The sequence below is a fragment of the Brachyhypopomus gauderio genome, chromosome 11, assembly GCF_052324685.1.
Source record: "Brachyhypopomus gauderio isolate BG-103 chromosome 11, BGAUD_0.2, whole genome shotgun sequence".
In the NCBI taxonomy this organism is placed as follows: Eukaryota; Metazoa; Chordata; class Actinopteri; order Gymnotiformes; family Hypopomidae; genus Brachyhypopomus; species Brachyhypopomus gauderio.
Genome location: NC_135221.1, coordinates 24,224,940 through 24,340,134, shown reverse-complemented (window position 1 = coordinate 24,340,134; position 115,195 = coordinate 24,224,940). Strand labels below are relative to the sequence as shown.

General features: G+C 42.4%; 1 protein-coding gene across 9 annotated transcripts; it reads right to left on the bottom strand.

Moving 5' to 3' along the window:
• Positions 1-851: 851 nt before the first annotated feature.
• Positions 852-107,946, bottom strand: frmpd3 (FERM and PDZ domain containing 3). Of its 9 annotated transcripts, XM_077022827.1 has the most exons (17): positions 107,487-107,946; positions 62,377-62,457; positions 21,100-21,211; positions 20,477-20,631; positions 19,990-20,092; positions 19,676-19,721; positions 19,115-19,219; positions 11,229-11,336; positions 9,546-9,677; positions 9,019-9,138; positions 8,779-8,915; positions 8,362-8,488; positions 7,481-7,570; positions 7,202-7,381; positions 6,963-7,098; positions 5,426-6,286; positions 852-4,843 (listed from the first exon to the last, which is right to left on the bottom strand). In XM_077022827.1, the coding sequence occupies exons 3-17, from the start codon at positions 21,138-21,140 to the stop codon at positions 2,058-2,060; spliced, it is 5,127 nt and encodes a 1,708-aa protein (XP_076878942.1). In that variant the 5' UTR covers positions 21,141-21,211; positions 62,377-62,457; positions 107,487-107,946; the 3' UTR covers positions 852-2,057. The 9 variants fall into 9 exon arrangements, with proteins under 9 accessions (XP_076878942.1, XP_076878951.1, XP_076878943.1 ...); XM_077022836.1 differs by lacking the exon at positions 5,426-6,286; XM_077022828.1 differs by lacking the exon at positions 19,676-19,721 and having other exon boundaries at positions 19,995-20,092.
• Positions 107,947-115,195: the final 7,249 nt, after the last annotated feature.

Genomic DNA, 115,195 nt, shown 5'->3' with positions numbered 1-115,195 from the left:
CCCTTTTAAACAAATACTGACTGTATTAAGCGACCGATTTAAAACATTTAATTTTGATATTTGTGGCAAAACTTGGCTGAAAATATTTTTTTACGTTATAATTCTTTATTGCTTTTAAACATGACCTTGCACACAGACAGAAGACCACAGTGAGGGTAAATGCTTCTGACAGAAACTCAAAAACTTAAGATGGCTACATATACATAAAAGAAAGTTTATGAAACACAAGGACAAAACACATTTGGCAATGCAGCCAAACCATAAAACAAAATGTCAAAAATATTTAGAATTATGAGGAAATTTAGCAGTGTAATGTATTTTATAAAAATAAACATGTCTCATGCTGGATATTTATAATATATTCTTTAAAATATAGATACTATTTAACTATGATACAATACTACTATAAATTATAATTTACAGTCATGTGATATTTAGCTTTCTTTACAAAACAGTGAAGGATTTGGACAAATCTTCACAATGCTAGTACTGAATATTCTCAAAATGGTTTTAAGCTTCACAAATATCTCATGTCCTTTACAATAATTTTACAAGTTAAATAGAGAAGAGTACATGTTAATATGAAGATCTCACTTAGAACATTTTGATTTTATGTTCCCTTTGACTTCAACAACATCCATGTTCAATACCAGTCATCCAGCAAATAGTCGACTCAACAGCATCTGTTTCATATAAATTCCAGATAAAATAATAATTGGGAGTTAAACATGCAAAGCAACAGAAAAAAGACTGATTTCATAATAACCCATGACTAAAAATTCATTATGATGATTTATGTGTTCATCTAGATCAGAAACCGGAAGAGGAGACAAAGAAGCTTTCAGACAGAAAACAGCTGTGGATTTTATTAAAATACATATAAAACTACTCTGGATTTATTTAATATTCTCTGGAGTGCACAATGGATGACATCACAAGAAAATGAAACAAAATAGATTAAATATGGGGAAAGCTGAAACATCTTTGAACATTAATCTTCAATTTCTCTCTCTCTCTCTCTCTCTCTCTCTCTCTCTATATATATATATATATATATATATGATTTTGTAAGCAGAACCGTTTGGCCACCATTACATCTATATGTGTTTAATTTTTTAGATATTTTTTAATGCAAGCATGAAATGTGAAACGAAACATGAGATTCATGGGTTTTATCACATTGTTCCAAGCAAAAATGTTTCTGCCAGGAGCGGTGTGGTGTGGTGCTATATTAGTCTGGTGCATTTGATGTGATGGAATGAAAGTACACTGCTTTGTGCATGCTGACGAGAGAAATGTTTTTTGTTTTGAATGAGGTCAAGCTGACTTCTTTCACGATGGATACCTCTGAAAGGAATTCATATTAGCGAGTTTGGAAATCTGCTACATTGTCTGCTCTAAGCAGGTGTTCCATTTCGCCCCTTTGTGAGTCGGCCCTAGTTGGTTTATGAACATCCTTCTCAAACGTGGCAATTTAGAATTTCGCGGTGAAACAGAGGGAGTACTCACGTTCGTCACAACAATCAAAATTGTACATACAAGCACACCACCAAATAACCATCGCTTTCACTACCTAATTCACAGAATCTTCTACTTAACATTTCCTCTGCAAAATTTAACCCAGGGCACATATTTCAGATTATGTATTATTACTTATCAATATTTGTTATATATATATTTTACATATTGTAAAATTACTTCAGATTTATTCTTTAAATATATGTATCATTAAACATATTCAAAAACTTGAGTCTCTTAACAAGGACAACAACCTGTATGAAAAAGTTTTTTGTAGCCCTGTTTGTCATCCATAGAGCAGGGGCAGAGGACGCTTCTTTAGTTTTTCCTCCTTGGCACAAACAAGTGGAAGGTGGTTAGAGGTCCTCAGCAAGGACAGTACATACTGCTGGCAAACCTCTGTAAACATGTAATGGTGCTAGTCTGGCATATAGTGAACCATGGAAAGATCTGTTAAAATGTAAACAAAACAATTGACAGAGAGTTTTGTGTAACAATACTCGTGCCAAGTTGATATCCCCTTGTGCAAAAAGGATGTGTTACTTGCTGGGCAAGGTTTTGATGGGCCGAGTAAGAGAGCCTAAGTTGGTGGAGGTGGTAAGTTGTGGACTGGCACTCTTTGTGGGCAAGCTGCTCGAGTGTCCCATTGCTTCCTCGGCAGCCCGAAGAAGCAGAGTGTAGTTCACCGCAACTTCTTCTACCTTTCGCAAGAGCTGCAGCTTTTGGTTCTCAGACCGTACGCCACGTACCAAGCGGATGAATGTCTGAGTCAGGCTGCACAACACCTGGAAACTGGCTGTGACCGCACTCAACATCCGCGAAGGACTTTTCTCAACACTCGCCACTCGGCGGCACGACGCCCTAAACTCTTTGAAGCGGACTGCGAGCTCCTGCTTGTATTCTGCCAACCTCGCTGGAGGCATGCGAGGTTCACCCTCATTCTGGGGACTGTTGGCACACTGTCGTAAAATAGAGAGCAGCTCATTAGCGTCGAGTTGTGCATTTAAAAAGCCATCAGGTAAGCTGAAAGCTTTTCCCTGAAGGGACTGCACTCGTGCCAAGCTGCTTTCCAGATTCCCACAGGCCCGTAGGTCAATCTCCTGAGTTTGAGGTTCCTCCTCCTCCTCTTCTTCCTCTCCACTACAGTCCTCAGCATCAAGCACCTGCAGGGTCTTGCTGACTACAGGCAGGGCTCTTGAATCCAGCTGCATCCCAGGCAGGACCTGCAGGGGGATGGAATACGACACTTCATCCTTCTCACTGCTCTCATCAGCTGCCTCGCACTTCCGATAGCAGAAGCAAAAGGAGCAGCACTTCTCCCTGTCCTCGTTGTCTTCGCTCGGAAGGCCAAGCAGAACCTCTGTGGTGCCTTCTCGGCCCTCGCGTAGGATCTCCTCACCTTGAATAAAGAACACTCCTTTCTTTTTGGTATCTCCACCTTGAGTATGAATGGGTTCCACTGGAGTTGGAAGTCTTAGTCCCGTAGCCCTAACTCTCTCCATTTCCTTTTCTAAGCTTTTTGCTTTGGTAGGCTTGACCTCAGCATAAAGGGGTGTGCTGTCATTGTTATCAATCTCCCCTATACTATACCGCCTTTGGAGCTTTTTGTACTGTGGTGCTCCAATGCATTCTGAGCGGGATGCACACATGGGTAAACAGGATGTGGGGGTGTCTCTGGGCTCTCTTGATTCTAGGCTTGTGGAGCGGATACGTGTGGTCTTGATCTCTAACGTCTGGGGGCGTCTAGGTGCCTCTTGAGCATGTGGAGATTTGGGCTTTGCAGGGGGAGTTTTGGAGATGGACCTCTCCCTTCCTCTGTTATCCATCGCAGAACCTACCGGAGTATCAGGGAGACGCATTCCCCTGCACATCCTTTTACAGTCACAGCTGCGTCGCTGCTCTCGCGAGATGCCAGGGACTTTCTGCACCGGACTTGTACGCAGCTGGCAAGCACATGGAGTACCCGAGGGAATAGGAGATGAACCCTGGGGCAAGAACTCTCCCTGTGTTGTTTTGGGCTTTAGAAGCTCCTCCAGGAACTCAAGTTCATACTGCCTCACCTTCTGAAGCTGTGCACGACGTTCATCTGTTTCCCGCCGCAGGCGGGCAGGAAATGTGGCAGAGATCAGATTTCTAATACTTGAAAATGGGGCACTACGTTGAGACTTGGCTTTGCTGTTTGCCTCCTTCTTATATTCTGCCCCAGGAATAGTTGCACCCTTTTCTGCACAGCTCAAAACATGGGTTGTATCTACTAGGACAGGCACATTTTTTGTGTTTTTCTGTGGTTCAGCAGGTGCTTTACTCTTTGAGCTCTCTGGCTTGACCTCAGGTATATCTTTCCTTTCCATTTTCACAGGCATTACTGGGGAATACTTTGCTGGAGGAAGGGCTTTGGGTTTAGGTAAATTTATATCAGGTGTCCTTGCTGCACTGTCTTTGTTGCTGGTTAATTGCAGTCCTTTGGCACGGAGACGCTCATCATCATTTGGAGAACATGAGTGGAACACTACCACTTTTTGGGCCTGTGGGTCTTTCAGTCGCAGTTGTGACCCAGACTCTGGCCGAACTGGACACGTGCAGAATAAGTCATCAGCAGGCAGTAGGCCTTTTGAACTTGAAGGCTTATTGGTCTCACTTGAGGCAGTCTCGGCATCTTGGCATATGTTTGTTGGAGAAATCTTGGCAGAAGCAGTTCTGTCCACAGGCAAGAGCATTGGTAAGGCTTTATTGGTACATTCTGGAGTTGAGTGCCCAGAACTTTTCTCCTTTCCTTTTTCAGAGGTGCTAGGGGTCAGTTTACCCTCTGTAGAAGATGGTGACTTTTCCTCTTTGCTGACTTCAAAAGTACTCTCTTGGTCAAGGCCTTTGGGTTCCTCAGATGCCTGAGGAGCCAGCTCTGCAGAGCACTCTTTGGTGGTTTCTGATTTGGCTTTCTCTGTGACCTGCTCGCTCTTTATTACATGCTGTGTCTTACTTTGCTCTGTGGTAGTTCCAGAGGGAGCAGTCCCTCGACTAGGACTGACCTTCAGGGGCATCGTTTTACTGAGAATCACAGGTTTAGATGGGCATCCAGCACGGATCTGACTCATAGAAAAAGCTCCTCCTCCAATTGCCTGTGCTGTGCAGCCAGGGATCGTCAAAGGGAAATCACGGCGACTGAAAATTCGCTCTTTGTTAATATGATGAGCAAATAGGTAGGCCTGATTCTGATGCTGCTTCATGGCTGACACCATTTCCGACACATCGGTGAGCTCTGATGAGTTGGTCTCATGTCCTGAGTCGAGGGATGACTCTGGAGTAATAGCAGCTAGAACAATCAACCCTGTGAAAGACACAAAACCAAACACAATCAGGCTCATAATGGTAAAACCTAAAACAAAGTATAAGCATATCAATATGGCCTCACTAGCAGCTGTTCAGTTTCAAGTCACACAAAGGCTTTAGTTTACAACAATAGTGCTACTAAATTGCATATTTTAGTAGTATATAATCCTTAAAATTGTCTTACATTCTGTAAGAAAACTCAACAGCAAATCCTCAGGTATCTTATCTTTTTATAGCACATTTGAAAATTAAAATAAAAGTTCCCATTTATTCTCCAGTATACCAGGTGTAAACCGCAAGCTTGTCATAGCTGCTTAAGACTACAGCCCATGTAATTGCAGAGTTCCATACAAGATTCACATGTTTGAAGTTAGTAGAGGACATGCTTTGTTAGCATAATTAACCAATATTATAACACACTTATACAATTGCAAGCTTCAGTGTGCCTCTTAGGCCTTTTTTGCACATGTCCCCTGCTTGTATTCATTTACTATACATTTTGTATTTTGCATAATTTCTGAATATACACAGCAGCAAGTTAGTGGACATCTAGCACTTTTTAAGTACTTGGTGTTTCCACCTGCTGTTTGCGGAGTCTGTGGGTGATGATGGGGGTAATCCTCTGAAGCAGCCAGTGCCTCCAGTGCCTGTAGAGTGGACACTAATGCGTCATCGAGCTCTTGAGCGTGGTCTCGCACCGTCCTGGTGGACACATTATCAATCAGGGTGACAGGCACGTCCTCTCGACTGGCTGCCACAGGTGCTGACGCCATGCTGGCATCAGTGGCAGCAGCTCTACGGCTCTTTTTAGAGTCATCTTCGTCCGAGCTGTTATCTCGAAAGCCTGGGGGTGGTGCCGCTATAGCAGCAGGGGGAGGTTGCAGTTTCCCCCCTCCTTCTTCCACCTCCTCATCCTCTTCACTCCCAGGAGGGGGGAGGGCTGTGAGATCAACAGCTCCTCCGTCACGGGACAAACAGGCATTTGTGCAATGCAGAACAAGCTTCCCGGCTGCTCCCTTTTCGGACATCACTCCCCCAGCCTTAAGTTTTGCCTTGCAGGAGTCACAAAAGAATCTCCCAGTGCGCTTTGCATTTTCCAGTGTTTTGGCCCTGCCCCTGAAGCTCGAGCTATCCTGAGCCGGGCTTTCTGTGTCTGCCTCTGACTCGTTGGCCTTTAGGGTGGGATCGGACTTGGTGCGCGAGCGGTTGTGTGACTGGGAGACGAGGTTCTCGTTAATGTCCAACGTCTCTGTTTGGACGTGGAGCTCCTGCAGCTGTTGCTGCTCTTTCAGATGGAGGTGGCACAGCCCAAGGTGCTGCGATGGCACCGCCGCGAGCGGCTTCTGTGACGCCTCTCTGGATGAGCCCTCTCTCTCCTCTCGCCGACCGCTACTGGATGCAGAGGGGCCAGAGCGGGAATGAGGGTGGGAGCTTCTGAAATCTGAAGGACAGAATCATCAGAAGGGTTGAATGGACAGGAGTCACATGGTGGATGTAAGTGAGTCCGGATGGCAGAAGCACAGGCTGAGGGAGATCTCAGACATGAAGGTTGAATAAAAGTCTTGGGATGTCATGAGATGTTGTGGCCGTCCTCGCTGGCAGACCACAGTATATGGTAACAGCGTCCAATGTATGGTTTTAATATGGATTTAATGTTCGTAGTTCACATAGAAATGAACAAATCCAGAATGTCATTTCAGTTGGGAACAAACGGAAAATGGAAACATCCATGGGTTAATTCGAGATGAAGATGGCAGGATCAAGAACAGCAGGAAGAAATGAATGATGCAAGTCCCAGAGAACAGAAAGAGCTTGATGCCAAGCAACGGAGGTTTATTGACCATCAACAGCAACTTGTAGCAACAGCATTTTGAACATTGTTAATACATGTTAATACTATTCATATAGTGTGTATGTATATATATATATATATATATATATATATATATATATATATATATATATATATACATACACACACACACACACACACATATACTGTCAACTTGTCCACACAGAGGCGCAAAATGATTATTTTAAACTTGCACAGTGGTGAAAATGGATTTAGAACTTTCACACTCTCGAAGTAAAAACCAAGGGGGAGATTACTAACATACCTGCCTTGATCATTTGAGACTGACCAGGTGTCCTGTAGTAGATGGTCCTTTTGGGATCCACAAAGAGCTTGTAATAGCCAGAAATCAAACAGGCAAAGTTTGATGCATCCGGCCACTCCATCAACAAAACCAGGGGCTAAACAAATGATGGAAACATTCAGCAATCTGATTTCTGAACATCCTAAATCGTGCCAAATAACATTCATGTTTAGTCCAGTCACTGTTGCACTGTATCGTACCTTCGCATCAAGAATGGCCACCTCCACTCTCGCTACTCCCTGGTGCTCCCGGAACAACTGGACCTTTGCTACACGGCTGAACTCAGCCAGGACAGTTGTCAGGTTATTTTTGAGGTCGATTACATGACTGATACCATGTCTAGGCCCCACCAAAAACGTAGTGGCTGTGTGTTTTTCATCCTTCCAAAGAGAGAAAAATGAAACACTCAGTTGTTTGACTACAGCTTCTCAATAAGAACTTTTTAAAAAGAGTTCATTCTTATTCGTTTAAGACAATACCAGTCCAACTGTATGAAACAGCAAGCCACCAAACGGTGGGAGGTCATTTAGTACACGTATGTACTGTAGCTTTCCTTGAAGAGGAGACACCTGCAAAAGAGACGAGGAAGAGAACTGCTCAACCAGCAGGGGGCAGTGTGTTCCCACCATGACCTACTCAGTGAATGAAGACCAAGTCAGTCTCCATTAGACAGTTCCGCATGAAGACAGTTACATGCATCATGTGTGATTTGAGATATTTGAAATTAAAAGTTTATCCTTCAACATCAACATCAGGGGCCAAAAGGTGATGTTTGCAGCATAATTTAATCAGTGAATAATTAGCTAAATAATTTTTTTTATTTTGATTTTGTTAACCAGAACTTTTTGAAGTTTTTATGTTTTTGAGATAATGGCCATTGCAAGACTGAAAATTATATTTTGAAGGAGAGTGTCTTCAAATGAAATTTGTGTTTTATCCCATATATCAAGTTTGATTGTTTTTGCAATGGCTGCACTTGAGTAATGGAGGTTTGACATAACATGTGCTGATGTTGCGTGCTGCCTGTATTCCTCATTGTGTGTCTAGAGAATCTGCTGAAATGGAAATGGATGCATAAACTTTATATTTACGATTTAAACATTTGTGTGAATATATGATACCGAACAAAGCTGAAAAATCAAAATCAAAGTGAAATTGCAGATTTTGGCTATTGAAATGTGTGTGTGGCATTATGCTGAAAAAGCTCATACGCTTGACGACTATCAATATAAACATGCTTATCTCTGCAGGGCATCCTGGCATTGACAGGACTAATACCATATTTTATCTGAATTTACAAGTATGACTCTGACAAGCATCAAGATTCACCAGCAATCCCATTTTCACATTAGGGCTGCACCTTGTTCCCAGCAGGTGGAGGGTGCTGATATGTTTTCAGCAGCTGCGAAAGGGTCTTACACACATTCTTCTCCTTGACAGTTGGTAACAAGGTAAGAGGAAGGAAAGGTTCCAGGCCCCATTCCTTCCTGATAATGATAAGACAGGTCAGATTTCAAGGCTTTTATTAACATGCTAAACGCTAATAGGAATATAATGTTCTTTAATGGTCTATTGCATAACTAATATGTCTAAACTCATTTGAATTGCATGTAAACAGTCAGAGTAAAACCATGTATCTAACAATGTATGATGTTATAAAATATACAGTGTAATGTACATTAATCGACAACTTGTGGTGTTTTTCATTTGTTAAGAATAGTTTTATGTAGAGAATAACCCTTGGTGGTTAATGTGCAGACCAAACATCAAGACTTACTCCACGTGCTTGAGGGAGATCTTCTGACTGGGCCTCGCTATTGATACCGTGATGTAAATGTGGAGCGCTGCCAACCTAAGAGTGACATCTGCCTTCCAGTCCATCCCATAACGCTCTTTGATGACATCATTGCGACTCTGTTTGATATTATAGAGCGGATGTGTAACGCACGCAATTATGGTACCAGCTGCGTACAAAGGATTTATTGCCAGCATCTCCTAAGCAGGGAAGCACTCCAACCTGTATGTAGAGATACTCAAAGGCTGCAGGGTCTCTCCTCAACAGGTCAGCAGGGTCCTTGGGGAAGAAACAGATCCTGAAGAGACACTTCATCCCCTGGAAGTAGGTTCTGTGTACAACCTGAACGCAACAACAGGGATTGGCCAGAACATGAAGCTTTGATATATCATGGATAAACTTTAGGAGAATTATTATTATCTTCACTTTTTTGATAAATGTATTCCAGCATCTCTCACTGATGCAAAGGTAGAACATAACATAGATGCCATTACTGCAATTTAGTTTTAGTTTACCTTCATTTACCAGGTAAAAGCTCACTGAGGTTTAAAATCTCCTTCACAGAAGTATTCTTTAAACAGATTTGTTGATTTTCTAGGAGTCGTCACTGTGTTCTGTTATTTTAAATCTCAATATAGTGGTATATTGGAGTCAACCACTCAACTATAAAACATTTTTTGACCACATTTTGAAAGCATGAGAAGATGCAAAAAATCACACACAAACTGTAGGCAAGGCTCAAAACTCACATGAGAGAGAGGTTGGCTCTCCTGCAGAAGGTGCAGTCTCTGGTTCTGATTGAGCGCTCCAGATTCCAGAACCAGAGCAAAATGTTCAATGTACCGCAGAGACAGGCGGTCTTGGAGCGAAGATATCACATCCTGTCATAAGGGCAAGAAGCAAACAACAAAACATATTCTATATTTTTACAGCAATTCCCTGTTTGAAATAACCCTTTATCAAACGTTCATAGCAGTGAATACCCACTTGTCATGGAAAAAGAGAAAAAGAAAAAGAAACAAAGAATTTGACCAAGCATGGGCTTTTAAGATATCTGAAATTAAATGTAGTAGAAAAGAGCCTGGCTGATGTGTGTATGCTAAGTAAACACATTTGACATTTGCTCTACTATTGCAATAGTGAAATCAATTTAACTTAGTTTGCCCTGAGCCCCAGAAACAGATGTGCAGGGTTTCTTACTACCTTCTGGCTGTGCCAGAAGGAAAAGTTCTTGGAATATTAATGAAGGAACCATATGTCATATGTATATGCTGTATCCTCAGGTTTCTGCACAGGCTTTCAGCAGACTTGAAGAATGCGTTGTGGAAGTCTGTGGTACGTTTCTATCATGACGTGCTCCATTTTATATGTTATCCGAGGATCATAATCCCAGTGTTGGAACACAGGTTATTTGCTGAGGGCCACAGAGATCAGTTTACTTCCAGTATCAGCGGCACAGATATAGGCAGGATTACAGGAGCGCCCCCCTGCCACTTGTGATAATCTGTTTTGATAATATTGACCAAAGAGTGACTCAGTGAACATGTCATTGAGTATACACAGCTGGGGAAGTATTAAGGCAAAATAGAATTTAAGCGTACACAACCCCTCATCCGAACATTTCTGTGTTTTCCCTAAATCCAGATACTGGCAATATAATTTCTCATTGTTATCTAGTATATTCCACAATATTCAATGTTTATTTTATTCCTCTCATCATAATGCTCTGATTTTAACTTGTTCTGTCTACTCCCTTACGGCCCTTGTCTGCTCAGTTCTTCCAGATTGAGTTACGCTACACGTCTATTCCACACCACACTAGGAACCCTGGGGAGTCCGTGTGATTGAATATATAATTTTGCATTGCACATGCTGTAACTGATTTGAGCTGCTGGATACCTTTTTGATTTTTCCTGTTTTTTTAACTGGTGCAATTAGTCAGGCATATCTTTGTCTTTCCCTTTTGCTTAAGAAAAGATTTTGAAGAAATCTAACAATGTTGTGTAATGAGTGTGCTTTGAGATGTCAGTGTCCTCAAGATGCACACACTGAAAGACACTAATGACCTTTCTCATTTACTTTCAGTTATATACCATTGATGAGATTCCATTTAAATACTAGTAATTAATTGCATTAGTGCACCAGGAATCAGACTTGTGACGAACATAATGGGTTTGAGCTTCTAGTTCAGAAAATGAACCGTAAATGCAGTGCTATTCATCACCCATTATGTATGAAGCTCTGGCACAAAGAGATGCACACGCTAACTCCAAAAGCACCTCTGCTCACTTTGCTTTGTTGTGCTTAGATCATCCCTTTGTATGTTTTCCCCATTACGATCATTAACTGTGATGTGGTATCAGATCCACGCTGAACGGCCCGGTGGAAGCTAAAATCTGAATAAATATCCCTGCACAACTGCATCCACTCACCCTGACTGTGGTGCGGCTGTCAAACGTGAAGGACTTGATTTGCCCATTCTCCAGGAAAACCTTCAGCACATTTGGTATCAGTAGCAGCGAGTCGTCTTTAAGCATGGTCTGACAGAAGGCAGAGAAAAAGAAAGAAGAGTTAATAGATGGCCACAGTCAGTGACTCCTGGACTGGAAGGGTTATTGGAGAAGGAATAAAACATCAGAGAAAGTGCTTTATAGGTCCAGTACGGAAATTAAATAAGTTATAAGGGAGAATAAAAAGGGGCATGAGAGCTGTAATTGGATAGAGGAACTAGGAAAGTGGAGCAGGCCTTCATCCAGTCTGAGCGCTGTAAAGGGCGAGGCCGGTTACAGCTCAGCAGGCCAACGCTTTAACTGAGGCGGTGGACCCAAGAGATGGCTCTGCTTTAGAAGGTTGTAGAATAGCGCTGTGGAAGGCTCAATCCATCGTTTTAATACACTGCAGCCACAATTAGACAATTGTTCAAGTTCGAAGAGCAGGAGCTCTGAGTTCTGGCTCAAGGTTACTTTTGTTTCTACAACTTTTAAACACAAGGAGAATTTGTTTGAGTCACTATCGGGTAGTTGTGTAACGTGTCACGTTGTTAGTGATCATGGTGTTCTGTTTGGAGGCAGCGGTAATGCCTTGAGCATCTTAAACGTTTGGATACTGAAGTGTGCTGAAGGTAACGGTGACACTTTCTTTCTTTTGGAAAACTTTTGGAAGTTCCAATAGCAACCTCATCCCTCCATTCATTAGTACTTCCCAGATGCTTCTGACTTAAATGCAAAAGCTGACTTAGGCTAGGACTTTTACTTCAATTAACATCAGCACTACAATTGCTTTGCAACACTGAGACATTACTCACTACCCACTTTAGTAGTGTAGTATTTGAGGTTATAGGAAGTTATAGGAATAATTCTACATTACATCCCATCCATTGCTATGCACAATCTATGTTAGCCATCTTTCATTTCTTCATCAGTTGTCATGACTACAGGAGTGCTGTTGACTGGGTATTTTTGGGTGACAGACCATTCTCAACCCACTCTCTGACGCTGTCACATCAACAGTGTTACGCCTGCTACACCCACACCAGTGCAGCACCCAGTAGAATAACACCTTCATTTCAGTGTCACTACTATGTTGAAAATGATTCACCATCCAAATCTCAGTTCAGGAGTGGTTGTGTAGTCACTCATCTGAAGTGACTGAAAAATGCCCCTGTCAGTTAGGCATACATAATTAAGTGACCAGTGCAGTGTTTGGTGAATTTATACTGATGAGAAATTGGCCATATTTTAGAAATCCAAATGTGTATTTCATGATTTTATATGCAGTATATATAATATATCTTCTTCAGATTGTCACGTTGAGGACCCCGGCCCCTCCCTTTTGGGCGTGTGTAAACGTTGTCCACGTGCTCTGTCTGCGTTTTCGGAACTCCGTGGTGATAGCTTTGTTGTGTGAATAATGTGTCTCACCTGTGAATCGTCTCGTAATCACATGGGGCTAATGTGGTCTGTCTATTTAATGTGCGCTCGCGCAGTGTCCTGTGCTCGTCGTTGTCTAAAGTCTACACGTCTCAGTGTGTGTATACGTGTTCCGTGTGCGCTATTGCGCAATTACTATTTAAAATAAAAGTGACGTCAGTCTAAAGGAGGATTCAGTGTCTCATCCTTCGCCACGACCCCATCGTCACATAACGACGTGAGACACCATGCCGGGCTATGCCACCCGACCGAAGAGGGGCAATCGAGCCAGCAAGCGGCGCCATCGCGCCTCTTCTCCTGGCCAGCGCTGCCAAGCCACCGCCAACCCCGAGCTCATGGAGCAGGACCCGCTATGCGCCTATATGCTGCGCATGGCTCGGGAATCCTCCGTCCCTGAGATAGCGGACAACTTCCTCGAGCAGGCACGGCGGATATGGTGAGAGCGACACCCCTCTCCTTCCCGCGAACCCTCGCCTCTGAGGATGGGGGCGTTCGTGCTTTGCTCGACGGAGAGCACTCCAGAGAGCGAGTTTGGGGAGGAGGATTCGCCAAGCGAGGAGGAGGAGGAAGAGGACTATCCTCCGTCTCTAGGCGAAGCCTCCACCGTCGACTACGGTGGGGAGGGGGAGGAAGCCTACCCTCCGTCGCTAGACGATGTCTCCACCGTCGACTACGGTGAAGAGGAGGAGGAGGAGTCAGAGGAAGAGGACTACCTCCCTCCGCCCGTAGTTCCCTCTCCCCCCGTCGAGGAGGGCGAGGAAGAGGGCGAGGAGCAAGAGTGTGACGAGGAGGAGTACCCCTCCCCGTCGGACTGCTCCGCATGCCCCGAGGAAGACGGTGGGGAGGAGGAGGAGAATGGGGAGTACCCTCCGTCCGAGGGCTCCTACACGGAGGAGGAGGAGAGTCCTTCCCCCTCGGAACTGTCCGCCGGGACGGCGAAGAGGAGGAGGAGTCCAGAGGCGGGTTCATCCCCCGAGCTCTCCCCAGCCAGCGACATGGACTGTTCCCGGGGTGGCAGCTCGGGACAGCCCATGAGCTGGAGCCGTGGCAGTGACGAGGTGATGGAAGCGGAGGAGGCCACTCCCACTGCCAGGTCCGGAGGGAGATCCACGGGCAAGGAGGGTTTCCCGTATGGCCCACCGAGGGGTGGGACCAACCGCGCTGCACCTGCCGCGTCGGCCAACCGCGCTGCACCTGCCGCGTCGGCCAACCGCGCTGCACCTGCCACGTGGGCCAACCGCGCTGCGCCCGGTGGAGGGTTTGCAGCAAGGGCAGGAGGAGCACCGCCCACCGCAGCGCCTGCAGCACCAGTGGCTCCCGATCTCACTCCCCTCATCGCTATCCTTCTGGCGCGCAGCCTGGCGCCTGTTTCATGTGTGTGTGTGCCTGTGTTCGTCAGTCTTCCCGTCTGTATTCCTAACCCATTTTTCCCATTCGTTCCTCTATGTGTCAATGTGCCTGTGTGCGTGTTTGTGAATGTCCCGTGTAACGTGTCTAACGTCTTTTCCCCTATGTTCCCAGGGAGGGTATTCTAGGCGGTCCGTGGCGGACGCTTCCCCGAGGGCAGTCACCTCCCAGACGCAGGACTGAGCGCGTCGGATCCGCCCATCGTCGTGGGTTCGGGGCACTCGGTCCTGTTGGCACCCCGGGACGGGTAGTGCCCTTGGAGGGGGCGTCTGTCACGTTGAGGACCCCGGCCCCTCCCTTTTGGGCGTGTGTAAACGTTGTCCACGTGCTCTGTCTGCGTTTTCGGAACTCCGTGGTGATAGCTTTGTTGTGTGAATAATGTGTCTCACCTGTGAATCGTCTCGTAAGCACATGGGGCTAATGTGGTCTGTCTATTTAATGTGCGCTCGCGCAGTGTCCTGTGCTCGTCGTTGTCTAAAGTCTACACGTCTCAGTGTGTGTATACGTGTTCCGTGTGCGCTATTGCGCAATTACTATTTAAAATAAAAGTGACGTCAGTCTAAAGGAGGATTCAGTGTCTCATCCTTCGCCACGACCCCATCGTCACACAGATTACATATATAGATCTATATAGTTTTTTTGTTTTCTACATATTGAATTTATGTGTAAGGTTTTAAAACTGCATTCCATGAAGCAAAAAAATGTAACATGCTCTTCAAATCCATCTATCTGATGCCTTACATTTAGACTTAGAACAAGCCATCAAGCACAAATTTAATAAGCTCCTGCCACCGAAAGGCATCATAAATATTTTTTATCTGCTACCTAGCTAAAGTTTATCAACCATTATAGAGGGTTATTATATTGATTGTTAATGGTGCAGACTGAAGAGTGATGCTAATATTTAGCCTAGGTAGGAGGAAGAATATTGCAGGTTCTAACTTCGGGCGAATCATTTCAAGTTGAGCGTAAGGTCTCTGACTGCTTGTGGCTTCTTTGAAATGTCTAGTGACATGAAGTGAAAGAGATGTAAACAGCATGATGGATAGGAATGTCCTAACCACTGATTGCCTGAAAGTGTGGTGTGAAATGGCAGTTTCTGACCACATCATTACTGCTAACTGGACATTATTTGGATGGCAGATATTTTACAGCACAGCACTGATCAGTGTGAAGGGTCTCCCTCTGCTTTACTTGGGACTCACGCTGGTTCTTCTGCAATGAGCTTTTGGTTTGGTTTCTGTGTTCCGTCCACATCTGCAAAGCACTTTTGTAAGTCGCTCTGGACAAGAGCGTCTGCTAAATGCCGTAAATGTAAATGTAATGTAAATCTTTGGCAACACCCCTTAATTATACATCTCACTTGTTTCTTGTCTAGCCCCTCCTACAGTAGTGGATTATGCATGATAGAAAATGGTAATGCCTACAAGAAGTTTCGCATAAATAAATGGTGGTGACATTCACCAGTGAGTTGATTAGAAACACACATTTACGCCAGACCAGTCAGCAGGACTCTTCTAGTCTGAAACTGACTGGTAATAAACAGGGTAGAGGTGATCTGTATCTCACAAATGCAGGACAGCACATGAAATACAGGCTGTAATTGTTTAACAATAAAATACACCTTTAAGGTGAGTGTGTCTAGTAGGTGAATAATACATGTGTTTATGTTCTGGATCCCTATTGAAATTCCATTTATATTGCATCACCACCGTTTGGCATTTTTAAGCTTTATCTTTCTAACATACAAATCAATAATAGTAATTGTTGTGTTATTATCTTTACTAATGTAACCATTGATTCCACATGTGAGAAAGGACAGACCTGCTATTAACATGAGTCTTGAATGGTCAGGTAAGACGCATATGTTTACATCTGGCCTTGAGTTCGTAACTACTTACTATGTTTCTTTAAGTACTTACATCACTTCCGCTTGCTAATCAAAAATCAAGATTTATGTGCAGATTTATTAAATTGGTAATAAGAGATCATGGGTTTTCATTGTGCCGAGTCCTCGCTCCACACTAAAATAAGACCTCTGAAATAAATCTCCAGCTACAGACATTTCTCTTATACTTTGTCATTTTCAGGTTGCAGGCTAGCTGGTTTGCAGGTTAAAAACTTTGAGTTAGCACACAACTATGTACTAACTTGAAGTTAGTTAGTACTGAGTTTGTTTCCAATTAGGGCAGTCCTTGACATCTAGGATGCATCGGGGTGGATTAGCGCTTCCATTCCAAATGCAATGTGGCCTGGTCACCTCCAAATGTGGTTTGAGTGATTGGATCCCTGTGCCTCTCTGAGATGCACAAGACACTTATGATTCACACTGATAACTTGTAGTCTGATCAATTGAGACTCATGTTAATATCTCATATAAATGGATAAAAGGATGCAGTTTGTGAGGATACATATTTGGTTATTGTTGTATTATTCATATTTGTAAATAATTTACATTTAAATAATATACCGTTCTTAACATAGTACGAATCTTCAGTAACACTTTACATTAAGTGTTTTTTTACTAACGTGAAGTGCATTAGTTAACATGAACAACACATGAAGTAACACATTAACAATAATTAACTAATGTTAAGTAAACATGTAACAGTTGCGGCTCCTGTTTTGGCTCTTTGTTGCTCGCACCTTTTTAGAGCTTTAGTTTTAGTTTGGAACAAAAGGGACTAACAGCTAAAAACAGTATATATTATACTTGGAAATTTCTAAGTTATCCATTACTTATGTAGGTAAATCAGTACAATGTAATATATTCCTTTAAGTTCGCATCTGTTACATGTTGTCACGTTGAGGACCCCGGCCCCTCCCTTTTGGGCGTGTGTTTACGTAGTCTACGTGCATCGTCTGCGTCTGTGGATATTTCGTGGTGATGGCTATGTCATGTGATAATCCGTCTCACCTGTGAATCGTCTCGTAATCACCTGGGGTTAATGTGGTTTGTCTATTTAATGTGCGCTCGCGCAGTGTCCTGTGCTCGTCGTTGTCTAAAGTCTACCCGTTGAGTGTTTGTGTATGTTTCTCGTGCGCTATTGCGCAACTTCAGTGGAGATTAAAAGTGATGTCTGTCATAAAAACCGAGGATTCTGTGTCTCGTCCTTGGCTGCGCCCGAACGTCACACATGTTTATTTAACGTTAGTTAATTATTGTTAATGTGTTACTTCATGTGTTGTTCATGTTAACTAATGCATTACTTCATGTTAGTAAGTAAACACTTAATGTAGTGTTACTGAATCTTCTTTGAATCTTCTGAAACTTTTTCACTCAGCCTCACAAAAAGCACCTCAGAGAATATTACTTGATATTTGTATGAATAATGAAAAATGTACATGACATTTAAAACAATAGCACTTTTTTTTCAAATACGTTTTCATATGACTCTTCCATTATGTAGCAATAATGGGCCTCTGTATGGAGCGTGCAGTGCATGGAAGTGACATAAGCAGGTGAGCTCGTTTCAGATTACACTGTGATTGGACGCTGGAGGTAGCTGAGCACAGTAAGCATGCGATGAACTTGAAGGCTGGTCCCACCCCTTGGTCGGCCATCTTGTCCTGTGCCGGAGGGGCTGCTGGCGTGTCGTATGGAGCAGGATTGGCCCTCTGCTGATCGCGCGAGATGGATTGGCATGATTAGGGGAGGCTCAGGTGAGGAGGTTTTGGTCTTTACCGATTTGGGCCCTCTAGGCCTGATCAGCAAGCCTCTTCTTCCAGGAGAGCTGCACGCCCCTCCCATCGCTCCTCTTTCTAAAAGTGGTGCGGGCAGCACCCCGAGGGTGTTGTGTTCACTCTTCCTTGCTCGCAAGGCAGATATGAGACTGTACAGGACATAATCCATGGAAGGAGATGTTAACATGGGGGCTATCGACCCATGTCACACCTACAGGGGATAGCGGCTTTAGTGCTAATGAAAGGCTACAAATGAATGGACTTCTAGAAACAACATTAAGGGTTATTGGAAGGCTACAGGTTGTGGCTGGGCGCAGTGCTTCTCTGATCTTCATCTAATTACACTTGATCAGATTCAAGCTGTGAAGTTACACCCACACTGCGTTTTTCCATGGCACTTCATGTCTTGTTTTCACATTTCAAGACCCAGCCTTCATATTTTTCACTTTGGCCTAAATGATCCCATTATCCAGTCTAAACCCATTAATTGGCCATGTTCAATTGTGGTGTCAAGCACATTAAAGCTGTGGTACTTGCTTCTTTCCTTCAGGTCAGTGTATTCTGTATCCCAGTTCTTGGACAACAGGACAAAGGAATTCATGTCTCATATCTCAAATTATTCATGAAGTGTTTCTTGTCAGGCTGCTGAGTAAACACTTCTTGAAGGGCGCAACTCTGGAATTCTCCTAAGTCCACCCTAAGCCAAACAGCCATCCTCGAAGCCTCTGTTCTGTCTGTTGACCTGGGAAAAGATGGGGTCTCTCTTTACCGCAAGCCTGCGAGAATTCACAAAGGAGCAATTTGGTGGGAATGAGGGAGTCAATGCATAAGTTTAGAAAGTTCTGGACTAATCCTTCCAGCACTTCAGTATGATGGTATGGGTCTAAACGCAGAGGCAGCTGTCTGGGAGGGATTTCAGGCTCAGCCCCTTGGGTAATGGACCTGCAGTCTGATGCAATGGGATGAGGAAGAAAGGAAGAGTGAAGTTTCAGTTTAGCTCGAGGGTCTGAAATGACAACTATACGACATTGTCAAAGGGTGTCTGCTTGAGTAACATTAGTATTCCAATTTGGAAGCATCAATAATCCAGTCATGGGCCACATGACTTCATACATAACAAATCGTCCAATTTATATGGTTTGTAGTTGCTTCCTTGGTGTTAAAATAATTTCGTAACCTTGCCGATGTGGAGACCAATGTTCTGTTGTGATTTGTGAATTTTCTCATTTCAGACCCTAACAGACATCACCACAGAGATGAGCTGGAGAAACGATGAGCGTGACACAGGCAACACATACTGAGTCCGGGGCGCTGATGGACACTTGCTCAGAAAAGCGCACTTTAGGGGGATTGGTTCGCAGACGAGCTTTCTTGGCCGCACTTATGAAGGCTGATTTAGGTGACTAAGGAAACAAAGCAGAGAGAAGAGAAAGGAAAAAGAGAAGTGAAATAGAATAGCCAAAATCCTTAGAATCCTTATGTTTTTGTAAAACTGAATTCATGAAAGGTGGACTTTATGATTTGAGGGAGGTTATATGAACAATTCCATTAAAATAAAGGAAAAAACTATTCTTAAAAATATATTTTTGGTAATTCAGATGGCTAAATGAATGACCCATTCAACACTAAAATTTCATTACATGCATGAATGCACAAGACGGTAATTAGGCAGATTTGGCAAAATAAAAGTCATGGCATGTCCTTGTATGCAAAGCAGTTCATAAATGACAAAGACATAAAAAAGTAATTCCCCAAACAGATTGTATAGATGGCATTTAATATAACACAGAAGAGGCATATTTAATGAAGAATAAACTGATCCACAGGACAATAACAGGTGAGGCTGCTGATGTCGTCACCTGTTGGGGCTGCAGCACAGTGAGAACAATAGAGTCTCTGCAATTTCTGCACAGAGAGAATCAGACAGAATCAGCGAGAATCAGACAGAATCTGAGAGAATCAGACAGAATCAAAGAGAATCTGAGAGAATCAGACAGAATTAGAGAGAATCAGGCAGAATCAGAGGACAAAGTTGCAGAAGTTCAACAAATAAGTTTTTTCTGAAATCAAGATTCTTATCTGTCAGAGAAACAGGAAATAACTACATAAAAGCAACGTCACTCATGCATTTTGAAAAGGCTTTTTCACATTTGGTGACAGTAAAGGATGTTACCTTACAAGGTCTATGACTCTCTCCCTAGGTGCCTCGTTGACGGGTTCTTCGTTTATGGCTAGGATCTGGTCACCAGGTAGAAGCTTGCCATCGGATGGACCATCTGAATTTCAGAGCATAAAGCAGGCATGTTCTTTGTGAAGAATAGCTAAGTGAGGCAAAATAGCAAATCTGTTCATAAAGGCACCTTAAATATCAGATGTGCATTAACAGTGTACAAGCACATGTCATATTTAAAAAACATCCTGTCATATCTTTTTGAGTCATTCCATAATAAACATCACAGCCAGCCATTAATATGCGCCGCTGAGTTGTGATGTGTACCGTGTACATCAGACAGTACGAAAACTCAACAAGGTCCCATACAACAAGCAAAGGGTTATTACAGGAGGTGAGACTGTTTGGCCTGGTGGAGCAGATGCCTGCTTTTGTCCCAGCGGACTGCAGACATCTGGTCCCCAGGTCCTGATGGAGATACGTGTCCTACCCGCACAGACAGAGCGTACAATGACAGGCCGTTCACTGCCGGCGACGAAGCCGAAACCGTAGACGGAGTCGCGGTGGATGCGGATCTGTCGAGCTGTGCCAGGGGTCAAGCTGCTACTGTCCATCCCATCCTGACTCTCCTCTACCACCGCAGGGCTGGCAGGAGACACAGCAGCATTTCAGCTACTTAATTGTGCCAAGTGCAGATTAGGTCCGATGTTAGATTTCATTCATAACCATTCTTCATTCATATACATTCATCTCATGACCAAGACGATCCAATCATAAATACGACAAAAACATGTAAGACAAATGAGACACAAAAGCATTTTAAAAAAAGTCTCAACTGGAATTACCTTTTAAATCAGATTAGTTTTACACACTACCATCAAGAATACATTACATCCCATTTCACAGTTGGCTTTGTCCTGAGTGCAGATGACACTGAGGTTTGTTTTTGCCATTGTCTGCTGCATTAGGTACAGTTTGGTTACCATGCACATGCTCTTTGAGAACGTCCAGCACCACTGTTAGCAGGATGTGAGAGGATCAGGAAGGACTTCATGATCTGAAACACTCTCCTAGCCCACGTTACATTAGATGAAGGCTGATTAGGCAACACACCTGTCGCATTCGTTTGGCGGTCCATCCTGGACCTGGGCCATGCCCTGAGAAGGGAGGGGGGATGGGGTGATGTCTCTCTGTGACGGGACCTTTCTGTTTCACAATCATTCACCTGAAGAGGAAGAGAGTGAAGACAGGAGGTGAACATCTTTCGTCAAGAAGTTTATTTCTGAACCAGTAGTCAGATGAGCTCACACAGGTTACTGACCACTCGCCATTATGCATAGTCATTGTAATTATGACTCCAAAGGCCCAGTGTTTCATTTGCCAATATTTGCAACTTTCCCTGTTAATCTATGCATGACTTTGTATTTTAATGGGTGTTCCATTTCCATGTCACTATGCCATAATTTAATACAAGGGAAATGTGTTGAGACATACTGCCTGGAACTGAAAGCCCTGAAAGGATCACAGCTGTTATAGAACATTCTACAAAACATCTGTCAAAAAGAACTTAAATCTCTTAGTAATGGTGTAACCTGCACCAGTCGTGCCCTGCAGCAGTGATGAATGTGCTACTATGTACCCATAACAATAAACCATAGCTAGCTTAATCTTAGTGCTTCATTTACAGAGAAAGAAATATTTTTGTTGCAGTACCAGTATGAGTAGATTATGCATGTTTTCCCTTTAAGATTAAAATATACTTCACAACAACAATCACAACAACAATTAATATGACATTAAGACAACAAAATCAATGGCACATGTATCATCCCATCCAAGTAAGATCTGTGACTGATCTGTTTTTTATAATTACATTCAAAAGCTTAATCAACTTAATCACGTCCTTCTTTTTCATCTCAAAGTATTGCTCATACAAAGTATTCTCCCATACTAAAGATTCAGATCTTTCATTTGACACACATATATGTAGTCACTAAGGCTGCCTTTTTCCATTTGTGTAATATTGCCAAGCTGAGACATTTACTTTCATTAGCTGATGCAGAGTGCCCCCCTTTAGTAGATGAGAATATTTTTGCGCCCCCCCTACACCCCCCCCCCCCCCCCCCCCCCCCCATATTGACACATGTGCACATGTTTTACTTCCAAGCTCCGCGCCCCCCCCTGCAATAGCTCCACACCGCACCTAGGGGGCCCCCCACTTTGGGAACCACTGCTTTTAAAAGTCCCTAAAGAATCTTCAACTTGTACAGACTGCTGCAGTTAGAGTCCTAACTAGGTCTAGAAAATTCGATCATATTAGTCCTACTCTCTCTGCATTACACTGGCTTCCAGTTAAATATTGAATTGATTTTAAAATTCTTCTGTTGACTTATAAGGCGTTGAATGGTCTTGCTCCACAATATCTGAATGAACTTATTGCATTCTAGTGGGGAACTGTCAGGGCTCTCTATGACCTCTCAGAGGGCCTAAAATATTCTTAAAAAAAAAAAAAAAAACTATATATATATATATATATATATATATATATATATATATATATATATATATATATATATATATATATATATATATATATATATATATACACTGCTCAAAAAATAAAGGGAACACGTAAACAACACAATATAACTCCAAGTCAACCACACTTCTGTGAAACCAACCTGTTCAGGGCAACAACCTAGCAGCAGGACCGCTACCTCCGCCTTTGTGCAAGAAGGAACAGGAGGAGCACTGCCAGAGCCCTGCAAAATGACCTCCAGCAGGCCACAAATGTGCATGTGTCTGCACAAACGGTTAGAAACCGACTCCATGAGGATGGTATGAGGGCCCGACGTCCACAGATGGGGGTTGTGCTCACAGCCCAACACCGTGCAGGACGCTTGGCATTTGCCAGAGAACACCAGGATTGGCAAATTCGCCACTGACACCTTGTGCTCTTCACAGATGAAAGCAGGTTCACACTGAGCACATGTGACAGACGTGACAGAGTCTGGAGACGCCGTGGAGAGCGATCTGCTGCCTGCAACATCCTTCAGCATGCCCGGTTTGGCAGTGGGTCAGTAATGGTGTGGGGTGGCATTTCTTTGGAGGGCCACACAGACCTCCATGTGCTTACCAGAGGTAGCCTGACTGCCATTAGATACCGAGATGAGATGCTCAGACCGCTTGTGAGACCATATGCTGGTGCGGTTGGCCCTGGGTTCCTCCTAATGCAGGACAATGCTAGACCTCATGTGGCTGGAGTGTGTCAGCAAGTGTCCTGCAAGATGGAGGCATTGAAGCTATGGACTGGCCCGCCCGTTCCCCAGACCTGAATCCGATTGAGCACATCTGGGACATCATGTCTCGCTCCATCCACCAACGTCACGTTGCACCACAGACTGTCCAGGAGTTGGCGGATGCTTTAGTCCAGGTCTGGGAGGAGATCCACCAGGAGACCATCCGCCACCTCATCAGGAGCATGCCCAGGCGTTGTAGGGAGGTCATACAGGCACGTGGAGGCCACACACAATACTAAGCCTCATTTTGACTTGTTTTAAGGACATTACATCAAAGTTGGATCAGCCTGTAGTGTGTTTTTCCACTTTAATTTCATGTGTGGCTCCAAATCCCGGCCTCCATTGGTTAATACATTTCATTTCCATTGATGATTTTTGTGTGATTTTGTTGTCAGCACATTCAACTTTGTATAGAACAAAGTATTAAATGGGAATATTTCATTCATTCAGATCTAGGATGTGTTATTTGAGTGTTCCCTTTATTTTTTTGAATATATATATAATTTATCCAATTTTTAAAATCTACTTACAGTTTGACAATTGACATCTAAACAATTACAGAAATATAAGCAAATAAATTATTAAACCGTGTCTATTCAATCTGTGTTGGAAGGTGAGGGGTTAAGTTAAGTGGAAACCTGTGAGCCTATGTCTCCACCTATCAGGACTGTGATGCCCACTGTTCGTTTACAGAGGGCCTGGCAGTTATAATTCAGCGCAATACCAGTATCAAATGACAGTAAAATTGACCAATCGTATCTTCCCTCTTAGTGGGCGGGCTTAACTGTATGATAATTTTTGCCTGCTGTGGCGACGCTAGCTGTCGTTAGCGTACCACCGCTAGCTAGTTTCGATTCAGTCCTTTGACGCCCTCGTGTGCGTTGTTTACATATTCCGCTCCCGAGGAACACGGAGCTGTGAACCTTATTTTGTTGGAACCTTATTTTGCTTAAGAAGTTATCTCGCTTTTAAAGCTGTACTGTCGTCTTAGTTTTTTATTTATTTATTTTTATTGCAGTTAATTAGGAAAGGAAACAAATTTTTCGGGGGGGGGGGGGGGGGGGGTAGGTTTAATGGTCACGGTTTGCTACTGTTGCATCCTACAACCCATCTCGCTGTCTGCGCTCCCAAAATGCTGGATTTCTCTTAGTTCCAAAATTTAGTACGACTACAGCCAGAGGCAGAGCTTTCTCCTTTATAGCCCCTCAGCTCCAATCTGAGATTCTGACACAGTGACAATCTTTAAATCTAGACTGAAGACTCACCTGTTTAATCAAGCCTTCAGGTAATATTCTACTTGTCAAGGTGTGGAGCTCGGGGGCCCCAGTCAATGAGTTATCTGGTAATCTGAAATGTTGATGCTGTCATCCACATCATGTGATCACTCTAGTTGTGACAATGATTTGGGTGGAAAGCAACGTCTCAGTGAGCCCTCATGACTGTGGTGACTTCTGAACCCCTCCCTTTAGTTATGCTGCTATAGATAAGCCTGCCGGAGCCACATGCTAATCACTGGCATTGTATGTCTGTTTAGATCGATTGTTGTCTAAATTGTCTAAACTCAACCTGTATTTTATATCTTGGTTGTATGCCTCTAGAAATGACAATTCCATACAAACACCTGGGAGATGGTCTGGCTTGCCAGTGGATGTGCTGATGTTGTGGTTTCCTTGCCACTGTCGCCTCTGGTTTGCTTATTAGGGATCTGGACCCATACAATTGTAAAGTTGCTTTGTGACATGTGTTGTAAAAAGCGCTATATAAATAAATTTAACTTTGACTTTGACTCCCCAAGTTTCCTTTAGGTAAACACACAAAGTCACCTGTCAGTCATTTTCTTTCAGGCAAACATTGCACTGTGCTGTATGTTTAAAAAGAAACACTTTGATGCTGGATAATGCCTGGTCTGTTGAGTGGAAACTGAATTAGAGGCGTCACATTAGTATTTTGAAAAGACCACATTCAGCCCAGTTTAACTACAGAATATTATGACAGGCTACAAAAGTGAAGGCTATATTACTACTACTAATGTAGACTATATTAACCAATAGTCAGTTATATAATAAGGTGTACTGTATATATCAATTCAAACAGCCTGGGAACAAAACAGCTTTTCTCTGATCAGGGACTCTGAGGTACCAACAACACATAGCAAGATCGTTGGTCAGCAATGAAAAGGATGAAGCTGGACACTGGCAGTTGGAGAATGTGTGTGATTCTCAACCAGATAAACAACATTTCAACTATGAGGCCGACCTTTGCAGCCAAGGAGACAGAGGAATGCTGTCAAGAAACCACGTCCCAAGGGCACTGGTGAGCCAGAATGTTGCCATGGCTACAGCTGCACAGGCTTGACAGGGAGTGAGGTATGATGAAATGACCATGGAAAGTGATGGCTTTGATCCCCCCAACCAGACACTGAGACTTCAGCCCAAGCAGTCTGAATGGTTCAGCCTGATGTAATGGCAAAATATGAATCCTAATGTCTCTGACCTTTCCTCCTCTTCCACAGTCCTGTAGTTGGTATTCCGTGGTTGAAACAGCCTTCTTAAGCGTGAGTAGAGGATAACACCGAGAGGTCACTGCCACACTTCTTTCTAGTCTAGTGTTGCTGTCTCCATCTTTTAGATTTGACTCACCAAATCTACTAGATAAAAAAAAGCATTTGACACAGAATTCTTTATGCAGGCTGTTTAGGTTTCTGTACACATCACCTTACATGGCAGGCCTTGTTCATCTTTTAGCTAGCCATCCAGCATCTGGGATCCCTGATCTGTTGCTGTGTTATCTGTATGTCATATAGTGCAGTCTCAGTTTCCAGTCTTGTCCTAAATGTATAATGTAGTGGGTAACATGCCTCCCATGTGCGGGACTGGGGTTCATGATCGTGATGTGGGCAAATGCTCTCTGCTATACCAATACGACTTCTTGGGCAAAACCCCTAACTACATGAATAAAAATAATTGTAAATCATTGTGGAAAGAGTGTCCAGCAAATGTGTAAAATGTAAATGGATGTCAGACTTAGCTCACTTTTGAAAGTTAATGTTATTTCTTTACACTGTTCCTGAAAGTCAAACACCAACATCAAGGACTGAACTTTAAACACGTACTGAGACAGCTGGCATATCATTAGTGATTTTCTGTCACTTCTGGCATTCCAAAAAAACAACAACCCTGTCATCCAAAAGACATGACCCTAGAACTAATCGATGTTCTTAGCTTTGTTAATGAATATATCTTTCATGTTTCCTACAGTGAAAGGCCATCTTTAATTCATTTATGTATTTATAATCTGTCAAATCTGAAAATGCTAATTCAAAAAGTCAAATATGTGGATTGTGATCTCCAAAATGTCAAAATTTGACTATATATTTTTTCATCAATCATGGGTCAAATGAGGAGAGAATCAATCACCATTTTTTTAACCTGAAGTTCTGTCAATTAATTTTCCAGTGCACATTACGTTTGGCTCCAGCTGCTCTGAAAAACATTTTATGAGAGTTCTACAATCTGAAACAATGTGTTTTGGAAGTTTGAAAATAACGTGCATGTACTTGAGGATTTTAGATATCTAAGGCAATTACTTTTTGATTGTCTTGCAGAAATTTGAATTGCAAGTGACTCCATTCATCAGTTGACATTTAGAATACCTTTAATGTGATGATGCACAGAAGAAAATTATTCAAATTAATCTCATACTTTATATTTCTGGATTATTCTCAACAGATCCATAAATCCTGTAATATTCATAGACAAGGATGCATAAAAACTAATCTTTCCAGAGGAACATACATTCTGTTGTAGATCACTGAACGCATTTACAAGAAATATATCATTATATATATATTAAGCTTACAAAATAAGAACCACTCAGTTCAAGTGGTTGAGAATATTTAACCCTGCATGAAATAGGTCTGCATTCTTGTTCAAGGTTTTGCAGGCTGTATCTCAACAATATGTGACATCATTAAGTGTGCCTACACTCAACAGAATCCCCTCTTTCTAAAGAAATTGCTTTGCTTTTTTGTGACCCATTGCAATCTAGTAATGGCCCAAACTGGGTGTTTCATTCTCAGTCTAACAGACATGAAATTTCTATTCAGATTGGCTTCTTCTACATTCTGGCTATCTGCTGAGATCACTATCTTGGGCTGAAATTGGAATCGAATCACTGAACCCTTATGAACACTGAACACTGCTACTTTGTTTTCAGTACCTAGAACACTCATTGCAGCTCATTTTACATTTGCCATCAGCACAAACACAGCAGCACAAACACATCTCCTTCAACAACAGTCTCTTTCCCTCCATTCAAGTTTTTTTGAAACAAGCTAATGTTTTGCATTTATTTCACAGTTCTCCTGTTGACTCAACACTACTCTCATCTAACTGCACCATGGTCACAGTACTATGATGCGTGCCTTTCATGTGGAGTGGCGGCCAGCGTCACTTTATGTGGTAGGAGATGATGTGGGGCTGCATGAAAGAGAACCGAGGAGGTCCAACCATCTATCTGCCCGGCTCCCGTTAGAAAATGGCAGCACTTGTCATACCTCACTGTGCAGCACCAACCCCTCTGCTGTCACGGCAGGACGCTGTCCGTTCAGCGGTCTGAAAATGGGTCACGCCCACTGCGAGAGGTGGCGGCTCAAAGCGCCTGACTGATGTTTTACACGAGGGAGTATAATTTGACTTGAAATTGCACAGTTCTTGATGATGTTTGCCCAAGGGAACATTACAGATGAAGTTAGGACCACTGTGTCACCATGGCCTGCTGCAATGGTAAGGAGAATTATTCTGGGGGAAAGAATGAACTTCACTGCTTTTGAGCAGAATTCTTTTCTTTTGATTGCTTATAAGACTGCATATTTACTGTACAGTGGACTATTTTGATATATACACTCACCAGCTACTTTATTAGGTACAACTGTCCAACTGCTCATTAATGCAAATATTGAATCAGCCAATCACATGGCAGCAACTCAATGCATTTAGGCATGTAGACATGGCAAAGACTGCTGCAGTTCAAACAGAGCATCAGAATGGGGAAGAAAGATGATTTAAGTGACTTTGAACGTGGCATGGTTGTTGCTGCCAGGTGTGCTGGTCTGAGTATTTGACAAACTGCTGATCTACTGGGATTTTCATGTACAACCATCTCTAGAGTTTACAAAGAATGGTCTGAAAAAGAGAAAATATCCAGTGAGCGGCAGTTCTGTGGGTGCAAATGTCTTGTTGATGCTAGAGGTCAGAGGAGAATGGCCAGACTGGTTCGAGCTGATAGAATGGCAACACTAACTCAAATAACCAGACGTTATAACCGAGGCATGCAGAAGAGCATCTCTGAACACACAACACGTTGAACCTTGAGGTGGATGGGCTACAGCAGCAGAAGACCACACCAGGTGCCACTCCTGTCAGCTAAAAACAGGAAACTGAGGCTCAACAAAATTGGTCAATAGAAAATTGAGACTAAAGACTAAATTTCTGCTGCAACATTAGGGTGTTAGGGTCAGAATTTGGCGTCAATAACAGGAAAGCATGGATTCATCCTGCCTTGTATCAATTGCTCAGGCTGGTGGTGGTGGTGCAATGGTGTGGGGGATATTTTCCTGGCACATTTTGGGCCCATTAGTACCAATTGAGCTTTATGTCAATGCCACAGCCTTCCTGAGTATTGTTGCTGACCATGTCCATCCCTTTATGACCAGTGTACCCATCTTCTGATGGCTACTTCTAGCAGGATAATGCGCCATGTCATAAAATGTGAATCATCTCAGACTAGTTTCTTGAACACGACAATTAATTCACTGTACTCGAATGGCCTCCGCAGTCACCAGATCTCAATCCAATAGGGCACCTTTGGGATGTGGTGGAACGGGAGATTCACATCATGGATGGGCAGCTGACAAATCTGCAGTAACTGTGTGATGCTATCATGTCAATATGGACCAGACTCTCTGAGGAATGTTTCGAGTACCTTGTTGAATCTGCCACGAAGGATTAAGGCAGTTCTGAAGGCAAAAGGGGGTCTGGTAATATTGGCCGGTGAGTGTATATACAACCTTAGTTGGGCAGTAGTGGAGTAAAACTCATCAAATGCAGAAGAATGGACTTTAGCAGATTAATTAGCAGATGTAACATGAATAATGAATGTTTTTAATGTTGTTTATTTTGCCATGTTGCCTTTACTGTAGTTAGCTACCTTTCTTTGATGGATAACTTTAAAGTAGTTGAGCTAGTTTTTATGAGGAGTAACAATATAAAGTCACTTCCTCAACACTCGTCTGCGGTGTAATATATTGCAGCTAATTAGTTTTTAAAGCCATTAATACAAACCATTAATAATCTAAAACTTTTTCTAGTCTTACTGCTGTTCTTTCACCCTGAATCTTTTATTTCTGCCTGCATACCTACTGCAATACATTCAATTATCAAGCCTTTCATGAATAGATTCAGTTATGTGACAGCTGAGCTGTATAGTCCTGTGTACTTATTGAAAATGATATGGTCAGGCACAGAAACCACATTAAGCATGCCTTATTTTTTATCTAGTAATTTTGCTGGGTTTTTTTTTGCTCGAAAGATTTATTATTAACCAACTGCAGACAGAAAATGGAAGTTAATTGGATGTCTCAACATGAAGTAGTAGACGCAATCAACTGGTATCAAATCCATGGCCAAAGGTCAAAGGTCATACCCAAGTTCTCTCTCCACCACTTCTTCTTCACTAGTACTGCAAGTAGAACATGGCTGTTCAGAGAAAGCTGTTTAGGTGTGGAAAACCTAACCATTTGTCATTTGTCAACAAACATTTGAGACTGAACGTTAGCAGAGAAGAAGAGTAGCCAGTGTAATACCAGTGTAATATTGACAGTTCTTCAATTGATTGTTCTGTTCTAAGTACCAAATTTACTGGATGGACATAAACGCCCATGTTTGGATGAGTTAGAGCAGATGAGACAGCACTGCCAGACATGCTGTGTTAGCACATTAGTGTAAGGCTTGTATTCATTAGCTACTGTGTACGCCATTTCTCAAGTAGCTCTCACTGCACGTTAGCCAGTGGCGTGGTGCTCATGAAGACAGGAGAGGGACTGGGCACTAGAGGTCATCTGTTTATAACGAGCAAATCAATTACGGACAACAAAACAGAGGACGTAATACAGACTCTAGATTACTACATCTAGCTCTTCATACCTCCAAAATCTCCACTACAATTGTTTAATATCCTAACGAGCTTTTATATAGCACTTCATACAGAGCTTTTACAGAGTTTCCAACATAGCTTTATGCTTGGTTAGTAAAGTGAACACATCCGTTTGCTGTGTCAGCAGGCAGCATTGTGGTACTAAATAAAAAAAATTAAAATTTATTAAAATAGTTTCATAATCCACTAAATTGTATTTATTCTCTTCACAAATAAATATAGTGTATATGTACTAGGCATACTAGAATACATGCACTTTGTGCTCTTTCTTTGAAAACATCAGATTTTATCCCTTAAATTTGGGGCTGTGACGTGGAGCAGACACGACGACAACGGAAACGGTGCAACACAGAACTTTACTAAACACAAAAACACGTAGATTCGTCACGGTAGTGTAAGCACGATACAGAGACACTCACACTGGCACGAAACTTTAGACAAAGACGAGCACAAGACACTGCGCAAACGCACATTAAATAGGTGATCAACACAGACCCTCGTGATCTCGAGACAAGGCACAGGTGCAACTACGAACACGCTCACAAACGACCCACACCCACAGAACTACATACATGGACATAACGACACGCAGACAACGTAGCAGCACCCCCACAGGGAAGGGTCCGGAGCTGTGACCGTGACAGGTGCAATCATGATTTGAAGTGCAATTCAAAATGAATTTAGATTGTCTACAATGACTAACATGGTAACACTTTGTAAACAATGTTGCTAAAATGCAGACATTTTAGCTATGGTTCATAGAACAACAAGAATATTAATGTGGGCTGCATGGCTTATACAACAGAAGTATAATGCTGAGTACATGCACAAGCATTTCCCATCAGAATATTAGCTATTACAAGACCAAGTTTATGAATGTGGAACAAATGTAGGAGAATCACGTTTCATTAGGTAAGTCATTAAATATTTGAACAGCAAAGTTTCAGTAAATTTAGTGTAAAAATTAGCCTTTCAGCTGTATTTGAAGTAGGCCTAAGGTTGCACTTTTTGTTTAAAAGGCCTTGTGATGATCTTCTATTCAGGGTGCTTTTGAACATCTGACTAAATTAACTGAACATCCGACTAAATTGCCACAGTGATTGAAATTTAAATATATTAACATTTTTTTTGCATAGCTTTGCATAGGAGGCTAATGTTAATACCACTGGTAGCTTTGATACAATTCCCTATTTTACTTTAATAGTAAAGTGACTTAATTTTTTGCTGTAAAAAAAAAAAAAAAATCAGCTTGCAATATCTTGTAAAAGCAACTCCAGTTAATATTACTGCTTTCTTATGAATGACTATTTTTGTCTAATAATTTACTTTAATACACTTTTAAAACAATTAAATTTTTAAAATCTGCCTGAGTTTTCTGTGAATATCAGTTTGCATGTAGCAGATCGAGTCTGTATTTCTTACAAATGAATATGCTCATTTAGAGAAAACCCAATTTACGCGTTTACACGTAAAATGCATTAGACCTCCTGCCAAGTGTCTAGTAGCCTGACTCATCCAGGCATTATTAATGCACTTACATTTCACTATGACCTTCCCTGGAAAATTAACGCAGTGACTCACTGCAACTCCACTATTGCACCAAATGGCAACGGCAGACCTACTGAGGTCGTCTGCTAGTATGATGGTAGTTTGACTGGCATTGAGTGGCAGCATGAAGTGGCATCACCATTAAGCGTGTTGCCCTGCCTGTCAGTTTGTGGTGATGCCTGGACAACAGTGCTCTAAATCACTGACCCTCCTGAAGTAAAAGGAGAAAAGACATTTAATTGGAAACTTCAAAAGTCTGCTGCCCTCAGATGTCATGGCCCATGATTTGTATAAGTGGCTAGTGAGGACCACCCAGTCTTCACTGGTGTCCTTGGCTAAGGGTGACATGTGCTTTGCAAATTGTAACAAATGCCTCTTTGGAAGGGTCAGTGATGTTTCTTTCTTTCATTGATTACCTGATTAAGTGAGCGACCAGTGAGGTAGACAACACAGTAATGTCTTCTGATCTCTTTGCTTTCCATTACTTTTGAATTGCTTCCATTAGGCACATAAATTGTTGGATACTATCCATTCAAAAACCTCAGAGAGTCACCTCATTTTTCAGAAACAGCCTGTAATAAGATTATTCCCTGGTAAATGAAACGAAGTAGTTACTTTCACATAGTTCTGAATGCCCACATGGATCCTATTACCTCCCATGCTGATTCTGTCTTAGTTTCTCATGTCTCAGTGTCCCAACCCATTTTGTAATGCATATTAATGCCTTAACTCACATTACTGAATTACTGAAGACGTACATCTCACCCAAGACTAAGACTGGTCATATGATGTATGTATGTGTTTGGGATTTAGAGCTAGGAAACTGAAAAGGTATTGATATGTCCATTAAGTACCTCTAATAGGCCAGATGTCTTTTGCTTAAAAGAAATGCCATTTCCTTATCTGAATACAATACAAGTAAACACTTGTATCTGGAGAGAGAGAGAGAGAGAGAGACTGTCTGTCGACCATAATGCTGTGAAAGTCAGGAGGTTGTGTTTTGCAAAGCACAACAATGTTATTTGAAGCGATTGCACCAGTGGTTGGCCCTGTACGCCTTGGATTGTATGGAACCCAAGATGTGTTTGTAGAAATGCAAGCAGTCTGGTCAAGGTAGGTGATGCATAAGTGTGTCCCAGAATCTCTTTAGGCATTTGATGGACATGGAGAGGGGCATGTAATGACAGCTTCAACTGCTTCTGTCAGTCACTGTATTTAACTAGGCATTCATGCCAGGGCATCGCAATGATTCAGGCTTCATGATGAACATAATAGCATGATGAGCATGTGACATAAGACAACAGAATGGCCTTCACCTGTTGTCTTTCTGCATAACCGCATTTCCTGTATTTAGTTTAATTGTTGTCTTGCTAAAGTGTTATGTGCCATGAATTGACATTACCTGTCACAAGTGCTCATGAAACATTTTGACTGCCATCCTTTCTTGCATTCTCAGAGCACTGTTCTGAAGGGGCAGGAAATGACATTTTTTTATACAAGTACATCTTTTCTGGTGTAGCTTGCAGCTTCTCTGTGCAGGGGCAGGTTAGCGAGCCAGTGGCTTTAAGCTTGTGGGGATATCCTGTGATGTAACATTCACGTAATGGTACCCAACTCTGTATGTTCAGTATAGTACATTTAGCAATAGCCCTGAGGAATACCTGAATAACACGCACGAAGACCTCTGGGGTTCACATTCAAGTTGATGAAAGGAAAGCACAAAACAAACAGTGTTAACTCAGGGACTCAGGGACATCAATGACAGAGTGTGAGCCAGAAGGCCCAGAGGAATGATCTTGTACAGCGTGGGCCAAAGCATGTTTGCTTTGTCTTTGCGGGTCACTGACCATGATGCTGAAACAAGAGAACGAGTTTAAGAAATGCTGCTCATCCATATAATCCCAGGCATTATGCTCTTCTGCTATAAAATGCAATATTTATGAGCCTATTGGGGACTTTAGGGATGGGCTCTGTCATAGCTGTAAATAGTGATAGTGGCTATACTGACCTGCTGCTGTACCCCTCACTCCTGTGAATATCCTTTGTCGAATTTGGACACTAAATGTGATCACACTGACAGAGGCTCTTTGCGTTTTAACACACTCCAATTCAGACACAAAATATGGGCATACTGGTGTGTGTGTGTGTGTGTGTTTGGCACAATGTCAAAGACTTTGCTTTAAAGGCGTCACTGAAATGCAGTTTAACTCACCTGACCCAGGTCACAAATGGGCCTGCAAGCATTGCTTCTTCTGAACATGTAGGTGGTACCAGAGCCCAAAGATTCAGTTTTATTACAGTCCACTTTGCTCAGAGAAGAGGTGGCACTTATTGGGTTAGGAGTGCATCAGCACTAGTAAATCCTTTATATATGACAGATAAGCATGGATTAATCACCCATGGGTGTGAAGGTACAGTAGCTGCCCATATTAGAATAGTGTTGAGAGAAGCATCGCTCTCTGTGGTTTATGCCTGCAGCGGAATCATGTCCAACTGATGAAGCAGCAAATTAAATGCAGCATCGACACATATGAACTCTTTATCTGTTACAGTTCTACAGTCAGTGGTTGAACAAATGCTTCCAGGAAGCAGATGGGATAGGCTCACTGAGAGTCCTAGATTTGTCAGTGAGAATGCTATTCCAAAGCCCAGGAAAGCAGTGGATTGGGGTGGATTGGGGTGGGGGCTGAAACAAAGTGCTGAAGATGAGAACCAAAGGGGAACCCAGGATGAACACTCCATCCCTGGCAGGCTTGGCCCGAGCACAGCGCCCCGGTTGCCCCGGTTGATGGCCGGCCTGCTTTGAGCCACATTGCTTTGCGTAATAGCATTATGAAGCATTGGTGAAGTGATTGTGGAGACACGGGACCAGGGCCAACCCGGCCTCATAACGCTGTAAGAGGTTGACACAAACAGTCTGGCTCTGTCTTCTGCTTGTCAGCTTTCAGCTCAGGTCTCCCCTCACTAGTATGGGGAGGGGATGTGTCGGGGGGGGGGGGGCTTCAGTGTCACTGGCAGACTCCAGTGTCAGCTACAGTCGCGCCTGACTGGCAGTGGCACTCGAGCTGACTGACTGTGTGAGCGTCACTCATCCAGCTGAGCTCTGGGACTGACGTTTATAAGGTCCCTCTGAGGACGTGTCTGCCCTGTACGGTTAATGGGATGTAAGGTAGCTCGGATTGATTAGGTCTGTCCTAAAATACTGCATTGCTTGTGACTATCTTTATTAAACAGTATCATTAACAATACGGCCTCTCTGATATGTAAAAATGTAGATTGTTTATGTTCTAGTGAGCAGATGAAGATGAAGATGAAGTGAAGTGAAATCTTGTCATGTACATTCTTGCATGCAAGTTGGTCCTGTGACAGTAGCTACATCTGACGTGACGTCATGTGTCAGTCAGCTAGTCTCACGTTTTGTAGCCTCATTTCATTTTACATCAACACTGAGTGCGAGTTTTAGCTTAAAGGAAGAATTCTCTCAAATTCGCACCAGAAGAGTGCACTTATCATAATGATAAGATTTTGTTGCTTTGGCTATTTACTCTAGCACCATGGATAAAGTGTAAATGTTTGGTACACATCTTCATGCCTGTCATTTTGCCGTGTAAGGCTAGCAGGTGTGTGTGTTAAACTGGGAAATGCACTGCGGTGTGATTTCATGTTGTCCCCTCAGTGCATGACGTAGCACTCCGTGATCTGGGTGCCACTCCACATTACCCAGCGCTGGCATGGGTCCAGACCTGGACCAGCTCGGAGGTCGTGTGGCATAATAGCGTGGCAGCGGACGGCGATGTATGGCCTTTTCTGCAGCCTTATCCGGGTCGTGTGTCTTCTGCCCACGTGCTGCGAATACCAAGTGCTGGCGCTTGCCAGAGTGTAATTATCTGGCAGGCTGCACAGAACCGCTTGCAGGAGGAGGGCTCGGCACACACACACACACACACACACACACACACCCGCCCTCATGTACCGTGCACACGCTCAGAGGTCCGCACGTGCCGGCACTAATGAAGGTGACTGTGTGCGAGGCACAATCACACTTGGTACACAGACCAGGCATCTTATTAGCGCATTTAACTTGGAAAACAGAAATGCGAGGCAATTGGAATTGCACGGCACCCTTGAGGCCCAGGGACATGTGATCTCTCTCTTTGCTCTTACTGGAGGGTGAGTTAGAAAGACAAAGATGAAAATAGGTATGATTGGACAGTATTTTCATGTATGGGTGAACCAAATGCTGTGAGAACTGAACCTCATTAAACTTAAATTATTTATGTTAATGTCAACATGATCTGATACAAGATCAAGTGTTATGTGTTTCAACAGAAACAATTGAAAAATAACTAAATAACTAAATGCTAACTATTCTTAAGACTTTAAAGTAATCTTAAATTACTTCCTTTTATCACATCTTTGATAATGAAAGTGTGTCCTGACATTAAAACCCTTACTACATGGGATGTGTCAACTCCGAGGTTTGGTCTGTTCCAAGTTTTAGTATAGAAGTACTACAGACCGATGGACAAATTCACCTGCTAAAAGCAGTGAAATGAGAGGTGAGTAACCCACATCCGAGGCGTGTTACATACCTCTCTCACCATGATGCCATGCACTGACCTTGTTTCTGACCTTGAGAGGTATAGGTATGGTGTTATATCCCACAGGTAAAAAACGCACAGATACTTCAAGGTCATCAAAGCATGACAAAATGCAAACTAGTGTTTCGCCATACTCTAGTTTGTCCTCATCGACACAATAATGTATTAGTCTCAAATCCATCTTAAACCCTTAATATCACCCACAGCCTAATTTTCAACATTTCTGAGTGGATTTTATCTCATTATGCACGCCAGAGCTGATAAGCAGTGCCTGGAGGAGGAGAGCAAAAATGAAAAAGAAAGAATTGAACTGTTCATCAGAGCTCTCGTTATACTTATAATGATTGTGGAGACGGTCCCGGGGCTTTTCATTGCTGTTTAATATGTCTGCTGTCTGAGTCTCCTATGTGAGGAAATGAGTGAATGCTTGGCTGCCTTCACTACTTTAATACATTTGATGCACCTGAGGCACCTGATGAGATTATATGCCCAGATTCCTAAGTTTGCTGCCCCTGCAGACCAAGTGAAATCCCTGTGATATACTCTAATACTCAAATACTAATAACTTAGAAAAGCTATTTATACTACACTTAAACTTCACACCAATGCTTTAAAATAACCACTTCATGACTACTTCCACTATTAATACTGCTGCTATTACTATCAATAATAATAAAAAAGCACTCTGTAAATCTATGCAGCTTCACTACTGTAATGAAAACAATCCTTTACTCTTAGTTTTTTTGCCTAGAAATGTGATTGATGTTTGCAGGGAAGGCATTTTGTTCCCTACTGGGCTGCGGCTTCGGTTTTGGGGGATCAGAATGAAGCATACCAACAGAGCTGCTAAGAGCGAGCTTTCTTACCAACAGAGCTGCTAAGAGTGAGCCTCCTTACCAACAGTGCTGCTAAGAGCGAGCTTTCTTACCAACAGAGCTGCTAAGAGCGAGCTTCCTTACCAACAGTGCTGCTAAGAGCGAGCGTCCTTACCAACAGAGCTGCTAAGAGCGAGCCTCCTTACCAACAGAGCTGCTAAGAGCGAGCTTCCTTACCAACAGAGCTGCTAAGAGCGAGCTTCTTTACCAACAGTGCTGCTAAGAGCGAGCTTCCTTACCAACAGAGCTGCTAAGAGCGAGCCTCCTTACCAACAGTGCTGCTAAGAGCGAGCGTCCTTACCAACAGAGCTGCTAAGAGCGAGCTTCCTTACCAACAGAGCTGCTAAGAGCGAGCCTCCTTACCAACAGAGCTGCTAAGAGCGAGCTTCTTTACCAACAGTGCTGCTAAGAGCGAGCTTCCTTACCAACAGAGCTGCTAAGAGCGAGCCTCCTTACCAACAGTGCTGCTAAGAGCGAGCGTCCTTACCAACAGAGCTGCTAAGAGCGAGCGTCCTTACCAACAGTGCTGCTAAGAGCGAGCTATTTATACTACACTTAAACTTCACACCAATGCTTTAAAATAACCACTTCATGACTACTTCCACTATTAATACTGCTGCTATTACTATCAATAATAATAAAAAAGCACTCTGTAAATCTATGCAGCTTCACTACTGTAATGAAAACAATCCTTTACTCTTAGTTTTTTCGCCTAGATATGTGATTGATGTTTGCAGGGAAGGCATTTTGTTCCCTACTGGGCTGCGGCTTCGGTTTTGGGGGATCAGAATGAAGCATACCAACAGAGCTGCTAAGAGCGAGCTTCCTTACCAACAGAGCTGCTAAGAGCGAGCCTCCTTACCAACAGAGCTGCTAAGAGCGAGCTTCCTTACCAACAGAGCTGCTAAGAGCGAGCTTCCTTACCAACAGTGCTGCTAAGAGCGAGCTTCCTTACCAACAGTGCTGCTAAGAGCGAGCTTCCTTACCAACAGTGCTGCTAAGAGCAAGCGTCCTTACCAACAGAGCTGCTAAGAGCGAGCCTCCTTACCAACAGAGCTGCTAAGAGCGAGCTTCCTTACCAACAGAGCTGCTAAGAGCGAGCTTCTTTACCAACAGTGCTGGTAAGAGCGAGCTTCCTTACCAACAGAGCTGCTAAGAGCGAGCCTCCTTACCAACAGTGCTGCTAAGAGCGAGCGTCCTTACCAACAGAGCTGCTAAGAGCGAGCTTCCTTACCAACAGAGCTGCTAAGAGCGAGCCTCCTTACCAACAGAGCTGCTAAGAGCGAGCGTCCTTACCAACAGTGCTGCTAAGAGCGAGCTATTTATACTACACTTAAACTTCACACCAATGCTTTAAAATAACCACTTCATGACTACTTCCACTATTAATACTGCTGCTATTACTATCAATAATAATAAAAAAGCACTCTGTAAATCTATGCAGCTTCACTACTGTAATGAAAACAATCCTTTACTCTTAGTTTTTTTGCCTAGAAATGTGATTGATGTTTGCAGGGAAGGCATTTTGTTCCCTACTGGGCTGCGGCTTCGGTTTTGGGGGATCAGAATGAAGCAATACCAACAGAGCTGCTACGAGCGAGCTTCCTTACCAACAGAGCTGCTAAGAGCGAGCCTCCTTACCAACAGAGCTGCTAAGAGCGAGCTTCCTTACTAACAGTGCTGCTAAGAGCGAGCTTCCTTACCAACAGTGCTGCTAAGAGCGAGCGTCCTTACCAACAGAGCTGCTAAGAGCGAGCCTCCTTACCAACAGAGCTGCTAAGAGCGAGCTTCCTTACCAACAGAGCTGCTAAGAGCAAGCTTCTTTACCAACAGTGCTGCTAAGAGCGAGCTTCCTTACCAACAGAGCTGCTAAGAGCGAGCCTCCTTACCAACAGTGCTGCTAAGAGCGAGCGTCCTTACCAACAGAGCTGCTAAGAGCGAGCTTCCTTACCAACAGAGCTGCTAAGAGCGAGCCTCCTTACCAACAGAGCTGCTAAGAGCGAGCGTCCTTACCAACAGTGCTGCTAAGAGCGAGCGTCCTTACCAACAGAGCTGCTAAGAGCGAGCTTCCTTACCAACAGAGCTGCTAAGAGCGAGCCTCCTTACCAACAGAGCTGCTAAGATCGAGCCTCCTTACCAACAGAGCTGCTAAGAGCGAGCGTCCTTACCAACAGTGCTGCTAAGAGCGAGCCTCCTTACCAACAGTGCTGCTAAGAGCGAGCTTCCTTACCAACAGAGCTGCTAAGAGCGAGCTTCCTTACCAACAGAGCTGCTAAGAGCGAGCCTCCTTACCAACAGAGCTGCTAAGAGCGAGCCTCCTTACCAACAGTGCTGCTAAGAGCGAGCTTCCTTACCAACAGTGCTGCTAAGAGCGAGCCTCCTTACCAACAGAGCTGCTAAGAGCGAGCTTCCTTACCAACAGTGCTGCTAAGAGCGAGCTTCTTTACCAACAGTGCTGCTAAGAGCGAGCTTCCTTACCAACAGAGCTGCTAAGAGCGAGCCTCCTTACCAACAGAGCTGCTAAGAGCGAGCTTCCTTACCAACAGTGCTGCTAAGAGCGATCTTCCTTACCAACAGTGCTGCTAAGAGCGAGCCTCCTTACCAACAGAGCTGCTAAGGCTTCCTTACCAACAGTGCTGCTAAGAGCGAGCTTCCTTACCAACAGAGCTGCTAAGAGCGAGCTTCCTTACCAACAGTGCTGCTAAGAGCGAGCCTCCTTTCCAACAGAGCTGCTAAGAGCGAGCTTCCTTACCAACAGTGCTGCTAAGAGCGAGCTTCCTTACCAACAGTGCTGCTAAGAGCGAGCCTCCTTACCAACAGTGCTGCTAAGAGCGAGCTTCCTTACCAACAGGGCTGCTAAGAGCGAGCTTCCTTACCAACAGTGCTGCTAAGAGTGAGCTTCCTTACCAACAGAGCTGCTAAGAGCGAGCTTTAAGACCTTTCAACTTGGATCCTTTGCCCCTTCCTCTCACTTGTTTATTATAGCACCTGGATAAAATACAACAAATATGGTGTATAATGCATTGTGATTAAATTGTTACATATTGGGAACAGAAAACAGCAACTGAAATGAGAAATGTAGGTAACAGTAATGATACCTACAATAAGTAATTATCAACATTACAGTAGCACAAAATTATGACGTCCCACTGCTTATTAGCTATTTGATTTCAACAATATAACATATTCTTGTGTAATGCAAGAAACCCCCCAAACATAATAAAAGTTCTTAATCCTTTAATCCTTCAGATAAGCAAATCTTTCAAGGGGCAAGATGTTATATTGTTTTATACAACTGAACTGGTTGTGAAGATGAAGTTCAGTTCTTGCAGCAATAAGAAGGCCCTTCTCATTGATTCTTGATCAGAAGTGACTCCAATGATGCTCCTAGACCTAAGACTAAGGGGATAATTGAGATAGATATGTGTGATATATTCCTAGTTAACAAACACATACATCCCCATAAACATGTGAGAAGTGTGAGAATGTGCCCTTGTTTGATATTTAGATGACACAATTGATCAAGAGTAACTAGCCATTGCGAGACTTCAAACAGAATGCTCTCAGATGAAAGTGGCCACGGAGTTTAGAGAGACTGGAAGAGTCACAGAAAGGCATTGAAGTGGACGTCCTTTGGACACTGATCACGGCTTCATTGTGAACAGTGTCCTGTGGAAGCAGGACATGATGAATGTCACACAACTCCAGGCACATTTAAGGGAGGTGAGAGGGACCCAAGTGTCAGGTCAGCCCATTAAAAACTGTTTACATCAGAGTGGTCTGCATGTTAGGTGACCTGCAATGGTCCATGACCACACCCCCAGGAACAAAACCATGACCACGCCTCCAGGCACAAAACAATGACCACGCCTCCAGGCACAAAACCATGACCATGCCTCCAGGCACAGGTGTCATCATCTTGCGTTGGCCAGGGAGCATTTGCGCTGGATGAAGGACCAATGGACCTCAGTGCTGTCCACTGATGAAAGTTGATTCACGCTGATTCACGCTGAGCAAGAGTGTCTAGTCAATAGAGAACCGCCCCACACTTTTCGAATTGTACAGTAACAAGAGCCCTTACTAATAGAATATCCTCAATATGTCAGACAATATGTCAACTTGTGAACAACATGGGATGTTGTTAAGTTGTAATTGATGCTCAAGTGCACACGACAAATTGACATTTTTTTGTTGGGCCCACCACTGCTGTTGGCTTTTGTTTCAAAAAATTGTTTGAGATGAGGAATTCACCATTTCATGCTTCTACTTCAATGTCCTACTTTCATTATATAATATTCTTGTAGCATGTAACGTTTTACATTTTCCAAAATTTTCACCCAAAAGGCAGGTGACTCAGATGTCTACCTACATTCGGCTTCTTTGGTGATTCCCCTGTTTGATAAGGTTTAAGTAAACTATAGACATGTATATTAGGAAGACCTAATGTAATTGACCCCAAGGGAGCTGCGGTTTCCCCAGTTTCAATCAAGGTTTCTTTTAAGTCCTTATGAAGTCACGAATGACAGAATAATGCTATGTGATGCCTTGAGAGAGCTATGATCATTTTAAAGTGTGTAGAATGCTAAGCAAACTACCATTTAATTATGCTCACTGCCTAACAGGCATTAAAGGTGTTCCCAGTGCTGCAAATCAGTTTTAATTTTTGCATGAGAGGAGGAATATTATGTTTAAGCAAGCCTTCTAGAGAAGATTACATCCACATGCCAAGATATAATAATCCAATGGGACTCCAAGTGAATGTAGTGATGGCCATTACTATGAATTTCAAAAAGGTTTATCTGATATTCTGAAAGGACTGAATTTTGTAATTAGTTTGATCAGTCAAGGTAAGGAGGAGTTATGTTTTTAATGTATTAATTAATAAAATAATACAGTTTACATAAAGTGATCCATTGCCAGAAACACTTGATATCAGGCTCATGTAAAGTGATCTATTAATAGAAAAACTAATGAAACACAGTATTCCATGTTTGTCCTGTCTTCGTTGTGTTCCTCAGGTGGTCGTTACCCATTAGGTTACCTATGTACCTGTACATTAGTCACAGGTTTTGTTGATGACCATTCAGAGTGGGGTGATCATTTCCGTTATTTCTGCTCCTTCCTTACCCATCACACACTATGAATATCAAGGTCGGATATAATTGCTTCAGCTAATGGTTCAGTAATAACACTGATGATTAAAGGTACCAGTGGACAAGTTTCCATGGTGCTTCTCCCAATGCCAATTGGGTATACAATACCTGTACTCACATACAATATCTGTATCTATGTTTTCCCAACCTCAAAATGACTTAACAGATTAAATATATTATCATTCCATCTGATCAAAAACTTTATCTGCATCTAATCCAAGTAAAATATCTTTTTTGGTATTTTTGAACATATTTGAACATATTGTATGACAACTAAACTACTAAAGTTAAGTAAAGTTTATTGGTCTTTTATCCTCTGATAAAGGATACATTTATTATCTTAGACCATAGTGCTGCTTTTGGCACCATTGATCACAACATTCTACTGAATAGGCTGGAGACACTCATTGACATAAGAGCACTTTCCTGCTTCAAATCCTACCTGACAAATCAATTTGTCCTTGTACATAATGAATGCTCAGAACACACAAAAGTAAAATATGGTGTCTCTCAAGGATCTGTATTGGGACCCATATTATTCTAATATATGCTAATCCTCTAATCCAAATGGTGTCAGTACTTCCAAAATTGAGAACTGAAAAGAAAAAAAAATGAATGGCATCTAATTTTTTTCTTTTAAATTCCAATAAATCTAAAGCTTTACTTCTTAGATCCAAAGCTGCAAGATGCAATTTGTCTAATTTTCTTTCTTTATTAGCTGCAGAGAAACTGGGCTACACTATTGTCTCATCAAGATTGGACTACTGTAATGGTCTTTTAATTGGATGCTCCATAAAATCCTTAAAGAAACTCCAACTAGTACAGAATGCAGCAGCCAAAGTCCTAACCAGGACTAGAAAATTTTACAACATTAGTGCTACTTACTCGGCATTACACTGGCTCTTGTCCAACTTGACTATTGGGGTGGGGGCAGTGACATTACAGCCCCGGACCCCTCCCTTCAGATGTGTGTATGTGTAATTTGTATCTGTTCATGTCCATACGCAATATGTATTTCCGGTGGGTTTGTGTGGTTGTCTGTCCCAGTGTTTCTCCCCAACCCTCTGTTTGTGTTTATGCCTGTAATGTTGACTGTGTGTGTGCTTGTGATTGTCCCCGTCCCAATGTTTAACCCTACTGTGTTCATCCCTGTCTTCTCCCCCGGGGAGAAGCGAATCCCTGAGTCTTCTTGTTCCGGTAGCCCCGGGCCTGCCTGTCATTGTGGGTCCTGGGCACTACAGCTACACTGGGTGCTCCGGGAGGAGCTACCCCTGGTGGGAGGGGGTCTGTTACGTTACAGCCTCCCTTTGGGCATGTGTAGTCTGTGTCTGTTCATGTCCATATATGTATTTCCTGTAGGTTTGGTTATGTGTGCATGTGTTCATTAATTGCACCTATCTTCTTAACATCACACTTGGGGCTTAGGTTTAGGTGTTTAATGTGTGTCTTTGTTGTGATACACTATATTGCCAAAAGTAATCGCTCACATTCCTTGACCCACATATGAGCTTAAGTGACATCCCATTCTTAACCCATAGGGTTCAATATGATGTTTGTCCACCTTTTGCAGCTAGAACAGCTTCAACTCTTCTGGGAAGGCTGTCCACAATGTTTAGGAGTGTGTTTATGGGGATTTGTGACCATTCTTCCAGAGGTGCATTTGTGTGGTCACATATTGATGTTGGATGAGAAGGACTGGCTCTTAAGCCTGGTTTATACTTGACGCGCCGCGAGAAATGACGTAATCACTGTGGCTCCGCCCGTGCGCGAGGGCGTGCACCTCTCGAATTTTGTAACTTCGCGCGCACGCCGCGCTTCAGCGCCATGGACAAAGTCATGTTTGCCGGATTCATACACCTTTACAAGGTGGAATTAAAGCACTTGTACGTCACTTTAAAGGTCCATTTCAATATTTCCCAGCACGTTAAACTTAATTAAGTTAAATATTTATACATATACTCAAAATGAATCGAAATAATTTGCTTTTTATCACATTATTTAATGGTTGTTTATTTTCAAAACGCCCAATCTTAACGTCTTCACGTTCTCTCATGTTTCGTCCTGGAATTACAAGAGGCTCGTATTTGTTAACGTATCGTTTCGGACAACACTGCAAAGCCATATTTACATTGCAGGGACGCTCGCGAAAGTATAAACGCCTACATCGCTCGCGCAGGGTCGCATGAGGTGGGCGGAGTCGCGCGCTACCAGGCTTTAGTCTCCACTCTAAATCATTCTAAAGGTGTTCTATCAGGTTGAGGTCAGGACACCAGACTCTGCCATCCATGTCTTTATGGACGCTTTGTGCACTGGTGCACAGTCATGTTGGAAGAGGAAGGGACCAGCTCCAAACTGTTCCCACAAAGTTGGGAGCATGGAATTGTCCAAAATGTCTTGGTACACATTGAAGCATTCAGAGTTCCTTTCACTGGAACTAAGGGGCCAAGCCCAACTCCTGAAAAACAACCCCACACCATAATCCCCCCTCCACCAAACTTTACACTTGGCACAATGCAATCAGACCAGTATGGTTCTTCAGGCAACCGCCAAATCTAGACTCGTCCATCAGATTGCCAGATGGAGAAGCGTGATTCGTCTCTCTAGAGAACACACCTCCACTGCTCGTCCAGTGTTAGCGTGTTTTACACCACTTACTGCATCCAATGTTTTGCACTGCACTTGGTGATGTATGGCTTGGATGCAGCTGCTCAACCATGGAAACCCATTCCTTGCAGCTCTCTGCACACTGTTCTTGAGCTAATCTGAAGGCCACATGAAGTTTGGATGTCTGTAGTGACTCTGCAGAAAGTTGGCAATCTTTTCGCACTACACGCTTCAGCATCTGCTGACCACGCTCCGTCAGTTTACCTGGCCTACCACTTTGTGGCCGAGTTGCTGTCGTTCCCAAACACTTCCAATTTCTTATAATACAGCTGACTGTGGAAAATTTAGGACCGAGGAAATTTCATGATTGGATTTGTTGCACAGGTGGCATCCTATCACAGTGCCACGCTGGAATTCACTCAGCTCCTGAGCGCAACCCATTGGTTCGCAAATGTTTGTAAAAACAGTCTGTATGCCTAGGTGCTTGATTTTATACACCTGTGGCCATGGAAGTGATTGGAAGATTCTGATAATTTGGATGGGTGAGCAAATACTACGATATACTCTATATTTGGCAATATAGTGTATCTTGATAGCAGGAAATAGAAGAAAATGTGCAACCACAAATCTGTGGCCACCACCGGATTGTAAATAGTTCAATCATTTCAGACTGAATGAAAGGATTTGATGGCCTGCTTGTACTTGTCTATCTGTCTACCAACCTGGCCAACATTGGCATACTCTGCAATCTGAGCATGTATTCATTTTCATATATTCAGAGTTCTTCACACAGCTCTGAAAGCAAGCAAGCTAGTTGAGGATGACAGAGATTCACACCCACAACAGCTGCAGTGGTAAACAAAAAGATCATTAGGACAAAAGTAGAAAAGACTATGACCAAATAGTCATAGCGGGGTGTATGATCCTCATCACCTGAGGGTCGTATGTTTGTCTATATACTGTATGTCTTGTCTTTGTACCAGTTGATTGCTGGTTATTATATCCTTAATTTGGATCTTGTCATGGGTTTTTGGTTTGCTCACCTTATTCATTAAAACCTCCCTTCCATAAAACCTCCCTTCCATAAAACCATTTTATTTTGCACTCCCTGTCCGTCACAGTAAAGTCAAAGTCAAATTTATTTATATAGCACTTTTCACAACACACGCAGCTTTACAATCGTATGGGTCCCTAATGAGCAAGCCAAAGGCGACAGTGGCAAGGAAAAACTCCCTATGATGGTGGGGATTAGGAAGAAACCTTGGGAGGACCAAGACTCAAAAGGGAACCCATCCTCCATTGGGCGGCCCGTTAGCACAAGTCCGTGGTGTGCAGGATGGTTCTACAGATAATGTTTAAGGTCCTTGTTCCCCGGCCAAGTAGTCACAGTCTCTTCGGTGTAGATGGTGCGCTCCAACTAGTACAACAGTATGTATACTTGTGGCCTGGCATTGCATATGCATGACTACAATTTCATAGGGTCTTAGTAAATTTGAAGTATACTTACAATGTTTAAAGCACGTCTGGGATGACTGATCAGAAAAGTGTGTATAATGATTACAATTTATTTGCATTTCATTAGTCATTTCTGTTATTTACCCAATATATATAAAATTATACAGTGGTTAGGATTTAGCACTCTCACCACCATGGCCTGGGGCCTGGGTTAAATTCCCCAGGCTAGATAGTAGCTGATCTTGAAATTGGTGAGTTGTAGGTTCAATTCCCAGCTAGGAGTGCCTTGTGTAAGGCACTTAACCCCAACAGAGTGCCTCAGTGCTGGGCTAGGGCTGCCCACTGTTCTGGGCACATGTGCATTCACAGACCCCTAGTGTTCCAGTTTGTGTTCTCATTGCACAGATGTGTTAAATGTGGATATTTTGGAGTGTAAATCACTATTGGCAACTGCAGTTATATATTTTTTGCATCCATAAGGTACCTTTCTGAACTTGTAGCTGTTAAATGGCAACATTTTCAGAGATCTGCAATAGTGTGAACAGATTAAAATCTTAAGTGATGTGTTGAAGTCACTGAGGGAAAGTGCTGGACTCTACATTAATACATGGGTGTTTGGATGAGTAATAGACAGACTTTTCAGCTCCTACACACCCTGATCAATTTGGGCAGAAGTCTTGACCACAGTAGTGTAGATTTTTTATGATGTTAGATCCGTAGTAGTGATGTGAGAGATATTAAACAGGAGAGAACAAAATTCAAATATGCAGAGGGAGTTAGCAGGCCTATCTATAATGTTGTACTAATACAAATGAATGAGAATGGGATACATTTTGACGTGCTGTCCCAGCTGGGGTGTGCAGCTCATGACTGCAATACTCATAACTTGCTCTCATCACCATCCATTAAAAGACAGTGTTGAGTGCATGACAACAGAGGACCAAAGGAGAGCCAAGCACAAGGATGTGTGGGGAGGTGGTGTGATGAGCAGAATCTTAATCGAGGTCATGCTGCTGTGCCCCAAATCTTCTGATTATCACAACACCCCCCCGCCCACACTCCAATGCGACTGTGACTTTTTCATTGGTCCATGAGTGTAGAGATAATTAATGACACCAGTTGTGGCAAATGAAAATTGTGTTTATCAGCAGTGCTCTGCCCGACCCCAGTGATGTCCTAATGTCATGTCATTTTTACAGATCAGGCTCTTCTGAGTTTACTGTATGGTTGTGATGTGCAGCAACAGAGTTTGGGATACAAACTTAAGTAAGTGTTTTGTAACTCAACACTGCCAATTGCTGTCTGCCATCATTCCGATTGGGAGCCAATAAGACAGGACTGTGTGTGAAGAGGCCATCATGTTTGCATGCACTCAAATGAGGCAGCCTGTGCACAGACGTCTGCACAAGTCCTATATTATACAGAATGTCCTGTGGTTGCCTCAAGCCAAGCTCAAAAAAGTGAACGAAACCCTTACTGCTCCAGAAACACATACATAATTGGTCGGGGTTCTACTTCTCAGCCAAATTCTGATATTTGAAAAAAGATTGTTTACATAATTAAAATAATCAGGAGTTGCAACAACAAATATATAAAATTAATTGGCATGTGAGGGTGAGGAAATAAAACCTCACACAATCATGCAATAGAGCTAATCTCTTTTTAATCAGTGTAATTCTCCATGCAAATGTCCAACTGAGCATGCACAAGATTATTATAATATCAACAGATATTATAACCTAGGAGTGAAAACATAACCACATTAACTTACACATAAATACATTTACTATTATAACCAGTTTTATTATGCTTTCACTTATTGTCTGGTCAAAATGTTCATGCTGCAGGATTAAAAGATAAAGAAAGTATGGTATGTTTGTGGAGATGTGGTCATGTAGTTCTGCTAGAACACACACACACACACACACACACACACACATATCTATATATATATATATATATATATATATACACACACACATATATATATGTATGTGTGTGTTTTACTACATATTTTTAGGTTTTTGAAATGTTTCTCACTTGCACATGTGCTGTCTCTAGTACTTGCTGCTTGGCTCCTGTTCATAATGTGGAAGAGCTTCTTTGTCCAGTGTTTTTGAAATGCACGCTGTGGCAACACTTTCCCTCAGGATCTCAAGCCTCATCTCCTGTGGTGTGGGAACGGCCCCCATACCCTCCCTCACCTTCCTCCCTCACCCTCCTTCCTCACCCCCCTCCCTGGCCACGTGCCCTAGCATGCAGAGTCTAATGGGCACCTGCTTCATGCTGCTCCGTAGCAAGTGTCAGCGGCTTTGCGCCATCCACACATTCTGCTGTGCAGCACGTCAGACTGCAGAAGACTGACTGACTGGCTGTGTGAGGAGGTTGCTAGATGTTCCATTTGAAACTGAATAACAGACATATCTCACTTTGACAAGCAAAGCCAGCCAGACACATCACACAGCCTCAGTTCAAGCAGCACTCACAAGTCTTTGCTCATTAAAGACGATTTCATGAGAACTCATTTAAATCAATTAAAATAGAGTGGGCAGCATTCAGTTGTGTATCTGGCATCATTCTGAGTGTTATTTATTTATTTCCAAGCATTTATAATAGAAAGTAGTTTCTATGGAAATTAATGGCAGACTAGCCTTGAGGAATGAAACAGGGGGAATATGCCTGTGCTGAGAATGTACTAAGAGATCTGCACTCTTAATTAGGATACATTATGAGACACCAGCTCATCACCAAGCATACTACACCCCCCACCACCCCCAAACATCAGACACTGTTCTAGACAGAGGAAAGCTGATTTCACGCGTCAATGAATATCTATTTCACACAGTCATCCTCTAAAACAAAATATGCTACATACAATTCACTTGATTGTATTTTAAATGTTGCACATATATAGAATATATACTTTTAATAATCTGTGACAGTTTTGTGATCTTGAATAAATATGTGTTGTGTATACATATGTATGTCGGCACTGGCGGGTTAAACAACATACCCCTCCCCACCACCCTCACCCCCCAAAATTGTGAAAACTATGTGCATCTGTGTGTTGAGTTCAGGTGTTTCAGCACATAAATAAATCCTGGAAACAGAATAGGTTGTGCTGAAAAGCTTCGTGACTCTAAATGTGACCCTGTCATAGGATGCCACCTTTGTCACAAGAAGAAGAAGCACCTTTATTAATCCCCTCAGGGAAATTGCTCTCTGCATTTAATCCACGCGGAGTGAACACACATACCCAGCGCAGTGGGCAGCAGCCTGCTGCAGCACCCAGAGGGCTGTTGGGTTCTATGGTCAGGGGGTTAGGTGGCATGGCTCAGCCATGGTTACTGCTGGTCTCAGAACTTAAACCACCAAACTTGCAGGTGCAGGTCTTGAACCTTCTGACCCAGGCAGTTTGTCTCTGTGCTGCTAGATCTGCAGTGGTTGAGTGAACATGCTATTGTTGTGCAATAGAAGCATAGGAGCAACGTCAGCCGTTGCATTGCAGACATTTTGCATCACTCTGTTGCAAAGGCCTAATGAAACAGATATGAAGACCTGCCAGACATCAATTACAGTAGTCAAGCCTGGAGATGACAAGATTGTACAAGCTTGTGAGTTGCAACCCTAGAGAGAAGTCAAGTTTGTTTCATGACAGCTAGTCATCCACAGTCCCACCAAGAGTTCTTGCACAGCCAAACTCCAAAATTACAATTAGTAATTGGTCTCAAATGAAGATTTCAGGTCAGTCTTTGCTGTGAACTGTAAATTTGGCCTAACACCAGTAATTTCTCTTATGCTCCACAGCCTGTGCAAACTCAACAATGGTCATAGGTGAGCCGTGAAACGGGAAAAGTGCCAACCAGAAAGCTGATTCTTTTCTTCTGGCTTCTTTTCACAACCTCCAATTTCTTAGACTTGAATCACTCCTGAGAATCTTCTACCTTATGTCTTCTCTCACTCTTCATGGAGGAATGGCAGGAATAGGAATGGCAGGAATTCCACCTGCCGCCACTGGGGGGAGCCCACGAGTCAGCTCCTGGCAGCTCAATCACAATCAGCAGTGATGACCTGCAGCAGTCTGATCCCCTATTTTAAAAAGGCAGTTGCAGTGTCTCACTGCTGAGTTGTTTGTAGCCTCTATGCTATGAGCGTGCAACCAGTCACTGTGTTGGGATCATGTTGAATTCCAACGTTTTCTCTTTCAAGTCAGCATCATGTTTGCTTCTGGTGTCTCATCACCATGGTTATCTCCCGCTTCTGACTATCTCTGATTGGAGACTTTCTCCTGTCCCAGCTCATTCGAGTGTTCTCACTCCTGAACCTTCTCTGGCCATTTTCAAGTTTTTCTTTGCTGTTTTTTCTCTATTGGTTTTGGTTGCTTTGGGAAGGGTTTTTATTATCTACCATTACGGTCAGACAGCCAGCTACTTTCACTAGCATCCTTAGTTCGGTAATTGAAGTTACTTAGTTTTTCTCACATTTAGCATTCTGCATTTCCTCAGTTTAGCCCTGGTTTTTCCCACACGTTATTACGGAGGTGTTTTTCATTCAGTGCTTTCCCCGCAGGTTTCAGCTCTTTGTTTTGTGTGGTCAGGCTCTTGGGTTTAGTGCTTTAAACCTTCGCGGTGGATATCACTTGAGTACTTGACTTCAGAGTAACCCCTCTACCCTACTCACATTTACACTATCCCTCCCTGCCCCCTTCAAGATACACATATACACCCCTCTCTCATCATAACAATCACTCCATCCTTTATCCCTTGCTAACAGACCTTGCATTATGTAGCAACTCCATAGCCCTTTTCCACCAATAAGGAATGGGTCCTGTTCTGAGGCAGATCAAAAACCGCTTCACTGCAATGTAAATGTTTTGTACCCTCAGAACAGTTTGCCACTTTCTTTGAGGATAATATTAATGAGAACCATAAATCCCTGTCCTGCACGTTTCCCCCTTCTCTCAAAAACTTTCTGAAAACTTTCTCTCCACCTCCATCAGAAATAGTTCTGAAGCTGTTTCAGTTAGTAAACCTTGTCCATCCACCCGATCCCCTTAATGTTTCTCCACATTATCTCCTAGGACCTGCTCTCCATCATCACATCCATCATTGATGGCTCACTAACACCTGGTGATGTACTAAGTGCCTTAAAGACTACCAGGATTACTGCTATTCTGAAAAAAACCCCACCACTCGACCCCTCAGATGTTATACTGTATCTCATTGTTCTTTTCTAAAACTCTGTAATATGCTGTGTGTAGTCAGTTCCTCTTCATCCAAACCCAGAAGGACACCAGGATCCCAACCCATAAGGTTTCAAACTAGCAGATTCTACAGAAACTGCCCTCATTGCTGTTACTGAAAAACATGCCGATAGATCAGCCAAACATATGCTTCTACTATCTTTGACATGGCTAATCACAATGTTTTTTATCTATCGCCTCTGTCCTTCGCAATACTGATTTAGCAGTGCAGTGGTTAGCATGCAATTTAGAGATATGAAGAGGGTCCTCATCTGCTCCTTGCAGGCTTTTTACAGGCATCTCACAAGCATCAAAGCTCAAACCTCTTCTCTGTTCTCTCTATACTCATTCTCTAGGAGAAGGAATATCTTCACATGGCTTCTCCTATCACTTATGACAGTCAATTAATTTTTTGCTTCACTCCCTTAGATACTAACATCTTGACTCAGGTCACAGCATGCCTGCCTGATGTCTCATTATCGATGACTGCCCATCAACTAAAAACTGCATCTCAGCAAGACAGCTCTTACATATTATTGTGAGATGTCCATATACCAAATTCTGACCATATCCTTGATCACACTGTTCAAAAATGCCAAAAACCTGGGTGTGTAATTTTCTGCCCATTTGTCATGTGACCCGCACATGCATGTTTCTTTTAATATCAGAAGTGTTTGGCCATTTATTTCCAGAGAAGCCACTCGGTTACTTACCCATTCCCTTAACATCTTAAGACTGAATGACAGCAGCTCACGCCTCCCCAATATGTACCACTAGACCTACAGGAGGTTTCGGCCATTTCTTATCAAAGAATCCACTCTTTGCTTGTAGCTTGCTTGGTTCCTTGTCATCTCGAGATGGAACTACAGCCAGTCACTTTTGGCAGGCCTCTCTGCTCACACCACTAGACCTTTGAGCTGATCTAGAATGATGCAGCTGCATGACTGCTGTCTTCCCAATTTTACACCTCATATCTTGCCCCCTTCATGGCTCAAATACAGCTCTTCTTGAAGCACCGCCCCTCAAGAGACTGGGAGCACCGCCCCTCAAGAGACTGCAATATCTCCCTCGAGATTCTTTAGCTCCCAGATGGTAGAATGAACTTCCACTACTTGTCACTGTCTGTACAGTGGAGTCCCTTGTTGTATTCCAAAGTAAACTAAATTAAGAACCACTACTTCAAGAAGCATTAGAATGATGCTTCATCATTCCAAGACACTTGGTTAATCAGTGATCCTATAATTTCTTTACATATATAAAAACACAAATATATTTTCCTTGTATTTCCTTTAGCTTAATCATATCCTTAGAATCTGGCCTAATGTACTAACAAATGGATTGCTTGCAAAAAGATGATTACATGTCATGTAGGAAATCCAGAAGAGGGAGAATGGTTATTTTAGTGGCTGTATGAATCTTAAGGAGAAAGAACTGATCTACACTTTTGAAACTTTAGAACCCCATGGAATAAATGTTATGATTTAAATATCTACTGCATTGAATATGAACTGGTTTCACCTCCTGGTTAAAGTAACACTTTTTTTGCCTGAATTTCAGGTGCATTGCTACTCCATTGAGTATGAGGAAACAGTGATAGCCCCCCTCAAACTAATGCCTCCATTCTTCTAAGGCTGTTTAGTGGCCAACAACTCCATCATTACTGCTTTTTATGTGGGTTTTTGGGGAAAAAACTCACAAGCCTTATGACTAAGTGTAAGTTTATTGCTTAAAGAGGAAGAACATGCATATAAACCACTGACTAAGATTAGACTACTGACCATAGTTATTGAAGTCTATACAATTGCTGTAGTACACCAAACATAAAGCAAGAACTTGTCCATCTTAACCCAAACAGGATTAGGCTCAACCATGTCAAACCATAAAACAGGCACAGAGAGACTATCCATTTCCATCACATTGACTGCATGGCATTGAAGGAGATTTTTCTTGTAATGTTGCAGGCTCAATTGTGCATGGGTGATGTAGGCCAATGACAATGGAAAGATTAGGCTTCTTGAGTGTCATAGGCCTTTTCTGGTAAACCTTTCAGACGCAGGAGATCTGTATGTCCTTGTTTTGATGACGATTTGGGAATAATTCACCACTGGCCACACAATGAAAATCTCAACGTAAGTTGTTGAGCGGGGGTGGCAAACGTAACACTCGTAACGGAGTGTTTTTTCAATAGCCCTGAAATTAATGCTCCGGGTTTTTTTTGGTCCGTATCCAGTTAATCAGGAATGAGATTGGGTCCGGACAGGACTGCGTTCGGGTCTGGATCCGGACCGCGGTCCGCCAGTTGAGTACCCCTGTTCTAGAACATTCTAGTGATGTGCACCATGAATCAATGAAATAAAGAGAAATAATACATTTTTTGACAATTTCTACCTCATGGTCTAAGAATTAATTTGAAACAAATTTACCAAATCCTAGCATAGGTGAGATGATTGGACAGTCAAGCTAGTCCTTTCCTAGTTTAGTGAAGTCCTAAAAAACTGACTTTGCTATATTTTGTCTAATTGGTTCATATAAGATTGACTTCTAATTTGCTTACAGTAAACATGAGATAATCAGCACACAAACTTAGGATGAGTAAGGCAAATGAATGACCAAATAACAAAAAAATGGACTATTACCAACTAATTGAAACAAACATGACAACTTTGTACATATTGCCACTGCCATACATTACTAGATAATTACCCATTGACATCATAGTAGGTTTAAATGTTGTTATTCCCAAATCTGGGGAAAAGTTAAACATATATTTGAACAGATGTTTGTGGGGTGGGAAGGTTGGTTATCCTTGTCTTGTAGAATCTATTGTGAAATTTAGGGTTTCTTAATTCTGAACAGACTGTTAGAAGGTTAATGCATCCCAAATCTGTGGAATTTATGATATCCAAAAGAAAAGTGCAAAGGATCAGAAAGTTAGATCAGGTAAAAAGCTAGGCCATTTATGACTGTGTTGCTAAGCATACAACAAAGCCAGACGGGTCCAGGTTCCTGTCCATAGGCTGGGGATTAGAGAAAGCTCACTTTGACCAGATCCAAGTTTCACTGAGGAATAAATGATCTTTGCTACATCTTTAAAGATTCCTGGGGTGCTGTGTTCCAAGCAAAGCTTCAAGGTTTTCTTCTGAGTAGAGACGAGAGTGGCACAACTACAGAGCTAAACGTTTTGACGTACCTCATAGAAGTGCAAAGCCAAAAATATCTGCAGTTCCATTACAGAATTATTGATTAGGATTTTTCCATTTACACCCAATTAGACATTTATGATGTACCTTAAAAAGCATGATTCCACTTTGTGGAATTTACATTTTTGTAATTTTACACATAATTGATATTATTGGAGCCTTAGCAGAATTGCAAGGACATACAAGAGATACTGTTTTTTGAGAACTTCAGAAGATCATCAATGTAAACCACAACTCACTTGTTGATGTAATTAGACAGGTGGATTGGATAGTGGTATCCGTGGTGAGTCAGCTAGATTTCAGGGGCGGAGGACCTTTTTCTGGTGTGTAATGGATTGCTGATGGCAACATTGTGAGCACAGGCTAGATTTTACAATATACCTCACTATATTGTCACCAGTCAATTATGACCGAAGCATCTGGTCTCAAAAACTAAGCCTAGTGAGTAGGACTTTCAAGTACATCAATTGAAAGGTTGTGGGCTCAAATCCTGCCTCTGCCATGCAGCCACTGTTGGGCCTTTGATCAAGGCCCGTAACCCTTTCAACTCCAGGGGTGCTGTATACTGGCTGACCATGTGCTCTAACCCCAGTTTCCAAAGAATCTAGGAGATGTGGGGGAATGCATTTCATTGTGATGTATGCATTCCCATATACTGTATGTATAGATGACAAAGGCGTTCTGGCACCAGTTGCAGCATGTAGGAAAAAAATAGCAGGATGTTTTGGTCCAAATTGACATTATAGCATCACAAATTCTGACCCTACCATGTAAATGATGATTCTCAATTTCTGCTGCATCACACTAGGAAAACATTTTTCCAATCTTTTGTTGTCCAATGTTGGTGAGCCTGTGTGATCCTCAATTGCATGTTCTTAGCTGAGGAGAGGCACCTGGTGTGGTCGTCTTCTGCTGTAGCTCATTCCAGGTTCACCATATTGTGCCTTCAGAGAAGATCTTCTGAATATCTTGATTGTGACAAGTGGTTATTTGAGTTATTCTTGCCTTTCTATCAGCTTGAATCAAAGCATTTTCTGGAAAGAACTGCTGCTCACTGGATTTGTTCTATTTTTTTCTCATACTGTGTAAAACCTAGAGATGGTTGTATATAAAAATCCCAGCAGACCAGCGGTTTCTGAAATACTCAGATGAGCCTATCTAAGCCATACAACAGCCATACCACATTCATTAAATTCATTAAATGACCTTACTTAAAATCACCAACCGTGCTTGCTTGATTTTAAGTTCAGCAGGTCATCTTTACCATGTCTACATGCCTAAATGCATCGACTGGTTAATTAGATATTTGCATTAATGAGCAATTGAACAGGCGTACATAATAATGCCTGAGAGTGTAAATCTATGCAATTAAGAAATGCCATCCACTGTCCTACAACGTGATACGTACCCGAGAAATAGAGTAAGAACAGCATTAGTCAGTTATGGATAGGGGACAGAAAACCTGCACAAACGGCCATTAGCCAAAAATGTTCACCAGCAATGAGGACAAAACTCTTAATGTCTCACCCAGTGAGCTTACTAGAACATTAAATAATATATTTAGATAAATCTACCTTCCTACCTGTCTGCTGGCTGAGCACAAATCCTTTAGTCTTTTGCTGCCAGTGACTGTTAGCGTCCAAGTTTCATGTTTTATCAGCCATATGATTATCTGATGTATTCTCATTATGTCAGTTTTCAGATAAGGTATGTAACATGAACATTCAGTTACTTTGGGCTGCTCTCTGCTAGTCACCCATGGCTTCTTGAAAAACTTGAAACAATTACACGCACTGCCCACTGTACTAGAAATATTTTTTTAGAAACACTGTGTAGATAGAGAGACTATAGACCATCTGTTGCTATGCACAATTTATCAGTCACCCTCAAATCCGTTCAATTCTGGATCATAACACAGCAGTTACAGTGATGTTGTCTCAGGCACAGCTGGGTTGATGATGTTTTTACACGTCAGTGTCACTTATGATTTCAGGATGGTCTGCTACCTACAATTATTCACCCAACTGCATTTATTGTTAAGTCATTTAATTAAATTACATTAATTAAATGTATAAATTTATTGTCTGTAACTTATTTTGGGTAAAAATAATATAAAAATCATATGACAGAAAATACTTAGAAAACCTAAACCACGTGAAACTGTGTCACACTCGATGGAGGAGGCACGACGAGTGATAACGGTGCAACACAGAACATTTATTTTCAAAAGAACAAGCACAAAAACACAGACACTCACACTGGCACAAAACTTTAGACAAAGACGAGCACAAGACACTGCGCGAACGCACATTATATATAGGTGATCAACATGTACCCTCGTGATCTCGAGACAAGGCACAGGTGAGACTACGAACACGCTCACAAACGACCCACACCCACGGAACTACATACATGGACATAACGACACGCAGACCACGTAGCAGCACGCCCACAGGGAAGGGTCCGGGCTGTCACCGTAACAAACTGCTTATTTGAAACACACTAGAATCTGTTTTCTGTTATTCACAGTAACAAGGGGTTAGCAGCTTAAAGCACATTTACTTTCTGAATAATTAATTACTCGGAACATCTGGTGTAACTGATGCAAAACCACAACCACATTTGTATAAATTTGTTTTGTTGTTCTTGCAAAAATATGGAGATGAAATCATAGGATCACATTAGCCCCACTGCTAATCCAGTGCCTGTCTGGAACACAAACATTAGAGTCTGGCCAATTCTCCAATTCTTTCTGCCAAATACATTCATGGCCAAGGAGCCCTTCCTGCGCAGACAACCTATACTGCTCCTGCACAGGTTGTTGTCATTGGGCAAGATATGGTATACTATATGTTGTCAGTTAAACCACTTTGTTTTCATTTAAGTGTTTTATTTAAGTGATATACAATATTTATCATACATAATACCCAAAAAAGCATCACTGCTGTTGATGTTGGTGAGCAAGCCATAGGCTACATTGGCAAGATGAAAAGGTAAAAATGTATAATTTGTCTCAGTTCTTAGGTATGCAAATGAAAGCAACAAATTAGTTTGCTGAGCATATGCATATTCAACTAAATTAAAGCTTGCCATATTTGAGCAGTATGAGTGAAATTAAGTAATGAAAACACATAAAATATGTATATGAGTGAAATGTATATTTTTAAATGTTTATTTTATTTGTTTCAAATCTTTCTCTCTCATACAAACAAGTATACACAGTTGAGCATAATCCTTTTTCTAGTATACCAGGTTGTGTAGCTCCCAAGATGGAGCTTGAATAGGCAGATTGAGTCTGTTGGACTGCCTATGTCCTCAGGTCTGTGTTGACTTCCTACACACAACCCGACTTGCTCATGACTGCACTGTCTTGAGAGATGAGAAAACATAACCGTCTTGGGCAGTGTCTTTAGCAAACTCGTAGATGATTTTCCTAGAGAAAATCTTATTTTTCTCCCTTCCTATTTAAACAGTTGGGGGATGGGATGTCTTAGACCTCAGAGGTTTAAATTCTGTTATTTGCCCTCATCTGATGATGTGAATCTCTGTATAAGTTCTCCCATACACGTTTTTGTGTTTTGTGTGGTTAATACTCATCTTGAAGGATTTGTTAATTACCTACTGAGTTTGAACAGCAGGCTGTCCATGGGAGTAAACCGGACTGGGAAGGACTTGTGACCGCACCAGAAATAGATCATTACCAAAGAGAACTAAACTTCAAGGGTGTATGGATCAGTGCTTGAACACGGTCCTGTACGTGTATCCCTCTGTCATGCATCTCACTCTTCCATCGTCTACAGATCCCTTAGTCAGCTCTGTGCTTGCTGATGCAAACAACACATGGGACAGCATGTCAATTTTATTCTACAGAAACATTTTTATGATGCTGCGATTGAGTAAATCTGTCTTATGTTAGCATGCTTTGATCCATCGTGAAAATGTTTTCAGCAACGACTTCTTGGCCCATAATTGCTAGCACTTTTCCAGCGATGTTCATGTTAACGCTATGACTTCTCTTCAATGCAGAGAAGTCTTAGTGAAATATTTATTTTTCTCTTGTCAATTTAGATACAATTCCTTTAAATGATTGCATAGACCTGTGTGTGGGAGAGGGAGAGAGAGAGTGTATACATTTTTTCAGACAGCATACTGATTCAAAAAGCTACACACATAAGCTCCCTGTAGTGGAATGCTGTCTGCAGTGTTAGGGTTGTGTTCAGTTACCCAAAAGGCACTGAGACCATGGTTCCCACACTGGACCTGTCTGCTAACTTTTAAGTTCATTTCCCTAGTTAAGATCAAATGTGAACAGGGGTCAGATTGGGCCAAAGAACCCTTCAGCAACACATACAGTTATGTGCAGTATAGTTAAAGCTGAGATTAAATTTGACCTCTTCTGGAGATTACCTTTACCTTTAAAGCCAACATGTTTTTAATTTTTTTCAGCAGAAACGTCAGCAGTGCTGCTCTGTCTAATTCCTATTTCTGGTCAAGATTTGTTGGCTCAGAAGACAAAGCATTGACAAAAATAACAGATCCATTATCATGTTATATACATATACATAGTTCATCTAGGTTGTCAAATTACCTGCTATGACAGATCAACTCATCAGGCAGTCCCATATGTCAGTGTATGTATTTTCCTCCAACATTTCAGACATAATTTGTAAAGGTAGTAAGTCAATGGTGGGTTTAGAACCGCTAATTTATCTTTTGGTTTTAGTGCAAGCCTGTGATTTATTTTCACTTTAGAGCAATTGTGTGATTGGCTGTCATTTTAGCACAAACCTCCCATTGGCTGTCAATTTAGCGCAAACTTGGCATTGTACTGAAAAGCACAAGAAGCTAAAAAAGGCCAATAACTTGAGCAGTGTGGCACTAGACTATAAATGAACTTCATATCTGAACCGACCATCTTACATTGTTTCTGATATATTCACAGCACTTTAAGGCTACTAATGTTTTGCAAATCTGAGAAGGGCTGATTTTTGCAGGAACTACTACCCATAGTTTACTTTTGATTTCAACATCAACATTTCAGTTATGACTACCTGTTATATATTCCGGAGCAGTCTGCAGCTGTTAAACGGTTTTAAATTAGAATATGCCATACCTACTTTTAAGATCAGACATTTTCATGTTAAATGGCAGGATAACCATAATGCATATGCATTGCACAAGACTAAATATGGTACCAAGAACCCTACTGTACATCAATTAGTGTGAAACGACAACAAAAAAAGGTTTTATTACATATATCATCCTTGTTTGTTTGTTTGCTATGGCAACAAGTGAATTAAGATGAATCGAGTGAATGCTTTTAAGGCTGAGAAAGCTTTTGACTGCATAATGCACATCAATAAACATCCTTTCCGACATTGCATAAGCAGACAAATTACTGTGCAAATGCACTTTGGGGGCAAAAAACAAAATAAAGCAAAGCTGCTCTGCATACTTCACAAACAGTCTCAGGCTTTCTCTATCTCTCTCTCACTCTATCTATCTCTCCCTTTCTCTCTATCTTCTTGCTTTCTTTATCGGAACATCATAGCTGGGCATAGCCACTGTGAATCTGTCAGCACATCAGATTTCAGCCGCCTCAGGGGAAGCAGACCTGAATATCAAAGCTCAGTGCCCGTCCATGCAGGCGTGTGCTGGAGACAGTCTGAAAAGGAGCATAAAGGGTTGGGAGATGGCCGTCCTCTAGAGGCCGGAGATGAGCCCTCCTCGTGCAGCTGATGGGCCTTACTGCAGTAAAGAGCAGTGACTGTGTCCATGCTGGAATCCTGTGCCCTGTTATCATGGCCTGCGTTAACCTGACCACATGACCCAAAGATGTAAATTAGAGGAATGAAGAAGAAGCTATGAGGCAATAAGCTGCTGGTTTTGAACACTTAAACACCATCCTCAGGAAGGTGAAGACTATGATTGATGGGTTTAGTGGAGTGATGCTTGAACACTTCTGAACATTTTGGCTGAAGTGAGACCTGTGGGGAATTGTTTGTATGAGATCACCGGGAGGATGTGGGCGGGTTAGCAGCAAAACCACCCTCTCCATTCACCTAAGTTGTTACACGTAGCTGTCAGAATACAACCACAGCAGAAGTGGTTTGGCAGCTAATGTGTCAAGGCACGCCTCGAAGTGCTTTGTGCGTATCGGTAGTGACACCAGAAGCCTACATACTGGTGCTGGATGTGTAGACATCTCCAAGATAACGAGGTGGCCTCCAGCGCTCAGCCCCACCACTCCACCCTGCAGCCTTGCTCTGATGAAGTACTTCTGATGTAGAGAGCTCGCTGCACCCCCAGATCACAGGATACGGACTCCTCCGATGCCTGCTGCTGGCCCTTGAGGTGCAATTCTGCTCTCAGAGGTATTACGCAGCAGGTCTGAAATCCCTCTGAAGTTGTGCAGCTGACACCGCTCCTCCAGCAAAACAGTCCCTGATTTGAGGAGAGGGGGAGCGCTCGCCACGGGACATAACGAACCACCGCTGAGCATTTTGGGGGAAATGAATTGCCGTTTGTTTCTGAGGCTGATGAATCTGTGGTTTTTGCTGGCAAACTATGGCTGCAAAAAGTGGCAAAGTGTGGAGGCAAAACAAAAGTGGTAGAGTGGTGCAAACAAGAAAGAAGAAACGCTTGCAGCCTGGGCCCCTCCTCTTTCTTGTCAGTCAGAGCAAAGACCACATGCTGTTAGATCAGTCCCATTCATTCACTGAACAAATCCTCTGATCTCAACAAAAGAGTTTCACCCTAGAGAGCCGATGCTATGTTTCATCCATTCAGGTTTGATCAGCCCTCTCAGTCACTGATACTTTTGGCCACAGTGGCGTGGACTAAGGTAGAAACGGCTGGGCCTTCAGTAAAGCTGCACCAGGCATTCCTGAACAGCTGAATATTCATGAATATTCATGGGTGGAGAAGCATGCTACTGTAAATGTGAAAGGCCTGATGCTGAGCACTCAGTTGGGAGTGTGACTTATTTTTAATGTTCCGTAAGTGGAAAGCGGTAGAACAGATGGCAGAAGATATAAAACAGATGAATACGACTGGGTAGAAGTTTTAAGATTTTGAGCAACACAAAGAAATGACCAAAGGTTTCATGCAGGGTGTTATTATATGTAAATATTGCCTTAAGTCACAAATCAATACTTTGTTTAGTGTTGATCATAAAGCAGAGATGTTACTGAAGACTTACGGTTTCTCGGAGACCTTTGTAGGCTTATAGATCTTTCTGGGTTGGGTTTCCAAAAGACCTCTGTGCACACAGAGATGGCCACTGAAAAGACACAAGAGACATTCCTTTAGAGCTGCTTGACAAGCTTACACTAGACAACCATGGAATCAGTTACCTGTAGTAAAGAGGATTTGATGGCTATGTAATTATTAAGCACTGCAACAAATTTCAGAGGTTTCATAATTAAGCAGTGTGTCAGGGGATCGCGCAGGTTTGATATGTGCAAATACAGACCCAGTTTAACAAGTCATATCAATTCAGATCACTGCTAATGATTTTTGGTAACCCTCAATTATACAATATTTAGAAATATGCTACGAATAAATCCCCCACCTACACCTCTATAAGAAACAGGCTATTGCAAGAAGCGAATGGAGAGTGAAGAACCGTGTGCAGATCATCTGTCGCCCTGCTGTCTGAGAGCAACAGTGGGGCAACAGTCAGGTACCTTTTATCGTCATGGTGTAGTAACCTATTAAGCATTTTATTTTTAATTCCATAAACCTATCGTCACGTCTCAGTTGGCACCCAGTCAGGATTCCGTTAATACCAGCACCCGTCACGCTTTACAGCCACTTCCCTGTTCAATGTCACCCGTTTATTGATTATTGCCTACACCTGTTACCAATCACCTCTCCTCCCATTTTTACCTCACGGGAGCCGTAGCCTGGTGTGTCGCATTTAGCCTGCAGCAGACTAAAGCCAAGCTCGCCTCCATGTAAAAACAAAGGCTGTACAAAATAAAAACTCTTTTGAACAAAGGCTGTTTTAGTGTCTCGTTCCTGTGTGAAAAATGTCACACCCATAAATCAGCTGAATTTAAATAACTGCTGTTGAATAATACTGTATAATCAGGGTTGCACATAACTGTTGTAGTGAGTTACTCAGGTGAGTACCAGGAGATGGTGTTTGGTACCCACCCCCGTCTGTTATGGCCTGCGCGGTTCGGTCAGCGCCCAGTTCAACCAGTCCAAGAAAGTCTGAGGTAAACTCTCTGTTGCTAGACACAACGTAAACAATTCCCTGCTCAGTTTTGGTGATGTCCTCAGATCTATCAAAAACAGCCCCCAAAATTCAGGAGACTGCAGCTTGGCTCATAACTTCATGTTGGAGGTGTGAGCGACGCTAGAGTCACATGTGCTCAATTCACCTGAATGATAAACGGGTCATTCCAGGATTTTGGTACATTTCCTGTCCCACCACTTAAATTTCAAATGTACATATCCAAAATATCTATATGTTATAAGACAAACTGTAAAATTTGGTGGAAAAATAAGCTCCTTAGATATTATTCAAAAGACTGAATACCTTTGGACCATCAAAAATTTGCCGTTTTCTCTTGTCCCACACATTGGGTGACCAACTCCTTTGCCAAATTTAACAATTAAAATAAGCTCTAAATAAATTACTTCCTCTTGTATATTGTTGAAATGCATCTCCTTTACTTATGAAAACAACTTCTTTGGTCTACATTGTATTGCATGTCACAGTTTTTACACTATTAAGTTGTGTCCCACAACATGCCCTGTTACCATAAGGAATTTTATGGCATCACAAGGCACATTTCCTGCTCACATGGCAAGAAAAATGGTAAGTGCTCTAACAATTTTCAAGGTTTTTTTTTCCAAATATGCTTATCCAAGTTGTGTGTGTCACTCAGTGAATGCAAGTCTAAATGGCGAGTGTAAATTGTTGACCGGGGGGGTAAACGTAAATTGTTACTGGGGCGGTGTAATATGGACACAAATTAAGTATTATATTGCGATCGATTGATCGCTAGTGGTTGGCACCAGAGCGAACTAGTAACTCATTGAATCATAGATGTGGATCAGAGGTAAATTTGATTTTTTTTTCGGCGTGAGATATCGGAAGTGTGGCGTGAGAGCGTGTGAAGACGGTCAAATGCGTGTGTCTCACGCTCAATGAGTGAGAGTTGGCAACCCTGTTATATACTTATATAACCATATTTGTCCTTGATCTTGTATACATAGCTAAACTTTACAGTTAGCATCTGTTCCTGGGGTAGACCACAACTTAGCCTAAATTTGCAACCCTGTTAGTCACAACCCTGTTACTGCATACCAATTTACTGCACACCAATCTAATAACGAAAAAAACTGCTTCCATATCTGAGATTGACGAATCAAACTTTTTGATAGTTTTTCAGAAGTGACCACCCCTGAAATGTACCAAAATCCTGGAATGACCCAAACATCTCCGATATTTACTTCTAGCCGCTTCAGTAAAGGAAGATGATCAGAATATGACATGGGACGTACGTTTTTAGCTTTATTGAAGGAGAGGAGAACAATATTAAACAGCTTACTGTTCTTCATTCAGCTTGTCTCGCCATTTGATAAGTGGCGACTGGACATTTCTTCTCGGCTAGCTTGTACATTAGCAATGGATAGTGCCACATGTGTGCTCCTTGCTCTTTTCATGTTTGTCAAATAAAGTATGTTTGAACTACTTTGAGCCCTTATAAAACACACCTGTTTTGTCTGTGCGCTCATCGTTAGTCACGACACAGCTCGGAAACACTATTCTGAAAAAAAGCTCCGGTTGGCGTTTCTTTGTAGGTGGAGAAACGCCAAAGAATCTGCTTAATGACTGTTGTTTTTGGACATCTTTAACAATAATTGACAAGCAACGTGTCTTATATGAGATAGTGGTGCTGATAACGTGGCAGTTTAATATGCAAAGGTGGTAAGTAACATAAGTGACATTATGCAGTCCTAATTTTAGTTATGTGCACCCCGGGGTATAATACTGTATATGTATACATTTCAATCACGTTTGGTTACTACAGTGTGACTGCAATTAATTTGAATTAATTAAATTTTTTGTTTTGAAAATGAAATAAATTCTCTTGTCACCCAAATTCAGTTTCAAAAGAGAAAGGCAGACAGTGGTCAAGGTTTCAAGCTCTCAGGAGAAATCTTGGATTTAATTAAACTGACCCCATCTAGGGTAAAGCACGAAAAATCGGTGAAACTGTCTATACAATATAGCTGAATCCCAAATGGGCAGTACATAAATACAGCCAATGTTTTTACAATCGTTACGCAATCTGCAACTGGAATTGCAGATGGGGGCCACATCTAGATGGGTGGACTATCACTTAGCAGCATATATACTTATAAAAAGCAAAAACCAGTGAAAGTAAAGACGCCACAATCTATGTATCTACTCAATGTATCACACAGGGGCAGCGCCATGTCACACTGAGATGGGAATGTAATGAAATTAGACAGGCTGGAAGCTTCTCCCTATCACATCGCTCTTTCTGATGTGACAGTGCAGGCTGCAGACGGTCATCCATTTCCCAGGAAGATACGGAGTGCAGCGCTAGTGGCACACACATATTAATTATCACCAAAGCAAAAGCACAGTCCCACTCCCAAGGGGACAAGGTGGCTCCAGTCGCCCTGTTCCCATGGCCCTGCTGATCTCAGAACAGCCACAGAGAACTGCCCAGTGTTTTGATGAAGATTATGGTCCGTTAGTGTCAGGCCCCCTGGGGACCGGTATTTTGGATGTGTGCTGCTGTGATACTATGAATTAAAAGTGAACACAGAGCAAAAAAATATTTTGGTGGAGGGGTGGCGGAACTGTCACATTAATTCTCTGTCAGCTCTCTGGGCCCCGATCCAGTGAAAGGTGAAAGAAATAATCTCCAGCTGCTAATGGAAAGAGAGTCCTTTTCAGCAGCGCTTCCTCCCAGGGTATGTTCAGCAGGAGTCAGTCACATGTGCTGGCAAGTTTAAGAGACTGTGTTTAACAAACAGAGAGCTTGTTGATGTGCATATGAGCATGTAGATGCCAATAGCACATTCCAGCAACATTAAATCTGGAACAGCTTTATATATATTACTTGAGAAAAAAGTATACTATGTCTATATGATTCTAGGGACAGGCTTTGAGTAGTAAAGATTAGATTAGTAGATTAGATTAGTAGTAGATTATGAAGTAATGCTGAGAACCTCAAGCCAACTTTATACACATGGATTTGGCTCCTGTTTAGTATACTTGACAAAGAAAAACTGACCAAACGTTCAAATCATTCTGATAAAAGGTTCTTCTGATAAGAAGTCGTTTTCATTAATGTTGCATGCCAATCTTTGCTTCCTTAGTCACCCCTGCTGGGCTTATTTAACCCAGGTTAAAGAATATCCTTTACTGGAGGGAATTTCACAACATTTAAGATAAAAACTGTTTGGGTATATGCCTGAGATCTTTTTGTGATTACGCACTCAAAATGCTTTCAAAAGATAAGGTAAGATAAAGAAGATAAGAGCCAGCGTTAAGACCGCTGAAATTACAAGGACAAAAAAATTATAGATTTATCACTATCATTTTCTTTTTCATTAAACGGAATGCTCTTTATCTGCTGGGACACATGTGTAACATTCTCTAAGAACCAGTGTGTGTTTGGTTAACACATGCCTTAAAAGTCTTTAAAGTACTGAAATGTGTAGTATATGTTAGTACTCATTTGGATACAAATGACCTGTTTAAATGGCAAAATTAGTGAGTACTTATCCAAACACTGTTGTTTCATTTAGCCTGGAAAAGAACCATAAGCAAATGCACTCTTGTAATTAAACTCTGATTGGTACCCTAATTTCCCTGCTATTCAAATAAAATAAAAATACCATGAAATATCATCCACAGTGGCAGTCAATAACCTAATTTTAAAGCCAGTCAGGAATTGTCTAAATGGACATATTTACTATTTTATACAGTAGGCTTAAATGTGTTTCTTTCACAGCAGTCCGCAGATGCTTGTAACAAGAGTGATTTGGGTGTATTTTACAGAGTGACATTATGGGTGCTCCCTGGACATCAGATCCTTAGTGTTGCTAAGCACCCTACTCTACCAGGGGAGATATTGGAGCACAAACACACTCTTCAGATCAGTTTAGTAAACATATCGATAAACATTTACAAGTTTCACATTTGGTAGAAACTATGAAGAGCAACTTACAACATATTCCATTCCATTACATACATTATTTTAACAGTATGTGTATTCCTGGGAATAGAACCAAGTTGATGTTGCTAGCATCTTGGTGCAAATTTTGTTCTAAGGATGTGATGCTTATTAAATAGACAAACCACATTAGCCCCACGTGATTACGAGACGATTCACAGGTGAGACACATTATCACACGACATAGCCATTACCACGGAGTTCCACAGACGCAGACAAAGCACGTGGACCACGTAAACACACGCCCAAAGGGGAGGGGCCGGGGTCCTCAACGTGACAAAGGAAGCCAGGAGCTGTAGGTACTGGCTGCTGACATCAAAAACAACATTTAACATCTTTTAACAAAAACTACTATAGACATAATCTATCATAGACATTACTCAAACTGCATGAGTCCTTGTTTTTATCAATGATATCTAAATAAGAAAAAATACATAAAAGGAATAAAAAAAATCCAATCATAACTACCATATGCAGAGCTGGGACAAGCTATCCAATCAATTTGATCTAAATTTGATCTAAAGCCGGGAAGACCAAACTAACCTATGAATTGCCGTTACTCGTGATTTATTGTCATGCAGAGTAAAGTATTTTCCCAGTTAAGCATTTGTGTTTTGATGCTAAAACACAATCTCTACACTGTGTTGGACATCAGCCCTCGAGTACCACCGTTAGCTATCTTTACCCCTTCTAACGCTAGTTTAGCCTTTCTTATTCCTAGTCCTCAAGGATTATAGAGCTGCTGTAAAATGCTTGTATTAACTCAGTAAGGTGGTGTTAATGATCAGATTAGTTGGATCAGGTGTGTGGGAGGCAGGTGAAACGCTATAATGTGCAGTGCAGTGTGTCCGGACCAGAGTCGGGAAACTAGCGATGAACATGGCTAGTTTGGCTAGCGAATGGCTGCGTACACTCTAGAAAGGGTCAGTTCTACTTTCACGGTACCCAGTTTTATAAAGAGTGTGATATGCAGTTTGTTATGAACAATGCATATATTTTTCACGCAGAGCAGGTCATCAATGTCAAAATCAAAATGCTCGTCATCATTTACATTTACATTTACATAATGGCATTTAGCAGCCGCTCTTATCCAGAGCGACTTACAAAGTGCTTTACTTCTGATCACAGAATACATGCTAGGAAATAGTACAGATAGGCCAGAATTCAAGACACCACCGAGTCAGACTACTACTAAACTACAGGAGTGAGTATCATTACCTAGTGTTTTGCAAGTTAGGCATTTGCCAAGAAGCAAATTGTCAAGAAGTCATCAATATTTTGTTATTGTTATGCTCAAAAGCAAGGTCAGGTAAATAAAGATGATGATGTTCGTTAAAGCTGTTTGTGTGTGTATTGGTCTTTCAAACATGAATACTATTCCATAAGAGGTTAACAAAATTTTAGTCAACTGAATCTAAAACTAAACTAAAACTAAAAACAATTCAGATTACTAAATTATGACTAAAACTAAATTACATTTTAATCAAAAGACTAAAAATCTAAATTTGCTGTCAAAATTGACACTGGTCCTGCGCAGGATTTGCAGGACTTGCAGGACAGCAGGACCTGTTTACTGTGCACTGCATCCTCCTGTTGATAAAGAATGCAACACTTTTTAAAATAGACCAGCCCTGGTCAGCTGCAGCACATGAAGGCATCAAATGTAGCTGCTGCCCAATATGGACACGTATAGCTGCTGGAGATACTGGAGCTACTGGAAATCAATCATATAGACCGACAATTAGCAAACTGCTCCCGAGATAAAACAGCTGCACTGTTACAGTGATACTATTGAATTTGGTATTACTAGTAAGACATGTTTGACTGCTCCTGATACTTGGGATTCCATAACGTACTGGAACGGCCATCATCATAATTCTGAGTCTTTGAAATGTCCATGTTTATTTCTGGAATGATGCAATATGATAAACAATGATATGATAAATAATGATATGATTAATAATTATATTATAAATAAACACACACACATTACTATTATGTTAAGATAGATCAGAAGAAAGGTCTGGACATTCTGCAGATCCTGTGTAGCTGATTAATTCCAACTTTTCTTTTATAAGATTTTATAAGAATTTTTTGGTTAAACCAGATAAAGCGTTTAGGCTAATCCAAGCTCTGATATGCTGGAATAACAGAAGAGCACATGAGGCGGTGTGTGATAATGTCTAAGGTCAAAGTGACCACAGTGATCTTTGCCTCTGAGTCTTTTAGTGCTTCTGTAATACTCTTATCAAATATACTGCATCTCCTCATTTTAAAATGTTCAAAAAACTAAAGCAGAAATCTGTAATTTTTTTTCATTTTTTCATTACAGGTAATTTAAAATGATATCCTGCTGACTTGGCCAACATATAAATGGAACATTTATAAATTGGAAGACACTGATTAAGGGTCCTGTCAACATCCACCGTCAGATATCAGTTTGGATTAGATATCGATTTGTCGTCATAAGTCTTTAAGGTTTGTGCCGTTTCCTCCTCTTTCTTTCAGAGAGCAGTCAGGGTCAAGACCAAAATATTCAGCACACAGGCTGTGTCCTTATTCCTCCAAAGTACGGCTTCTCTTCCAAGACATCCATTGATCTTTACAGTTATGAAAGAAAAGATGAAACCAGTGAGGCAGTGTGCGGTGCGTGGAAAGGCCGGCTTCCCTTGCCGTCTGCACACATCCCTTTCAGAGAGGGCATTGATTAGCAGATGCGTGCAGATAAAGCCACAGCCCAAGTGTGGCACATCTGTGAGGGGCAAGGGGGAAACAGGAGCCCTGCGGATCTGAGCTATCTGCACATGTGTTCCACACTGGTGGATCCAAGAAGCATGTCAACGCATAAACTGCTTGATGGCCTCCAAAAAGAATTAAGAAGACTGGATGAAACAGAGAATTTCAGGAGAAAACCTGCAACTGGATTTGATGTTAACTTAAGTAAAGGTTATTAAAAAATAGTATGTCAAGTCCTACTGAGTACTGTCTTGACATACTGTAATGGCGCTGCAGATCACAGTGGCATATCCGGACTTGTTGTCCGTACCAAGGGTGGGGGATCGCCATGGGTCCCCCGGGCTCTGTCGGACCGTGAGCCTGGGGTGAGCTGGGAAGAGGCGTGTCAGGAGCCCTGCCTTGGGGGGTTGTTGTGGTGGGGGGGTGGGGGGCAGTGCTGTAATGGTACGGTGTTTGTTGTTGGGGGGGCAGTGCTGTAATGGTATGGTGTATGTTGGTGGGGAAGGGGGGTGGTGCTGTAATGGTATGGTGTTTGTTGTTGTTGGTGGGGGGGCAGTGCTGTAATGGTACGGTGTTTGTTGTTGTTGGTGGGGGGGCAGTGCTGTAATGGTACGGTGTTTGTTGTTGTTGGTGGGGGGGTGGTGCTGTAATGGTACGGTGTTTGTTGTTGTTGGTGGGGGGGCAGTGCTGTAATGGTACGGTGTTTGTTGTTGTGGTGGGGGGCCGGTGGGGGGGGGGGGGCAGTGCTGTAATGGTACGGTGTTTGTTGTTGGGGGGGCAGTGCTGTAATGGTATGGTGTATGTTGGTGGGGGGGGTGGTGCTGTAATGGTACGGTGTTTGTTGTTGTTGGTGGGGGGGCAGTGCTGTAATGGTACGATGTTTGTTGTTGTGGTGGGGGGCGGTGCTGTAATGGTACAGTGTTTGTTGTTGTTGGGGGCGGTGCTGTAATGGTACGGTGTTTGTTGTTGTGGTGGGGGGCCGGTTGGGGGGGCAGTGCTGTAATGGTACGGTGTTTGTTGTTGGTGGGGGGGGGGGGGGTGCTATAATGGTATGGTGTTTGTTGTTGTGGTGGTGGGGGGGCGGTAGGGGGGGCGGTGCTGTAATGGTACGGTGTTTGTTGTTGTGGTGGGGGCGGTGCTGTAATGGTACGGTGTTTGTTGTTGTGGTGGGGGGCCGGTGGGGGGGGGCAGTGCTGTAATGGTACGGTATTTGTTGTTGGTGGGGGGGGGGGGGCGGTGCTGTAATGGTATGGTGTTTGTTGTTGTGGTGGTGGGGGGGGGCGGTAGGGGGGGCGGTGCTGTAATGGTACCTTGTTTGTTGTTTTGGTGGGGGCGGTGCTGTAATGTTACGGTGTTTGTTGTTGGTGGGGGGGCGGTGCTGTAATGGTACGGTGTTTGTTGTTGGTGGGGGGGGCAGTGCTGTAATGGTACGGTGTTTGTTGTTGGTGGGGGGGGCGGTGCTGTAATGGTACGGTGTTTGTTGTTGGTGGGAGGGGCGGTGCTGTAATGGTATGGTGTTTGTTGTTGTGGTGGGGGGGCAGTGCTGTAATGGTACGGTGTTTGTTGTTGGGGGGGCAGTGCTGTAATGGTATGGTGTATGCTGGTGGGGGGGGGGGTGGTGCTGTAATGGTACGGTGTTTGTTGTTGGTGGGAGGGGCGGTGCTGTAATGGTACGGTGTTTGTTGTTGGTGGGGGGGCGGTGCTGTAATGGTACGGTGTTTGTTGTTGGTGGGGGGGGCAGTGCTGTAATGGTACAGTGTTTGTTGTTGGTGGGAGGGGCGGTGCTGTAATGGTACGGTGTTTGTCGTTGTGGTGGGGGGGCAGTGCTGTAATGGTACGGTGTTTGTTGTTGTTGGTGGGGGGGCGATGCTTTAATGGTACGGTGTTTGTTGTTGGTGGGGGGGTGGTGCTGTAATGGTATGGTGTTTGTTGTTGTGGTGGGGGGCCGGTGGGGGGGGGGGGGGGGGGCAGTGCTGTAATGGTACGGTGTTTGTTGTTGGGGGGGCAGTGCTGTAATGGTATGGTGTATGTTGGTGGGGGGGGTGGTGCTGTAATGGTACGGTGTTTGTTATTGGTGGGAGGGGCGGTGCTGTAATGGTACGGTGTTTGTTGTTGGTGGGGGGGCGGTGCTGTAATGGTACGGTGTTTGTTGTTGGTGGGGGGGCAGTGCTGTAATGGTACGGTGTTTGTTGTTGGTGGGGGGGCGGTGCTGTAATAGTACGGTGTTTGTTGTTGTTGGTGGGAGAGGCGGTGCTGTAATGGTACGGTGTTTGTTGTTGGTGGGGGGGGCGGTGATGTAATGGTACAGTGTTTGTTGTTGGTGGGAGGGGCGGTGCTGTAATGGTACGGTGTTTGTTGTTGGTGGGGGGCGGTGCTGTAATGGTACGGTGTTTGTTGTTGTTGGTGGGAGGGGCGGTGCTGTAATGGTACGGTGTTTGTTGTTGTGGTGGGGGGGCAGTGCTGTAATGGTACAGTGTTTGTTGTTGTGGTGGTGGGGGGGCGGTGCTGTAATGGTACGGTGTTTGTTGTTGGTGGGAGGGGCAGTGCTGTAATGGTACGGTGTTTGTTGTTGTGGTGGGGGGGCGGTGCTGTAATGGTACGGTGTTTGTTGTTGGTGGGGGGGCAGTGCTGTAATGGTACGGTGTTTGTTGTTGGTGGGGGGGCGGTGCTGTAATAGTACGGTGTTTGTTGTTGTTGGTGGGAGAGGCGGTGCTGTAATGGTACGGTGTTTGTTGTTGGTGGGGGGGGGCGGTGATGTAATGGTACGGTGTTTGTTGTTGGTGGGGGGGCGGTGCTGTAATGGTACGGTGTTTGTTGTTGGTGGGGGGGGGGCAGTGCTGTAATGGTACAGTGTTTGTTGTTGGTGGGAGGGGCGGTGCTGTAATGGTACGGTGTTTGTCGTTGTGGTGGGGGGGCAGTGCTGTAATGGTACGGTGTTTGTTGTTGTTGGTGGGGGGGCGATGCTTTAATGGTACGGTGTTTGTTGTTGGTGGGGGGGTGGTGCTGTAATGGTATGGTGTTTGTTGTTGTGGTGGGGGGCCGGTGGGGGGGGGGGGGGGGGGGGCAGTGCTGTAATGGTACGGTGTTTGTTGTTGGGGGGGCAGTGCTGTAATGGTATGGTGTATGTTGGTGGGGGGGGTGGTGCTGTAATGGTACGGTGTTTGTTATTGGTGGGAGGGGCGGTGCTGTAATGGTACGGTGTTTGTTGTTGGTGGGGGGGCGGTGCTGTAATGGTACGGTGTTTGTTGTTGGTGGGGGGGCAGTGCTGTAATGGTACGGTGTTTGTTGTTGGTGGGGGGGCGGTGCTGTAATAGTACGGTGTTTGTTGTTGTTGGTGGGAGAGGCGGTGCTGTAATGGTACGGTGTTTGTTGTTGGTGGGGGGGGCGGTGATGTAATGGTACAGTGTTTGTTGTTGGTGGGAGGGGCGGTGCTGTAATGGTACGGTGTTTGTTGTTGGTGGGGGGCGGTGCTGTAATGGTACGGTGTTTGTTGTTGTTGGTGGGAGGGGCGGTGCTGTAATGGTACGGTGTTTGTTGTTGTGGTGGGGGGGCAGTGCTGTAATGGTACAGTGTTTGTTGTTGTGGTGGTGGGGGGGCGGTGCTGTAATGGTACGGTGTTTGTTGTTGGTGGGAGGGCAGTGCTGTAATGGTACGGTGTTTGTTGTTGTGGTGGGGGGGCGGTGCTGTAATGGTACGGTGTTTGTTGTTGGTGGGGGGGCAGTGCTGTAATGGTACGGTGTTTGTTGTTGGTGGGGGGGCGGTGCTGTAATAGTACGGTGTTTGTTGTTGTTGGTGGGAGAGGCGGTGCTGTAATGGTACGGTGTTTGTTGTTGGTGGGGGGGGCGGTGATGTAATGGTACAGTGTTTGTTGTTGGTGGGAGGGGCGGTGCTGTAATGGTACGGTGTTTGTTGTTGGTGGGGGGCGGTGCTGTAATGGTACGGTGTTTGTTGTTGTTGGTGGGAGGGGCGGTGCTGTAATGGTACGGTGTTTGTTGTTGTGGTGGGGGGGCAGTGCTGTAATGGTACAGTGTTTGTTGTTGTGGTGGTGGGGGGGCGGTGCTGTAATGGTACGGTGTTTGTTGTTGGTGGGAGGGGCAGTGCTGTAATGGTATGGTGTTTGTTGTTGTGGTGGGGGGGCGGTGCTGTAATGGTACGGTGTTTGTTGTTGGTGGGGGGGCGGTGCTGTAATGGTACGTTGTTTGTTGTTGTGGTGGGGGGGCAGTGCTGTAATGGTACGGTGTTTGTTGTTGGTGGGAGGGGCGGTGCTGTAATGGTACGGTGTTTGTTGTTGGTGGGAGGGGCGGTGCTGTAATGGTACGGTGTTTGTTGTTGTGGTGGGGGGGCGGTGCTGTAATGGTACGGTGTTTGTTGTTGGTGGGGGGGCGGTGCTGTAATGGTACGTTGTTTGTTGTTGTGGTGGGGGGGCAGTGCTGTAATGGTACGGTGTTTGTTGTTGGTGGGAGGGGCGGTGCTGTAATGGTACGGTGTTTGTTGTTGGTGGGAGGGGCGGTGCTGTAATGGTACGGTGTTTGTTGTTGTGGTGGGGGGGCAGTGCTGTAATGGTATGGTGTTTGTTGTTGGTGGGGGGGGGTGCTGTAATGGTACGGTGTTTGTTGTTGTGGTGGGGGGGCGGTGCTGTAATGGTACGGTGTTTGTTGTTGTGGTGGGGGGGCGGTGCTGTAATGGTACGGTGTTTGTTGTTGGTGGGGGGGGGCGGTGCTGTAATGGTACGGTGTTTGTTGTTGTGGTGTGGATGTTGTCGGTATCATCACACCTCCATGTTTGTCTGCCTTTTGTTTCACCTGTCTCTTGTTTCCCCTTCATCCATGTGTCTGTTTAAGCCTTTGTGTTTTGCCCTTCCTTGTTGGTCTTTGTTATTGTCACGATGTGTATGTCTGCACGTCAGTAAATGTTGTCTGGTGCCCTGCTCTCTCGACATCCCATCCCTCGCACACTATGTTGCTCTAAAGGAAATATTTGCCTCTGCCTTTGGGTGCGGTAACTCTGCAGATACAAGTCTGAGACTTAGATATATAAGACAAAATATTATAATAATATTTTTTAATATGCACTCACTTAAATTGCATACATTCTAATACATACAGGCATATTTTAGAGGAATGTCAGTGCATCCGCCATTTATCCTATTTTCCCAAGAAACATACAGTATATAGTAAAACAGTATAATTTAATGTAATTGTTTTTTTCATCAAATCAGGTTCTGTATTATCATTTCTGTTAAAGTAAATTATGGGATTTTCACAAATTAATAGCAATATACAATTTCATAGTTCAATTTAGTGTTCTTCATAATAATCTAGAAAATAATCTTATGCGGTGTGGCAAGGTGCCAATTTAGCTTGCAACATTTTAAGATGTACTATAACAATGCCGTTATGCCGTTAACTGAACAGGGCGGGAGGACCTTCCTGTCCTTGCTGTTGAAGCAGGGCATCTAGCCTCAATCTTATCTGTAATGAAACTATTTGGAAAGCACGTGGAAGGTCCGGACACTTCCATTAGAAGCAAAATTTGAAATCTTGCGTGTTGCGGAGGGGCCCTGAGAGAGAGAATCACGGCTCTCACTACAGCACTGCAGCAGTCAGAGCTCAACAGAGGGAAAAAATGCTTTCAGGATTCGTGACGACGATTTAATAGGTTCTGCTCTCTCTTGCCTAATCCTTTCAAAATGTCAAGCCAAGAAACAAAGAAATATTCATAGAGCTTTAACGGCAGTGCACTGCAATATCATAAATACATTTAGAGGAGTTGATATGCAGCAAACCTCAACACAACAGGCCAGAAACGTAAACGTGCAGACGAACAGCACATTGTCAAGACACTTGGTAGTTCTACATTAATGACTGGGTGAACAAAGGCTGATCAACCATAGCATCATGTACGTCATTGTCTGTGACGATTTGAAGACTTAGTTTGTTTGGGTTTTTTTTGATGAGGGACTGATTTACCCGGTGGCAGCAAACAGTACAGGGTAACGTCAATTGGAGATTTTGCATAAAAAGGTTGCATAAAAGGTTTAAAAAAGTTATTTGTTAAATTCTAATCCCATTGTGAAATAGTTATTTGCTATAATTCTAAAATAACCAGAGCCTGCGGGGTCTTTCCACAGTGGTTAATTAACAGTTTTTGGGAATCCTTTATCAATCTGTCTCATCTGGATCTAGAATGTGGTAAACAGATTGGGATTCTGTGAAAGTTCACAACCTCAAATGAGGCACAGTGGAAGCCCTGGGGGGAAGGACACCCCGCTAAGCTTTTCTGTATGCAGCTCATCTGTCCATAGCATGGCATTTATATTAAAGTATGCATTGCAGTATCTATACATTAAATCATATAGCAGAATAACACATCACTTCATGCTCCCACAGCACATGCATGTAAGGTAAATATTCTAATATTCTCCACATGCCAGTACACTGTAGCAGAGAGGAGAATCTGGCCTACACACATCACCTCCTTACACAGCCTATCTGTATTCTCACAATCCATTAGGGGGCTTTGGTGACATTTTTTGAAGCTAGAAGACAATATATCAAGCAGACTGCTGGACCGGAAAGTCCCGCAACCCTTGGTAATATGATTATCATTTCATTCTGCCCAGATTGTTCTTCCAGCTCTTAGTGTAAGAGAGTACCGAAAACAAAGATTTCTCATGTGCATTAGTGAAGTTAGATAGATGTGAAACAAACACAAAGTGCAGCTCAGGCCCAAGACATTTACAGACGCTATACACTGAATTTATACACAAACACACATACACACACAAACACACACACACACACACACACACACACACACACACACACACACACACACACACACACACACACACTTTGCTCTCCATTATCAGTATTTTGGTACTCAGTGGAAATAATTTTCCTTTCTGTGAGTCGGTGACATTTAATCATTTTCCTGTAAGATGACCGTGAACTGTATCAACAAAATATGTATTTAATGATATTTCAAACATTCCTGGTTTGGCCAGAGCTGCTGTGTTATGACCTTGCCTATTCACGGCTGATACATTTATAAATTTTTAGACGTGATATTAATAACTGACATTAATGACTGAGCCTAAATGCCAGTATGACATAGACTAATAGTTGCACTAGTAGATTGTGACTTGACATCTGTAAAATAGGTATGAAATTGCATACTTTAATAATGGCTGTGAGTTTGTCATTCTGAAGAGGGATCTTGTTACAGCAGCACGGGCCCACATCCTCTACCTTCCCACTGCACTCTTGATCCCAGCCCAGCAAGAAAGCATGGAGGAGGCGAAGTTGAAAGCTCTCAGCAGATCTCAGTACTTTACTGAAGGTCAGAGCTTTCACTCAAGTGTGCCATTCTTCCCGGAGATGTGCTCAAAGAGTATTGTTGTGCGTGAAAGACGCAGTTTCGTGGAGCGGGGTGGCTTGTGTCATCACAAGTGTCGGGGGGGATCTTTCTTCTGACAACTTCATATGCATCACACAAGCCTGGCCAGCAGTGCCTACACATTTAATATATACTTCTTTTCAATAATTTATGGATTTATTCAAGTGTGCTACTCCAGGGCCTATAAAATATGTCACAGGGACTGAAAAGAAAACATGGCTGTGTATGTTAAATTTCTATTCTGTTGGATGTAACTTCACTTAGCCAAGTCCCTTGCATCTGGGGACATGATGATGACATCCCTGACGCTGCCAAAAACATGTATAGTTTTATTCAGGTACCACATGGTGCATTTTATTCAAACTGACACGTTAGCCCGGATTACTGGGACACGAGGGAGCGTTTCCACCCCATATTTTGACAAAGGCAGTGAGCATTTCTGACAGCATGCCAGTCAAATCAGAGGCTCATTTCCATCACAACAATGTGAGTGAAACCAAGGGGGGTTCACAGTGTCATTTGTGTACAGAAATGCAGGAAGCCTTTTGGGTCAGGGACTGCTATGCTGTGAAAAGGTCCCCTGCTCGATATCCCTCTGATGGGAGACGACAGGGCTCTGCGCTTGCTCTTAGGGACAAGAAAGAAATATATATACATGAAGTGGAGAAGCTATTCTTTTGGTAATGTTTGAGGAGCTTGGAATTCTAATGGCCCAGCAGTGGTGTGAATCAGATGTGATTCATGTGTAAGGTTCTCTGTGTAAGATTCAGGATTACAGTTCATGTGCTTGACGTTAAATTGCTGATGAAACAGTAAAGGCAAATAAGCCAATTAACATCCTTCGTTTTAGTGTCATCCTCTCAATATTACAGCAGTTGCCACACACAAAAGCGTCAAATCAGAACCCTCATTAGAGGGAGTGAAAGGGTATCTGCTTCTTCCCTTTCAAGTGGAGGCTGTTTGCCTTCCTTTAACTTCTTATGCAAAGTTGTTAAAATTGCATCCTGTATGCGTTTTTCTCTTGACCCTGCATTTTGTAATTTGGCCTGATGTTGACCACAGCGACCCTTCTAGAACAACAATGTTATCTGTTTATGACAAAAAAAATTTGCAGAGTGCCACAACACCATGACACCACCAGTTGCATAGGTAATATGTTATCAAGTTAACTATGCCCTAATAACTATTCAAAATTTTGCTTCTTAATGCCTTTTAAAGTATAGATTTTAATCTACATATCATGTAAAGATCAAACTAAAATACAGGACAAGCACCTTATCTAAACTGTAATAAAGAAACAGTTCACTGGGTCTAGTGTGTTTAAGTCTATGACTAATTCCCAGCAGCAGTGTTTTTATATTTGTTTCCATAAGCATGTACTGTCTAATTTTGAAAAATAAGTCCTGTATTACCGTATTGTATAACTGGGAGAAGGCTGTTTAATGCAGTATGCAAAATGGCTGAATTCCTTATCTAACGCATAATTAATTAGAGAAGCGCGTGGAGCTGGGTGAGGGTTGGCAGAAAGAGCCGTGGTGTGTGTGGGGGCAGTGGGCTGCTGAGCAGATTACGCTTGGTCAGCATCCTATCAGCCTTCATACGTCACCCCTTTAAACTCCACCATAAAATGGCCCTGTTAAACCAGCACTGGCTCTGCAGCCTTAGTCTGTGCTACTGGCCATCTTCACAATTACACTCACATACATGCTCACACAAAATCAGATCGAACTATTCACCATTATTATATGTATTAATAATTTAATAATCATTTTATTTACTATAAAACATCTATATTTATAAAATATATATAATATTATTATAAATCTATAACAAATCTATAATATGTAATAATTATTTTATCTATGCACACTGCATGTGTCTGTCAGGACGTTCTAGGCCTCTAACCAGCAATTGTAATTTCATCTGTGCTGTGTTTACAGGAAGGCGAGCCAGGCGGAATATCACCGGGGGCTCCAGTGGGTACTGTGAGATCACTGATTTCTGCAGTTTCAGGGCGCCTAGCGAGAAATTGCTTTCTGCCTTATAGAAGGTCTTATTAAAAGGCTCCTGCATATCCTGTTTGGGTGAAAGTCAATTCAAACTTCACGTAGACAATAGCTCAGTGGTATGTGCTGCAGTGCCAAACGCCTGACTTGGTTTTTCAAGCACTGTAGCGCAAGCCTAGCGCGTGCCTAGCATGAGCCTACCGTGAGCCAAGCGCGAGCCTAGCGCGTGCCTAGCATGAGCCTACCGCGAGCCAAGCACGAGCCTAGCGCAAGCCCACTTGCCCTTGAGACCGGCTGTGCTTTTAACATTCGGTAGGCTTACCATGTCTACTGGTGGGAAGATGTTTCAGGTACACACTTCACATGCTAATTCGTCAGCGGTGACATCGCTGAACAGTGGCAAGCTTACGAACTGCAGCTTCCTTTCTTTGACGAGTGAAGGGTACATATGCCGTATATGGGCTACGTTTACACTTCATAGCTAGTGCAGTGCATTCCTATTCATGAGTGCACATCTCTGGAGCGAGAGCACCAACTTTTTGACACAAAATTTCCGCTGTTCGATGCTGGGCTACATTTTTCAACATAAGTGGAAAGCTCTTTTTGGTTGAATACTTGAAATGTCAAACAGGGCCAGCAAGTTGTGTTTAGTTTTATTGGGATGACAGTTATACATTTTTAGGATGTCTTTGGACCGTTTGCGTCTGGATTTCAGCAGTAGGAATGTTTGATTTCAGCTAGCCTGGTGCTTACCTGCACATACACTCAGACATTACCAGCACTGCACATCTGAGCTGGTGTGAACTTTACTCTCCACTGTTATCTGTGCTGGAAATTACTCAGTATTGAGTTGTAAAACTTATAAATCAGAAGCCACAAAAACAATTGTATCTGTCTGTGTCCCACTACGCATAAAGCACTTAAGCTGTAATCTCACCCAGTACCTTTCACTTTCTATTCTGTCTGTTTGCCACTTGAAATATGACAGTGAGTTTTCTGACAATGAATTAATGCACCTGACATTTCATGGACATGTTTGTACATGTTTCCCAAGGTTTGCTTAAAGAAATGAACAATAAGGATTGTTGGTGCAGCTGGCTTGAACTACTTATGAAATGTGTTACACTACATATCTTAGGTGCTAAAAGCCTTTTAGACTCTTCCTGATAGCACTACTTTCTAAGTCGCTATGCAGTGATGTCTGCTACAGGGGTGTTGTGTAGGGGTGTTGTGTAGGAGTGTTGTGCAGTGCAGTCATGGCCTGGTGGTTAGGGAACTGGTCTTGTGACCGGAGGGTTGTGGGTTCGATTCCCAGACCGTGCCCCTGAGCAAGGCCCATAACCCTCAATTGCTCACTTGTATAAAAAAGATTAAAATGTAAGTTGCTCTGTATAAGGGCGTCTGTAGGGCTATTGTGTAGGGGTGTTGTGTAGTGTAGGACTGTGACAAGTAAAACTTTGCTTTACAGTTGCTTCAGGTCAACTCCCTAAAATAGGTAAAACTTTTAATTTAATAATAAAAAAATATCTAATAATTCTAATAAAATGCATTTATTGTCTACCTAAAGCACAACTGAAACTGCAGAATGCCTTTCTGGCCAATGCCAAGTAATGCACAGCTTAATCTTTTTTTATAAAACTGAAAAACATGAAAAATGACCTTGCTTGATTCTTTATTTATTCTCCATCTCATGCAGCTGTTTGGAAATATTCCAGCCTGATGGTTTTAACCACCAGGTGATCCTGTAGCTTTAGCTGTCAGTCTGTGGTAAATGAAGAGCAGTTGGTGTCTGGCACAGCAAGGCCATGCCCGGCTAGTGCCAGGCTGAATGACGCAAGTGCCGATGGGGAACGGGGACCCGCACCAGGTAGCAGATGCACACAGCTGCCAGAGCTAATGGGGGTGGGGGTGGAGATGCAGATTAAACGTGCCTGTGAAGTTTCAGGTCTTCAGAACAGGCTCTTCCTCAGCATACGTCTCACCCGTGGCTCCTCAGGGAGGAAGCGAGAGAGACTTTTGAACTCTGAAAACAAACATGATGAGTTCTAACATACTTTAGTTCAGTGTGGTGGCAGAATTAAAAATAACATGTTGATGAGCATCAAATTGTTATTGGATAACTGCACTGGATTATTTGATCACTGGGTTTGAAATTATTTTGTCCTATTTGTTTTTCACTTATTTCACATTTTGCTTAATGTAGTTATTTAAATGTTGAAATTAAAGCCTAATGATTGATTATATGGTGCTTTATGTATAGAATACTGTGTTCAAATTCTTTTTAAGAGATCATTTTTGGTTTAGAAATTACATGGTTGTACTACATCAAGGATCCATGATGATATAAATGAAATTCACAAAAAAAAAACAGGAGATTGTCAGGTCTCCAAATGTACTTCACTTTTATAAATTGTAGAAATGCATTTGAACTGCAGGCCAAAAATACCATGTAGGAGTCATTAGTAATCCAATGAATGCAATTGAATAGTTTTGTGTAATGAACTGTACACTGTACCTACTCTGTATATTGCAAAATAAGATTAGGTGTGTGCTCTGCTACAATCGTAGGAGTTGTGTCTTAAGAGCACATTTCCACTTTACTACATTTCCCATACATAATTCCAGCAATATCGTAATGTCACGCATATCAGAGTTGTGCAAAAATCATTATCTGTCCTAAACCATTGCTGATATAAATCTCTTGTGTGCTCAGAATGTATGCCAAGCTAATCCATCTATAGAATTTTATCTCAAGAAGCCCCAATTTACATAACTGCTTCATAGGCTATTTTGTCCAGGTACTAGGGGCCTAGTTAAGGTGGCCTTTTACAGACTTACCACAGTAACAAACCAATTAACCAAAATTAATTTAGTTTGAAATGATGCTTTTAGAAAAAATGTTAGCAACAAGGTGTTTGAGTTTGACAAGAAATCCACTGTGTTACACATGTGTATGGACATTATATTCAATCCACCCTTTATTTAATCTGCCCACGTTGGTGGTGACGTATTTGGAATGAGTGCCTGTGCCTGAAAGCGTTGGGTGACCTTGGGCCGACCTCTGCCGAGCTGTGCTGCTGCCTCACTGGGCCAGTGAATAAGACACACAAGACACATCCTTTGAGCTGCAGACGTGATAGTGAAGAAGGTCTCCAGAGGCACGTATGTACATCTCTCAACAAACACACACACACACACACACACACACACACACACACACACACACACACACACACACACACACACACACACACACACACTGTTTTAAGCTGTTGTGGATATACAACAACTGACAAATACTGCCAAATGTTTAATATTTACTTTCTTACTTTTTTCTTTATTATCTCAGTTTCTTCATTTGAATACTTTCACAGAGGAGTTAATTACATTACATCAGCATTTGAAATGAATAAAACCTCAACAGCTAAAACTTCTCTTAAAACTTTTTTCTATTACAGTGTAATCAAAGGAAATTTTTTGACAAAATACTCTCAACAAGTTGGATTCTTTATTACTGGTCCTACTGAAGCAGGCTAGGTCCAGTTCATCCCTACAGGACAGGTTTTCATTGTGTGCCTATACACACGGATTGCTGATGTGACTAGTGTCTGATTTGAAATAACAAGTGTAGCAGAGCATAGTCTTATAGTCTTTACCATATTACTGAATATAAGAATACAATTAATTAATATTAAGTTAATTAATATTAATTGTGGACTACTCAGCTGCATTATTTTGAACATGTATTGAACATCTGAGCATGTGCTGTGAGGCTTAACTGATATGTGAGTAAAACTGCAGCCTGTAAACTTGCTGGGCCCTCGTGTCCCTGAATAAAGAACAATAACACACAACACAATACCCTGGAGACAGCATTCACAGTTCCACTGCCTTCCATAGCATTACCAACACACAATCCTGCTTCCTGTACACTGTGCAGTTTTGTATTTGTGAAATAAAATGAGTCGTTAGCAAAGTGCCATTTTGTTAATAACTAAAAAATACAATGAAAAGTGTCATTATGAGATGTGTCATCAGTAAATGCAATGTTGGCTTGTTTTCAGCTGCACTGTGGGCTCATGGTGATTAAGGCAGTGGTTCTCAAACTTTTTCTGTCATGATCCCCTCTGGAGGAAGAAACATTTTCATGCCCATTGCTCCAACAAAATGGTGATCAAATCAGCCAAGTTTAACTTTACTGAAATAGCATCAAAATCATGAACATTTCTTTCTTTCTGCTCTTAACATAAATATCCGCCAGAAAAAAGTGTTCATGGCTGCTAATACAGCCGCCAAAAAAGCTATTCTAAAATTCAGGATCGAGCAGGGTGTATTTTTGAATTCGCTGTTCACACATTTCTTCTTGGACGTTCTTATGTTGGAGCGAACCACTGCCAGATTACACCATGCAAGGGCAGCCACTATTCAACAGTGGTCTGATGCTATTGACTTTGTCAAAGATTGGTCTAATCGGTTATAAAGATGTTTGGAGTAGAAATGTGCATTTTATTTATTGTTATTATCAGAGGTGGGACCAAGTCAGTGTTTTGCAAGTCTCAAGTAAGTCCAAGTCTTTATACCTCAAGTCCCGAGTCAAGTCTCAAGCAAAGACACTCAAGTCAAGTCAAGTCTCGAGTCAAGACAGGCAATAATCAAGTCAAGTCCCAAGTCTGAAACTTGGAATTTCAAGTCCTTTCGAGTCTTTTTTTTTTTTTTTACCAATGTTGCAGGTATATTTTTAATGTAAATAATAGACATGCGTTCTTTTTAAAATCTGTATTCTCCTCAAATCTTGATAAAACATGTGCAACTGAAAACACGAAGTATAAAAAAAAATTAAAATTACACCTCTTTATTGCACAATTCAATTTGTTAAACTTAGCTGCAAAAATATTCATACTTTAAACTACAATTTTCCAGAAATAAATATTCTGTGAAAAAGTCATAAGTAGAACTCCATGTTCAAATAAAAAGTGCTGATATTTTCACAGTACAATACAAAGAACCATAACAGCATTTTCCCTCTCTTCTCTTATCTGGTTTCTTGGAGAACATGTGTGAGTGACACAAGACAAACAAATATAAGAACTGAACAATTAACAGGAATCTGCAACTTTAGACATTTCAGTAAACTATTCTGCATTGCATTTGCTGGCCAAAAGTATGTATGTCATTTGTGCACGATGAATGATGTCCCCATAGCTGAAAACTCGCTCCACTTTTGTCAATATATTTTTTTCTCGACGTAGATGTCTTCAAATACACAATCCATGCTGGGATAGAACTGGATATTATGATGGTGACAGAGAGAGGCTCTCTTCCCCGAGTTCAGATACAGAACCCAGGGATGCCAACTCTCACGCATTGAGCGTGAGACACACGCATTTGACCGTCTTCACACGCTCTCACGCCACACATCCGAATATCTCACGCCGGAAAAAAATCTAGTTTATTTACCTCTGATCCACATCTATGATTCAATGAGTTACTAGTTCGCTCTGGCACCAACCACTGGCGATCGATCGATCGCGATATAATACTTAATTTGTGTCCATTTTACACCCCGCCCGGTAAAAATTTACGTTCGCCAACCCCCCATTTGATTGGTTGTGCTGCAGCCCATGCACACACACACGTACAGAGTGTGGAAAAGCAGAGGACTGGTCTGCGTCAGAAGGACGGAAATGAAATTAATGGGGCGCACTTTATAAATATTAATATGCGTTTTAAAATTTAGATTTGGGGTAAAAAAAAAATCAAGTCTTTGCAAGTAAACAGGTTCAAGTCCAATTCAAGTCCCAAGTTATTGGTGTAAAAGTCCAAGTCAAGTCTAAGTCTCTGAATATTTTTTCAAGTCAAGTCAAAAGTCTTAATATTAATGACTCGAGTCTGACTCGAGTCCAAGTCATGTGACTCGAGTCCCCACCTCTGGTTATTATTATTACTATTATTATTATTATCATCATCTATCGCTACTACTGCCATTTTAGTAACATATTATTATTTAGCTAAGTTTGCATTCGAGATATGGAACTTAGTCTTTGTATCATATTATATATTAATAATTATTTACCCTATAGTCTGTTAAGATCCTCCTGCATATGCTTGTATTACTAATTCTCATCTTTTGTTTTAGGATTTGTTGTGGTGCAGTTGCACTTTGCTAGAACAGTATATATATTGTTATAACAATAAATGTTCATCTCTGAAAGAACTTGACTGGTTTATTGACATGACTGAGGTATAATGTCTCGTAATGTTTTCTTAACTTTACGTGGCTCATACTGTCAGCAGAGTTTTGGGACCTAAAAACATGCCTGTTTTTCTCCACCTCCCACTAGACTTATCGAGAACTCATGAGCAAGACGGGCTTTGTCATGTTTTCTTGACTTGGTTTTTGGTTGATTACTGTCACTGTCTTGTTTTATCTCAACAGTACTGGCTGTTTTTTTTCCTTTCGTCCCTGTCAAATATCTGTCTGGTGTGTAATCTATCTGAATGAACACCATGGCTAATGTGAAAGCATCGTTTGCTTATTATTCTGCCGTGTAAAAGATTCTGACAAAACATTGGTTACACACTATGCTGCAACAGCACATCTGTTATGCAGCCTCATCCTGTCATAACTGCACCCCCCCCCCCCTCCATGGGGCACTGAGGCATGACATGGTGTGGGGGGTGGGGTAGGAATCTTGCTCTGGTGGAGCCCACTATGTGACCCAGTAATCTCTCTGCAAAACTTGGATTAATTGCACTGAGCTTGACAGTGTTACCTTGTGTTGCATAAACCCAGATCAACTAGGTGCCATAAAATCAACAAACCAACCTAAACCAATAACCCTCCACAGTTTGTGCTTCCCAACATCTGAAGTGTCCATCAACAGAGTTACTCCACTATGTCCATTAATGTAATTAGAGAGCAGGCATATAGAGAGAGACCTCTTTCGTTAGCTTGTTACTGACAAGATGAGTTGTGGTGTGGCATCATGTAGCTTAATTTGACACCTTTCAAGCCTCATGCATTAAAGCTGGACAACCTTCCTCCTCTTTTGAGTAAGAGATCTTTCAAAGAAGCACAGCTGGGCTGCAGTGATGGCACTCATTCACTCTTTAAAGGAGATGCGTGAACAATTGGATTAAGAAGGTAATGGGTCTGACAGGAGGCCAGCAGGGTGCCCGTACAGATCAAGATTTTTCTGAATGATTTCTACATTTGGCAGGTACTGAGCAAAGATGGATGGCCAGTGTCTCCGGTGGGTGTGTTTGTTGAGCATGGTTAATGTGTCTAAAACACTGCTTCTTTAATGTGGAATGCAATATTTGGTTCAGGCAAATCAGCTGAACTGGGGGCTATTCCACAAAGCGAGCTCATGAAAGCGGCGCTTATTAGAGTGAGCCTCGCTTGAGTTAGCCAAACAGTTCACTTCCGTCTAGTTCCGTTCCACTAACGAAATCCAGACGCAATCGGCGTCTGTAATCGGCGATCATGCGCGTGCACACAGTATTTACACAGCCTCATTAATCGATATTCGAAAAGGCAAGAAAATGTCGAAAGAGCTGAAGGAACGAGCAGCATTTTTTGCTTCTTCTGCTGAACATGAGCTACTTATACGTCTGTATGAGGAATATAAATACATTATTACGAAGAAAGGCAACACGTCCTGTATTTATAAAGGCAGAGAAGCTGCCTGGCAGAATATTGCAGACAGATTAAATGCGTGAGCATATAATTTAATCCATTCATTGGCATTTTAAAAGTGTTATAGTAAATTAATAATGTTAATTAATCATTTCCTGATTTAGAACTAACATAAGCGGGGTGAAGAGAACATGGCAGCAGGTCAAGGTGAAATATAAAAATATACTCCAGAATGGTTACTTTTGAAGATTGCTTGGAGTGAGATTTGAACTTGGAGGAGGTGGCGAGTGTAAATTGTTGATGGGGGGGCGGGTTGGGTGTCGCGTATGTAAGTTGTCAATGGAGGGGGGCTGGTGAATGTAAAATGGACACAAATTAAGTATTAATTTAGATATTAAGTGAGATATCGGAAGTGTGGCGTGAGAGCGTGTGAAAACGGTCAAATGCGTGTGTCTCACGCTCAATGCATGAGAGTTGGCAACCCTGGGTTAGTACAGTTGATTAGTCTAATGTGGAGGAACAGGTAAAACACCATATTAAATAACTGTATAAAATATTTTAGCAACCAGAAAGAAAACCACTACTGCTGCTACTTTTGGTGGGCCTCCTGTAGCAGCCCTCACTCCTCCAGATGACCTTGCTTTAGAGCAAAACAGCAGACGCCCCATCATTGTGGAGTTTGACGAATATATTAAGGAAACGCTTAAGCGCAAGGCAAACCTTTTGAATTTCGCGGCAGACTGTTGCCTTACTAAGATGTTCTGCATCCCCAACGCTGTACAGAAATGCACCACTGGCAAAGAAGCGCAAAGATTATTAAAATTCAGGTACAAAGAATTGTATTTTTTGTGATATAGAGTATGCTATTAGTATGCTAATGTATGTTTGTTGACCATAACTGCGATTATACACTGTATTCCATTTTACACTTAAGATTAAACCAATACATCGAAATGTGCAGAAACCTCACTGATTAACAATGAATATGTACTCTGAAGATCAAAATATAAATTGCATTTGGAATAGTGGTGGGCTGTTTTATATATATATATATATATATATATATATATATATATATATATATATATATATATATATATATATATATATATATATATACAGACTGTTTTTATCTGTATATATATATATATATATATATATATATATATATATATATATATATATATATATATATATATATATATATATATATATATATATATATATATATATATACACATATATTACATATATACAGAGCCGGAGTGGCTAATCGGGAGGTTCGGGAGGATTCCCGATGGGCCGGCTCATGTCAATCTCTAGTTTGGGTCGATTGGGAGGGAAAAATAATTTTGGGCCGGATATGGGCATGAAACTCCCGGGCTGAAAAAGTGTCCCACTCCGGCCCTGCATATATAATACTCTGTGAACAGAAAACAGCATGGTGCAGCGGCCCCCTGCCGGCCGCATCTGTCAGCAGTGGCCTGTCCTGTCATTGCGTTGTGTACGTCCCATAGGTGGGTGTGGCCCATTAGGGAATTCGACACCTGAGGGATGTTTGTCTGTCTATATTTGTCTTGTCTTTGTACCAGTTGAATGCTGATTATTGGATTTTGAGTTTGTGCACTTTATTCATTAAATCCTCCATTTTTCCTGAGATTGGCATGGTCACTTCCTTCTTTTTCTTCTTCACTCCCTCGCCTGTCACAATACCATGAGAGTAATCAATGTCAAGAGAGGTTTTGGTGCTGCATTTTAAACAGTATTCCATTTTTCCCCCACTTCGAAGCGGATTGATCATAGTACTAACACAAAATAATGCTAACTTTTAAATCTGGTAGTATAAGTTAGGATTGTGATGAAAGTTACCTCCTTGAGAGAGTGCTTTCAGGAAATACAGTGCTTATCAGCTCAAAGAGACAGCCTCCAGATAATAATCAGGGTCCCAGCAGTAGCAGATGTGGTGTGAGATGACTGTCTACCACAACCTTACTCCCCAGATCCTTCTTGTCTTTGAAAGGTGCCCTTGCCACAAGATCTTTTCACCAGTACTAATCCTATAATCAACATGCCCTACATCAGTCATGATAGGTCAGCAAACATTTTGGTTTGTTCTATGTTATTCGTGAGTTCCTTTATTTTGCAATACCTAATTAGGCTTGATTCAGCATAGCTTGTCATGCACACTGCCATGACGCCTCTTAATTACATATTTTCTGCCTCCTGAGACTGAAACAGAATTTTTAACTAAAAAGTGTTGGGTTGCAGGAAATGAACAACACAATACAGCTTTTATATCATGCTGCATTTGCACAGAGGGTTGCTTCTGTTTTGTGAGAAAATGTTTAATGGAGACACCCCAATACAAAATGGTTTTCTTGAATTTCAGTGTATGTTATAAACATTTAACACCTAATTTGTGTACTCTTTACATGTTGCTTTGGTATGTTACATGTAAACAAAAAAGAAAAACCCATTATTCTGATTTTCACTCTGAGAAGGATCACCCTCACCCTGTGAACATAAACCATTGTGACTACAAACTGGAAATGCAGGTGACTCCACAAAGACCAAATTTATTAACATTTCAACCCCCCCCCCCCCCCCCTCAAAAAATCTTCTAATTATATATTTTTCCATTGTCTAATTAGTTGTTTCAGGCCCTACTTACTTTTTCACCTGACTTTCTGCTGATTTGCCCTGTGCACAGAATCAGTTTCCAGTGTGACAGGTCCTCACACCTGTCATGCTTCTGCCGCATTATCATTGATCATTTTAATGAAGTGAATTAGCTTGCGAAGAGCAATTTTATTTTAATGTCATCAAACTACAGGAGCAGAATACTCATTGTGCTACATTTGTATAATGTCCTCTACCCTTGTTTTTCATTAGGCTAAGCACACCAAGCACAGCCTTGCAGTTTGTCAGTAGTATTCCCTCTTGCAATAAATAACAGTAAAACATGTTCCCTCTAAACACAAATACTGTCACGAATGGGTTATTTGTCATGAATGGGTTATTGGTTATGAACACAATTTTGCATTTCATGTACATTTAGCCTGGACAATTTTACTGAAATCTGGTCACTGATATTTGCAGGATTATTTTATGTTCAAATCATGCAGTGGCCGAAGGCGGGGCCTTGGCGTACCGATCCTCGGTTACTAAATCTGGCTCTTGGGGCATAGAACGTAACCTCTCTGGTTGGGAAGGAGCCTGAGCTGATGTTTGAGGCTGAGAGATACCAACTAGATATAGTTGGGCTCACCTCAACACACAGTTTGGGTTCTGAAACCAATCCTCTTGAGAGAGGCTGGACTTTATTCTTTTCTGGAGTTGCCCTGGGTGAAAGGCAGAGGACAAGAGTGGGCTTATTCATAGGTCCCTGGCTCGCTGCCTGTGTCTTTGGGTTTTCTCTGGTAGACAAGAAGATTGCTTCCCTGCACCTTTGGGTTGGGGAATGGGCTCTGACTGTTGTTTGTACTTATGCACCAAATGGCAGTTCGGAGTACCCGACCTGGAGGTGCACCTTCTGGATATTCCATTGTTCTGCTAGGGGAATTCAATGCTCACGTGAGCATGGCCTGGTGGTAGGGAACTGGTCTTGCGACCGGAGGGTCGTGGGTTCGATTCCCAGACCTGAGGCCATGACTGAGGTGCCCTTGAGCAAGGCATCTAACCCCAACTGCTCCCCGGGTGCCGGGCTAGGGCTCCCCACCGCTCTGGGCACGTGTGATCCATAGCCCCCTAGTAATCACTAGTGTGTGTGTGTTCTAACTGCACAGATGGGTTAAAAGCGGAGGACAAATTTCGATTGCGGTGTAAAAATCACAATTGACAAAATATGGCACACACACACACAATGACAGTGATTGGGAGGAACGGCCTCTCTGATCTGAACATGGCACCAGGACACCTTAGGTTGTAGTTCAATGATTGATTTTTTAATCGTGTCTTCGGACTTGTGATCGCGTACTTTGGACACAGGTAAAGTGACCAAATATATCATGAGGGTCTGCTGGGAAGGTCTAGCAGAGGAACCTGTCAGAAAGATCTTTAACTCCCACATCCGGCAGAGATTTGATGACATCCCGATGGAGGCCGGAGACATTGAGTCAGAGTAGACCTTGTTCCATGCCTCCATTTTCAATGCGGCGAATTTGAGCTGTGGCTGTAAGGTTGTCGGTGCCTGTTGTGGTGGCAATCCCCAATCCCGATGGTGGACACCTTGTCTATCGGGCCTGGTTGGCTTCAAGATTCTGGCCAACTGTCAGGCAACACTGTATACAGTGGGGCTGGGGATCTGCTGACCTCAACCGGGGATGTGATTGGGCGGTGGAAGGAATACTTCGAGGATCTTCTCAATCCCACCATCACGCCTCCCATAGAGTGACCAGGGTAGTTGTGAGACTTCTTGGTGGCAAGGCTCTGTCCTGAGTTCTTTAAGGCTCTGGATGTTGTGGGACTGCCCTGGCTGACACGTCTTTGCAACATCGCGTGTACATCGGGGGCAGTGCCTCTGGACTGGCAAACCGGGGTAGTGGTTCCCATTTTTAAGAAAGGGGACTGGAGGGTATGCTCCAACTATTAGGGGATCGTACTCCTCAGCCACCCCGGTAAGGTCTATGCAGGGGTTCTGGAGAAGAGAGTCAATAGTTGAACCTCAGTTACAAGAGGAACGATGTGGGTTCCATCCTGGTCGTGGAACACTGGACCAGATTTCCACTCTTGTGAGGGTCCTAAAGGGTGCATGGGAGTTTGCTCAACTAGTCCACATGTGTTTTGTGAATTTGGAGATTTGGCATTCAACTGTGTTCCTCTGGGATTCCTCTGGGGGGTGCTCTGGGAGTATAGGGTACGGGACCCACTGCTACGGGCTATCCAGTTCCTGTACAAACGGAGCAGGAGCTTGATTTGTATGGCCGGCAGTAAGTCAGACTGGTTCCCGGTGGGAGATGGACTCTGCCAAGGTTGCCCTTTGTCACCAATTCTGTTCATAACTTTTATGAACAAAATTGTCCAAGTGGTGGATGGAGTTTGATTTGGTGGCCGCAGGATTCCACATCTCCTTTTTGCAGATTATGTGATCCTGTTGGCATCATCAGGCCAGGGCCTATAGCTCTCGCAGGATCAGTTTGCAGCCTAGTGCGAGATGGCAGGGATGAGAATCAGCACCTCTAAAACTGAGACCATGGTACTCAGTCAGACAAGGGTGGACTGCCATATCTTGCCTCAAGTGGAGGAGTTCAAGTATGTTGGGTTCTTGTTCATTAGTGTGGGAAAGATGGAACAAGAGATTGACAGGTGTATTGGTGCTGAGGCTGTAATGTTGAGGATGCTGTACCGGACTGTTGTGGTGAAGAGAGAGCTGAGCCAAAAGGCAAATCTCTCGATTTACGCTCCGACTCTTACTTATGGTCACGAGATCTGGGTAGTGACCGAAAGAATGAGATCGTAAATAAAAGCAGCTGAAATTAGTTTTCTCCGCAGGGTGTCCGGGCTCTCCCTTAGAGATAAGGTACAAAGTACGGTCATTCAGGAGAGGCTTGGAGTAGAGTCTCTGTTCCTCCACAAAGAGAGGAGCCAGTTGAGGTGGTTTGAGCATCTGGTCCGGATGCCACCTGGGCACCTCCCCGGGGATGACCCAGGACACGATAGAGAGCAGAGGTGTATAATCCAGGTTCAGAAAGTAAAAGTCCTCACCAGGATTTTGCTCAGGCTTCCTGGATGTGTTGATTCTACTCATTTTACCTGGATTGCACTAATTAGAAAATCTAGCAAGCTTGAGCAAAATCCTGGTGAGGATTTCTTTCTGAACCTGGATTATACACCTCTGCTAGAGAGATGATATCTCTCGGCTGGTATCCCCCCAAAAGAGCTAGAAGAGGTGGCTAGGGAGAGGGAAACCTGGGTCTCCTTGCTTAGGCTACTGCCCCCGTGACCCGGACCCGGATAAGCAAATGAAAATTTATGGATATTTTATGTTTCCAACTGCCCAATATATAGTACAAAATATGGCAAATTATTAAATGTATGTCCCATGTAATCAGAATAATGAGCAATGATCAATCAGAAAACACACATGACAATCAGTCTGGGGACAACAACCCATTCCAAATCAAATAACATTAAATATATAATATGCAAAATGTCATGTTGCGGTCCCGACCCCTTCCTTTTGGGCATGTGTTTACGTCGTCTGCGTGTACTCGTCTGCGTCTGTGGATCTCCGTGGGTACGGGTGCGTCTTGTGCTAATCCGTCTCACCTGTGGCTTGTCTCGTTATCACGTGGGGTGTATGTGGTTTGTCTATTTAATGTGCGTTCGCGCAGTGTCCTGTGATCGTCGTTGTTTGGGTCTACGTGTCGCTAAATGTTGAGTGTTCCACGTGCGCTGTCTGCGCTACTTATATGTAAAAATAAACGTGACGTCTAGAGAAAAGAATTTTCTGTCCCGTCCTTCATCGTGCCTCCGGACATTACACAAAATAAATAATCTTATAATGCATCATACCTATAATCTAATAATGCAGTGGATTATATTACAGTTACTAATAATTACATTTAGGTAATAATCCAAAAATTAATAGGTTCATTGGTTTGCCATGTGTATATGATAATTGTGAATATAACGTGCGCAAACCAAAAACCTGTGACTTGATCTGAATTAAGGATATAATATCCAGCAGTCAACTGGTACAAAGACATATATAGACAGACAAAGGAACGTTGGGTGAGGCGGATCATAGGCCCCGCCCACCTGAGGTATGCACACAACACAACAAGACAACTGCTGCTGTATATGGAGGCGACCAGTAGGGGGCCTGCCGTACCGTGACAATAATACATCACACAAGGAGTTTTCTTCATTTATACTGAAACACTGCACATAATATTTAGATATTTTTGCAACCTCTTCAAGCCTTCAGTTTGAAGAAAAGAACTGTATGTGTGTCCATGTAAATTATTCGGGCTAAAACATCTTGCAAAAAATATAAGATTGCAGGAAATTTAAGCATTAAGAGTTAAATCCCTGGTGCATTACAAGCCACTGCATGTTTCAAACCTACATCGCAGGTGAAGGAACTGACGCCCCTGCTCATGGTGCAGTACATACATCACTAAAGCAGCCCCACCATGACAAAACTGGAGACCAAAACTGGCATCTGGCCGTGCTGTCATCTCAGGAACGAGGAAATCAAAGCTTCTGCCACATCCGCTCCCAAGCTGCTTTAGGATGCGTGAAAAATGACTTGCCTACAGCTTCTTCAAAAGGCAAGAAACCCTGATCATTCTGACTGTGGTTTTTAATCATATCGAGAGGGGAAAAAGTACTTTTAAGCAATCCAAGACTCCTGTTGGTGCCCATCTGAGGGACTATAACTGTTAAGAATGTTTTAATTGCTGGTTAAGTATTTTCTAAATAGTTTGTGCCTCACAGCTTGATCTATTTTTAATGAATGTCAATTCTTGATGCCGTAGTCAATTAATTTAGTGTTGCATTTTGTGTTATCACTCAGTGTAATATCAAGCACTAAATACCTGTTCATTACAATCTTCAAAACGATGGCCATTAACCACTGCAGTTATTTACTTTCCTTAGTCTTTATCTACGATGGTTATTAAACTAGATGTGATGTGATGTGTACAGGATGCAGTGAGTGTGATCTACAATTTAATTGTACAGTATATGATTGTCAATATGTATATATATATATATATATATATATATATATATATATATATATATATATATATATATATATATATATATATATATAACAAAAAACACAGTAAAGACATTGGTGTTCAGTGAACCTCTGAAAGCTGTGAAGGGCAGTTTCATATCAAATGGGTTGTATAAATGATAAGTGCCCCAGGAGCCACACTGGCCTCCTCGCTCTGATCTAGCCCTTTACTGCTCCGGCGCCTTCTTGGACCTTCCCCATCACCTCATCTCCTCCTACCTCCCCATCACCCCATCTCCTCCTACCTTGCTGCGGATGTCATCATCCCTGTTGTCTCCATTGTCCCCTGTGAAATCTCACCTCTGTTTGTTTTGCGGCTTGTTTTCTTTTTGTGTGTCATGTTCCAGTATTTGTTGGCCACTGCTTTGTTAGCCTGTTCCCTAATGGGATTTGTCGACGCTAACTGTGTACCTGTGTATTTGACCATCCTAGTCCTTCAGACCAACCCTCATAACACAGCTCAGCATGTCAACTCCTCTGGCTCCAATGACATTTAAAATTTCAGATTTTACACTAGCCCCACAAAAAATACATATATATATATATATATTATTCCATTGCTGACAAATAAGAGTTAATCATCAAAAGTCCTCACATGCACAGCTCTGCTTTTATGGAGGGCAGTGTACCTCTAAAGATTCTTTAGCTTTACAGTAATAAAACAGTTGAACAATTGTAATATCATTTTAACTTTCAACTCAAGTTATTTAATTTGTAGCACCCTTTGTACAACAGCTTTACAGAATTCCACATCCAGACCTAAGATATGGTTCTAATGCAGTATACATCTGCAATAACTGTTGAATAGTATTATTGTGTTTTCATTAGAAGCAGTATTTGTTGAATTTGAGTTATTGAATTCGAGTTATTCCTATGGAAAAAACACTTGCAGTTATACTAATAAGCAGCAGTTAACATCAGTTGCTCCCAACTTTTTGATTAAAATCATTCAGATGTAATCACAATTTACTGTCTGCAGATGGCAACCGCATTCTAAATGTATGTTATTCTCAAGGCCTGCTATTTCACAGTCACAAATTATTCATGTTAATCATATTGAAAACTGCCTGAGACTCTGCAATATATATGACCCACAGCAACTTCTGAGTGGCCATGGCCAGCACTTTTGCAAAATGCTATTAGCTAGCACAGGCAGATGAGGACCTGATACACACTATGACTCACCACTCACTAAAATACCAGAGGACCCAAAGGTCACATTCAGAGCTCTCTTCGGCTTAAAATTCTTTCTTTTTCTTCTTCTTCTTCTTCTTTACATATTATCTACCACATAGCATGAGCTGGTGGCTCAATAACAATGTGACCACAATTTGAGCTGTAACTTTCCAGCAGCTCTGTCTGCATGCACAACCAATTTGATAATAAATGTGCAGCTTTTGCTGCATTTTAAATGTGTTGTTCTCTAACGGCAAGCCTGTATAAATCATTATGCGCTCAGTACACTCATGCTGTGCTGGCTCTTGGCAACTGCTAAATTAGATAAAGGAAATCACATGAAAGTAATATGATGTAGACGCCTGAGTGAATTATTCTATTCATGCAATTCTTCAAAGTACAGCACAGCATTGCATAGGGTGAACTGGCATATTTTCACTTTCCCATTCTGGAAACCACCCAAGTAGATTTCTATATTTAAACGTTTAAGCAAAAACAGTTTCTGGACCTTGAATACCAGTTTGGTTGTGGATTTCATAATTACTGGTATAGCTGAGCAGTTTGTGTAACTAGTTGTCGGCTAAACTCAGAATGAAAAACTAAATCACCACAACCTTCGTGAGATGAACCTCTTTGGGACAGATTTAGTTTAAGATTGTTACATGGCCCATTTACATGCATGGCCATCAAATCCTTTCTCATATCTGCTGTTGTTGACCTCACAGGTGTAATGTACGGGAAGGATCTGAGTGTGTCATTTGGATACAATAAAATGTTCGATCTGCTTACATTGAAATGGCTTCACTTTGGCATTACAAACAGTTCTCAACATCAAGAATCTAAACAATTTACAGAAACTGTTGATTGCAATCTCAACAAGCCAGTGCTGTTAAGTATGCTTCAACATTAAGATTATGAGATATCTGCTCTCTGCTGTCTACAGAGACAAAACCATAAAACTAGCAGGTGGACCAATACCATCTCTGACTTGAGAGACTTACAGAGAGAAGAAATATATTCACTGCACTCTGTGATGTTGATAGTAGCACTGAACAAACACAAATGTAAAAAAAGGGAGGGATTCTTGTTGCAGGTCCAATAAATAAAAATCACCTATGAAACCACATCGATAATTTGCATGGAACTATATTCAGATATAGCCTAATAGTAAATTTCACTGGGTGATTCATTGACATTTCAAACACTCTGTAGAGACATTTGTTGATGTGTATAATTCGAGTGACCGGGGGCCAGCTCTAAAAGCTCTCAGTCGTGGGCAGATTTCACCAGGCACTTCTCGAACAGCTACACACTCATTTTCTAAGTAATGTCATCTCTTGCACATTATGAGTCATGCTTTAAAGTTTTCATTTGTGCCTGTAAGAGCTAATCTTTAGAGTTCAATGACATAAAACACCAGGTTTGCTTTGAAGAAGCTGATGGGCATTTATGGGTTTTGAGTTATAAAGTCACTCCACACTCAAACAAAAGGCTTCAGGAATACAAAGACTTGCTTTGGAATTTGCAGTTCTGTTGAAAGCTATTTTTTAACATGTGCATTTTTAAGTAGCATTAACAGTGCTTACATTGAATATCACACTATGTTTCCAAAAAAAAATTCTATTCAGAAATTGTTCTCATTTGTTTTAGGTATTGACACTACTTGGAGAACAATTCTCATGACATCAGATATCACAGCTATGCCATTGTAACTGACCAGAGGCTACTGACTGCTGAATGCTATTGATTTCTATGGTTATTCCAGCTCACCCATTAAGAAGTCGATCAGATGTGTCTATTTGAGTTTGACTGGTGGCTGTATATAAAGATGTAAACAATCATGAACTCAATTTCCAAATTTAAACTTTGGTATTTTTATTCATTCATACATTTATACAGGGATATATCTGCGTGCTGAGACTAAAAGACTCATTTGCAGTGAGGCACTGTAAAACACAGATCAAACATATTTACCATAAATAAGAACAGAATATTTACAAAATCATTAAGAACAAAAGAAAAAAATGGCAACAATTTCTATGATAGAATTTACTTCTAATGAACCATTGCTGTGAAACACAAAAAAGTATGTTAAAAGCATATTTATTGTATAACACTTCAATGTTTTTGAAGCATAATAATATGTAGAATACTAAATCAATCTCCTGTAAGTCTTTGATTGAAGTTCTGGCCCCTGACCTGATTGCTCTGTTTCAGTAATGCCCTCTAAAAGCACGTCACCCTGAAATGTTGAATTCATATGGCCAATCATAAGTGTCAGACAAATTAATTGTAAACTAAATCAGGTACTGAATTAAAATAACATTAGTAATCTAATTTGTTGAATTGCTCACTCCTGTACTCACAAGTCATGTAACTTAATTACTTCTGGATTATTTCTAATTTCACAATGTGTTCATGGAAAAAAAAAAATCATCTTTTTTAATTCTTCCAAAGTAGAAAGTCAATCTTTAGTAATTAGTTGCAAGGAAAAAGTTTGTGAACTCTTTGTATGCCACCTGCAACTGTCGAAATCATTACCTTCTTTTCCATTTTATGGCCAAACATTTAGTACGGCCTTGTCAGACAATTCAGCACTATTACAGACTCTGAAAAAACATTTTATTTGCGTTGTGTTGGAAATGGGGAGCAGGAAGTATATGAGGTACTGATAGATTCTTTCCATAATTATGTCACTAAAAAGCTCCAGTCCAGCATATGGTCGTCTGACGAGGAATAATCTGGAGTTGTTTGGACAAACAGTAGCACAGGGCATATTCAAATGCCGTTTGCTGGTGACGAGAGAGAAAGCAACATGAAGAGGCTTACCTCCGTTTGTGTAGAACTAATCAGTCAATCCCTGTCACTAAGCCAGCCGAACGGTTCTGCGGCTCTGAGCACGGTTAGCTGAGAAATCCATGCTGAGCATTTGTAAGCATTCTGTGTCGATCTATGTTCATGAGAAAATGCAAGTGGAACAGTTACTGTCCATACTCAGAACCAGAAACCCTTCACTGGGAGTTACACGAACCCTCATATTCTACTAATGTGTAGCTATTACTTACTTTACTAATGTGTATTGCAGTACTTTCACAGCATTACTTTTGGTATATTACTACATACGAACCTGTATTACTTTATGAATGACTTTGAGATCATTGTGATCATGATGGTTGTGTTTAGTGGCCTGCTTCAGCTCATGCAACGGTACCGCAATGTTGATACGGTCAGGACTCTAATGTGGCCTTAAAATACCATTGTTCTGTTCTGAGAAACTCTTGCTGCTGATTTAGTCGTGTGTTTTGGATTTTTGGCACGATGTGTGGTCCAACCTCTCTTGCTTTTTAAATCACATTCTGCTGTCAGTTGTGCTCATGCAGCTTGCAATTAAATGCTCTCTCATTAATTGTGAGTGACCCACATCCTGAGGAAGCAAAGTAGCCCCCATTATTGTCTTCCCTCTATGAATCTACAGCTGGGATGAGGTTTTGCTGCTTGGTGACATGCAGTGTTTTACAACAGCAACTCCAAATTTAATGCTTTGCACGTTTACTTTTAAAGTTCAACTTTGAACTCATCCAGTACTTCTGTGGAACATGAAAGTGAACTTGAGGTGGGTAGCAATGGGTTTTGTGCTAATGTTCCTCTCGATATAACTCTTATTCATTGTTTGTAAGGGCTGACTCATGAGCACTCAAGTGCCATGGATGTCTACAGGGCTCTGTCTGTTGCCCTGGACATCTCTGTCTCACACCATGCCACTCATTAGCTATTTCAACAGCATGAACGTGCACTGATTTCTGTATGTGCCTATTCAGTGGTGCTTCTTTCATTTTTGTAATTCATGCAAATTCAAAAGGGTTCAACACATTTTAATGCAATTATAATTCACATTAGAGTTGGAAGTCTTAATGAGACTATGCCAACAGTGTCATGTAATCAAATCCTCACACCCCACCCCACTCCTCCATGTGTGTGTGAGTGTGTGTGTGTACTTTTTGAACAGTACAGGCAGTGGTGCATGCGAAACGAAGCAGAGTTTTTTGAAATGTGAATAAGAGTCTTCATGACCAACTGCCAAAAAGTAACGAAAACCCCAAGAAGAGGCACATACCTTCTGCTGCATTCAGGGAGGCAGTTACCACTGAGTGGAAAAGAGTATATACGCCTCACTGGCTATATTTTGTCTAAAGACTCAGTGACCTTGCACCAGTATAATTTAATAACAGGAGATATTAAATGAGTTGAAGAGACAGGGAAGGAGTGATGAACTGTGTGATTATATTCTCCACTGCAGTGTCTTTCCAACAGTCTGTTTAAGGACGTTTGCTGTGCAGTGACTACCTTCACAGTGCATACGGCTGAAACAAACTCTCATCTGCTCAGTCGCAGTAGCCAGATGTGGTGACTCGAACAGGATGGCTGCAGGGAGCATGAATCACAACAAAAGCCGCGCGACGTCTGGAAAGCCGGCCCACACTGCAGTTGCAGCCCTGCCTCTGTGGGCTCAAACGGGGCAGACGGCAAGAGATCCTGAATTGTAAATGGAAGGAGAGTTGTGGCGTAAGGCCCCGGAGTAAAGTCAGTGACAGATGGCGGAGTGCAGCGGGCCAGATTCGTGTACGGAAACTCTTAAAACCAAGCCGTACAAATGACGCCCCAGGAGCACAGTCGCAACGGGGATCACAGGAGCTCTAACACAGCGGTAAGACAGGATATAAATCGACATGCATGCAAACATCAGATGTGAAATATGAACCCTCATGAATCAACACATACACTTAAAGCAGTGTCATGTGATTCCCTGAGTTTTTTGTGTAAAAAATGGGATTTTGTCTCCTTCCTGTCCCCAAACATGTGATGGCGCTCTCACTGTCGAAGGTGGTCCACACACGAGCTTGGTGAGTTTTAGTTCTGAGATGCAAACTGTTTAACATTTATGACTAGTCCACTAGATCCAAAGGTAAACAAATCAATGGCATGATGTGGAATAAGTTTTTTATAGTCTTGGGAATGCAGATAATGACTAATGCTGTCAATTCCAGGTGCCGTGATTAAAAGTCCTCACCAGGATTTTGCTCAGGCTTCCTGGATTGTGTTGATTCCACTAATTTTACCTGGATTGCTAATTAGAAAATCTAGCAAGCTTGAGCAAAATCCTGGTGAGGACTTTTAATCGCGGCACCTGGAATTGACAGCACTAATAATGACATTTACTAATATAATTTTATCTGATCGTGTACATCATATAAATAGACCGGACTGCTGTGACATGTGATGTGCTTGTATAAAGCATCTATTCTGGAACTGAATACTTCTGAATGTCATTAGCTTAATTGGTGTACTTAGCTAAATGAAGGGGTCTGAGAACATGATCCTAGCTGGCTTCAAAATGGAGCACGAGCAACACTGTAAGTGGTCTGTCTAATTAAATCCCTAAAGCCTAATATTCCAGGCAATCACACGGCATGGTGCCACTGGTACTCTGAACCAACACCCACTGAAGGAACAAGAAATTTCAGATATGGTTTTGTCACTTTTTTGCATGTTAGCAAATGAAACCTTGGCCATGACCCATAATTGATGAACACTCATTTAAATGTCAACTGGATATTTTGGTAACACTTAATTTAAGGGTGCTGTCCTACATTAGCCCTTTATGACAGCTGACATCAGCCTACATAAGCAATTATAAATCCTGGTTACTGCAAGGGTATGCTTTCATAAAGACTGCTTGTGTTGTTTTTTGCTAAGTTGACATGCGTCAAGTTAAATAGATTTTTGTTGACATAAGTTTTTACCAGCTGAAATAACAGTTCATAGCAGGATGTCAAAAAATCTGTAGCACTGGGCATTGGGATTATGTCAATTTGACATCAAAATGGACTAAAGCTGCCTTTAGAGCTGCTAACACCTGTTGAAATAGAGCTCTTCTCCTGTTTGTATAAGTATATATCAGTTGTTGTGAATGGATTATCTAGCATTATGAATAACATTCATAAAACCAAGGTTTCTGATATTTCTCTTTCTTACAAGCTTTACCAATTCATACTTATTTTGGTTTTGTCACTGCCAAAACATGCACTATAGCGTTGCATAGATTTACATTACTGTAATAATCTCATAATCTCACTACATTTAGTTTAGATTATTTAACATGTAAGATAAACAAACATAAAAATGATGGTAAAATAGGTATATACTGTATGACTTTTGTCATGTATTTTTCTGCTTTAGCCTATATACTGTAGCCCATACAGTGTATATATCTTATACACTGTAGTGGTCAAAGCTTTCCTTAACACTGTTCATAAAACTTCCACCCTTACTTGCTATTTTAATATCAACAATCTTTGTAAGGTACAGACAGAACTTGTTAATGTTCTTGTGAACATGAAACCATAACTTCTTACAAGCACAAACACTATGGAGGCTATGCATTATAAAGATTTATGTAAAGCACTGATTGCTCATTAGGGATCTGGACCCAAACATTTGTAAAGCTGCTTTGTGAAACACGTGTTGTAAAAGGTGCTATATAAATAATTTGACTTGACTTGATGTGTGTACACACATTATGGATAACATTTAGAAACACGCGTGTTTATAATGTAACGTGTAAACACAGAAGCTACTGAACGTTTTGTACATTTCTTAGATACTGTCAGCTGCTTCAAACCTTTTCTCTTCCATGTCAAGGTAGGGTCGTGCCTTTAATGCACGCTGCCTCAGGGTTAAAGGAGAAGAAGCTTAGAGGGGAAAGTAAACTCTCTTATTTCAACCTTTTGACTTTGCAAAGGTTGTTAAGCATGGCTTGCAGCCAATTCTCTGCAGAGGTTTTGCAGTTTGTTTATTTTCTTATGCCTGTTTCTGAGATAGGAAGATGACTGATCACATTGACTCGAGAATGGTATACAGCTAAAGTTAGTGTGTTGGTGTCTCACAAAATCATGAAAGGATTCACAAATTATTATCACGTTGCATGTAATTACCATATCATTTAATTTGGTCAGTTTTAGTAATTTTGGTTTTCATCATAAAAAAATCTGTGCAAACAATCTATGCAAACTGGTTTTGCAAAGACAGCCCCCCCCCTCTTCCTTGCTCTCTTTATCTCTAGCAGACAGAAGGGTAAAAGGAAAAATCCATTAAATTTTGATAAAATATTAAATAAATATGTCTATAGATTTCCCTCATGTCTTTCCATTTATATTTTGTAAAAATGGATTAAAGATTTAGCTCAGGCTGCAGCTGGATGGCCTTGACTGGCCAGAGTTGACTCACTCTCATTCTGCCCTTTTCTTTCCATCCCCATATAGTTTTTGCCCCCATATATTTTTTGTCCCTGTATATTTTTTGTTCATTTGCAATGTCAGGTGTTTGGGGAACAGGACTTCATGAGTTTAGCAGTAGAAACAAATACTGAATTTTTTAAAAATGTTTTTAAGAAACATCCGTAACATATGGTCTCATATGCAAATTCAAAAGTAATACGCACTATTATTTGCTTTTATATTGGCACAAGTGGCATATGTTTGTATATTGCTGTAGGTGGCTAATCAATACACACACTCCATCTGTACATGTGTGGAGGTGAGTCATCATGCCTCAGGCTCTTTGCTTGGTACTGTCTTGAGTGATGGCGATTGAGACAGGCTCGTTAAAGGGCGCTACAGTTAATAGTCTAATTAGCTTTATGGCTCTTGGCGATATTTTTCCACATCTTCATGATGAGAGATATGATCCATTTCGCATTTGCCCAAGTCCATTGTCACCCTAATAAGTACCAAACAGGGTCTGAGAGCTCTTGACCTGGGCTGTCTTATGAATTGTGTCGTCAGCTGAGTTATAAGTAGGCAGTTCCTCGGGTCTGCCAGAAAGGAAACCTGTTATTATTGGACCCTCAAGTTCCTCTCAAGCGCACTTTGGGTTTGAGTGTGTTGCCAAGTGCAGTATGTCCACCACTCTGTGTCTCACAGCTTCTCAACATCAGACTGTCCTAGCCAGGAACCGGAGGAGAACTCTCTGAAATTGTACTGGCATCAATTGTTTTACTAATGACAAATTTGGTTAAAAAAGGTATCTGAAGGCTCTATCTATAAATTGAGCATGGCTCACTAAAATATATTGCCACCATTTTGAGTTTAACTTTCATAAGTTGGGACATAAATGTATGTAATGTATGAAAAACAATAAATGTTTCAGATATTTAGAAAGTGGCAATGGGATAGTGAGTTAAAGGAAATCATTTTTACCAAGTGCATTATTTAAATGGGAACTAAATTAGCATGAAAATATATGTTTACAGAACATTATTCATAGCTTCTTCCACTCTGCCTGGATTATGCTGTGGAAGGTTTTTAAACCTAAACACATGTGATATATTGCCTCCAGGAAGTGATGACCTGTCTGTCAGAGCCAGAAATCTGGGGGATAATGTGTGGGGAGTGGGGAACGTGTGGTTTAGAGGCCGTAAGCTGAGTGTAGCTCAGAACGGGGGAGGGGCAGGCGGCGGTGTGTGGCGAGGGGCTGCTCTTCGCCCGTGGTGCGAGCTGTGGTGTTCCAGCTCTGAGTAGGTGGACTCTCGTCCTCAGCTTTCTCTCCGAGCACCGTTATCGGCGTTTTCATCTATCCTGCTACGAGTTACAAAAGGTTTCCATGGGAACTAAATGGAAATCACTCAGGAAAAAAAAAACGAAAAATGAGAGAGCGAGAGACAGAGAGAGAAGTGTGATGTAGTCAAGGCTGTGGATGGTCCACAAGTTGATAGCCAGAGGGCTCACTGCTGCATGGCGGCCGCTGAGCTCGTCATGGGCTGCTAGCATTGGAACAGTTCCACGTGATTCACATCGGCATGGCAACCAGCAATGAGCACGCTACAGTACATGAACCACTGATTTTAAGCCCATGTTGTCTCTACTGTTTCCATTGATCAGTCAGCCGTTGAGTTTTGTAAAAAAAAACCTGTTTGGTTAATTAATATATATTTGGCAATACAAAATCGTCCTTAAGAAGTTGGTCAAATTGAATGCTACTGAAATGCATGCTGGCTAGCACACCACATCCTACATGTAAGGAGAGAAGTCTTCTTCTGTGATTAGGAGCCCTGGGACAGAGCAGAGTGCTGAGCTGTAGGGCTTGTTACGCACCAGGTTGAAGCGTCCCAGAGAACTGCATAACTTAAGCTTGTTTGCCTCTTTTAGATAGACGCTGCCATAATCGGTGTGATGGGCAAGATTCATCTAGCACGGGCGTTTCTTTGTAATGTCTTCTTATATGTGGAAATGCCACTACTGTGCTGCTTGCCCATGTCACCTGCGTTTGTATGCATTTGTATGCGTTCACGTGCGTTCACGTGCGTTTGCATCAGTTGAGTGGAGCACAGTGATGCTACGCATGGAAACTCTTCTGCCACTTCTCACAGAGGAGCATTTTGACGGTTTCATGATATATGGCTCACACTTGATTACACTTTTTTGCTTTATCTGATTATGGCATCTTATCAATTAAGCCTTAAAACCAGTTCAGTAAGGCATCTTAGTAAGGCAGCACATTCACAGTAATGGAACATTGATTAAACTTTAGATTTAGATTTAGATTACCTTTAGATTTTTTAACAAATGAATAAATAAAGTACACACTTGAGAGTTTAAAAAATCAAAGCATAGTATAATCTCTCTCACTTTAGATGCAGAATGCCCATGATTCTTTAAAACTTCATCTTTAATTCTCTCACTATTTGTCATGCATATCAAGCTCAAAAGCTGATGTCATGTTACTATTTTTATCCTAGCATCTGACCTCCCTTGGGCCATCTGGTTCCCAATCAGCACAAAGAATGTGTCCATACTTATAAGCATCTCTGGGTCCAGTCTGATGCTGGACAAGGGAATGACACTGGGGAGACCATGTTGTGTCTCCTCATCCCTTGAGTCTGAATGCACCTCAGTCATGTCTGGGGAGCAACAGCTGTCCAGAACTATCCAGCATGGACTCATCTGAGTAACGGGCTTCACCCAGGACCTCAGCAGCTCCGCCGTGCCAGCAGTGCAAGTAACGTGGTTGCATCCCACACTGTCCTCTTACACCTCTGATCATCCAGACAGATCCAGCCTTCTGCTATCTGGCTTCTGTTATCCACATACCATGTGCTTTATGTGGATGGATGACATTGGTTTGGTCTGGAGGAGAAGCTTAGGGGCTCTCCACTCCACCTTGCTGAGTTCTGAGTTCACCCTGCTAACCAGGAGAATATGGTCATGAGGTCTTCAGAAGCTGTTAGAAGGTTAACAGAACCAGAGTGGCCATTCCAAGCTGCACACAGAATACATCCAGAAAAAAAACTACAAAATACAGAATAAATGTATATTTGAGATTCAAAATATTCAGAGCAAATCTATGTCTAAAATCCAGGTAATTGAGAGAGAAAAGCTGAATTCCCTGAGAGCTTAATCATGGCCTCCTACACACGCCACTCCATCAACAAATATCTGAGCACTTCACCCTTTCCCTAAGTGCATCATTAATCTATAGCAGACATGGGGCACAGCTGAATGTCCCTAATAGCAACAGACCCAACAACAACAGCCTATTTGTTAAATGTATGTTTATATGTGTAGGACTCTCATTTTCAACTCTTAACGGTTTGATGCACAACTGAGAGTCTTTGCAATTGCAGCAAATGAAAACAGGAAATGAGAAACGAGTTCTGTGATATAGTTTGGCATGAACTTATTATCAGTGATGGGTGTGATACATTGGCTGAATCAGTCCCATGCAGGTGAGATCAAAATCTCTGCCAGACTCCTACAGTCTCTCCACATCTCCCTCATGCTCCTTAGTGCCCGAACATGCTCCCAACTTAAACTCCCTCCACCTTTTCTGGAGCTGCTAACTGTTTCACACCTAATCCACATGAGTCAAAGCATGGCTTGGAGCACAACAAAAAGACTGAATCCCTAGAGATGGAGGTAATTATTCAGTTTGTTTAGAGGTGCAGTTTATTGGCATGTCATGCTGGCTCTCTTAATTAGGATTATGGCTCGGAGAGAGCATGACTCTCTGCACTGTGCTCGTTGATCTGCGTGTCTAGGCACCCTTGCAGAATTCATAATGAATATCTGTCCAAGCATGCCGAGACACGTTAAGCAAGAGTTAACTTGTCAGTTCGCCATAAACTTATAAGTAATCTGCCTTTGCAGAGGCAAAATCATTTAGTGACAAGCACAAACTAGCACCCTCATTCAGCTGAAATCTAAACGGCATCAAGAAAGAGAAGGTACACTGCAGCAGAAAATAGCCTTGTTTTGATCTGGGCATTTCCCATCTCCCTAGAGGTTAAAGCAGCCAGAGCAGGAAGCAGCAGTGAGGTCTTACCTGGGTTCACGGATGCTTGTGTATCCATCAGCTGGTTAGAGCCCAGGTGATCGTGCCCTCCTATTTGGGCAGACAGCAAGCAGGCAGGTGGGTATTTGAGGGGGGGGGGGGTGTGATCACAGACAGCTCCTAGTGATCACCCCACTGAGAGTTTTCCAGCGCACTTGCGTTCACCCAGGTCACTCCAGCCAGCCCCAGCAGACATGCCGGCTCGGGGAGCTGGGTCATCGGTGCACGGCGGTGTTGGACCTCCTACATCTCGGGCTGGAACCTGCCGGTAATTGAGCACTTAGCCGCCTGATGCAACTTTCCAGTCTTTTTTTTTCTTGCCCGTCTTGGCGGTGCCTTGCGTGTGTCTCCCTCCTTCCTCCAGGCGAGACCCAGCGAGTGTGACTGCGGTGTAGAGACGGCAAGAAAGCGAGAGCAGAGGGGGAGAGAGGGAAGGAGAGAGAGAGAGGGAGGGAGGGATGCACAGAGAGAGGGAGGGATGCACAGAGAGAGGGAGGGAGAGAGGTGGATAGAGGAGGAACAGAAGGAGGGAGGGTGTAAGAGAGAGGGGGATGCTTCATCCATCGGCATCAATCAGGGACGAAGTGAAGGGGAGGGTCTGTGCACGCCAGCCCAGCTCACGTGAAGAGCTAGAAGGCTGTGTGGATGCATCTCTCCGCTAACGTGCGCGTGTGCTGGCACACGTGTGTGTATGTTTGCATGTACTTACATGCAGTGGATTTACTGGAGTGTGGGTAATATTGCTTTGATAGTGCTGCAGACTGCCATTCCCTCTCTGTACTTGCGCATCACTTATAATCACACAAATGTGCACACGCACAGCACAATCAATAACAAACACAGGGGACATGTAGGAGCAGGCAGGCTATTGGAGTCTTCGCATTTACATTAAACACTGCGGAACTGGACAGAGGACAAATACCCTGCAGGCTCTTCCTTTAGAACCACGGGAGGTCTGTCTCACAAGAAAAGAACATAGAGTGGTCAATCAAATAACCAAGCAAAGCTGCTCCATTAAACACACAGAGAGCAAGAGGTGGTTCTGACATCTGCCTGTGAACTAATGATTTTCTCCTCAGTTATAGGATAATGACATCCAGGCTGTGCAAGGCAATCTGCTGTCATCTCATTGCCTGGGTCCAAAACTTAATAACAGGGAGGCAAAAGAGAGAGAAAGGGAGGGAAAATGAGAGGTAAGAGAGGAGAGAGAAGTGAAAGACTAGAAAGAAAGAAAGAGAGAAAGAAAGATGAAAAGATGGAAACTGAGCCAGGTTCAGGCACATAGCTTATGTTTTGCTGGCGGACGAAGGAGAGGGGGTATCTCCACAGCGCACAGAGGCGCATACTAAACACGTCCCTCAGTCTCCCTGAGAAAGAAACCACTCTCCTGTCAATCCAATGACTCGCCTTCTCAGGTTGGGTGAATTGTTGCCAGGGTGACTCTTCCTGGAAGAGCCTTGTTTACACACTGCCTCATACACAGTACTGAGTATTGAGAAATTTATTTTGCCTTGAGGGGAATTTGGAAACTGCTGTTGATGTCTGGCTGAATGAGAACCTCAGTGAATTGGCTAGTTAAACCAGAATGACAAGCAAAGGGAAAATATAGGAAGGAAAGGCAGTCATTTGAAGCATGCCTCAGTAATTAAACGTGCAAGAGGCAGTTAGAGACAAGACTGATGCCTGCTGATGCCCAACAGATGGTAATGCTTTCATGTGCCTCTGGAAGTTGGGGGCAGTATCGATCCAGACATGCTTGCAATCATGCTGACGAAGCAGTGTGAAGTGCTTAAACCAGGACTCCCACTGGGGTCCTGGGGAGATGCTAGCCTGTGGATAGCTGCTTTAATCAGGTGACACTTCTACATTAACCCACCCCAGCTGGCTGAAACCTGTGATGTGTGGTGTTATTTAAGGCTTGTAACAGTGGGTTCATGTAATTGCTGGTGGTAAGTCAACCTAGGCTTATGACAGTTTACAATATTGGCTGGTGTATGGCTACAACCTATAATTTCTTTCTGAAATTATAAACCAATGTTTCTGTACAGAAAAAAAATGTGGCTGATATCAAAACCGAATTACCAGTAAAACATTTTGAACTGATCATTGATGGCTGTATACTATAAATGGCTTATGATTCATGGTAAACCAGAGTAAAATTCCTAATTGGTAGTGTTGTATTTGTAATTGTGATTATAGGCACAGGACTCAGCTTGATCATCGATCTTCAGCTCAGGGTCCCTAATGAGCTGATAAAATGGACACTGGTTTTGAGGATAATGACCCTTGCCTTGGTTGGAAGGCTGCTGAGTTTGGTGTCTTTAAGCTGGTCCGAGTTACTTTCTCTAGGCAAAATTTTGATCCAGTGTCCGTCTTGGGTGTAAAGTTATAAGGACCTCTGAAACATTTGCATCCTTAGGTATAAGTTTAACAAGGAATTTCCAAGAGATGGTAAATCGGGGCTGAAACTTTGGGGAATCAGATAAAGCAGGATTTTTGAATTTATGAGTGTCCTTCCTGGGTTCATGAGCTCCGTGTCCTCAGAAGAAGTGAGATCATGACCAGAACACCCTTTTGCACTCATTATTGACTCTCCCTAGCACTTAGGGAATCAGACAAAGTTAGAATTCTAAACTTTAGAAGAGAAGACCATTGTTGTGATTGTGGGCTATGAGTTCCTTAGAGCAGAGGTGATGAGTAGAAAACCTTCTTGCATTCCTTGTTACCTCTCCCAGGCTCTTTAAGGGTTTAGATGAGGCCAGTCTCTTACACTTTGTGAGGGAAGGTCATCTCTGTGTCATGATCACTGAAGTAGTCTTTGCTTTCTACACTATACTACTGATACCGGAGGCTGGACCGCCACCGCCAATGGCTGCACCAACCCACAACGCCATCTTGGTGGGTGCAGTGCCACCTGGCACTGTCTCGGTGGCTGCAACGCCGGAATCTGGAAGAGGGCTCCTGTTCCCGCGGCCCACTAGAGTCCTTCTCCAGTCCCTGAGACCTGGCGGCGGCCTACCCCTTCAGCCCACGTTTGGGTCAGTGAGGTCAGCAAACAAGGACTGCACCATAATATAGCTCCCCTATGAACCGGGGGGTTGTGACAGGTTGGGAATCTTCAAAGGCTGGTGAACCTGTATTGACTCAGGATGAGGAAGTTTTGGACAATATGAATCATCCATGCCCTTGTTACATGCTCCTATCTCAGGTAATGTGCTTGTCCCGGTTTTTGTGCCTGTGTCTTGTTCTGTTCCTTGGTTTTTCATTCACTTTGTCCATATGTCTGTCGTCCTGCACATACTCACTTCGCTTATTGCCTTGTCCTGTCTTCATGGTCTTCATGGTTTATTGGGTTTTTGCTTTAGTTTTTTTTTTTGGTTTTTCGCGTCCTGGAGTTGCGCGCCTAGGAGGAGCTCTGTCACACTTGGCCCCACCCCCCACCTGTTTTGTCATGCCTGCGTCTCTGTCTTTCCCGATGTTTTTCATAGCCATGCCCCTAATTGTTGCCTCCCCAGCTGTTTCATGTTAGTTTGTATTAGTTATGTGTATATGTAGTAGCAATCTTGACTCTACCCTCGGGGATCATTGTTCAATGGTTCAATGTTGTTGTTTAGGTTGTTTAGATTCTAAATCTCATTTAAGAATCTATGTTGGAGTCTGTTTGTGGAAAAGTCTGTGTATGTGGTGTTTTGCTGTTTGCGATACGTATATGCTTGGCTCGAGAGTTTGTTGCATGTGTATGGTGAGTTTAAGTGTCCTTGTGTATGTTGGTAGGTGTTTTCGTGTATGTTCGGTTTATTTGTCTCTATTGTGAAAGTCGTTGTGTTTCCTGGTTTAGTTTCGTTGTTCGTTTGTTTAATCTATCATGCCTCGTCGTGTTCATACTGTTTGTTTGTCTTCGGATACTTTGAGTAATGTGGGTGATATTAAATCTGATGACACTAGCTGTCATGGTTCGGCGGGCCTCCTTATATTATAAAGATGTTGGATGATTAATTAGATTAAATAAAAATTCAAAACTGCTTGTGTTAATCGTTGAATGTTTTATGTGTGACGCGGTCACAGCTCGTCACGGTCGTCTCACTCCCCCGTGTGTCTAGTGTTTTATGTGGGGAGCGACTGCGAACTTGAGACTGCGAACTTGTGTTTTGTGTATGTAGGTGTGCGTGTGTGTCATGTGTTTGCAGGTTGCTCCTGGCGGCGGATAGCGGCCCTCCTGGACCTTGTGGGATCTCCCAAGTAGGCAGGAGACCCCATATGTGATGGGGTGACAGGAGCCCGGTCTTAAAGATCCCCCCCTGGAAGGTGAGGGCTCCCCGGATGTATGGGGACCTGAGGGCTCCTGTTGAAGACAGAGGTCCCCCCTCATGCTCGGTGTGACCAAGAGGTCTTGGGGTGTAGCCGGCCCACATAGGGAAGGAGTGTTTCCCCCCTGGAACCTCCGGTGGGGTGGAGGAGTCCACCCTGCTATGTACTTCCCCGTGAGGGGCGGTCTCCCTGGCCGGTTAGGGTTGCCCATGGTCGAGGTGCGCCGAGATGAGAGGTAGGTCCAGGAGGTGGTTAGGACCGTGCCCCAGGGAAGTAGCCTGCACGCACGCACACTTTTGTGGGGCTCAGCGGCCAAGGGCCGATTGGGGCGTGAGGGCCCTGTGACTGACCGGGGCGTGGTTTTGTCTTGTTGATGGCCCAGTCGGTCCAGGGTCCCGCCCAGGTAGGTGAGCTAATGTGTGTTTCTTTGTGTTTCAGCTCCGGGACTACAGGGGGTGTGTCCCTTGTCCCTGCCTGCCTGCCCCTTTGTTTTGTGTGCTGCCGCTGTAGGCCGCACAGCCGGTGGAGGGGAGTGCGACTTGGAGGGGGGATCTGTCACGGTACGGCGGCCCCCTACTGGTCGCCCCCGTCTACAGCAGCAGCTTGTCCTGTGGGTGTGGTGTTGTGTTCGTCCCTCAGGTGGGCGGAGCCCACGATCCGTCTCACCTGAGGGTCGTTTGTTCGTCTATATATGTCTTGTCTTTGTACCAGTTGACTGCTGGTTATTATATCCTTAATTCGGATCAGTTCACAGGTTTTGGTTTGCGCACTTTACATATTAAACCATCCTATTTCCCTGAGACTTGGCGTGATCGCTTCCATTTATTTTCGCTCACCCTACTCGTCACAAAAACAGTTTTTGTATTGTTTTGTAATTTTTGTGTTAAAACTATTTAATAAAATATAAATTTTAAATAATTAACAAAAAAATTCAATAAATAAAACTAAACATTAAACAATTAAACATAAAGACTGGGTGAAATTAAAATAGAATTAAATAGATAGTAATAAATAATAGTAATAAATAAATAATAATATAGTATTATATAATAGTAATAAAAATAACAAAAAAATAAAATGGAAATAAGTCATATTAACCCCAATGACACATTTTAGCTAAACATTTTTAGGTCAATTCCACAGTAGCAAAACAATATCTAACCTGACCCAAAAGGGCAAGGACATCACATCTGATCAGATTGACCAGTCTCCTCCTCTGTCCCTGTTGTCATGGTCAACCTATCAGATGAGGTTATTCATGATTTCTTCCTGTAAAGAACTACAAGCTACCTCAGCACACCAGGTAAGCTGTGCTTGCTGAATAGAGCTCTGACAGAACGTCACTGGAACCCCTTGCAGAATGTGACTGCAGGTTTCTGCTGGAAAGTTCTGGATAAGCTCCTTTGTCAAGAAGTGTACTTTTGGCTGTTAATTCACCCATACCATGACAAAAAACAACTACATCAAGGCAAGTGTTTCACTTCAGTTGAGGTATTAAGTTGCATAGGAATTACAACATTACAGTGAAGTGGCTTTTTATTGCTATTTCAGCAATATACAGGTACACAGTGAAATGAGATAATGTTACTCCAGGACCATGGGACAACAAAAAAGTAGACAGTGAATAATGTAGCCAGTAAATATGAAAATACAGATAACAAGACCAACCAGTACACGAGAGAGGATGTGCAAAGTATGTTCTATATTGTGATATTTAACAGATATGCTTATAGCATACAACAATCATAGATATTGATTAGAGAGTGATCAACTTGTACTTTCCTGAAGTCAAACATAATCTCTGTTGTTTTGTCTACATTAAGAGACAGGTTGTTGACTTTGTACCAGTCAGTTAGCTGCTGTAGTTCCTCTCTGAATATGGACTCTTCATTCCTGCGGAAGAGCCCCACCACAGAGTAAACAACAGAGGATTAAGCACACTGTCCTGGCGGGCCTCAGTTTTCAGTGTGGTAGTACTGGAGAGGTTTTTTCCTGAGATCTTCCAGGATGGTGTGGCAGCCATGGTCTAGTGGTGGGGGAGCTGATCCTGTGATTGGAGGCATGTAGGTTTCCCAGCTATGCCATGTCTGAAGTGATGTTGAGCAAGACCTTTAACCCCAACTGTCAAGACATTCCCTGTGCATGTGTGGATTCACAGCCCCCTACTGTGTGTGTGTGTGTGTGTGTGTGTGTGTGTGTGTGTGTGCGTGCGTGCGTGCGTGTGTGTGTGTGCGTGCGTGTGTGTGCGTGCGTGCATGTGTGTGTGCGTGCGTGCATGTGTGTGCGCGTGTGCGTGTGTTTGTGTGTGTGTGTGTGTGTTCGTTGCATGGATGGGTTAAATGCAAAACAAATTCTGAATGGGTGAAAATCACAATTGGCAAAATGTCTTGACTAAATAGTGAATGAAGTACATTCTAGATTCTACAACTACAACATATATGTCCTTCTTGTCCAGATAGGTAAGAGCCAAATGAAGGGTGATGGTGACTGCATCATCTTTTAGAGGTTTGGGGTGATATGCGAACTGTAGGGGGTCAATTGAAGAGGGCAGTTGTGTGTCATGATAGGCCTCTCGCATCAGTTTATGATGATAGGTGTGAGTGCAATGGGATGGCAGTCACTGAAGCAGGAGCACTGAAGACTTCTGTACAATATTAGTGGGCTGGATGTAGGTATGGTGTTGCTGCTTAGGCTTATGCTGACATTTCTGAGAACTTCCACCTTTCACTGGTGAAAAACAATGTACCAGTGTCCATCTTCTCTGTTCACACATTATATGATAATAAATACTTTTTGAGGTTCTGAGATTTTGAGGTTATGGTGGATATTACTTCAGTAGTAGTTCAGTAGTGGAGTTCCTGTGTTATCTACAGGACTTTTCTACTATCAAGGTGTACTTAGCAGGGCAACATCTCTTTGTGTGGTGCTTTATGAAGGTGGTTTCCCATAAACGACCGGTATTCAGGTGGTTGCTCCCACCATGGTACCTATATGTGTTGCTTGTGTAACTTGACTACTCTGGTCTTCAGGTACAGAAACGTGCTTGCTTGCTTCGGTAATAGAGTCAGAAGTGTCTCTTCAAAAATCAGACTAGCTGCCTCCCTACTTCACGTTTTTTTTTTTTTTTTTATTAATTAGCACATAAATAATACCATTCAGGCATATAACTCCTATTATTTTCCAACCCAACAAACTCATCAAGCACAACATAACCATAACCCAGAAAAATTACAGAATAACCATAAACCCACCATGGCAATGGGAGTACCCACCTTGCTTTGGAAATTAAAAAAATCCCCAACACACAAAGGAAAAAGCAAGAAAATAAAATACATTTAATATGTTAAGAACAAAGAAAACAAAGAGACACATCTTGCTAATGCCTTAGCAGC

What these genes read in the sequence shown, in the direction of transcription:
- frmpd3 (XM_077022827.1), bottom strand. Translation starts at nt 21,140, where the DNA reads ATGGCCCAGGTCCAGGATGGACCGCCAAACGAATGCGACAG. An exon ending in CCATCAGCGCCCCGGACTCA is followed by an intron (nt 11,337 to 19,114) that starts GTATGTGTTGCC and finishes GCCTTCTGTCAG; the next exon opens with ACCATGCTTAAAGACGACTC. An exon ending in ATCTCCCTCAAGCACGTGGA is followed by an intron (nt 8,489 to 8,778) that starts GTAAGTCTTGAT and finishes TATCATTATCAG; the next exon opens with GAAGGAATGGGGCCTGGAAC.